The 122,844-nt window shown below is 42.8% G+C and overlaps 1 protein-coding gene and 1 long non-coding RNA gene across 2 annotated transcripts; one reads left to right on the plus strand and one right to left on the minus strand.

Annotated features, from left to right (window-relative positions):
- Positions 1-9,258: 9,258 nt before the first annotated feature.
- LOC306827135 lies at positions 9,259-10,822 on the minus strand. Its single transcript, XR_013779587.1, has 2 exons — positions 9,686-10,822; positions 9,259-9,440 (listed from the first exon to the last, which is right to left on the minus strand). It is a non-coding gene; the product is annotated as an uncharacterized lncRNA (long non-coding RNA).
- Positions 10,823-11,179: 357 nt separating this feature from the next.
- Positions 11,180-97,024, plus strand: LOC306827296 (contactin-associated protein-like 4). Its single transcript, XM_079349003.1, has 24 exons — positions 11,180-11,472; positions 32,770-32,880; positions 41,462-41,655; positions 45,279-45,426; positions 47,914-48,123; positions 51,076-51,251; positions 51,333-51,479; positions 55,814-56,081; positions 57,759-57,902; positions 59,245-59,416; positions 69,405-69,511; positions 71,247-71,366; positions 72,617-72,817; positions 74,590-74,752; positions 75,403-75,530; positions 76,656-76,826; positions 78,664-78,882; positions 84,439-84,678; positions 86,275-86,499; positions 87,987-88,120; positions 89,836-89,923; positions 93,665-93,883; positions 94,591-94,662; positions 95,585-97,024. Exons 1-24 carry the CDS (start codon positions 11,388-11,390, stop codon positions 95,779-95,781), a joined length of 3,939 nt encoding a protein of 1,312 aa, XP_079205129.1. The 5' UTR covers positions 11,180-11,387; the 3' UTR covers positions 95,782-97,024.
- Positions 97,025-122,844: the final 25,820 nt, after the last annotated feature.

A 122,844-nucleotide genomic window follows, 5' to 3' on the forward strand; every position in this document is an offset into this window, starting at 1 on the left:
GAGATGTAAAGACAAAATCAAGGGTCATAACAGGTGCTTATCTGTACCTGCAAGAGACGAGTGCAGACGGTGTTACAACCAGACAGAAGATAAGGCTCCTCCCCCCACATGCATCCCGACCCTGAAGGATTCAGTTTATCTACAACAAGGTGTCCATCAGTATTTACAAAAACTGCCTGACGCTGTGATCCATCAACAAGCTCTCTGCACAGCGATCGCATTAGGTGGGGTGCTAGCCGCTCTCGTCCAATCACAGACTGGCAGCACCAATCACAGGGAGGCAGAACAATCTAGTAAAAATAACACTAAGAAATAAAAACACAGACATCACAGTACAGAGTGGGCTGAGTCCCGATCATAACATGCTGTTGTCAATCAATGTGGTGTTTGGAAATCTGCTGGAAATTTGTTCAGTGTTTACCAAAACAAAAATGGTTCAGTTAATTATTCCTTTTAATCTCAAGCTCATCGGCCTTGAAATAAAAACCTGTTCTTATTTCATTTGGTGCACCTTGATTTTCCTCTAGTTTGGTCAAATTGCCCGATGGGAGATTAGAACTTCTGTGAAGCTGGATGAAGATGATCCCTGAGTTTTAGGGAAGGTTGATTGCTGCCACCCAGCTGCTGTGACAAAGCCAGTTTGTCACCCTGCTTCCTCATTATCCAGCTGCACTGCTCTCCTCCTCTCAAGTTTGCTTCTTTGCACTTTTTTTTTTATTATTATTTCACGCTTTTCCAGTTAGTGTCACAACGAGACCTCTGCAAAGTGCTTCACAAAAAAAATTATTCAATCGTCTCCTGACTCTGCTGGATGACCATCAGTCCATCCTTCAGTTTGTCCTGCTTGATTTTTTTTTCCTCTTCCCGCCTGGTGACGACCCAGTCCAACATTCAGAGAGCCGTTTTGGATACTCGGTCTTCTTGTTTGTTTTTTTAAATGAAGTGCACAAAGCTCACTGTGACTAAAATCATTGCATGAACACAGAAAACTCCTCAAAGTGAATCCACTGAGTAGTTCATGAACGTTGTGATTGATTGCTTTGCCAGAATTGGGCGGATAATTTGGAGTCAAATTTCCTCCCAAAAAAAGAAAAAGAAAAAAAGATTTTAATGAAGGAGGTGAATTAAAGGGCTATTTCGAGTTTAATGAAACTCCCGTTCCTCTTTTCCTTTAATGAGCCCATTAAATGCACCAAAAAATAGTAAATCACTCGTGGAATCCATTTACCCTCCAGTTATCTGCAGAGCTCTGATTCAAGAGGTAATACGTTCAATTTTCTGCCTTTATTTAGAGAGAGGGAGAGAGAGAGAGAGAGAGAGAGAGAGAGCAATGAAATGGGGGGAAAGGACCAACAGGTCGGATTCAAACTAAGACCGTCTGCTTGCAGGTCTTCAGCCTCGCTCATGTGGCGTGCGCACTAACCACAAGAATACAGCCACCCGACATTTTTCACATTTTGAAGTTTATTTTTTAACCGTCTGTGTTGCAGTAAAACTGCACAGAGATGATCTGTAGATTAGCAGAGAAGGAGTTGTTCCTCCTGTAACAGGACTTTCACTCTTGCAGAAAATCTCCCTGATCCCTCGTTTTTTACTCTGACGTCACCCAGACTTTCTCCTAAGAGTGTTTTTCTCTTGTGGGCCGATGTGAGGAGACAGCAGGATATACTCACCTCCAGCTAACGGCAGGGTCAGCACTGGACCTCTCCGGTCTCTGCGCACCGAATGAAACGGCTGCATTACGTTTTCCATTCGTCAGCATGTTGTTTTTCACTCTTCTGTTGATACATACAGCACTGATATAAAAGCAGACTCAATACAGCATCTTTTAGCTGACTCTTTTTGCTTCGTCCACTACCTTCAGACCCGCCGCCTCCCGTCCCATTTGACGGGGAGGAGGTGCAGCCAGGTCAGGAGAAGTCTGAAATGATTCCTATGATAACGACTTCATACAATTGATGATTAATTGGGTCTCTGACTGTCCATCTGTATTTGTTATTGCAGACTTTGCAACATAGAGCACAATTTATTTGTTTCAAAATATTGACTTCATATTTAATCAAATCAACCTTGATGGACATGAACTGAATATTCTGTTTATACGGCGGAGACTTCATTTATTCCACGCCGAGATATGTAGAAGTTTGTTGACCTTTTAGGGATTTACGTCTGCCGAGTGTCTCTCTGAGTAATCCAGCAGTAAGAGTGCTACCTTCTGGCATACTCGAGCTGCAGTGAACCAGCACATCGACGGTGTGAAGCTTCCAGGAGGCTGCTGCCAGTCGGATCTGCTTTGTTCTAAAACAACAACAAAAAAGAACCAGAGTTTCCCTGCAGGATGAAACCAACAGGATTAGTGAAGCTGCTGTCGAACATCCATGTTTCAAGGATAAAACTGAGGAAAAGTTCTATTCAGCTAACTTTTAATGCCAGTTTGATCTCCTTTGTTCTCTGACCTGCCTTCATAAATCCAGGATTATAAAACACCTTGAGGCTGTTTTGTATCAGTTAGTGAGACAGTTGTGTGAAACGTTCATATTTATAGCGTTGGAGATGGAGGGAGCAGCTACAAGGTGAGGGAAGGACGGATAACTCATCTCCACTCAAAGATCTGCTCAGGTTTATCTCCGGCTCGTCATCTGATCCTGACAAGAGTCTAAAGGAGTTTCATGGATGAATGTTTCCAGCTGTGCAAAGAGCACAGGCTTGCATGTTATCATTATGATTGTGAAATTCAGAATGGTACTTCCCAAGGCCTCTTTGCTACTCACTTCCTGCTTCACACTCCGATATCGGCCAACTACCGGGTCGATGACCGACGAGGCAACTCAATAAACATTTCAGATTGGCATCAATTTGCCAACCCAGTGATGTGTGAACGACCGGCTCGTTCTCCCGAGCCACAGCTGCAGCCCGAGTGTAAACGACACCAAAGTAAACTCTGGATGCACCAGAAGAGTTGTTTCCTCCAACGCTGACCTCCAGCTCTCCAGATGCACTTTAACAAGGAGGCCAGCAGTGATCAAGCCTTGAATCTACAGACAGACAAGAAGCTGTCGGCTTAACAAAACTCACGTCTCTTTTCTATAAGATCGGCTGAAGAGCAGATCAGCTGTCGTCCGGCCAGCAGGGACAGAAAAGGGCCTTTCTGTGGAAACCCCGCTGCTGTCTAATCACCTGACTGGCCTGCAGGCGCTTCACACCATCTGTCAGGTAAGGATTAAACGGAGCAGAACTATCAGTACCTGAGGCTCTCTAAATCCAACATTTTTTACACTAAATAACAGAGTTGTGAGTCTCGTTGGCAGGCGAGTTTTATGCACTTCTCTGCCGTCGTTCATTAATCACAACTCTTCATTAAATCCAGCTGAGTATGTTTATTATGTTATTGTATGAGAAGTTAGAGTGCATGGCTCGTAGGTGTTTATGTCCATCTCTGATGAGTATTACACCTTTTCAAAATGTCATCTCTTCAGACAGATACTTCATTCATTAGCTTCGCTTTCAGGACATGAGGATGCTTCTTTACTTTTCAATATCACATTTTTAAACAGTACAATTTTATTTACATTATCTTTTAGAAAAAATATAGAGACTTAAAAAAAGTTATGCTGGATACGTTTATTGGTCGCAGAGAGAGACGGTGTCTGTAAACCACTTCTTTGTATTGATTATTTATGGTCAGACAGAGTCGGTGATTAGATAGAAGTAGATGATGCAGAACAGCAAAAAACCCTGAAAAAAAAAATAAAACCTTCATCTACATTGGTGCTTGATATTCCCATATTTAAAGCTCTTGCACCAACCAGAGGAGCGTAACATGTATTTTCTTTGTTGCTGTGATTGAAACAGGTTTCAATGAAGTTGTGTGAATCTTTAAATAGATCTAGTGTGGGATAAGTTCTTACAGTTTGTTTTATCGTACCCTCCTCTTCATCGGTCTATTTTCATTTGTTTACCCAGCTGACATGAATTCTTCTCCATGAATCCAGAACGTTCTCGTATCTTGCTGACGCCGCACGTTCGTACACCTGTGACCCATTTCTTAAACCCTCTGAGGAAAACTCCAGTAGAGTTCCTTTATTTTCAGACCCAGTGAACTATAATTGGCAAATGTTGAACCACGCGATCTTATTTCTGACCTTGTTTAGTTGACATGTAGAAACTAGTTGTGAAAAAAGAAAACATGAAATACACTCTGTAAACATTTTGGGTCAGCATATTTATTAATTCTTACGCTTGTTGTTGTTGGCACTGATTCTCGGCCTTTTTGTAATTAATTGATTCAAGTTGGGGAAATTGAAAATATATAAATCAGCTAACTTTTGAACACTTTTAGGGCTTTTAAATTAAATACTTTTTTTTCACATTGGTCAATATTGTTTCGTCCCGTTCTTGTGCTGTATGGGAGAAGGACGCCGTTTAGCACGAGGAGCTATTTCCATGTAAAGTGAGTTATGCAGTTAGTATGTGTATAATTATACAGCCCTCTTTTCTCCGCCTTCCTTCAGCGTACAGTAGACAGGAGGGTTGACTTCTCCATAAAACTCATTGAGTTCTTAGTTTTCTGTCTTCCAGCAGCTTGATCTCTGCTCTCAAAGAAACTCTGAGTGTCTTTTCTGTCTCAGCCAACTGGCCGGCCGGCCGGTCGGGCGGGCGGGCAGCAGGCCTCCAAGCGCCTGCAGCTGCTGCTGTGAATATAAAGCAGAGTCAGAGTGCATCCGTCACCAGCTCGCTCCATCTGCTATTCTACATAAAGTGTGAACAAAAAGAAGGGGCAGCAGCTCAGACAGAATCACATCATTCAGCAGCAAGCTCACTCATATCAGAAAACGTTTCATCATCGACTGAAGCTCCACTCACAGTGTAATGTGCCTTTAATTCAATCACGCCACTTTGTTCAGACTGTCGCCCAAAACTGATCAGAATCCGATCTGACTGACTGACTGACTGTCCACATCGCAAGTGACCAGATCCGATCTGCCTGTCCATATTGACGTGGTCTGATTCACATTGGTTTCTTTTTTTTTTAAAGATTTATTTTTGGCCTTTATTATAGAGGAAGGTGGATAAGGGCGGAAATCAGGGAGAGACATGCGGGGAAAGGAGCCACAGGCCGGACACGAGCCTCAATACATGGGGACGCACGCACTGCCGCTGCGCCACCAGCGCCCCCCCCGCATTGGTTTCTATGGTAACAGGTAAAGCACAGCAAAAACAAGAGCAAAATTGATGACAGAGAAGTGTGATTTTTTCTGATGCAAACAATCTTAGGGGTCAGTCTGCTTGTTTTACTACGTTTGTTTGCTTTCTGTCACTGACTGAAGTTAACCTCCGGCCTGTCGGATCGCCGTCACTGTTGTTATTATCGACGGTGTCGCGTTGTGAGTTACGCAGAAGCCACATTGAAGCAACCGACATGTTCAGATTGAGTCGGATCTGAAGGAATCAGATTTGAATCCGATTTAAAAACCACCTCCTCAAGTGGTTTGAATCAGATTTGTAAAAATCGGATCTCACGTGGCTTTTTGTGTTCAGACTGGAAAAAAAATCAAAGCACAAACAATCTGGATGAGCTAAATGTCTGAACTTCTTTAGATGCTCTAACCTAGTCAAGTAAAGTAACACACCTTCAACCTCCAGTCACCAGGATGGCCGAGTGGTTAAGGCGTTGGACTTAAGATCCAATGGGCAGATGCCCTCGTGGGTTCGAACCCCACTCCTGGTAGGACTGGTGTCTTTAATCAACCAATTCTGCTTTATCAGAATACACTTTACTGCAGCCCACCAATATTAAGAGAACTTGAGATACAGCAAGGTGGGAACTCGTCTGAACATAAAGGGAACAGATGCATGTACCAGAGGAAATGGGCTGATATGTGATTAATGTGATCCAAAGAAACTACTTCATTTCTAGCATGCGAGTGAGTGTGCAGATGTTGGTTCAACATGATGTTCAAACAGTTCAGTTTGAAAGGATTCAGTGGTTCCTCTGCTTTCACAATGATTATTTGGTGATCAGATAAAGAAGAATTAAAAACAGTAAGCTGCGTTTTATGTCTTTGGAAACAAACGTGACAGATTATAAGAGATGTATTTATTGACATCAGGGAGTGGAGTCAGACTTAATCACTGTTTAAGCAGGAAATCACGTTTGATCACTAAACAAATCCAGAGTCAATATTTCCTCATGTTTGTTTGTGGATGAATATTCAGCTCTCCCCTGATTATAACCAATATTGTCCCAGATTTACTCTTATAGACAATATCTGACATGTGACTCTAAGCAAACACTCGTAATATGCAACATAATGAAATAGTTATGACACATAATATCACTCTCTCTGTGTTTTCACACCGAAGCAGCGCACTCGTTCTCATGCTGCTCACTCCTCTGTTTTTCAAAAGTCCATTCAGCGTCTGTTTTGCTGTCAAGAGAAACTTCATCTGAAAAGGACAAAAAAAAAAAAAAAAAAAAAACTTCCATCGAAGATGATTCGGTGCAGAAGTAACATGTTGCCTCTCCTCAGGGATCACTGCTTGAAAATATAATATCAACAGCTCTGACAGGCTAACATGGCAGGACAGAAATACCCCAGTGAGCCGTTTTTGACAGAAGAGAGAAGGTGGTTTAAAAGTGACGGACCCTCGGAGAGGCCACGGCTGACTGAGTGCTTAATCAAATAAAAACCTGTTTCTGTGGAAGAATATCGACGACAAAACTTCCAGAGAGAGATTAAGACACATGAGTGAGCCACTCAGTCTGCAAGTGGAGCCGTGAGTTGCACAGGATACGAGAGAGCGGAGTGAGACGCGTGCATGCGAGAGGACACGAGCCCAACCGATGGCTGGAGTGTGAAAGGGAAAACTATAAACACATTTGAGAGAGGAGTGGGAATTTTCACGCTTGTGTTTGTGATTTTTTTCGAAGCTGCTCGCGCTCATTTTTTTGTCAGTCTGTATCTGAAGTGCAAACTCAAACTGAGAGCAGAGCTGCACCTGTTTAATTTGAGCTGAAAGTCCAGAGCCAGATATTGTTTGAAACCAGTCACCTGAACATCGTCACAGTTGTCAGCTTGGTCATTTTACACATGAAGTCTTTTTCAGTTTGCTGAATGAGCAGCTGATGTGACAGTACTCGTATTTATAGATTCTCAGCAGATGTTGACATTGGATATTCAGGTGCATGTTGCGTTGGGAAATGTCATTATGACAAACATCAAACGAGGCCGACTGCCACCTTCCCTCGTGGGAATGTTTCCTCAGACGCTCCCACAGATACATCCAGGCTGTCATAAAATGTCTGCTTTGATTTCCGATAGCTGCCAGAAACTCTTCAAAGTGACACAACAAAGTATTTCACAGTCCAGTGAATGAGCTTCATCTTCACCGTCCAACTTCTGGAAGAGAAACTTCTGCAAACAGAGTCGGAGTCTGTGCTTGTAAATGATGGATGCTGAGCTCTGTCAACTCACAGTCCCCGTCTGCTTTCTTTAACGTGTGCAGTTAAAACCTGGTCATGTGTCTTTCATATGTCAAGTCATCCAGGTGAGCAGAGGCAAAACATTACTTACAATTAGGACATTTCTGGTCGTTCAGAGCGGGAGACTATCCCTGTCAGACAAGAGCTGGACATGATGTAAAAAGAACAACACTAAAGTGGCTAATGAAGCAGAGGAGTATATAAGACTATAGGATGCTATAATGGGAATATTTGACATTATATCAAAATCAACAAAAAGGGCCGAGAAGAACGTAACAGGAAACGCAGCAGTCTAATTATCACAACGGGCGCGTGCAGTCAGTCTTCGGTCTTGCTCAGATCGCAGTGGATAAACATCAGCAGCCCCCTCCCACTATAGCATCAGCTTACTCTGACTTTATGTGGGGAAAAAATGGTCTGTGGCTGCAAGGAGAAACTCGAAGTGAAAAAATTCAGCCGCTTGCGAACACCGCGATGTGTTCTTCTCTCAGGGTGTATTTTTGAATCTTTTCTGCAGACCTGCTGCTTCCTCGGCTGCGTCTTACGTAGCTCGTGCTCACATTTGAATGTGTCACTCGTCTGATTTGAACATTAAACAGCCAGCTGGTGTCTCAGTGTGAGGTGTGTCCGCGGGCCACAGGGGTGTGTGACGCTCACGTCGGGAGTGTGTGTTCAGCTCGCTGTGATCACGAGCACTGGCTTCAGTGTTATCTAATTCCCCTGCTGTGTTTGCTCTCAACAGGTTTTTTTTTTTCTCTTCTGAACCCCCTGCTGCCTATATCCTCTCTCTAGGTTTTCATTATCAGACTCCCCCGCTGACTGTCTCTGCAGGCCTTCTCCTCTCCTCTCTGTTTTCAGGCCTTTTCTTGACCGTCTGTTCAAGGATCTCTCTCTCTCTCTTTTTCACACACACACACACACACACACACACAAATGTTTTCATTTAATATTTGATGCTGGATCTGATCTGTTGAACATGACACCACTACTTGGTCCCCCGGGCCGTTTCGATGTTACACAAATTGGTGCGAGACTCCTGCTGTGTATTGATTTGCTGCTGCTATAACCCACCTGTTGTAAAGAGGAGCAGTGACACTTTCTCTCTTTATTTGATCAAAGCCGCTCCTGAAAGACAGAACTGTTGATTTTACGTTATACCAAGACGGGAAAGACGAGCCTTTGCAGAACAAGAGGGAGACAATATTTTACAATTTAAACTAAAACTAACAAACTAAATGAAAGCACTACATAGTCTGTGCGTCCTCTTGATGATCATAATAATTAATAATGGGGATATACTTCCTGTTTTAAAGAATTAAAATCAACAAAACATCCACAAGCTCAACTCAGAAAAACACAAAGATCTTTGGTCCTATCTCAAAAAGACAACTGTGATGAAAAACGTCAGCTTCAGGTTACTTTATTTCACTGAGTTTGTCAGTAATTGTTGGTTATTAAGAACGAGGACACCCACACACACACACATATGAGTTTCCCCTGGAGGAAGCTTTAATGTGACAGAAATGCTCTTTTGTTTCTCGTCACTAAACTGTTTAATTAGAGAAGAGCAATCACTTATCAACTTGCTCATGATAACGATAAGTAACAGCAGCTATTTGGAGGTGAAGCATGAGGCTCTTTGTATCCCAAGAGTCCTCTTTGTAGTGGTCTATAAATATATTGAGTCAGCCATCAAATAGAAGTTTCTATGTTAACTCAGATTTGGATGCAGGATGTCTGAGAACATGTAAAAAAAACCAAAAACAAAACCTTGATAGTTTTGAGACGTATCAGTTTAATAAAGGTTGGTCGCCCGTGTTATCTTTGTAAAACAACCACTTTTGAAGACGTTTCTTTGGAAGAACAATGTTTTTAAGTTTCCTTTTCTTGTGTCTTCATTTAAACTTTCTCCTGGTCTGCTTCATCCTGCAGCACCTGATGTTCCTCAGACATGTATCTTAAGAGAAGAGGGACAGCGAGGAAGACATTCAGACAGACGGAACAAAATGTACGTTTGTTTAATTAGGCCTAAAAAAAAACAGCAACGTCGTGTTTCATGCATGCGTATCATCTTTCCCATGAAGCAGACTTAGCTGAGCTCGAGAGGTCGTAAACGTTTTTCATTGTGTCGCTCATAGCTGGATGATAGACGCTGAAGGAGCTGAATGATACTGAACGCTGCATGACAAAGTGTTGACTTACTCTGTGTGATGTCGGGAGTTCCTTCCATCATGTTGCATAACTCGATTTCTTTGAGCTTGATGGAGAGCTCGCATATTTCGTCCGCCTCGCTCCATGGCGCCAATCCTGGATCTTCTGCCATCGTGACGAAGACGTCCAGCGGTCGGTAATCAGGCGCTGCCAGACAGGCCAGTTTCTTCGACAGTCCCGTATCGTCAACATGCTGAGACGTAAAGCTGTTTGGGAAAGCGTCGACTCTGCGGCCCTTTTGAGCAGAGTCTGCGGAGGAGCTGCTGGTAACAGACTGATACAGAGTCCAGATGTTGCTGTTTTCTGGTGTTTTGTCGTGGATGGAGGGGAAATAACCGGCAGCTGCCATTTTGAGCTGATTGTGCATCGTTTGTTTTGTTTGGATTTAAATTGCATGTGCATCCTAACAACTGCGGAATGAGATCCAGGAAAGGTGGAAGGTCAAACAGACGGCGGCCATTCTGCTGTGATGTCACGCTCAGTTTAGGAAGCCCGGATGTTTTTTATCTACCGCACTGTTGTGTAACATTACAAATCTTAGCTATCTGTTTTCCTTTTGAAGCTTCCTGGTTGTCAAGAAAGGACCTAGACAAGTGAATACCGACATCAGGCCTGTTTATGAGCATTTTGGTTTCTTGTCCTGAGCGTGACATCACAACAACATGGCCGCCGTAGGACTAGCCTATGGTCTAGTCTAACATTTATTTTCCATGTCATTGCTTGTGTTGGAAAAATAAATATTTTCACTCCCATGTTTGTAATAAATAAGCACAAACATGAACCTAAGAGGTTAGCTTACGGTGACTTAGCTAAGCTAGTTTCAGCTGTGTGCGGTGACCTCCAGAAGCATAGCCACATTGCTATTTTAGCTTTCTTCTAAGGTTTTTTTTTTTCTTTTTAAGTGGACAACCCCCCAACAGTTCCTCATGTTGTCTGTTCTGCTACAAAAAGCTATATAATTTCTTTCCTTAAAGCTTAATTGCTCAGTGAGAAGTTGTGCTAGCTTGTGACGCTTCAAAAACTGTCTTCAGGTATTTTGTTTTGATTGGACAGTGATTGAGATGTTGCCTAGCAACCAATCTACACATAAAAGAAAGACAGGTTGACCAATATGTGGTTGGTAATAATATCGAGCTTCTTCAGGCTGTTTAAAGGCTAAAACGGAGCGTGTGTGTTAAAAAAAAATACCACTAAATAAATGTGAGGGTTTAAATATTATTTAACATTCAACGCCTAAAAGCTGTGTTTGTGCGCGCGCGCATGTTAATGCCGGACTGGAAAGCTGTGACCTGCAGTCTGCCTTTAGACAATTTACTGCCCTATTTGTCTCTTTGAATGTGTTCAATAGACCTTTAATTGTTGGCAGCACACGCAGCGGAAGGCTGGGATACTGAAGGACCCAGTTTGGCATCGCAGAGGGTCTTGGAAAGTGTTTTTTCTTGTTTATAAAGGGGAGCTTTCGTGAGAGGAGGAGGAGGAGGAGGCACACAGTGCAGTGAAGTTGGAGCCGCGTAGTAAAACCAACCCTCTCTCCATCCTCTCTCTCTCTCTCCCTCCCTCCCCCCCTCCTCTCTTCCTCCTGCCGTATGTTGGGAGATCTCTCTTGGAGCTGGAGAGGAGAGGTCGGACGTCTCTCTCCTCCAGCAGCTGCCGGGTTTTTCCTGCTTCAGCCTCTTTCTCCCTTTTCATCATCATGGATCTGTGGACTAAACGAGTCGCTGGGATTATCGCTCAGGTCGCGCTGCTTCTCTCCAGCTCGCACAGGACAACCGGAGAAGGTGAGCAGGCTGTGCGCTTTTTTGACTTTTCACTCCCCGGAGGAGACGGAGTGAGTCCGGGCTGCGTAGACCCGGAGAGTCTGCTTCAACCTGTGTCGTTCCGCAGGGATACATGAGGAGCTTTCTTCTTGTTTGTTTTTTTCCCAGCGAGGTATTCGTGTATTTAGTGTGTATAATTTCCTTACTTATAGCCTACTATTTTTTATCATGGCTTTTGGAATTGTGTTGGATTTTACGCGTATCGGTTGCGCAGCAGTGCTCGGTTGTGAAATGGATTTTAATGACAGTTAAATTAAATAATAAAATGTCAGTATAACAGTAAAATAGTTATCAGAGGGGGAAGCTTATAAGAGCGTTTTCAAAGAACATGTCCACTGCGCATTTCTACAAGACAACTTTTATGCACGCTCCTTCCTTATTACCTGTTTTTGTCCTTATTTTAATGAGTTTTTTTTGTGGTTATTGCTCCAATTGACCATAGTTTTCCTGCAGAGAATGATTTTAAATTGCATTGCGCAGAGCTGAATGTTTGGCAGGAAGAAGCTTCCAGCTGTGACCAGTCGTCTATAAGCTGAGAGGAGCGTTGTTGATGCCCCTGATGGTCGCCCAGTCATCCGCTGCGTGTGTGCATAAATCAATGTTTTCTTGTCTTTCTGGTTAATTTGGTGCTCAGAGCAGCAATGATGAGCACCCAAGGGACTGAGCCACTTTGTACCCAGCAGCCAGAGTGTGAAGGTGCATGTGTGTGTGTGTGTGTGAGAGAGAGAGAGAGAGAGAGAGAGAGAGAGAGAGAGAGAGAGAGAGAGAGAGAGAGAGAGAGTTGTTATGGGGGGGGGGGTTGTTGGAGAATGGGTGGCTTTTGAGACTGAGCTGAGAGGCTTCTTGGTTTGGTGAGTAAAGCGGGGCGTTGCTCTTATCCTACACAACCTGAGAGAGAGAGAGAGAGAGAGGAGTAGAGAGAGGAAAGGGAGGGAGGCAGGTCGAGTGGAGGAGAGAGATGTATCCCTCTGAGTAATCCAAACAGATGGTGAAAAAAAGTCATCCATCCCTCCACTGTTTCACTCTTCTCTTCCACAACACAGTGATCCAGTGTTCTAATGCTTTACTCTTTTTTGTATGTTTGTAGCCTTGCTGTTGAAGATGACGTTCAAAGGTGTGCCGTACTTTTATCACACGTCTTCATTATCTGCATCCTTCACCCTTTCTAGTATAACTTTCACTTATTCACACCCAGTAGCTGAAGAGTCAAACTGTCTGAAACCTGCAGAGCTGTTTCTGTTGCAGGTTTCCTTTCTGTTTATTGAACATTTCAGCTCGCGTTGTTGGCGTCCCGTTCTCATGGAGTTCCTCTTAAAAAAAAACATACTGCAGCTTCCCTAGTGACCGCCCATCCTGTTTCCTATCTATATATGTCGATCTACCACTGCTATCAAAATAAAAGCATAAATAAACAGAAATATTCTAAATAATAGCACTAATAACATTAAATGTAATACTTTGTCTTACCTAAAAAACAACAACAACAAATAAATATACGACCAAGTGCAACATTATCTAATCATACTGAACACTGTGAGCTGAAATATGATGCACTAAACACTTGTGATTAAGGGGATTTTTCCAAACTCACGTTAAGCTAAAACAGAGCTGGTTTTTGAAAGTGTTTAGAAATGACGATATTTCACCATTTAGCCACAAAGACATCTTTTAAATACCTGACAGGTCAGGAATTCTGCTCTGCCTCAGTGTGTAATGTTGAAACAGATGTGTCTCAGAGAGAGGGACGATGACAGGGACAGATGTAGACGGGAGCGAGGAGAGATAAGGACAAATGAGGACAATAAAGTTTGTTCTATCTCACTTCGTTTTTTTCTTCTTCTACCTAAATAAAGATTCTCTCCGTTTTCGCTCCCTGTACTGTTTTCTCTTCTTTCCCACTTCGTCTCTCTGCTTCTTTTTGTCTTCCTGTTGTTTCTTTCTTCATCTTTGTCCTCACGGCACATTTGTTCCGATTTCTTTTTTTAACCCTTTTTTTTTTCTCCACCTGGATCACCTGCTGTAAATATAAAACAGTGAGCTGCGTCTCTCTCTCTCTCTCTCTCTCTCTCTCTCTCTCTCTCTCTCTCTCTCTCTCTCTCTCTCTTTTTTTCATCACTTTTCTTCCTCACCAGTTTCTGGTCTCTCGGTACCTGTGCGTCTCTCTCCGTATGTTCTCTCTCTCTCTCCTGCTGGTTTCTCCTGTCTTCCACTGTGTCTTTATTACTGTAGTTGTTTTTTGACTTCAGACTGTGTTCGACCCTGAAACAACAACAAGTCTTTGTGCATCAAACCTGTTAAGGTGCAGGTGAACAGTGGGCGGAGCTACATGAGGTCACCTAGTTTGAATTTTACTCCAGTCATTGCACCTGTAACACGCCCATTATAGGATCCAGTATTATGACCACGAGGTAGTTAGCAAATGTCAGAGTTAGCTATTTAACATGATAACTGTGTTTGGTGAAGGTTGATTATTTGATCAAGGATTTATGACTCAAGCCAGAAAAATCCCAGCTTCCATTTTAAGCCATTTGATGCCTCTGTTGTTTCATAAAATGCCTTGTTCGTCACGACGTCTGGATCGTCAAAACTTAAAGCTGATTCCTTCAACCTGTAGGTGACGTGAAATATCTGTTCCTGCCAAAATAAAGAAACAATTCATAAAAGGTTGAGCATGATAATGGTGAAACAGAGCTGGATGTAAGCCGCGAAGTGAAGTCAAAGTGAACTATTTGGAGGCTTTAACAGCTGCTAGCTTGATTTCATATCAGATTCATTTGCTCATTTCAGTGTACGCTTCCAACTCAGGGTATCAATAATAAAATAAAAGACTCTTCTTCTAATGGGTGTGTTTGTATGTAACTTCCTGGGTGTTTGCAGCCGCTCAAAGAACTTCTGCCCTGGCTTCATTTTGATCATCGACGTTTCCTCACAGTGTGTTTGCAGAATCATAACTCCAGCTTCAGAAAGTGTTCGGATTGATGCAGGTTTTCAGCGTAGCAAACTTCACAGGACAGATTGACTTATCAAAAGCCCAATAGATGCCTGTTCTGTTCTCATATAGTCCTGTCATGGATATCTTATTTAAAGCTGAGATTAGTCTAAGTGGTTTTTTTTCTTGACGTGAAATCAATATTTCATCTTTAGCTTTGGTTTGTTTTTCTTTCCGCTGTTCTCTTCTTTTTCTCTCTCTGTATTCGTCTATTGCTCTTTTGATCGGCCCCAGCAGCACACTCGTCATGCACACACACACACACACACGCACACACACACACACACACACACACACACACACAGTAGCATAATACGTTTAGACTGCAGAGATGAAGGGATGCCAGCTGCACGTCCCCTACAGGCAGCTCGCTGTTCATTATGGAGGTGGCTCTAAAAGACATTCACACTACAAACACATATTTTCACAGTCACAGGTGGCGCCCTGATGACTTGAAGATGACTGGAGCAGGAATCAACGTGTCACAAATGGCGAGATTCAAGGATGTCGGTGCGTGAAGCAGCTGCCCTGCAGGGCCGTAAAGTCACCGCGCGTTTAATCGCCTTCCAATATAACAGCATGAGACAGTCTCTGTGCGTTTAGCAGCTCAAAGACTGGCAAGCAAACTACTTAAATGTAATAAAAGTGTGCCTCCGAGCCGCCTCAGACATTTGCTATTTAAATCATTCATGCTGCAGGTTACAGTCGGCGTAAGAGTGAAAACAGAGAGAGGTTCTTCTTTTCTTTAAAAAAAAAAAAAAGACTCAAGTCAAGAGTTGAAGAAGTCATTGTGCACTTGTACATTGTACATGTGTTTGTGCAAACAAGTTCCCAAAAAAAGTTGTTTTTTTTTTCTTTCTGGGTGGCTTCATCTGTAATTATGTCTGAGGCTGATTTGCATATAAAACGTGCAGACAGAGTTCCTTATTGAAAATCTGATCTGAGTGGTGTAAAGTCTGAGCTCTCTCTGGAGACGAAACACAGAGAGCACTCGTGCCGTCCACCATTGTGAATTTTTCAAAGAGATGTTGACAGAGTCACAGATTCGGTTCTGTGCGAGCTGAAGTGTGGCGTCGAATCAAACTCGCCGTGAAAAAGTGTCGATCAAACCTTCCCTGAACAACAACACTGACACCACTCGAGCTTTCTCTCAATCCTCGAGACGAGCTGCGACTGTTTCCTCTGTATTGGTTTGCTGCTCGGCCTCTTAGTGCATCCACAGGAAGTTGTGTTTTCTCATGACTTGTTTCACACTTCCTCTGAGCGCTGCAGTATTTTACATGCACTCCACTCACGTTTGAATTACTGGATGTAATTAGTGTCTCTGTAGTGGTGTCGCGGGAGTTTTTCTCTGATGCATTTACACATCCTCCCGCTTCTTTTCTTCGTGTGTTTGTTTGGATTTTGATTGGCACTGCTTCTGTTAAAGAGCTACAAACTCAGTTTCCATCCAAACACGACTGCCTTGAGGATTTTTGTTAGTGAGATGTCTCTCTCTTTCTCTTCGATAGATGTTTTATAATAGCAATGTTTGGATAAAGACGACTCTGCAGAAAAGGTTATTCTCTATTTGACTTTATCTTAATGAATAATAGGGCTGTCCCTGACTACAGATTTACCTATCGTTGAATCTGATTGGTCAGATTTTGCTGATTGTCAAATGTATTTTTTTTTTCTTTTACACTCATTGATCCATATTCTCATTTACAACATAAGATGTGAACCACATGATGTAACTGTGTGTCCAGTTTAGGACCACTGGTCTAGCCTTTTAGTCTTGTGGTTAAATTAGCTGCTTGTTGTGTAACAAACATGAGATTTGTCGGTGGATGCTTGTCAGAAAAATGAATTTTTAAGCTTTTCTTTTTTTTTAACAATAAAATCCCTTTGTGAATGAGCTGCGTTATAGTGAGACAGGAGTTTTATTTTAACCCTCAGACAGCCCTGTGACGTGTGGGAAAAAAACAAATACCTGCTGCTTTTGTCAAATGTCCCCTCTCTTAACTTCTCCTAACTAAATGGAGTTGAGCTTGTAGAACACGTTTCTCATCTTCTGACTACTCTAAGATCTTTCACACAAACACATTCACACACTGATGGGCGAAGCGGCTGTGTGAGACCGTCAGAAGTAACTCATCCCATTCATACACATTCAAACCACTTAGACCAAGCAGCGGCAGCAATTTGAGGTTTAGCGTCTTGGCCGAGGACACATCGGACATGATGCTGCAGGAGATGGGGATCGAACCCTGAACCTTCCGGTGGAGAGATGACAGACTCTACAACTGGTCCACAGATGCACCGCCTCAAAGAACAACGTGGATTTATCTTTCTTCATCGAAAGCGGTGAGATGTTGAGTCTTTGTATTGACTGCACGTATGTTGGAAAAATCGGACCTTCGTTTGTGACGCGACAGAAACACCTGAAGTTTTTGTAAGCACTTAGAGATGGACACTTCAACAGAAACGTAACTCTGTGATTCCTGTAAATTCTTTCTTCAGAAGATAATCAGTCAAAGCCATCATCAAACTCAGATTGTGCAGGTGTGGAGTCAAAGGCCGTGCACTTCATCTCCCAGAATGCCTCTGATTGGTCTCAGCAGCTTGTTCTCTGGTGTGAACTTCCTGTGTGGGCGGATGGAGTGACTGTGCCGGAGTAATGAGCTTCAAGTGGAGACAAAGTGAGATTATAGAGGGCGAACCCTGTCACAGCGGGCTGTCACAGCCGCTCACAGTGTAATACGGCTTCTGAAGGGGAGAAATTGATCTCCCACGTCTATTGTAATGAATTTCTCTGTGTATGATTGCTGAATGTTGGTACAGAGTGGAGACTCTTAAAACAAGCTCACGCTGTTTAAATGTGCAGAGCTACAACACAGTTTGGCTTTAACTGTGTCGTAGATCACTTTTTTTTTTTGTACAGAATTATAAAAGGAGAACAGAAAAGGAAAAAGAAGCTATTTCAGCTCTTTGACTTCCTGATGAAGGCGTCGGTCGACTCTCACGCGTGAAGGTCGAGGTTCGATTCCCCGGCTCCTGCAGCCACGCGTCCGAAGCGTCCTCGGGCGAGACACTTAACCCCCACAAGGCTCCTGCTGCTTTGTCGTATGAACGTGTGTGAATGGATCTCTTCACACAGCAGCCTCTGCACACACACACAGTGTGTGTGTGTGTGTGTGTGTGTTTTTTTAAGGTCCTTATATTCAGATTCAGTTCAGAGTTGTTGAAAGACAATTGTAAAGTCGGCCAAAACAAGAAGCTTCAAATTTCCTTTTCAGAAACATGTGTTTATATTTCTAAGTTCGACCCTATAAGCAACTCTCTTTGCATTACATCATCATTTAAACACAGGCTGCACCGCGCTGCAGTGATTAGAGCTTCCTGCTTCGAATCCCCGTGTGACAGGAGCCTCTCTGTGTGGAGTTTGCACGCTCTCTCCGGGTACTCTACAGTCCACAGACGCGCTCGATAGCTTCAATGCTGACTCTGATTTGCCCATGTGAGTGTGAATGTGAGTTTTCAGTTTCTATGAGACGGCCCTGTGATTGACAGTCCAGGGTGCACACCAGCTCCAGCCTTCCCACTACCTGAACTGGATGGATGGATGGATTGTTTAGTTGAGCAGGCCTGCCCAGTTTGCACCGAACGATTGTTGGAGGAAAAGAAAATAAAACACTCAGGAAACATTTTATTTACTCCATCGATCGACATGGTGATGCCACATTCATCAGTAGACATTATTTCATGGTATCAAATTAAACTGGAGCGCTCAATGCAGAGGTTACATTTACCCCCTGTAAGACTGGCGAGCATCCTCAGGGTAATGTAATTAAAGAGCGGTACACAGAAACTGTAGTGGCTATTGACGAAGGAGGATTCAGGACGGATCGATCGGGAGAAGACTCCCCGAGAGACAGAAGGAAAGACGGAGACGAGAGAAAATGAAACTTTAATGGGAAAATGGGTCACTGCAGCTGGGAAAGAAAACAAATCAACACAGAGACAGAATCTAATGGATAAAAATGTAACAAGTCCAAAAGATACTTCGCACTCATCCTTCACTCTTGTGTTACTTTTAGACGAAGAGGAAGGACTTTGGGGGGAGGGTGGGGGGGGATGCTTTGGGGGTTTTTAAGGCCATCACTCTTTATTGGAGAGGACAGGTGAAGAGAGACAGGAAGTGTTGGGAGGAGAGAGTGTGGCAAAGAAAGGCCTCAGGTTGGATTTGAACCCACGGCTGCTGCAAAGAGGACGATAATCTCGGAGCTTTGGGCACGAGACTCGACCACTGGGCAACGAAGAGCAGGAGCAGAAAAGCCCTCATGGCTGTGAGCCATCTTTTCTTCTGAGGTATACTTTCAACTGATTGTAATTATTATTCATTTTCTGTCTGTTTGTATTATTATTATTTTTTTATGTTCACCTTTATCTTTAGAGAGAAAAGACTCTTCGGTTGCCAAATTAAAACCTTGATGGAAGAAGCTCGTGGATCAATTTAAAAGCCATAACTAAAAAAAAACAAACACAAAGAGTGACGACTCCCTGAAACCATTCAGCTGTTTATTCCCCAAAGAGCCCGCCTATAGAGCATCGCTCACTTTATAATCATCCACAGCGACTTCTCCCTCCACATTTTCATTTGCTTCAGCCGCCGCCGCCGCCGCCACAGGCGAGGTCTGACCGAAGCCGTTCATCAGAGGTAATGAACGGAGCTCGAAGAAGTCTGGAGAGGTGTGATATTTGTGTTGCTCACTATAATTCTGCTTTTGACTAGTGGGGCTCGGTTAGCTCTGTGTGCGGAGCAGGAGTCACTTTACATTCTCACACCTCGAAAAAGCCAGATTCTGAAATATCAACTTTTTTTTTGTCCACTTTCTTCTTTGACTTTTTTCCTCTCCTTTGAAATCACATCGCAGTCAGATATCTGGAACATAATTACGATTTCAATGAAAACACAATATTCAAATCGCTCTCCCCTCCCATGTATTCTTTCTCTCTCTCTCCAGCTTGCCCCGCAGGGTTTTTATCTGCACTCTGCGTCGATTTACAACCACTGGAGTGTGTGTAATAATCGCAGCCTAATGACAGATAATCTGAAGAACGCTAAATGATGTTAATCCTCGTCTAACGACAGATAACACCGACACACTTCTCCTCCCTGATCTCTCTGAGGCTCGAATCTCTGCTTCCACTGAGTCGCCGCCTTCCCAGCGAGACCTTCGCTTTGACATTTATCGACTAATAACATTTGAACCTCGGGAGTTTGAAGTCGAGCCCCGCCCGAAGGCCGTGTTTGTGAAACTGTTTTTCACTCGCAATCTGTTGAGGACGTAAAGGTGATAATCATTAATGTTCATTCAGCTTCTTCCCTGTGGTGCAGCGAGGAGCCCGACATGATTGACTGATAAGTGTATCCACTCTTTACTTTGACCTTGGCTGCCGCTGTCTCGCCTAATTAGTCTAAAGAATCTGCATGGTGTGGTTGTTTTTCACGAAAGCTGTGATTATCCAGCTGCTGCACGCTGTGGACTGATGTGATGTGAGTTACAGTAAATTATTGAGATGCTGGAGGCTGAACGGCAAATTTAAAGGTGTTATTATTTCTCTCCCAATGAAGGCTGTCGGCTGCCTGAGGAAAGAGTAGGTTATTTAAGCCGTGGAGGCTCCGGAGGATATTAGAACTGTTTGATTAAATCTCATGAATTGTTGCTCACATGTTGCAGGATTAATATGGGAAAGATCGTGCCCAGGAGGGAGAGAGTAAACCAGAGCTCATGTCAGGTGTGTCTGTTGGAAATCCGTCTAAAACAGCATTTTAATCAGGGGGGATTTTTTGGAGACATTCCTGGATGTGAGAGGAACGCTGCAGGAAGATTCATCACTACAAGCTGAGGATGCGTCTCATAATCGTCCCTCCTGTCTCCGTGCTTGCTGGTGTTGTATCAACGCTGAGATGTGCATTGATTTAAAAAGTCTTATTCGGAAACGTGTTCAGGCGAAGTGGAGCTCAGAGTCATTAAACTAAGATCAGGTACAGCAGCTATCATACGGTATACACACTCCAGTGGGCTTTATTATGGGTCTAAGTTTGCTTTAGAAAAACCTCTTTAGACTTTGACTAACAGTCCACAAATAACACAGATTTTATTTTCTCAAACGTTGTTGTCACCATGAATGTTTTAAATGAGCAGTTTTCACTTTTTGTGTCTTTTTTAACAAGTCAGGTCACTTAAAAGAAGTCATAATTATTATTTAAAACACGGCGAACAACAAATACCCACATGCAAACTCTTTTCCAACAAAAACTGGAAAAAAAACAAACATAAAAAGACGGATAACTGGAAATCAAGATCAACAAAAGAAACCAGTTTGCTGCCTTTTTGTTGTTTCAAAATGACTTGACTCGCAGTTCAATGTTCTGGTATCCGAGGTTGCAGAAAAAGTTGGAGGGGGCGTGGCTTATGAAGCCTAACTTCATGACTTCTGTGAACGGAGGAGCTCAGTTGATGTCTCCTGCTGCCTGTCTAGTTTCTTGAGTTGTGGAGGCCGTGTGGTAGGATAGCTTGAATATACGGGGCCTGGGTCTCTTTAAGGTGGCTGTTTGGGTTCTGGTGGGGTCTCCATTATTGGACCTGTTGGACTCCTGTGTGTCTTCCAAGGCAAGCTCGAGTCAAGTCTATAGCTCCTGAAAAACAAATGAGGCCATTTATCACATGTCGCCGTGGTGATCGAGGACGACATGTTGTCGCTTCACATATCAGTTTTCATCTGCTCGGGTTATGACCCTCCTTCACTGGGGCTCACTGGACTCGAGCAATAAGCCGATTTCACACTTACAACTCTATTTGCAGCAGCAGACACATTAGTTATGACCGTCGTAATTGGATATTTTACTGGGGACATTAAACTTAGCAACTGTAGCTGCATTAGTTATCAAGGTCAGCACGCTCCTCCTGTCTCTGACTGCAGACAGTGTTTGCACAAAGGGATTTCTGTGCTGCACATCAAACATTTTATTCATTCAAATGACACATTGATGGAATAATCAAAACAACCACTAACCTGTGAGAGTAACAGACAGCTGCTCAGGTATTTAAGATGTTAGTTATAATCTATGAGGACGTAGCGTGTGTTCACTTAGACCTGAAGCTGGAGCTGCAGGTTATATTCTCTGGAGAGTTTGCACACCACCTTGCAGATAATGTGTTAATCATGTCTGCATGAAGTGTAACATCGTGCATTCAATACAAGCTGTATTTTATTTTATAGGATAAAGAATCTAAAGATGTTCTTTAAACCCACTTCAGAAACGTTTTAGGCCCCGTGTCCACTGAGCGTTTTTTTTTTCTGGACAGGAAAGCGCTCAGGACTCTTTGTTATGAAGCGAGAAGAAAAGCGCTGCACGTCCACCGTCCTGTCGCTATGACAACAGTCTGTTGACAACGGCTGCTGTATGACCGACACCGCTTCGTTACTTTTTACTGCACGTTTCATATTTACGGTTGTTTTTTTTTTCTTTATCCCAGCAGAAACGGAGCACGATCGATCCGTATTTGGCAAAACTCCGATTATCAAACATTTTGAAAAGAGTGCTGGTGACGAAAAGTTGAACGACTTTCAACTTGACTCAGACCCGTCAGAAATGAGACCAAACGTTTGCTCCTCTCAGAAACAGTGACCCACCAAAGTTCCCCATATGAAAGGGTGTTTCTGTGAGCCGTGGCTGCAGCCTGCTCTGCAGCTTCAGTGAGCTCAGCTTCCTGTGACTGTGTTTCTCTTTGCATTCATCTGTAACATTGAGGTTTTATGGGCTTTTTTTCTTGTTGAATTAACAGGTGAACGTCTGTCTGTTTACACTCCACAGTCTCAGTTCTAATGATGCATATCACAGTTTACCCTTCTCGCTGTCAAGTATTTATATCAACCTGGTGACCACAGCTCTGCAGACTGCTGATGAGAGGAGGAGGAGGAGCACAGAGGGAGAGGAGGAAAGAAGAAGAAGAAGAAGAAGTCAGAGAGGATGAAGTTGAAGTGTCAGTGCAGGGCGTCTGGTTGTTGTATTCCCTCTGTGTTTCTCACAACTGTCGTGACATTTTCTGCCGGCTTTCCCATTTCAACCCTCAATGACTCCGCTGTTTGTGTGCACGCGCCACCATCTGCTTCCTGGATGCAGCGACTCACATCTTTGACATGATTCGACTTCATAAGATGAAGCAGGAGGTATCTGGGGGGAGATGACAGGAAGGACAGCAGGTGTGAAGGACAGTGAGGAATGTTTACGAGGACAGAGGTGAAACCAGAGAGGAAGAAAAGTCTGGGAAAGAAAACAAGGAAAAGAGGAGAATGAAGGGTAGAGGAGTAATGAGAAAGAAGCTGACAAAGAGGCATGATGACAAAGTGTGTGCAGCTTAAGAGTTTCTCAGTTAGCACTCTCTCTGCTGCCTCCACAGTTTCACCCACGCCTGTGTCAGTGTGTGTGTGTGTGTGTGTGTGTGTGTGTGTGTGTGTGTGTGTGTGTGCGCGTGTTCAGCCCTCCAGAGTGATTGCTCTCTGCAAAACTGCAGTAGTATAAATATTAATACCTGGCTAAGAAACTGAAGCTTTAATGAAGAGTGTGACTGTACATGTTGAAGCTAACCTGCTCCAGTGGTAAAACAACAGTGACCATGTTGAATAGACCGGCCATGTACCCTCCATTTATTCCATTTATAGGACTGAAATCATTATGACATGGTTTCCATTTGATTTTTGGCTGTCAAATTCCTCCAAGTTACAACAACATTAATAAAATATAATTTCAGCTTCCTATGAGGAGGTTTTTGTTTATGTGGATTCTGGCGCCCCCTGTGGACAAAACAGTGATTTTAATCTCTTCAGACCAGTTCCTTTTTTAAAAAGTCCCCCTGCTGTCTTTTAATAAATGTATCACTCATTGTGTGAATCTTCACTGTGGAAAATCCTCACAATCCTTCTGCAGAATCCTTAATCATTAATCACTGACACGCTGCAGCCCAGGAATCAGGCTTCAAACATTACAGACTGTGTCACAAAGACAAATCAGTCTGTTTCATATCCAGCTGACAGCAGTCACAGGAGCTTTTTAATAATAGGACAATTCATTTCATTTGAGCTGCGGTCATGATTATGTCCACCCTCGGTCAAATAAAATCTTAAATACGTGGTCAACCGATTAAAAACTCTCTGAGGCTCTTTATTGAGTTAAAAAGAGATGACTTTATGGAAACTATGTTTGGGCAAATAAAACTCAGAAGATTTTTTTGTCTCCTGTCCAGCCATGGCAGAAAGTGTGTAAAACAATAATATTAAAAATATTCATAAATAGGTCCCTAACGGATAAATAAAGTTATTTCAATTGAATTAAATGAGTCATTTTCATTTTGGCCAACATTGTGCCGACCTATCAGGAGCTTTATTTGCTTGTCCAAATTCTGATCAATGGGATGAACTGTTTCAAATAGTGGAGCGGTCTGAACTGAGGACTAATAGTCCCCTATGCGTACGTGGGAACACTCAGTGTAGAGATGTGAGGCAGGTCATGGAGGAGGTGTTGGTCCTCGGGGAGCAGAGAGAAGCTTCTCAGGTCATAACACAACACAGTTATAGATTCTAACTCAGTCAACTGCACAGCAAAAAAAAAAAAAAAAGGGAATTTCTGTAAAGTGCGTTATCAACTTTGAGACTATATTGACCTGAAGATCAAATTAAAGACGGGCAGACAACAAATGTGTGTAATACTGGTGTGGAGCAAAGCCGCCTGTGAGCCTTAGCTCCCCATAACAGCACTATAGGAACATCGCAAAACTACCATCTGTTTGTGACCCAGGTAGAAATGGCGGTGATCATTCATGCTTTTATTTCCTCTCGTCTGGATTACTGCACCGCTGTTTGAACCAGACCTCCGTAAATTGTCTCCAAAAATGCAGCCAATTGGATCCTCTCTGCTTTGGCTCTCTCTCCTTTAAGTTTCACACACACACACACACACACACACACACACACACTTTGAAATCCCTGTGCAAACTTTGAGAGCCCAACATGGCCGAACATCTCGTAATAAAAGCACGTGGTGAGCGTGCTCTCCGGGCTGTCGCTCTCCCATCGTCTCTCCTGCGACACTTTAACGAAGCGGCTGAAAACTTTTTAATTCAGGCATTTTGTTAGTGTAGTTGTACGTCTGCACCGCTTTCATTTCTGCATCAGTTGTTTTATATATTCTGCTTCCATTCGCTTTTCATGCGTCTCTGTTGGATCTGTGACTGCTTGACGCCTCTTCTCTTCAAGATGTTCGTACTGTAAAATGAATTTACAATATTTGACACTTCAGTTTCTACGTCCACCCTGCTCTCTGAGGCCGTGCTGTACAGACGGTTGAAACCAAACTGCTCTTACAGCCAAAAGACCAAACTACTGTTTCTGACTGCTGCCATTAATTGGAGTCAGTCTGTTACTCTGTCCTGAAAAAGGTAAGGCAGTTCAGCCTTCAAGTTCTGCATCAACGCTCGACTCTGTGACTTCTGTGAAGGACAGAAACTCTTCTCTTAGTTAGAGAGATCTACGAAGCCTTTGTGTTTGCAGCCTCGGGAAAGCGGAGCTCTGTACGAGTGTTAGAGAGGCAGAGGAGGAGATGGAGAACATCAAATTATCTGCAGAGAAAAGTTTTTTTTTTTTTTTTTTAAGGAAGCACTTATCTTCTAATGCGTCCTGAGGGAGGATGGCTGAGAAGTAAACCAAAGTACACGCTGTGACGGCAGCTGCTGCTGCTGCAGTGTTTTAGTGAAGGTGTAAAGCTCCCAACACACTCTCTCTCTCTCTCACACACACACACACACACACACACACACACACTCCATAGACGCTTTTACTCGTGACATCCCATTTCTCTCCTTGGAGCCGATGTAAAATGTGTGTTATTGCCGTGTCAGTGCAGTTCTCTCGTCTCCAAAGACCAGCTGTTATAGTGAGGGTGTAAAAGTTCTTTCTCTCTGCAGCTATCCTCAGGAAAAATGTTTCCCCCCCTCACCTCAACAGCATTACCCAGACAGATCTCTCCTTCCAGCCGCACGGGCTCCCTCGTGGACTCAAACTGTGTTTCACAGATGAGTGATGCATCTGCAAAGCCTTTGAATAAACGATGGAAGGAACAGCAGCGGCCTTGTGCTGGTTTAAGTTTAAAGTGGAGACCTGCTGGGCCGCACATGGTGCACACAATGACAACGTAAAGCGACGTCAATCTGCAGAGCGTCTGCTCTTTGAGAAAGTGGATATAGCATATAGTTGTTCGAGGTGGTTAGAAAGGCTTCGGTCGACGTGTCAGCACAGTCTGATGCAGACTGGATGGTTTCAGGATCATTCGAGTTTTATCATAGAACCACAACATGTCAAATAAACGACACACACGTGCAGACAGTGGATGTTTATCATCTCATCAGATAATAATAAGCCCCCTCGAAGAGGTGACGAACCCGTCGTCTTTCAGAGCAAGCTGTGAGCTTGAGAGACTTTCCTTTTTCTTTTCCGGCTGTTCTTTACGATCTGGCTCACAAGTGATACCGGAGACAGAGTTCAGAGGCATTATGTCAGAGCGAGCTGCAACACCAGTGATACTGGGACCACAAACAGAAACCAGAAGGATGCTCAAATCTTCTTATATGAGGAGCGTGTAGGAAGTCACCTTCAAGGTCTTCTTCTTCAGGTGATATTTTTGTTATAAAAGGACTCATACAGTATATATTTATAAATCTTTCAACACCAGTAAGCTGATGGACACTATGATGGCAGCAGGTGTGGACATGTATTCAAAATGTCCCAGGGTTCACATTCACCTTTGGACGTTATTTAACCTGAAAACCAAAATGCAAAGCAAGCCATAATGTTTTGATTGTGAAAGCATCTTCTGTAGAACTTATTGTCTAAAGCCTGGTTCACACGGCAGGATAATTACGCCGATTTTGGCCCCGATTCTCCCCCTCCGATAATCTTAAGGACGCCTGATCATCATCAGATAATCTTATAAGATCATCCTGCCGTGTGTGGTGTGTTCAGACCGCTCTCGTCTGGTCGGAAGAATGTCGGGACCGCTCCGATCTCAAATCGGGGATATTCAACATGTTGGATTGTTTTGGCCCGATCTCTCATCATGTGTGGTGTTTCCCCCCCCGAGGAGAAAACGAGCACGAGCCTGTTGACTGTGACGCGTAGCCAATCAGAAAGCGAGGCAATGTAGTGACGAGGAAACACCGGGGAGCAAAACAACAACTACTCACCTCCATATCATGTAGCAGGTACAGCTCATGCTCCCGTTGTCTCCTCCTCCTTTGACTGACGCCTCTTTTTAAAACGTGTTTTGTTTTTCAGATAAAAACAGCACAAACGATCCCTTTTACATCCTCTTCGCCCGTTTGTTGACTCTGGAATCACGTTTGATCTCGAGAGGTTTTGCTAGCTTTCCCGTCTGATCGGGGGACGATCACGAGTGAAATCAGTTCGTGTGTGGTGTGTTGATGTTGCCGTGTGGCTGCACACCACACACTGTACGAGCAAAACTGTAAAACCTCTGATTATTTATCGCCATGTGTGTTTGGTCTCTAAAGTTTGGGATATCGGCCGACAATTTTAAAATCCTGCCGTGTGAAGCGGCCTTAAGTCTAAACCTGTTGAGATGCTGAAAAGAAGCTAACAAGCAGTGAAACAATAACCCTAATATCAGACAATGCTGTGACCGCTCTCGTGTAGACATTGCACTGATGCTCTTGCCTCCTTTATCGTCGCTCTTATTAAAACATTTGAGCACGGTGCTTGTCCCTCTAAAAAGATAAAAGGTACAGTAAGCCTCCCCTGCTCTCATTTGCATAGAAATAGTTGGTGGTGTGAGCTTTTTCTACTGGTGCAATGCAGACTTTTCAATTTTATGAATCCCCAGAGTCCAATTCAGAGTTTCATTTTGGAAATAAATTGGATTTGTGCAGGTGCTCGGATGCTGTGAATATCCTCGTGCCGTGTGTTTTTTTGTTTTTTTTTTGAATGACAGAACAAAATTAAATTTTGCGCTAAACAGGTTTTCTCCACAGAGACTTGTTGGTCTGCTGCTCCCCATTAAGAGATATTTACAAGCAAATGTATTCAAATTATTTACTTAGTGCTGCTGCTGCATTAGTAGATATTTTATTGTACACGTCTCCTCCTGGAGCCGTTAGCAGGAATAATGCAGCCTGCAGCATTCCCTTCGAAATCTGCATAATTCGGGCGTTATAATTCTCAGTGAGTGTTTTTGGGCTGCAGCAGCGTTTGAACTAATAAAAACGGAAGAATTGTGTGTTTTCTCAGCGGCTTCTTTTACCTCTGCCTGTGTTGATGGGACTTAAATCTGGCAGTTTAAAGATAAAGACTATTTAAATGCTTGCTGCGAGGTGGCTCGCCGCTGTTCTGATCTCTTCATTTGGTTGATGTCTTGTCTCCCACACAGACACCCACACCGCCGCTCAGAGTGACGAGAGCCTGCGTAAGACCCGGGATTGTTTCATCCTTTCAGAGGCAGCGGCGGATCAGAGTAACGCAGAGCAGCGCGTGCATCTGGGGGGGCTGTTTGTGTGGACGTGTGGGCTGCGATCTTGCACAGACAGAGCGGGCTGTATAATGAGCCTTTTATGTGCTACTTTCCAGCTGGCTAAAGGTTGGAGGCCAGAAGGAATGAACATCTTGCAGGAGTGCGTCTGACAGCTCGCTGAAGAAGAGAAAATGAAGAACAAATATCCTTGTTGTTGTTGTTGTTCTATATAAATAAAAGATGCTGAGCTGCTCATTCTGACCATTTTTCAGGTAAAGCTGCCTCCTGAGAAGAAGATTAACTCCTCGAAGTCCTGACAGAAAACGAAAGTAAACAAAACACAGATTATGTAGCGTATACAACAGTTATTCAGGTAAAAAGCTCTTTGTAATGAATCACTAATGACCATTATCTTTAGAATATGATTTTTCAAAGTAAAGGTCTAAGGCCCTGTGTAAACTGAGCATTTCTTTCCCAGAGCACCGGTCTCTTGCTTCCTTAGTTTTCTCTGAAGAGAAAGTGTTTGCAGCCCAAAGCCGAGCGCCCAGCGTCTTTTTTTTATGAGCACTCTGGCTTCGTCTCACAGCACTCAAGCCGAAAATCTTTCAACCTATCACAAAGACGCAGTTGATGTCGACGGTAATATTTTCCAAATGTGTGATATTTCCCCCCCCCGGTCTACAGATCGTGTCTTGTACTCACATCCACTTTGCTCCGTGTATAAATGGGAGGTAAATCATACAGCGGCTGTTGTTGACAGCACTTTAACACTCCTGACTGTACAGCTGCAGCTTTCTGCCCGGAAAAAACCCACAAAGTAGACAAGGTCAATAAGTGCTTTGTAATGACGAATGACCCAATACACTACCATAACAATGTTATCCACCTAGTTATGGTTTTAAAAAATGTTGCTGAGTCAAAATGAAACTTTTGGTATTTTTCAGAGATCAATGACAGGAATCAAAATCTGTGTTAGTAAGTTAAAGAAAAACTATAATGGGAGGCTGTTGTTGTTTTCTTTTTCTTAGTTTGTGGATCCATTGAGAAACATTTGGTTCAAACTCGAGGTAGAAGTTGTGCAGATTAGTCAAATGAACATTGACGTTTTTGTGCTGGAGGATGATTGTTAGCGCTCTGGAGCAAAAACAACCATGTCTGCAGCCTCATTATCCCCGCTCACCGCGACATGCTCTGAATGGATAAATAAGTCTCCGCTCTGCTGGTACTGAGAGACTCTGAACTCTGGGGTTTGCGGGGCTTTTAGAGCTCCGAGGAGCAGGACCTTGTGTTCACTGCTGTTTGTTTGTTGAGGTGATGGATGGAGCTCATCGGTATTCAGGGTCTCCGCGAGCTCTTTGCTATTCACAGGACTCGTAAAGAAGTGGACTATGTAGGTAAATGAGCCCTCGGAGCCTCTGGTTAAAAGTCTGCAGGTCAGCTTTTGAAGACCCGAGCTTCCTGAAATGTGCAAATACTCGTTTCCAGCTTTTGTGTGGCTCGTCATCTATCATTCCTGACAGTGATTGAGTGCATGACTCAGAGTGATGGCTGTCCAGGAGGATATTGGATTGAAATAGAAAGATATTTCCCATCGCTCAAATGTTACCGTAACAGGCTCCGAGAGTTTCGTGAAGCTTCCCTTCTTTTATTGGTTTTACCTCAGGTGGAAACTTTGTTTTGTGAGCCATTATTAGATCGCTTAATTCTGTTAGTTGGAAACTCAGTCGAGAAATAGTCGCACAGTCACTCCATAAATTTTGTTACAGACTTTTTAAAAAATCCTGTTTTCTCTTCCCAAGAATAAAAATTTTTCCACACATATTTCTGCCTGACTGATTTGAAGTGCTCGCATCTCGGAGTAAAAGTTTATTCAGTTGTTTTGGGAAGCTGGGGTTGATTCTGTTGACTTGGTTTCCTTACGTCAAAACGACAGAAGTGTGTTTTTCCGGGTTTGTTTTTCGAACTGACAGAAGAAGAATGGGAGGTGTTTTTGTTTTTGTGCTTTTGGTGCCGAGGAGGAAGGAGCAGCAGTTTAATATTCAGGGAAAAGCTCTCTGTTTCGACACAGCCGGGGTCAGTGTCGAGGTTCAGTGGCTGCCGAGTCCAGCAGGTATTCAACATTTAGCTCCATTTCCCCCTGAGCTGTCTGTGTTTGTGCTCCACTGGTCACACTTTCAGGGACGTCGCCTCTTAAATGCCAAAGCTGCGGCGAGGAGAAGCAACCCAGTGTTTTTTTAAAACTCCTCCGCTCTCTCTGTCTGCTGAGTGTTTCCTCAGCGAGTCGCTGCTCTCACCACACATTATCTCCTCAGGGATTACAGCTCCCGGCGATGGAGAGGCGTCCTTCTCATTTCGTCTCCTCAGACTGCTGTAATTCACCTGCTTTTCACGCTGAGGGCTCCTCCACCTCCCACAGTAACAAGTGTCTGTCAGGCCAAGGCCTGCGGGGGGACGGACCATCAGGAGGAGATCAGAGGAGCACAGAGCTGGAGGCCGAAGGAGGATCGTTGGAGTGGACAGACCGCATTTATGAATTCAAAATAAATGACGCTCTGTTGAAGGGAGAGTGTCGAGCTGTGGGCGTGTCACCCACCTGGGGGAGGAGTTACTGCCCTTTGTGATGTCACAATGGGATAATTTCCAAAATATCCTGTTTGAACAGACATTATCTGAAAAGTGGAAAAGAAGGAGAAAATTGACTTTTCTTATAATCGAGGGGTCTGAGGATAGACTAGAGACACACATTAGAAAAACATTGTTGGTGTATTTGACCTTTAATAAGGATAAATGATTTAATTCTGTTGGTTAAAACTCTTATTTGCTTGTAAAACATACTTGTTCAAACGTTTAGTTAGAATGAGAGTAATATTCCTCATTAAAGAGCAGACTCATGTTCAGCCTGTGTTGGATGTGCAGAGGCAGATGAAGGCGGTGGTGTTGACAGAGTAATCGAAGCTAAAGCCTCGTCAGTTGCGGGTCGGATCGACCGTGGCGGCGTGAATCATAGTAATTGGCTCTTGTGTCAGCGCTGGAGAACAACATCCATTAACGGAGAGGCTTTAGATGGAGGCAGTGTTAGTTTGACTTTGGCTGACAGTTTAGGAAGTTATGAATGTTTATTTAGATGACGTTTATTCGTGTGAGAGTGGAAACACAATTCTCGTAAAAGAATTCATCTTTTCATCCAAGTGTTGTTTCTTATTTTTCAGCACGTCATTTCTCCACGTTATGATGTTTCAAGAAGGAATTCCTGGCTGATGTGGGAATTCTGATGTGGCAGATACAGATGTCGATATAGGGAGGGATGATGCTCGTCGTTATCCATACAGCGCCCTCTGCTGGTTAATAAGAACTGTGAGCGTAAGAAAGAAAAACTCAAATTTAAAGCTCTTTGACTGGTAAATAAATCTAGAAAAATCTGAATATCTGCAATCAAGGTTGACGATCACTGGATGAGCAAATATCGGCTGATATTATCGGTTGGCCGATCTATCGGTCAGGCTCTCGTTTCAACAAACCAAATTGCTGCTGAACACAAGTCGTTAAATAAATCACCCCCTAGAGACTGACGGAGGAGCATCTTAAAACCAGCTTCATTAACATAGATTATTTAACAATTAGGTGTAACATATGACGCGTCGTATCATCCATGACCCATTAAAGTGTGACTGATGTGAAGGTTTCTTACACAGCTCATCATTCAGCCTGTAATGAGCCGATCAGGACGCCATTCATCTCCACAACAGGACATGATTACGCCGATCACTTATCCAAGAGGACGTTATAACTCTCTTCATTTATCTAATAAGCTGAAAGACGTGTTTCCACCTGGGGACATTAAACCTGCGTCTCCGTTTTCAGGCTGCTCGTGTTCGCAGACTTGACAGGTTTTTGTCAGAATGTCAAAAAAAAAAAAAGGGTTAAAAAAAAATGTTAGCGATTGTTTGTTTGTCGTTGTCTTTTTGTGAAGCTGATTATTTTCTAGGCTTTTTTTTTTTTTTCTCATCTCGCAGCATGTCTGATCTCTCCATGTGCAGCTTTTAAAACAACTCAACCGTTCTTCCACTCAGGCTAAAAGGCCGCAGCTCTCTGAACCTCTCAGCTGTGTTGGATCCACTTGTTTCATCATTTCAAACCATGAAATTATTCACATTCATGCTACAAGAGGAGACATCCCTGTATCAACCTGCTGCTGGGATTTTTTTATATATTCAGAGAGAGAGACAGGAGCACAAAGTCAAAGGCCTGTTTCCACTTCACTGACATTAACCCTGCAGCTCCAAAATAAAACAGCACTCCTCTTCAGCTGCTAAATGCTTTCTATCCAGGCGAGAAACGCTCTCACGCACTTACCTCAAATTCTGCTTTTAAGAGGCTCTAAGTGACGTTTTAGTACAAGTGTTTCAAGTGTTGTGCTATCTCTCAGATTTTCCCGCACAAATATTTTCTCTCCTTTTGTCACGACATGTCAGCACAACCTCTTCGCACTTTCTGTGTCAGCGCTTTCTTTGCTTCAAAGTATTTTTGTTGTACTCAAACGGCATCTCTCTTTGGGAAGATTCAATGTCTGTGTTTTATTTTATCCAGAACCAGCGTCTGCCAAACAAACCTGCCAAAAACCCCACATAACAAACGCTGTGAAGAAGTTCAAGAAACATACAACTAAATGTGCTTTTTTCTCTTTCTTTCTTTTCTTGGTTAACAGAGGTGTGTGACGGAGCGTTGGTGTCCAGTCTGCCGCCGTCGTCCTTCCGAAGCTCCTCTCAGCTGTCCAGCAGTCACGCTCCGGGCTTCGCCAAACTCAACAGAAGAGAAGGTGAGGAAAGATTTCAGTAAAATCACGTGACTGTAAAACACTATTTTTGTGAGGGGAGGGAGGGGTGTAAGAGTCACTGTGAGGGCTGCATCTTGTGTTAAATTTGAAATTAGATAGTGATTTAAATACCAAAGTCGTAAAAAAGTTGGATCGTTTGACATTTGAATTGAGATGCACATAAAGACATGTAGGCATGAAGTATCATGTATAAAAATCACCATATATATCCCTAAAAGAAAAAGCACCTCAGTATCAGTTTTTTTTCCAGAAGTATTCCAGCCCTGGTTGTTAGTGTTCGGGGGATTTGTTCTCCTTTAGTCCGGTGAAATCTGTTTGTTATCTGAGTTTAATAAAGACATTAGAGAGGAAGTAGCCGAGCCAAATCTCTCATTTGGTTCCTGACAAACCGCTCTGTCTCCGCTGGGCTGAGAGGAGAAGACATTCAGCTCAGGACACCAAAACAACAACAAGCAGAAGTTTTATCTGCATTCACAAACACTCACAGGTAAGTCACCTGTGACTCGTTAAAGAGGAAGACTCAGGAGGGAAGAAGGACGTGAGAGGAGGCAAACAGCCCTCTTTGTTCCCTCTAAATGATGTCAGTTCTGAAGGCTTACTCCACAAAGAGCCATGTGAGTGCTGTTTTGTTGGACCCTGCAGGGAGTCCTGTGGTGGATGCCGATGTGAGGCTTTGACAAAGTCAAGATCACGGTTTACTGCGGCGCGTTCTGCAGGGAGCGAGCTTGGCTGATTTATCGTCACATCAAAGTTCAGAACACAGAAGACGGCTCAGTCCTCGGTCGCTTTGGGTGAAGCTAGCAGCCCTTCTGTTTTAAATGCTGACAGTCGGCTGTCTTTGTTCTGGTAACAGTGGATTGATGAGGATCTCTACATAAAACTATGACTTTGTGTAGCACACCCATATCACTTAAAGCCGTCATAAGAAGAAAGAAGTGATGCATCAGGTCACTGATACAGACTGGAGGAGCTTGTATTCGTCATTGCTAACACTTGAACCAGGAACCAGGATTAACGTTAATCCTGTTAATTGGAACACAGCAGACAAACTGGTTTCCATTTCGTGTTCATACAGCTGCAGGGAGCCGGACAAGCCACCTCATATTTTATGATCTGCTGTTGGATTGAGACTCAACAGATGAACGGGAGCTACTCCGGGATCTTACAGACCGAGAAATGACGGCTTTGACGCTGCAGTGAAAAGCACGTTATTTAACACCGACCGTTGGCTTCACAGGAAGTACGGAGAAACAACAAATTCTCATTTTCCCGAGGTATTTATCAGACGATGAACGTGATGGCTTTAAAGATTATCCAAACAATATTTAACACATTTTCAGTTTGGTGTCCGATCAGCTCGGCCTCTCTTGCTTGTGTTCTCCTCAGTTTGTATTTACGAGTGTTGGTCGTGCACACGGTAAGAAGATACTCTTCCTGTAATATCAGAATTAAGTGTTGAATTCTGACGGATCCGCCTCAGGCTAACTCTGGTGCTATGCATCAAATGGTTACATTTATCTTTTAATTGCACACGGTCCCTTAGAAATAAAGTTGAAATTAAAAATTGAATTGAATAACTTAATCGTTCCTATGTTTGATTTAAACACGAAGAGATTGCATATATTTGTGATTAAACATCTTTATTTTGGCTTCGGCAGGGGAAAAAAATTGCTGAACATCCATAATCCAACAACAGTGGTTTGTATCCATGCAATTAGCCTTATCTGCTGTAGCATGTAGCAGGCAAGATTAGGAGATCAGTGTTTGTTGCATTTCATGCTCAGCAACACTCACACAGCTGGATCCCAGAGAGCAACTGAATAAATGAGCGTCTCCCTCTCATTTCCATATCCTGCTTCTCTGTGGAGTTGCCTCATTCTCAATCCGTTTAACCACTAAGTGAACAGAGATTATCAGAATCTAGGAAACCACCTACACAGCATCTCTGCAAGGGTTTAAATCAGTCAGGCTCACAGCTGGAATCTGAAGCTCTGCACGCTTTGTTATGTATGGATAAGGATGTACCAATTTGTAATGACAACGCCGTCCATTACAGAAAACATTTAGCATTGCTCATGTATCAAACCTAAATGTGAATCTTAACCAAAGTGTTGGACCAACTAACCAACCAACCGACTCTACGATTGACAGGAATCGTATCCGCTCCCCTAAAGAGTCATTGGCCCGTCGAGAAAGAGGGGATCTTTTTTTTTTTGTGCTGAGAATGCAGATCCAATTTCTGCTAAAGGGAAACACCATCCTCTTGTTCCCATTGACTCAGCAGCAGTGGACCTGACATTGTTCCTCAGACTGTGACCCGATGTAGCTGATCCCAGTGGAGGCCTGATCTCTCAGTCCGACACCACAAGTGGATAAAAAGCCCTGATAGTGTATCGATTGGAGAAGAATGGCCTTTTATCACAAACCTGGGGGATAAATCACTCAACTCTTTCAGACGCCTTCGTCTGCTCCTTTGATTTTTATTTTCCCTTTTCTTACATTTAAAAAATCTTTATTCCTCCTGCCACCGTCTTCATTTCAGAGAATCTCATTTTTCTTTCTATTACCATCGCCCCCCCCCCCGCCCTGCCCCCCTTCATCTGAGCCATCCCTGTCCATCTTCTGCTCTGTTTTGTTCTAATCATTGGTTTCAATCTGTCTCCAGTCACAATGTTCATTTTTCTCCCTGCAAACTAATTTAGCTCGCTCCGTCTCCTTGCCAAATGTTAATAGCATACTTCATGTTTAGACATTTCCTTTCTTCACGGCCGACTGACAGTTATCACTGACACCATTGCAATTATGTTGAAGCAGACTTTAAAAGAAATATTGTGCCACTGTAATCATTTCCCCTAAGACTGAGATCTGAAGGCGGTGGGAAGCTTTTAATTTCAACCTCTAAATTGGCTCTGACTGTGCAACAATGGCCAGCCAATCTGAATATTACAGATCGACATGTTTGGCTGTCCTCCGTGGCGTTTGAAAGCTCCATTCTTAACGTCACATAGCAACACTTTGGACTCGATGTGCCAATTTCTTATCAGTTGAATTTTTCCTTTGTTGCTTTTTTAGTGACGCCCTTCAAAACAAATCCTCTCGATTCACACTTTGAACCATAAATGATACGATAAAGGCCTTGTTTCTGATCATTCAACAGTCATTAGGCCTATTCTGTATTTATGATCAGCACTTTGATTTTCAGATTTTCATTATTATTCATATTGGCCTCTGAATACATATGTAATGTAATCTACAGTGGAGACAGTCTTACTTTGATAAATACCTGAGTCTGCAGCTCCCTTCAGCTACACAGTGTTTCAGTGTATTTCAAAGTCAATTAAAGACAAATTTAAAATCAGACATAGTCGAGTAGTTACAGTTAAGAAAACTTTCAAACTCAGCACAATTTATTAACAATGGCTGCACAAAGAAGCACAGCGTCTCCAGGGAAACTGTGTTAAATTGGTTTTTCCCAGTTCGGCTAATGTTAGCACCACCAGCCCTCATTCCCCCTTGCAGGTTAACGTCAATCTTCCTTTGCTGGTTATGCATTGCTGGGGTCAGAGTAGTTAGATACCAGTTTAACCTGACCTACATGCTACTTTCTAAATTGTGTAGACTATTATACTGTCAAACCGCCTCGAGTAATGAAATACCATGCGTTCACTGTGCTGGTTACATGACTTATTGTTTTAATTGACAAGTAGTCGTGGTGACAGCGAGCAAGGGTGAGCACATTTAATCATTTAATCAGCACCTACTGCTTTGTAGAAATCAAGGTTTGTGTTTTTGTTTTCCTCTGGAGTTAGTTTTTACAAACGTGCAAAGTTACGTCACGCAGTTTCCCACTTAGCAGTCAAAGCTGGGATTTTTAAAGGTAATTATTTTCCATGTTTGAAGCAGCTTTCCAATCAGTGTTATTGTTTAAACCTGTGAGTTGAAGCCAGAAATTCCTCAGTATATGCTCCGAGCAGGAGAAGCGGAGTTCTCCTGCTAGCTTAGCGTGCCTGCTGCCTACATGTACCAGGATGCATTGGCTTGGCCTAGCTCCACTGTTTTCTCAGCCATAGCCTAAATGCCTGTTTTCAATCGTTCCTTGTCCACATTATGTAGAAGATAACTTTGTTCACCCGTTTTGGGATGTTATCCCAGAGTCCCAGAGTTAGTGTGAAAATCAAGGGAAGGCAGAGAAATCCCAGATAGTCCTCGGTTGCCCCTGGCAACCATCTGTCACTGAACAGGTAAAAGATCATTGTTGATGACGGCAACACAACTGAGTTTGAAGCTGCACGCAGGTGACACAGAGCTGCAGGTGTATTTAAAACGTTGCTGCACAGAGGTTGGTTGAAGATGTGGAAACATTCCCTTTAACTAGTGAATTTAAAAACTCACTCTTGAAATGTGCAAAACCAATGTGCCTAACAGAAATTATATATATTGTTTTGAATTACAGAAAAATAAGTTTAAACCATCCTACAAATAAGAATTTAGATTTTCCCATTTGACCCTTTTTTTTTCCAGTCTCGTTTAAAAAAAAAAAAAAAGGAAATCTCTCCTGCAGCACCTGCAGAGTTTCCTGCAGCCTGCCGCCGCTGTCAGAGCAGCAGTGAGGCCATTAACTTCATGTCGGACTGACATGTTATCAGGCTGCTGAAATTACCCTGCAGAGTTCATATTCTCATGCAAATGACCAGCACTCGTTCTGGTTCTGGGGTTTATAACAGTCTGCCTGTAACATGCCCGTCTCTCTTTCTTACTTCCTGTTTTACTCTTAAGCTCTTCTCCTGTCTGCCTCGATGTCTGTGCTGTAGCTGATTCATGAAATATTCATACTTTATTTGTCATTTTTTAGTAATCAATGTATCTGCTCCTTACGGTCATGTTCATCCCTCCCCAATTAATCGACCAGACTACATGCACAGAAACATCTGCTCTGCTCTTGAATATCTCCTCCTGGCCTCTAAGTCTATTTTCTACACTTCAACATGACCTCTTTACTCTCTCTGCATAAATTCAAACTCCTCGGGAAATCGCAAACTCAAACAGAGTCAAGCTGGTTTTAGGTCATTTAGGACAAGTTTTCCAAGGAGCAGAACTTACAGTTTGTTTGTTTGTTTTTTACATTTGAGGTGTTTTTCCACTTGAACTGCCTGATCAGACTTTTATTTACACCTTGACGCCTGAATTTCCAAGTATTACACTTTTTTTTTTACCTGTGTTTTTGCTTTCAAGTAGATGCTAAATCAAGTTAAGAAAGTTAATTTGATCATAGCATATAAAATAGATCAACATTTATGTATGACGCATACCGATCTCTGACTGGTCCTATATGACAAACTAACGCTTGCAAAAGGTTCCCAGGTATGTGTTGAAAGTGCATCAACCGCCCGTGGAGGAATACGGACGCTATTTTGGCTGCATTTGGAGCGGAAGCGGTTTGATGCGAATTCACAACAATTAGGCGTCAAGGGGTTAATATCAAATATCTGCTGTGAATTGTCTATTTCCAGCAGTGCTGATTGGAGTTCAGTGTCTTGCACAGGAAACACGTCAGCATTCAGACTATAGGACTGCACAATTAATTACAATTTCCTCGTCATCATGATTTTAACATTTGTTACAAAAAGTCGAATGACTCGGATTAGATTCTTTTTTTGTTAACTGAACATGCAGACATGTTAACTCTTGGATGGAAACCTGGTATTATGTTGATGCTTTCACAGTCACGTGATTCGTACAAGTTGGTCTAACTTTATTCTGGTGTTATAAAGCCCAACGATGGCTGTTGCATTTTTGGAAATGCTGACTCAACATAACTCTGAGTCAGTCTAATGAGCCTTTAAGCTTACCGTATTCAAATCCGCCACTAGGGGGCTCCAAATCAAAATAATAACAAAAGAGGACGTTGAGGCTGGCGGGGTATCATGGGAGTGATTCTCTCTGTCGTAGCATCCGCTGTGTCTTTGACAACGATCAACTGGCATCCACGTTGGCTTCATGTTTAACACCTGAGCCTGCAGCTCCATTTGTATTTTCAGGTTTTAGTGGCTCACTTATAGAAATGCAGAGTAAGAGGAGGCGTAGGTGGCCTGGTGGTTGGTGAGGGGGCTTTATGTGTGGAGGCTCCAGGTGGGCTGAGATCCAGGTCGCTTCATACCCCCCCCCCCCCCCCCCCCCCCCCCTCTATCTATCTATCTATCGATCTATCTATCTATCTATCTATCTATCTATCTATCTATCTATCTATCTATCTATCTATCTATCTATCTATCTATCTATCTATCTATCTATCTATCTATCTATCTATCTATCTATCTATCTATCTATCTATCTATCTATCTATCTATCTATCGATCATCTATCTATCTATCATCTATCTCTATCTCTATCTCTATCTCTATCTCTATCTCTATCTCTATCTCTGTCTCTGTCTCTGTCTCTGTCTCTGTCTCTGTCTCTCTCTCTCTCTCTCTCTCTCCCTCCCTGGTTTTTGATCCTTTCCACTGTCCTGTCTCTAAATATCTCTGTATATCCGGAGTATGAGATGAGAGATATTTCCGACACAGGTTGAATCCTGATAACTGACTTAGCAGAAAATGTAGAGCAAGTATTTCTACGCTTCTCCAATGAAATGCCAATAATCACAGCAGAGCGTGATAACAAACCTTTATGTTCACTTTTTGGTCTAGTTTGACATTTCCACTTAGACTGTGTCAGTTTTGTTCCTGATCTGTGATGACTGCAGTCTTTGTCTGGCGTCATCCTCCCGACCTCCGTTATTCCTTACGCTCCTCAAACGCTGCTCTCCTCCAACGCCGCTGCCGTGAGAGAGTTCAGGGAGCCGTCTTTGATTTAAAGTGACAGCTGTGGCAGAAAGTGTTCACGCCGTCTTCCATCAGTTCACCTCAATTATATTAGTTTCAGTTTTTACTGTCAGGGTGGACACAGCCGATCCGTCTGATCTCTTCCTCTTTCTCTCTCTCTCTCTGCAGTGTAACACTCGTGAGTAAAGGTCAGAGCGTCTGCTCCGCTCTGTTCTTCTGTCACTGGACACGTCTGTTAGTCGAGTGCTTATTAGCTCTGGCCTTTAGCTCTCCAAAGATCAAACTCCAGCAGCCACCAGACCGACACTGATTCATTTTCACTGCTGAGCTTTTTCTCCTCGACCTGCCAGCGCACATTGTTCACGGAAATGTTTGACTGGAACGAGGGCTTTTGCATTTCCAACTTTGACGCTGTATAACTCTCAGGATACGCAAAATGGAAACCAATAATGTACGATTCTGTAAGCACACACTGATGTCCAAGGAGACATACAGCAGAGAGTAAGTACAACACAAGAAAGGAGCAAGAGAGGAGGACACAGCGTCAGTGAGTGTTAAGATCCCACACACAGCAAAGCACAGTGTTATATAACGGTTCTATCAGCTCATTTAGACCATAAAAGTAAAAAGAGCTGAGGAAGCCTGGCCTTCAGAGGAGAGCGCATCAGACGGCCAAAACATGTGTGAAGAGTGAGACGTAGAGTGAGACGTAGAGTGAGACGTAGAGTGAGACCTAGAGTGAGACGTAGAGTGAGACGTAGAGTGAGACGTAGAGTGAGACCTAGAGTGAGACCTAGAGTGAGACGTAGAGTGGGACCGGCTGTAACACCCCGAAGTCCTGAGACACACCGCTCTGTTTTTGTTTTTTTGAGGTTACCTCGTGTAACTTCTACGTGCTTCCAGCTCACGGCTCACCATCCCTGATACACCGGTCAAATGTCCTTATATGGAGAGATGGGGGCGTGGCTTGCTGATTTAGAATGATTCTGATTCACTAACATACGCAAGGTGATGAGAACGAAACAGAGCAAGAACAGTCTGGTGCTAGTTTAGGGAGGCTGTGTGTGTGTGTGTGTGTGTGTGTGTGCAGACAGTGTGACACCAGTCGGCAGCTTCCTCTTACATCCCGTCCATCTGCTCTTTAAGCTCAGAGTCGTTGTTTTGGCCGGGCAATTAATTTTTCTCACGCACACACACACACACACACACACACACACACACACACACACCCTGATTAGGTTTTTTCTCCTCATTCAGTTGACCACAGGTTCATCCTTTCAGACTCATTTCACATACTCACACACAGTTGGACACAAACACACGTTGTGCTTCTTCGGAGCAGACGGATCAAACCGCCTTCGTACGTTACAAATCAAAAGGTGGCTTTAATGCAACGTCAGTGAATACACTTGATCAAAGAACCTTTTTTTTTTAATGTTTCCAACAGCTTTCTTAAATTATTCAACATTTCTCACGGCCTGTCTCTCGATGATATTTAATTTGAGTGAGGATACACAGATGAGGATGCAGGATCTGAAGGCGCTGCTCGCCGAGCTGTCAGTGCAGCCTCGTTCATGCTGTGACGCTGCAGAGAAGGGAGGGAAACCCAAGGTCTCAAATGGTGCCTTTACAATACAGTTGATTTGGCAGATCGAGTGTAACGTTGACTCTGCAGGTCAGCTTGTTGATATGTGTGATTTTACATGTCTTAAGCATGTTTCTGATTTGTCTCTCTGCAGGAGCTGGAGGCTGGTCTCCCCTCACCTCGGACCGCTATCAGTGGTTGGAGGTCGACCTGGGCGAGCGGACCAAGATCACCGCTGTCGCTACGCAGGGTCGCTACGGCAGCTCTGATTGGCTGACGTCTTACCTGCTGATGTTCAGCGACACGGGACACAACTGGAGACAGTACAGGCAGGAGGACAGTATCGGGGTGAGTCAAGCGTTCACAGCAGCGTCAAAACTTTTATTTCCATCTTTTCTTCATTTTAACGTCTCCGTATTTATTCTTCACTCCTCGGGGATCAATAACAAACGTCAACATTTCGTTTCTTGTGATTCTTATGAAGTGATGGATGGTCGAGCTGCTCGCTCCTCTCCTGAGCAGATCAACTCAGACATCACGACTTTATCTCTTCATCTATAATGTATATGAAGCGATGCTGAGGTTTTGCTGACTCTGCAGGCGCGTGTGCGGCTTCTCATCACGAACAGAGAGTTTTATTTTTGTCTCTTCGCCTGTATCATCTGTCTCTTCCTGTGAATCTCTTTTTTTTTAAACAGGACGTACGTGTTCCTAAAAAGTTGAAATTATAACATGTGATGGAAAAAAGTTAACAGAGTTCTGATCCAATCACCTGAAGATTAAAAAATTAATTTAACGATGTGAGAGCTGTCTTTGTTTTTCCAGCGGACATTACAAACGTTGATCAATCATCTCTCCCAATAAATATTTCTGTTTACGGCTCCAGTGTTTACCCACGGTCAGAACAACAGGAGCAATCAAGTCCAGGAAATCTGAGAGTCGATATACCTTTATTTTAAAAATCACTACACTTAAGCCTTCGATTCAGCCACACTGATTGTGTTTCTGCAATTAGAGGTAAAAGTCGTGCTTTCTCCTCCATCGATCATGAGGAACAAAATGAGTATGACATAACCATCGAGTTTCAGAAGCTCGGCTGCTCTCTGGATGACTGATTCATGAGAGAGAGAGAGGAAAAAAATCAGCGAGGCTTCACTTCACTCCCCTTCAGCGCTGTTCCTCGACCCGCGAGTGTCGTGTGTCGGCCTTGTTTTTGTTCCACAGTGGTGATGCTACACGATCCCGTGTCCAGCCACAGGAATACTAAACGTTTTTTTGGGATGCTGTTTGAAGACATCGAAAAAACGGTGTCATAATCTCTCCTGCACGCTCCAAGTGAGCGTTTAAAGGAGAGCAAATAGTGTTACACATATAGAGAGCGTGATATGTTTCTGCTTTTTTTTTTTTGCACTGACATTTAACCCGAGCAAAAAATATATAAATTTCACAGCAATGCAGAGAGGAGCTTTTTTTTTTTTTTTTTTGATAGCTGAAAGCAATTTCCTGGTGTGGAGGGAATCCAGCTAATCCGAACGCTTCTCTGAGCGAGCGGAGAGCAGCTTCCAAACAAAAAACCCGACATTAACTCAACACAATCCCAGCTGCATTTCAGAAAGTGTGTCTCAGATTCTGTTGCTAGTCAGTCCCAGCTTTTATCGTCTGTCACAGGAGAAATTTGAGGGAGCAGCGTCGTCTTCTTCTGGGCGTCTGATTGTTTCTTAAAGGCCTGAAGATCAGAGAGGAAATATGCTGTTTTTGTCTCTCCCTCCCTCTCTCTCTCTCTCTCTCTCTCTCCCTCTCACTCCTCTCCTCTCTCTGTGGCCTTTGGGTGCTCGGAAATATAGCAATCCATCTTTCCTTTATTGTCTCTCTCCTCTTTATCGCTTTGTTTCCTCCTGCCTGGAGGGCTCAGGATGAGGACATCAGTGGTGCCCTTTATTTTTTTATTTTTCCTCTTCTTCTCAACTTTCCTCTCTCCTTTCATTTCCTCTCCTCATTTTCTGCTTATCGCCCTCTTACTCCCACCATGTGATTTCCTTTCCCTTTCATTTTGTCCTCCTGTCATGTCCCTGTTATACTCTTTCCTTCATCTCCCACAATGCTTCTCTTCATACTTCTCTATTCCTTTCTTCTCTCTTGTCTTTGACTTTCATATTTAATCTCTCTGCACTCGTCTCTTTCACTCCCTGCCTCAAAGTTCCTCTTAAAGGATATTTTTCTAAAGGAACGCAATCATATTGACTTCTTTACTCATTGCCACGATTTGAGGAGATATTACACATGCCGTCTTTTCTTCTGGGGCTTCGACAGTTATCCGTCACACGTCATGTTCAGGACTCGCTAACATGAAGGAGAAGTAAAGTGCCAGAGCGAGCCACTGTCAGAAGTCTGCTTTAATCTTCACCATGGATTTGAGTTCTTACATTACCTCAAATGTGTCCAACGGAAATTGTTTGCCGTTGCCGCGGAAACGCTGTTTTTCTCCTCCCTCAGGTCTGTTGCTCTCGTCCATCTTGACCGCGACCTCTTAAAGCGACGCGTGTTGAGCAGCTCAGCTCTCGTGAGCGTGTGCTCTGATGGCACACACGAGGTGAAGTCTCTTCATGAACTCCACCCTGTCGTTGACTTAAAGTAAAAGCTCTTTGATTATTGTTTTGATGTACATTTTTTTTTTCTACACTTATATTTTTATCTATTTTATTTTTTTGCACTGTGTGATTTTCTTCTGCTTTGCTGCTGTAACACTGTAAATTTCTCTGCTTGTGAGATGAATAAAGGATTATCTTATTTTATCTTAACTAAAGCTTTGGCAGGTCAGAGAACAGTCCCAGGTGTAATTATTTATCTATTTTATAATTCATGTTATCCTCCTGGTATCTGGTGGCAGATTGGACTTTTTTTGGCATTTACATTTATTCAACTTGAAACTCTTTGCAGACAAGAATAATACTTTTTCCACTTTTTCGCTTCATCTTTTCAAAAATGTTTCAAGAGCCAAAAGTAATATTTTCTGAAATGTCGTAAGTACTTTACAAAACTGTCAACGTGAGTTTACCCACAAGGTCGTCATCGAACCACTTTCAAAGTTTCTTCTCTTCAGATCGAAGGTGCGTCCTCATCACACGGGGCGATCTAACTCCCCTCCTGCACGATGAAAAGAGGAATGATTATGTTAATCATGTGTGTAAGCTTCCTTTCTGCGGTGGGAGAGCCAGTTAACCTGCATGTCAACTTCAAGGCAGAGATGTAATGAGGATAGATTGCCAGATGGAAGAGATGAAGAGAGCGATTCATCAGATGTTCTGGGCCGGAGTCAGGAAAAAAAAAAAAAAGAGAGAGGATCATTTTTCTGCTCTTGTCGTCCATTTTCTGCAGAAACAAGAGTTTGGAATAACGCCGGTGATTGAACAATAATCTGTTTAGAGACCAAGTTTCTGAAGCTCTCTGTAAAGCTGATCTCATTCACACTCCGTGTGTTCATCGGAAACAGGCCTGAGTACCCAGCATGCTTTGCTGTCTGGCTAAAGAAATGTAGTGAAAAAGTCCTGGCAGCTACGACACACAATAGCTTAGCGTCCTTGTGATGTATTCACCTCTTCAATAATAGATCCAGGAAGTGAGAGGCGGCTCTGCTAAAGGAGGTCAAAGCCGAGATGAAAGAAGCAGGATTCATTTAAAACAGTGATGTCTGAATAAATGAAGTTTCTCTGGTGTGACTGTCTGCGTGTACTCTTTCTTTTTCTTTCCCATGAGAAATGAAATCAAATGAACACACATGCATGCATGATCTTAGCGCTTTTCCTGGTCGGGTCCGCGTGAGGCTGGAGCCGATCTCATCAGTCATTGGGCGAGAGACGGGGTTACACACACCAGTCAGTCACAGGGCTGACATGAGGAGACCGACAGTGAGCTGTTTCTTATATTTTAAATGTAGGATATAAAAAGTATTCATGGTGTTTGTGTGTTCTCAGTCTTTTCCAGGTAACAGTAACGCAGACAGTGTGGTTCAGTACAAACTGCAGCAGCCCGTGATCGCTCGCTTCCTCCGCCTCATTCCTCTGGACTGGAACCCCAGCGGGAGGATCGGACTCCGACTGGAGGCCTCCGGATGTCCTTACAGTGAGTCTCATTGTTGTCATTGATCTGACAGGTCACTCCAGGGGTGTCATCAAACTGAAATAGTGTAAACTGGTTTTATCTCAGAGCGGTCATTAGGAGAAAACTGAGCTTATTGGCTGTGGTTGTTCACCGTCCTCCTGGGAAATAGAGCGTGCATGGAGGACTTAAAATGCAAATCACTGCAACTGACTGACTGGAGAATCAATAAAACACAAGTTTAAGTTGTTTCAAAAGAACAGAAACACACCAGGTTTGTGTTCTGTGTTGAAAGAAACAACTCTTCAGCTGCTACTTATGTTTCATGTTTTACAGTTGAATTTGTTTCTGTCTCATCTGTTTCTCAACTCTGAAACACGTTTCTCACAAACACATGTTGGAAACAGCTTCGCTTGTCTTTAATCTCCAAGATCAAATAACACGCTGCCAGCATCTCTGTCCTGGTTTCTGTCTTTATTCTCCATGTTTGTCCTTCATTAAAACACAACAGAACATATCTACATGCACGCTTAAACACATGTAAATGTGTAAAACAAGTGCTCGTCAGGAGGGAAATGTTTGCAGGAGAGAGAGGAGTATGACATGCAGCAAAGGGCCGAGGTCAGAATCGAACCCACGGCCGCTGCAATGGGGAAGATAACCTGTCGTTATTGTCACTGTAAACATACAACGAGCAATCCTGTAGATATGTAACATCAGTAAGTATACAAATATGAAACTACATGTAAATATGCAAAACACTGACCCTTATCAATATGCAGATTTAAACATTTAAATATACAGTTAAATATTACATTTTAAACAGGTGCTGAATAAATACAGTGTAATATTGCATGTAATGTATGTATGGGTATGTTTAGATGTAGTCACTAAGCTGTTTAGCGCCTGCACTCACCAACCTTTAAGGTGAAGAGGTTTTAACACCCAGACAGTCGGCCAACAGGAGGTTTTATCTTGATTTTCATCAAAACAATACAAACTTTTTTTTTTTTTTTTGCACAGAGTTAAAAAGAAAACTGACGAGAGCCTTAAAAAAAACTACAAACTTTTGAGTTGCAGAGCTGAACACAAAGGCACAGCCACTGAACGTCAGTGTTTTATGCGACAGGCTGCTGCTCTCGCGAGGAGCCGCACTGATAATGAGACTCTTTGCATACTTAACTCTTGTACTCAGATCAAACACAATAATCAGGGACTTACAGTAATTGGTGCATTGAGTGTATAGATCCAAACACGCTGAGGACGACGCTGGAGTTATCTCTCCGCTCTGTAATCAGCAGGAAATATACTGTACGATCCAATAAGAGCATTACTGCACACTGCCGGGTTATTGTGAGTCCTGGCGTTGGAGAGTCACAGACCTGCCAAGTTCATTAAAAGACACTCAGCAAGAGAAAGTAGTGCTGAGGAGGAAGTACATGCTGAACTCAGCTAATATAACGGCCTTTGTTTCAAACAAATCAGATTAAGCCGTCCCTTTTATTTTTTTTCACAGCATACACACAAGACGCTGTCTCCTTCTCACCTAACCTAACCTCACCTCACCTTCCCTCCTCTCAGCTCACCTCAGCTTCACCTGAATTCAAAGAAAGCCACTAAGATAAAGGTGATTTGTTGAACACAGGATGTGCTGCTACAACATACTGTCTAGTAACCTGGACGTCGTAGCATCGTGTGAGAAAAGTGAAGCCAATCTCAAGTTCTCAAAAAAACCTAACTTTGTCCTGCTTGCCAGCAGGGGGCGACTCCACTGGTTGCATATAGACATGCTATGAACAACCACAGTTTAGATTTTCCTCACAAGTCAGTATGCTCAATCTCTGTGTTCAAGGCTTCTTCAGTACAGCATGTTGTCAGTTTCATAACTTACAATCCCTGATAGAGGAGAGTAGTAGTATATATATATATTTTAAGTCTGCTCCTGCTGCTCAAATTCTGCACATCATTTGAATTCACAGTGAAGTGTGAATTGCAGATGAACTCTATCAACCAAATTAGCTCAAGCACAAACTAATAATCAAAAGTTTTCGATCCCCGTCTTGTGTCGAGCTCAATCCTCTTCATAAATATGATCACTTTTGGCTCAAACATTGAAAAATAATTAAATGGTTAGCGCCAAAATACATAACTCAAGGCTTAAAAACTCATCGGGTGAGAATCATCAGGTGGCTACGCTCGTGTATTTCTTACAGTGCATGGCTGCAACCACAATATCAACGCAGAAGGCCGAGTTTGTGTCCATCCTCTTGATTTTTTATTTTTTATTTTTCTTGTAACAGAGAAACATTTAAGGACCTTGTTAAAATCCTAACTATTCAGAACAAAACAATCACAGCAACTCTGGAAGGCTAAACTCAGAGGACAGCTGCACACTCCCTCACACTGAGAAATGCTCGTGACTGATGAAGTGGCTGGTTTTTTTTTTTGGTTCAGGTTCTGATTTTTGTCTTGTTTCATTGTTTTCCATCATCTCTCTGATTGGTCTTTCAGCGTCTGATGTCATGAGTCTGGACGGCGTCGGCAGCAGTCTGGTGTTCAGGTCGAGTCCCGGGCTGAGACAGGCGTCCAGAGATGTCGTCTCTCTGCAGTTCAAAACGCTGAGGAATTCTGGGACGCTGCTGCACGTAGAGGGAGAGGGAGGACTCGGCCTCAGTCTGGAGTTAGAGAGAGGAAAGCTGCTGCTGCTGCTGCTCACAGAAGGTACAACACACCTGATGCATGCAAATACACTGAAACGTTCAGATCTTATCAACCAGTCACACGTACTGATTATACATCTACAGTCAGGGGAAAGAAAAAACAAGAAAAGTTTCAAGCTATATTTTAAAAAGTAAGCTGGCTCGTTGTGTTGATTTTAAGACTCACATATATTGTGTTATAATGCTGGATGCCCCCCCCCCCTCCCCCTCCCGTATCGTCCTCTTCTTTCGTCTCTATCTCACCATTCAAACATCTATCAAACACTTCCTGTTCTTCTGATTCTCTTTTAACAAAAAAATCTTTTTGTGTTTCCAAAATGAACACTCGTACGTCCTTGGAGAAAATCCTTTATTTGATTTTATTTTTTCTGAAAGTGTTCACTGACTACGTCTATGTAGGAGTGCACTGAGCGCAGGAAAAGAATCAACTTTACAAAAGACCCGCACATCCAGGGAGACTTTTAAAGCACGAAGACGAGGGAATCACCTTGAGAAAGTGTCTCCTTATAAAGACAGACGGTGACACATGGAGGAGATACTGTTCCTCCGCTACACCTAAATTAACTGTGATTTAAGTGAAGACGCTTTTCCCCCCGCTCAAACAGAGTCCATGCCGTCTTATATAATGGCCACTCTAACTTAAGGACTGTGTCATGATGAAGAACGTCTGTGTCGCGGGAGAAAAGGGGGAATGCAGCCCCAAAGGAGGAGATTAAAACCATCCATTGAGATGACAGAAGAGCGAATCAGAGGAGCTGTGCTTCTGCGGCGACAGACTGAAACTGAAAGCAACAAACAGCCTGACTTCTTCTGTTCTTCTTCTCTTCTTTTATTTCTGGCCCTCTTCTTCTTCTTCTTCTTCTTCTTCTTCTTCTTCTTCTTCTTCTTCTTCTTCTTCTTCTTCTTCTTCTCTGTGTTTCATCCTTTTGTTCTCCTTCATTTCTGGTCTAATTAGCGCTGTTTGTCTGCACAGATCGCTCGTTGTTATATTTTTGCACATCAGAAGAGTCGCTTTTTTTTTTTTTTTTTTGGTCCCACGGTCTCCATTTCCGTCTCCTCTTTGTCCCTGACACACTTAAACAGCCTTTTGATATTTCACTTCAAGCAGCTGTTTCATTATTGTTCTCACTGTCGGGTGGTAATAAAATAATCTGTTACAGTAATCAGATTACTTGTGTTTGCAGCTTATAAAAAACATATTGGCTCTGAAATTCGAATAATTCATAATTGAATTGAACTTTCTGAAAATCTTGAAGGAGTTTGAAAGCCTCTTTTGCGTTTTTTATGAGGCGCCAACACCCTGCATGAGAACATACAGGTTGCAGGTTGTGTCATATGTGTCTTTAGCTGTTTTCTGTGCTTTGACCTCTGAGTTCACTCAGCTCAGCTCCGTCCAGACAGTCCAGTGGAATCACAGATGTCGACCCACTCCGCTCTTTTCCCTCCTGACTGACTCCTGCTCTCTCTCTTTCCCATCCTTCACGCTGTAATAAACTCATCCATCCAGTAAAGCATTGCATCATAAAACCCCACTTCTCTCTCTCTCGCTCTCGCTCTCTCGCTCCTCTACCCCCTGACAGCATAATAATCGTCCAATTAATCAATGCCATTAAATACACTGATTTGGTTTTAAGTCTCGCCATGCTTCCTCTCATATCGATTTTGACTGTCTCCCTCCACTCGTCCGGACTTTAATCACGTACCTCATCACTATAAATCTGTTGACAGGGCTTTATTCCAACTTGCTCTTGCTGGATTGAGATGTTTTTTTCTCCATCGAGCCGCAGACAAACATTTAAAAAAAAAAAAAAACAGGCTGAAATACGTTTGTCAATCATCTTCCCAACCGTGTCTTTGTCTCTCTTTGAAGATCTCCCTATAGAATATCTGATACATTTTTAATGGCCGCCTGGATTCAGCTCTTTCTTGCTGCTCCGTCTCTCAGCAGAATCACAAAGTTTCTCTTCCAGTACTTTGGGGTGGGGTGAGGGGGGGCTCCATTTATTCCGAGCGGCTTGGGCTCATCTATCATGTCACGATGTCTCGCTTTGTTTCCTCTGCAAGTAAAGCATTATCACATATTTGACTGCGGCTCTCTGTGAACGTATGCAGATCTCCTGTAGTCCCCTAACGAGAGGAGAGAGGCCGACCTCGCTGTGATCCTCTCCCCGGGCTGCTGGAGAAAAGTGAAACATTTAGACTCAATATGGAGGCTGGTGCGTTTGTAGCTGTCAGGATTAGGCTTGCGTTCCCCTGACAGCTTTTCAGACTGTAGGAAAGAAACAGACTCGCAGGTCAGATAATAGGAACGAAACAAACAAACAGACAGACTGCCAGTTCAGGTATCCTGAGAGTGAGGAGGAAGAAACATCCCAGCAGATACAAAATAAGTAAAGAGAAAGTCTGTCAGGAGCAGTGAAGAAAAGTCGAGCTTATTCTTGAAAAAAAAAAAAAAAAACAGCTCACTAGTCAAATCACTTCTGTAAAACCACTTTCTCTTGTCTTGTTTCTTTTGTACTGTAATGTGGAGTTCAGACTTTGCAAATTAAACACTGCTGATGTCTTGATTAAAAGACGTCTCTGTCATTTCTTTTTCTCACTCTGTGAATAGAAGAGTCTGCTTTGTCATCCTCCGCCTCCACTCCTTTTGTCATCCTTGCCCCCTCTCCGTCAGCTCACTTTTGAAATGAATTATTCTTTCCATCGTCTCGTTCCTCCTTCAGACTGTCTCTGTCCTTACTGTTTGTTCCCTTCCTTTAACTTCCTGTCATCTCCTCTCCTCCTCCTCCTCCTCTTTATCCCCCTGTATGGCCTCGACAATATATTCATTAACCTCACCTTCACCGACTCAGCGTTTCTCGTCCTTCCTTTCTATCCCTGCCTTTTTTCTTTTTTTTTTCTCCTGACCTGCTCCGTCTTCATTTCTCCTCCTCTTCTTTATTCCCTCCTCTAGACAGGACTCCGTCCTCTGAGCCCCGGCGTCTGGCTTCCCTTGGCAGCTTGTTAGACGATCAGCATTGGCACCATTTAGCTTTTGAGCGACGCGGCGCCCACCTCAACCTCACGGTGGACAAACACACAGAGAGGGTTCAAATCCCTGCAGAGTTCAGCCACTGGGACATCAAGCAGGTGGGATAAAACACACAGTGATTCATCAATACTACAATAAAGGTCTTTGATTTCACATCAGTGTGTGTTTCTTTCACACAGTTGAGCATAGGTGCGCTCCAGGATGTCGGCTCTCAGAAATCCATTGTCTCCAAGAGGAACTTTAAAGGCTGCCTGGAAAACCTTCATCACAACGGCCGCAACTTGATAGAGCTAGCTAAAGACAAAGACCACCAAGTTACAGTTGTGGTAAGTACAAGTTACAGTGAACGCCACGATAAGAAGCTAAAAACAATCATCACTGACTACATGAGAGAAAAGCAGGCTGTTGTTTCTACACACTGTTTAAGAGGTTCATGTAAAGTTAACTACAACTTCATATGTCATCCTTAGACAGCTGTGACTCATTGGTGGAGTCTCTGAAACGTCAGGTCCTGGGTTCGATCCTAAACCATTTATCCGATGTGTCTGATGCATCCTTGAGCAAAACACTTAACTCCAAGTTGCTCCTGCTGCTCCCTCTGCGTGTGAATGTGTATGAATGGATCAGTTACCTCTGATGGTCACTTGACACAGCAGCCTCTGACATCAGGCTGTGAATGGGTTGGTGTGACCCTTAAAATTCTTTGAGTAGCGACATACGAGCTCAAGTCCATTTACCTTACCAAAATAAAAGCTTCCCTGGGACACAAGTTGTTCAAAGCTAACCCTAACTTAAAATCAGAAGGCAAACATGTTTATATCTTCTTAGCTTTTTTTATTACATTCAGTTTGTCCACAGTCCCATCAGTCTGAGAAACCTGCTGAATTCATTAAGTGACAGCTATGTAAACTAACAGGGCAGTGCATGACCATCACCCGGACAATGTTAACAACAAGCTAAACAAAGAGGACACACTGAGCAGCTAAACAGTCACATATTCTGGAGAGACCACAGCAGAGCTTTAAAAAGACCTTTGATGTAAAACAGCACAGAAACTGTTTCAAACCTAATTGACTGCAGAACATATTTAAAGATCCATTTATATTATGTTACATGACTTTTGCTGCCTAAAGGCTTATTCTCAGGCTTCACTTTTTCTTCAGCATGATTACCACCTCAGATGCTCTTATTTCCACTCCCTCCTTCCTGACTGAAGCTTGTTGTCACCAATCTTTCACTTTATTCTCACTTTGAAGTTTTTCTGTTGTGTGTGATGAGGATAAAAGCCTTGATGACTAACGTAATGAGCCCTCTTATCTTCAGCATACTGAGGTGTTGATTGGTTACCGTCACATGTGGATAAACCCTCGTCTTGTGTTAGCTTTCTGTTACCATCTCTTATGTTAACGGGTCGGTTTTGACCCATGTCTTAAATCAGCTGTAAAATACACTGAAAACAATTATCTATCATCCAATTTGTTTCTCATCTCTTGGTTACCTTGTTAGGCTTCCTTATCCATGAAAATATTGGTTTTAATATTTTTGGTGTGGGCCATTGGGCCTTTTTTTTGTCAGTATACCCCTCAATTTCAATTTAAAAAACTGGTAAAATGAACCTCAAGAGAATTGTATAACTAAATAAAAGGTTGTTGTGTTACCTGACTATTACTGAGGGGTATTAGAACACATCTCTTAAATAAATTTGTTTTATTTATTTTTTCATTTTAATAATTTTAACTATAGTAACATCTATGGTGTTACGGGTCAATTTCGACCCATATATATTTACTATTATTTTTCCATTACTTGGTGGATGTGGGTCCACAACACAAATGCATTCTATGCAGATACATCGAGGATGTTGTAAAACACAACACCTCTGGCCCTGGGTTGAACATCAGTGGAAGAAGCTGCACCCATGTGTCCCAGACATTCCTGATGGGGGCAAGCTTGTCAGATCTTGCTCTGGTTGACAAATCTGAGGACTCTTGATATCACATGAAACTTCTGAAGTGACATTGTTGCCTGGAAAATATTTCTGCCTGTCGATGCGTCCCAGAGACTATCAGTGGCCTTATTGCAGGATCTGTACACTCCAGCAAAAAGAAGAACACCAATATAAGCATCCAGGTATTCCTCATCATGTCTTTCCACATGTCGCCATGGACTTTTTTTCCTTCAAGGTTTGTCATAGCAATGATGACTCTTTTTAGTGACAATGGCATAAATAGCTCAAAACATGTCTTGATGTCAGTGACTCTCGTCACAGCAAACCTTGAGATTCCAGGGGTCATTTTGATGACATTTGCAGCAGCTGCCCTGCCATGTAAATCATGAGGTAATGAGCTCCAACAGATCTCACCATTTTTGGACTTGAATCTTTCAGCAGGAGTAGCTTCACCACCGGTGACCTCTTCATCAGACTCATCAGATGTGTCTGTGTCTTCTGGATGATACTCCACATTGTCTTCCTCCTCAGAAACCTGTTCATCCGTATCACTATGCTGCTCTGTGTCCTCTCCCTCATTTTCAGCAAAAATATTATCCAGAACTTCTCTCACTGTAAATCTTTTTTTCATTTTTGCATGCTGCAAATTGGAGATGTGCACTCTGCAAGTCACCAACTCTATACTGAATTGACCTCACATGTCTGGAAATGCTTGTCATTGTTTGTTTTGTTTTTGTACTGGATAACAAGGTAAAATGAGAATCCCCTAAAGCTCACATGATTGGTAGAGGAGCTGGCTGTCAGTATGTGTTCAATTTTGGCTCTAATTATTGCTTTATAATCTTATTTTTATAACCGGGTCGAAACCGACCCTAACAACACCACGGTCATAATTTTAACAAGAGCATTTTACAATTTAGTGAAAACAAAAAAAAATGTTTTATTTTGTTGAAATAGAGATTCCTGACAAAGTCAAAAAGCCTTGATGCAAAAAAAAAAGTTACGTGGTTCTTTTATGCATTTAAAAACTATAACGGGTCGGTGCCGACCCTAACACAAGACGAAGGTTAAACAACTCAACCGAGTCGCTACTTGGGAATCTCCACCCTGCTGTGAGTTCTTTGTTTCAGCCGCACGGCGTTGTTTTTGGTTCCTCTGACGGGATGGTGACGGATCACATAAATCATTTGGGGAAAAATCACAGAGCTTTGATGTTCTGCTCCTCCAAACTCTCTGAGCGCGGATCTTTCCGTCTAAGAGAGAAAACAGAACACACAGCAGGACTTCCTAAAATAAAATCTGCAGGCTACATTTGGCGCTCCATTAAATTATTTTGTGCCATGAATAGCGGATAATCCACTAATGCTTTTTTCAATGCTTGGCATGCATGGAGGAGTAAATGACATCTAATGGCATCTAACGTGCAGGTGTGTCTGTGCATGTTGACATGCGTATAGCACCACTGGGAAATCATCCAGATGCAGTTGATGCTGCTAATTAGCTGCTAGCTGCTTAATGAAGTGGATGAGGGTTTAACGAGGTCCTGATTGTTAGACCTTCAACTCTTCTTTTCCACCGCTCAGAGGGACCTCAAGATGTTTCAACAATGACTTTAAGTGGATCAAAGTCAGTGGGAACAGTTACTAAAAAATTGTCCCTTAATACTCTAAAGGACGTCTGGTGAGAGAGTGAGCAAAGACAGAAAAAACTCCTTTTAAAGAGGACATATTATCCCCCTTCTCCAGCTTTTCAAACAGTCCCCCTGTGGTCTAAATGAAACATCTGTGCTGTGCTTTGGTCCAAATATAACATGAATCAAGGCCCAGAGGAGGTTTGTGACCCTGCAGAAACCAACTCTCTCAGAACTCTCCGTTTTGGTGTGTGTGTGTCTCTTTAAATGCAATGACGTATTGTTTGACTTATGCAGACCACAAACAAACGATTGGATGGATTTATTTCACATTTTGTGGGTCTGTAGAAACCACACACGTTACCCAAATAAATGTTTAAAAACACTGTAGAAGTCGATTTTTCATACGATGCCCCCTTTAAGACAAATGTGCAAGGCGAAAGTTTTAATAGCGGCTGTTTCAAATTTGTTCTGCAGCTCTCCTCCTCATAATAAAGTTTTAATAAAGTTATAGTAAATTTTAGATTTTTTTAACTGCATGAAATTAAATTGAAGCACAGTCTGTAATGATGTGTGTTGGTGTGTTTTGGGAGAGTTTATTGCTCACCTTTCACTTTATTCTTTGCAGTCCTGCTACAACCTTCCCCATTGTGGCTCTATATATCACTTTAACAGCTCTACAAAGGGCTTTTAGATGTCATCTGTGTTTCCGGAGCATTGTAAAGATAGCAGACGGATATTCCCAGCAGTAAGCCGGGACTGTAATTTATCACTACTGCAGCCTTAGCAATGAACCTGGTGTCATTACCACCACTCAGAACAATGGACCGAGACAGGGGTGTGGCTAAAGCACTGTCACATACATACCCACCTCTACGCTCCATGACTTTCTATCTACAATTTGCTTGGTGTGTTTTCTCAAGGAGACTTGCTGATGAGATCATCATGACACGGGGTCACATCGTCACGCCCTCTGCAGCTGATTAATATTCATGTTTTATGTTGTTTTATCGCCGTAGTAATCAGTCTTTCTGTCCCTCCCCCCCTCTCTCTCTTCACTCTGTTTGTTTTTTCTCTTTCAGGGCAATGTGACCTTTTCTTGTGCTGAGCCGGTTTCTGTTGCTGTGACGTTTCCCGGCCCGCAGAGCTTCCTCCAGCTGCCGGCGGCGACAGCTTCCTCCTCAGGGGGCGTGTCCATCGGGTTTCAGTTCAGAACGTGGAACAAGGCGGGGCTTCTGCTCACCTTCGACCTGGCTCATGAAGGGGGCATGGTCTGGCTGTACCTGAGTGAGGCCAGACTCCGGCTGCAGGTCCATAAGACGGGCAGAGCGCTGCTGGAGCTCAGTGCAGGTCAGCCCTTTATGACTTACTGAACCAATAACGTCTGCCTTGTAAAGGATGAAAAATGAATGTGGCATCACATCGCTTACAGTTCCTCACACATTGTTTCAGAATAGACGAACCTCCTGATTTATGCAACATAAAATAAACACTGCCTTTCTCACGCCATGTAGAAATAATGTGTTATGATATCTTCGTTGTACATTATAAATCTAGCTAAATGGCTGCTGTCTGTAAAGCTTCTGAAATCCAGAGTCATGTATTAGAGACATCATTGCCCTTTTAGATAAACACACTAGCTTTACTGTATGACACAACATTACTCCTCTTTGATGTTGTCTTTAATACTCTGATTTGTCGACCCTCAGCTGTCGTAGAAAAATGCAAACGAGTTCTCAAAGCATTCTCACTTTAAGTCTTCAGTTAGTACCGTCTTTTTTTTTTAGGTTGTTTGGTGTCTCATTTAGATGCACAAAGTCTCCCTTTGTGTCTCATTACGGGCTTTCACAGTCGACTCTGTTGAATGTCAACAGCATTCATTTCCTTCTTGTCTAACATGTGGTAAACATCTCGGTCAGGTACTCAGGTTTATCAAAAAATGACATGAAGGTTAAGGTCAAGAAGAAATGCTGGTTAAAAAAAGTCAAAAAGGACTCGACACCAGTGTTTGTGTTTAAGATCTGATGTTGTTTGTTCATTTCCTCCTGTGATGACACGTGAAGTATATATTTTCTTGAAAGTTGTTGTAACTCCAGGGGACAAAACTTCGGTAATTGACCTCTTGGGAACGAGAACAAGCTGGTTAACGATGATACTGCTGTATAAACAATACCTTAAAGGATTTTACTATAGCATCAGCCAATTAAGGAAACACGCTATGTTAAAGTGTGGTGTCTCTGAGAACAATGCAGCAGCCAGTATGTCCTCCTCTTGAGTTTCACTTCCGGTGCCAAATGGTTTATTTTTGTTTTGACCAGAGGAGGTGAAAGATTTTAAGGCCATTTTGCCCCTCGTTGTTTGGTTTGTCCGGCACATAGCAAACCAACAGGTGTTGCAGCGATGGAAGTGGGCAGTGAAACTGCTTCAGATCGAAGTGATTGTACCCGAGCTAAAAAGCCTCTGCATGTTTCTAATAAGCTCCAGCAGCAGAAAGCTGCTCAAACTAGGATCAATGTTGGAGATGCTTTTGAAACATGGAGAGAGGTTAGAACGCAGAAAGCTTTACAGACCCATGCAGAGCTGGCTAAACACTGAAGCTACAGTGTCCCACCACATGCAGAGCTGGCTAAACACTCAAGCTACAGTGTCCACCACATGCAGAGCTGGCTAAACACTGAAGCTACAGTGTCCACCACATGCAGAGCTGGCTAAACACTGAAGCTAGTGTCCACCACATGCAGAGCTGGCTAAACACTGAAGCTACAGTGTCCACCACATGCAGAGCTGGCTAAACACTGAAGCTACAGTGTCCACCACATGCAGAGCTGGCTAAACACTGAAGCTACAGTGTCCACCACATGCTGACCTGTGTGAGCATCCACTCTAGAGAGGAGGGGGCGGAGCCAGCTCTCTGTAATGTTTAGACTGCAGTACTCATTTGAAACACTAGGGGCACAGAGTTACATACTCTCCTTTAATAAAAATAAATGTTACTACAATCATGACTACTTGAACTTGTTTTCTCAGGCTCGGCCCTGAGTGACGGTCAGTGGCATTCAGTGGAGCTGATCTCCAGACAAGGTCGCCTGACAGTCTCTGTCGATCAAGAAGAAGGAGGTGTTGCTCTTGCCGGCTACTCCGTCATCACAGGAAGTAAACTCTTCTTTGGTGGTAAGAATATATATATGAAAAGACAAGCAAACATCTCTCATAGAACATGATAATGGACATGTTTCCATATTACTTTGAATTATTTCTTCAACGGAAATTCAAACAGATCTGAGGTCAGCTTTCTTTAGCATTTAAGAAGATTATGGCTGCACATAATTTATGTTGTGATTCAGCTAAATTAAAAAAAAATAGCTCTGCTCAGCATTTAACATTTCTCTCTTTAAAGAGTTTGGCATAAATTATTAATTGAGTTTCCTTTTTTAATTAATTATTCTATTCATGCATTATTTTAGCAGAGTCATGCCCTGCCTTTCATTGTTTCTACCTTTAAATTAAATACATCGTGAATGATTGACAAAGTAATCATAACGACTGTCCGTCCTCGGTTTGTCACGATCGTGAGTTCTCGTGTCTGCGTGTGCGAATACATGTCTGGGTTCCTGTGCAGATGGATGCAAAAAGCATTCAGCTGATACAGTAATCAAATTGCACTCTCTACGTTTGTTAATGCTGTAGCTGGATGGTTGGAAGAACATCGTCCAACATGTTCAATGTGTCCATCTGCTTGTATGTACCTCTGTAAGAATCACGTACGTGCAGTATGTCCAAGACTAAAACTGGACCATGCTGCCCCTTCATGTGTGTAAGATTATTTCATCCACATTGTTCCATACTTACCTGTCCCTCCTGCTCTGCCATGGATGCACATGAACTGTGTGCCCTGAACGATTTTGTGAATTGTTTGTTCCTCACCTCTGCAGTTTGGAGTGCACTGAGACAAATTCAGCTTTGGGCTGCGTTCTATTAAAAGTAATGTCTCCTTTATCTCTTTTTCCTACTCTCCTCTTATTTCTGTCCTTCCTCTGGCCTCCTATCCTTCCTTCTTCTTCTCTCTCTCTCTCTCTCTCTCATTTATGTCTCTCTGTTCGGCCCTTTCTACCTTCTCTGGAGTCTTTTCTCCTTAAATCTTATCTCCCTTTGTCCGCTCTTTGTTCAACAATATTGCAGTCGTGGCATGTTCTCTAACTGCCTCAGGCGTTTCACGGCCTCCCTCGTACACTCTAATACATGTGCACAATCCCTATCTCATTTTTCCACATTAAGCCAACTTCTAAGAATATCATATATATTTTCATTTGATCAAGGCTTGGCCTACATTTGCACAACTGCAGCCAAGGATTAAAAAAAACACCACAGTTCAACTCTCTTGGTGGTACGGCATGTTTACTGCAGTGTGACATAACAGTTGTCTTTGGTTTTGATGCTGTCCACTCTGCTTTCATGTCTCTCTCCTCATTGTTGTTGTTGTTGACTCTTACTGTTGTTTTACTCTCTGGTTCAGGTTGTCCAGCAGAAGAAAACAGTCAGGAATGCAAAAATCCCTTTAACGTCTTTCAAGGCTGCATGCGTCTCCTCAGCACGGACAACCAGCCAGTGGACCTGATGATGGTGCAGCAAAGACTGCTGGGAAGTTACAGTCAACTGCAGATCGACATGTGTGGCATCATTGACAGGTAAGAAACTCCTCCCACTTGTCCAACAGGTTGCCACCGTGTTTCATTCTCCGCCATTACTGAGACGCCCAATGCTGAAATCACAGTTTTAGTTGTTCGGTAAGCTGTCGCGTGAAGTTCACTCCATCGATTGTTTTGGAATATTATTGCGAAAACATTTAAGTGTCCAGGATGAAAAGTTTGGCATCACTACAGAACTACAAAAGAAGCACGACTCAGACCTTATTATATGTTCGTTTCTAAGCCAGACCACTGCTTCACATCCTGGGACTGTAATCACAAAACATCCTCAGGCACAGGAGCTCCCACCTGGCTGTGTTAGGAGAAAGTAAACTAAAATAATTGGTGCGTCTGTCCTCGCATTAGGACTCCTGGGGGTTTGTTCTGTTAGGAATTCACCAAAGATTTTAGCTGGAAAAACGAAGTCCTCACTCTGAGAGTCAGTCAGAGGTAGTCTGCTGAACTCTTGAACCCAGTGTGCTGCCTCAGGTAATGTGTCTCAACATATCAGCATTTTAATAAGAGGAGAATCTATTCGTCTTGTATTTTTATTCTCATTGTTCCCCATACGTCTTTTAGATTGAGTTATGTTTTATTCTTCAGTAACAGTCTCACATAATAAACTCAGGAGAAAGTCTGACGGGTATTCATCAGGGTGTTATACCAGGAGTGGGGTTTGAACCCACGAGGACTTCTGTCCATTGGATCTTAAGTCAAAACATATAAAAACGAATGGTTATTGTTTCCTTTTAACAAAAGTCATTGTGGATCCAGAGACATAATTAAAAACCACCCTTTATGGGGGGCATCACATGTTTTGTCAATGTTAATGTACAGCGTGTTTGTTCTGCTTCGACAATTGACTCTACATGTTACAGTGTATTATCATGCTCTGTTAGACAGTAGATTGTCAATAGTTAGACTCATTAAGTTTACCAGGAGTGGGGTTCGAACCCACGAGGGCATCTGCCCATTGGATCTTAAGTCCAACGCCTTAACCACTCGGCCATCCTGGTACTGGATGTACCAATGTTCAGTAATGTTCAAGAGTTTGTTTTTTTTTGCCTTTGTTTAAAAATGGTATCTGAACTGATGAAGACTTGTATCCACTGCATCTTTGGTAAAGCACCTTTTTGATACCTATAATTGTTTGAGTTGTATTTTATACCAGGAAACACAACCCACCATGGAGTTCTTGTGACACACTTGTGTCAAAGTCAAACCAGAGCTTAATACTACCAGGAGTGGGAATTGAACCCACGAGGACATCTGTCCATTGCATCTTGAGTGCAACGCCTTAACCACTCGGCCATCCTGGTACCAGACAATGTTCAGTAGATCTGATTTCTGCATGGTGCTTAACCGGGTTTAAAGAAAATATTTGTTTTGCCTTTGTTTAGAAATGGGATCTGAACCGATGAAAACTTGTATCCGCTGCATCTTTTTAAACTGAAGTCGAAGTCTTTTTACAGAAGGAAAAAGTGAAGCATTTCCACCCAGATTTAAAGACCAAATTAATTACAGTACATCTCTGCCAAACCCTCTCTTACCCTCTGACTTGTGTTAAAGTCAAACCAGAGCTTAGTACTACCAGGAGTGGGATTTGAACCCACGAGGACATCTGTCCATTGCATCTTGAGTGCAACGCCTTAACCACTCGGCCATCCTGGTGATGTGAGATAACATGAACAAGAATAACAATTGATTTATTTACAAGTGTGCATGATCTATGATGTTTGTCCTTTGACAAGAATACAGTTATACCAAAAAGTGAATGTGGATCTGGACTGAAAATGTCCCTACATTTCAGGGAGACATGCAGCGTTAGTACGATGTATGATTAAGTCATTATGTAGCTATCAATTTTAATTGCTTGACTGAGCAGTTGAAGCAGAAGTTAAGACAGCGTGGAGTCAAGGGCAGTGGCTGTGCCAATCATTCAGCAATACTGTACCAGGAGTGGGGTTCGAACCCACGAGGGCATTCGCCCATTGGATCTTAAGTCCAACGCCTTAACCACTCGGCCATCCTGGTACCAGACGATGCTCAGTAGATGTCATTTCTGCATGGTGCTTAACAGGGTTTAAAGTATTTTTTTTGCCTCTGAGTCACCCTTTAAATAAAATATAAAAAGATAAAGGAAATGACTGATCTGACTGCTGTCCCTGTTTGTCAGGAGGCTGAAGAACCTGCCTTCAGCTTTTTCTACTCGTTGGGTTGATCGAAGGTTTGATAGAGTTCCAATAAGACGACAAGCACAGAGCGGATACAGACAGAACCAGCAGCTAGTCCGTCTGTCAGAAGTTCTTTGGTATTTTGTTGTCGTTCTGAGCTGCTCTGAGACTAAACTTTTGTGAAAAAGAAATGTGTTTTTTTTTTTCTTCTTTGATTTTTTTTTTTTTTTTTGGTGGAGTCGCTCATTTGTGAGTTGAAGAGGTGTGCAGCGTCGGATTCTGAAAAAAAAAGAACAAACAAATGAATGAAAAGAATGAAAAAGCATGCACTCACAGTCACAGTCGTTTCCTTTCCAATAAGGAACGGAGAATTATTGCTCAGTGGCCTGAGGTGTGAAATATCCACTGACATGCCTGTTTGCTTTATTTCACCTCATATCTGACGAATCAACACACCTGCCTGTGTTTTCTCTCATCTGTTTCTCTCTCTGAATAATCAGCCTTATTCTCACCTTGGCATCTGCCTTTCGTTTTAAATTAATCAGCTTTGATCGCGTCTTCTCTAATTAGCACCGTGATGAAACAAGTAGTGACACTTTCAATGCAAATAGCTCTCTTAAAGGGAACTGTTTGATTTAGCAGAATCTATTACAAGGACCTGTTTAGTGTGCTAACAAAACCGAGAGAGATTGTGTCAGAATTTCATCTTGTCGGAATTAAAAAAGGACGATCTTGAAAAACTATGTGACAGTATCTCATCACAGTCTGATGTTGGTGCTGATGGAGTCAGACAGTCACTAAAACAAGCACAATTTAATCTAAAGTAAACATTAATGTCATAACTATACTGAATAAACCAATATTATCTGAGACATCTCAAATGAGATTACAAATGTCTGCATAGTGATTTATAGGTATAAATAAAGCTACATACAGGCCTCATTTTCAGCTTAGAAGGAGAATCTGTTCCAGTGGGTTTAATCAAATGTCTTTCCGTTTTTACATGTTTTTCAATATTGTTCATCAGAGTTCACAGATCAGACTCACTGACGGGACCAGAACTAGATAAAAGATGATGGCTCCCACTGTACTTTCCCTCGCTTTAGCTCTGATGATTGAATTTGAGATTCATGGGATATAAAGCTTAAAGGGAAAATTCCCATACGTTCCTCTCCTCTTTGAGCAGAGTGTGTCAGGGATGATAACAGTGTATTATCGTGCTCTGTGAGTCGGCAGATTGTCAATATTTACCAGGAGTGGGGTTCGAACCCACGAGGGCATCTGCCCATTGGATCTTAAGTCCAACGCCTTAACCACTCGGCCATCCTGGTACCAGACAACGGAGTTTAGTTCTAATTTCTGCATGGTGCTTAACCGGGTTTAAAGAAAATATTTCGTTTAAAAATGGTATCTGAACCGATGAAAACCAGCATCCACTACACCTTTTGTAAAGCACCTTTTTGATTTCACTATAATTGTTTGAGTTGTATTTTATACCAGGAAGCACAACCCACCATGGAGTTCTCGTGACATGCTTGTGTTAAAGGCAAACCACAGCTTCATAGTACCAGGAGTGGGATTTGAACCCACGAGGACATCTGTCCATTGCATCTTGAGTGCAACGCCTTAACCACTCGGCCATCCTGATGATGTGAAATAACATGAATAAGAATAACAATTGATTTATTGATAAGTGTGCGTGATCTATGATGTTTGTCCTTTGACAAAAGTACAATTATACAAAAAAGTGAATGTGGATCTGGACTGAAAATGTCCCTACATTTCAGGGCGATATACAGCGTTAGTGCGATGTATGATTAAGTCATTATGTAGCTATCAATTTTAATTGCTTGACTGGAGCAGAAGTTAAGACAGCCTGGAGTCAAGGGCAGTAGGTGTACTATTCATTCGGCAATACTGTACCAGGAGTGGGGTTTGAACCCACGAGGGCATTCGCCCATTGGATCTTAAGTCCAACGCCTTAACCACTCGGCCATCCTGGTACCAGACAATGCTCAGTAGAAATAAGTAGTAATTTCTGCATGGTTCTTAACCAGGTTTAAAGTCATTTTTTTTGCCTTCGTTTAAAAATGGTATCTGAACTGATGAAGACTTGTATCCACTACATCTTTTTGATACCTATAATTGTTTGAGTTGTGTTTTGTACCAGGAAGCACAACCCACCATGCAGTTCTTGTGACATGCTTGTGTTAAAGTCAAACCAGAGTTTATTATTACCAGGAGTGGGATTTGAACCCACGAGGACATCTGTCCATTGCATCTTGAGTGCAACGCCTTAACCACTCGGCCATCCTGGTGATGTGAGATAACATGAATAAGATTAACGATTCAGTCTTTTCTTGACTTAGAGTATAACTGAGCTCTGCCACATGCAGAAATACTCGGACGACAGTGCGATAGTTGGTTGTGTCAGGGATGGACAGGTACATCTACAACCTGTTTCCATCGGGGGGTCGACGTGGAGGTGGTCAGGACCTACGGGTATCTGGGACTGCAACTGGATGACAAGCTGGACAGGTTGCCTAACATGGAGACTACCTGCAGGAAGGGACAGAGTCGTCTGTACTTCCTGAGAAGGCTGGGGTCCTTCAACATCTGGGAATTATTGTATACAGAGGGGAGGGGAACAGCAGATTAACATTGTAACCAATGTCTTGTGTCCTGACTGCACACTGCTACTGGATGCCTTAAATTTCCCTCGGGATCAAGACAACAAGTATAGTCAAGGGCAGTGGCTGTACCAATCCCTTAGCAACACGTTACCAGGAGTGGGGTTTGAACCCACGAGGGCATTCGCCCATTGGATCTTAAGTCCAACGCCTTAACCACTCGGCCATCCTGGTACCAAGCAAAGCTCAGTATATGTCATTTCTGCATGGGTTTAAAGAAAATATTTTGTTTAGAAAACTGATGAAAACTAGTATCCACTGCATCTTTGGTAAAGCACCTTGTTGATTTCACTATAATTGCTCAAGTTTTATTTAATACCAGGAAGCACAACCCACCATGGAGTTCTCGTGACACGCTTGTGTTAAAGTCAAACCACAGCTTGATAGTACCAGGAGTGGGATTTGAACCCACGAGGACATCTGTCCATTGCATCTTGAGTGCAACGCCTTAACCACTCGGCCATCCTGGTGATGTGAGATAACATGAATAAGAATAACAATTGATTTATTGATAAGTGTGCGTGATCTATGATGTTTGTCCTTTGACAAAAGTACAATTATACAAAAAAGTGAATGTGGATCTGGACTGAAAATGTCCCTACATTTCAGGGGGATACACAGCGTTAGTGCGATGCATGATTAAGTCATTATGTAGCTATCAATTTTAATTGCTTGACTGGAGCAGAAGTTAAGACAGCCTGGAGTCAAGGGCAGTAGGTGTACTATTCATTCGGCAATACTGTACCAGGAGTGGGGTTTGAACCCACGAGGGCATTCGCCCATTGGATCTTAAGTCCAACGCCTTAACCACTCGGCCATCCTGGTACCAGACAATGCTCAGTAGATGTCATTTCTGCATGGTGCTTAACCAGGTTTAAAGTCTTTTTTTTTTGCCTTTGTTTAAAAATGGTATCTGAACTGATGAAGACTTGTATCCACTGCATCTTCTGTAAAGCATCTTTTTGATACCTATAATTGTTTGAGTTGTATTTTATACCAGGAAGCACAACCCACCATGCAGTTCTTGTGACACACTTGTGTTAAAGTCAAACCAGAGCTTCGTATTACCAGGAGTGGGATTTGAACCCACAAGGACATCTGTCCATTGCATCTTGAGTGCAACGCCTTAACCACTCGGCCATCCTGGTGATGTGAGAGCCATACCCAACATTCACACCTTTGGGCCAACCCACACTTTCATTTCCCTCAGATTAGCGTTAGCTTAGTTTATCTGAGTTTATGTGATGATGTTAAACTGAATCAAAGTCTTTTTACGTAAGGAAAAAGTGAAGCATTTCCACCCACATTTAAAGACCAAACTGGTGGTCCAGTTTCATATCAAGAGACTCTGTCAGTCTGAACATGCATCTTCAATAAGACACATCAGAGTCTGAATATGAGAGTTTGTCCAATCGGGCACTACATATATATATACGGCCGTACATCAGAAGGACCTTTCTTCTTCTTAGACGTGGTAAATTAACCTTAAACCTATAAAACTCAATACCAGGAGACAGACTGCATCAAAGCTACACTTTAACCTCTCTTCTACCTGATGATATATGGCCTAGTCATTAACACTGGCTTCTTCATTAGACTATAGTGAGGATAATCAAAGTTGCCCCTTCATATTTAATGAGGTCAATTAAGACTAAGGAAAACCATATATATTGGAGAAATTGTAAATTAAAACAACCTCTTAACTCATTAGCAGTCACATAAATCCTGCTGAAACCTGTAAATGTCTGTAAAAGACCCGAGATTTCACTTCTTCCAGACTGAGTTTAATTACAGTACATCCCTGCCAAACCCTCTCTTACTGAGAAACTGTAAATATATAGGAACAAAAGAACCAAGAAGTGTGGTAATGTGAATTTAAAGTGAAAGCCAAGTGCTTTATCTGCAAGGCTCCAGCTTACTCTTAGATTAAAGCAGTATAGAGATAAATGGGGGTAAAAACTCACAGTGTAGCAGGCTGGCAGGCTGCTGAGTCAGGACTTTTATCTAAATAAAAGGGAGGCTGCAGATTCTGTTCAGTCATCTGTTTTTTTCCCCCTCAATATTCCCACCTGGGTTTTGAAAAACACACAAACTACTCTGTCACATGCTGTTAAAATATTTAAACTCCCAACAAAGGTGTGAGGTGGCGGGTCATGTTTTTTAAAATTTAGAGAGGTGAAAAAACACATTTACATATCCACAAGCTCTGCAAACACCAATCATGCAAATGTGCATGTGTTCGAGTCTGTATGTGTGTGTGTGTGTGTGTGTGTGTGTGTGTGTATGTGTGTGTGTGTGTGTGTGTGTGTGTGTCTCAGACCTCCTGGAGGTGCCAGCCGGTCTTGCAACAGATGGAAAGCAGGCAGTGAGGATACAAAAACAGTATTACTCATCATGTCCTGTTGTCCTCAGCAGAAAGAGGTCACACATTGTCTCCATGTATTTTACCAGAGACACAGAGTGTCGGCTTTGTTTTTTCCAAGCGTCACTCGAACATACTTTCTTATCTACGTCACTTTTTCCCCCTTGTTCCGTAGTCCTTACTGAAAATACCAGCACTGCTTTTGTGGGTTATCTAAAGACGAGTGAACTCTTAGATGGTTGAAAGATTGTGTTATTCAAAGTCCTGTCACAGTTCAATAGAGTGCACTTGCACATCCTGTCCTGTACACCTGTAAGCCTTTCTTCTCACTGTGCCACGTGCCAAGGATTCAGCTTATTGGATTTTGTTTTAGGTTGTACTGTGTTGTTTCAAAATCAGGCTTTTACATCTATGTGGGTTACAAATGAACTATAGCACGGTTTATCAAGCTTCATAAAGTCGCAGCTGCAGCGGCCGAGTGTCTGACCAGTGTGTTGAAATCCTTCCTATCCTCCTTTAACTTCACCTTACCCTTGTGAGGCTGCACACAAAGAAACATCTGCGTTTTATCGTGAATCCAAACTGCAGTTATCTGTCTTTTTTGGGGTTTTTTTGTGAAGTTTTCAACGCTTTAAAAACCATGCAACATGTCAACACTCCTGTTAATTCTCTACAGCAGTGGCTCACAACCTGTTTTGGCCCATGACACCACTTTGACTTGATGAAACTGTGGCGATGCACAGACAGCTTACAATAACAGTTTACTCATGCAGCTCTTCTTTACATCATGTGCTGCCTTCTAAATATATATAGAGACACTTCACCATGAGAGGGACACATGTGACAAGACTTCACCCAGAAACTTTTGAGACATTTTCACGAGTGTGTTTGTGTAAACTGCAGCACTTCTTTGTTTTCCCCATTTTTCTAATGTCCTAATGTTATATATCAGTGTCACTTAAACATGGCAGGGTACCTCCCTCAGTCTCCTACATGTCTCCCACACAGCACTGATGTCATGATGCGTTGATAAGAGCAGTATGATGTTTATCTATAAATAACTCCGAGCTCGAGTGAAGTCTCCCGGGAGCTGGTTTCATTTAAAGAGCTTCTTCAAACAACACTTGGGAGGAGCAGCTCGCTTCAATCAGAGAAGAGGGGAAGTGAAAGGATCACTTCTCCTCCGCTTCTAGAAAGCTTTTCCTTTTCATCTGTTAAAAAGTCAAATTATTCTTTTGATCTGAAAGGTGAAGGTTTTTATGATAAATATTCTGCAGGAGTGTGTGAGTGTCTTTTCGTTCTGCAAAAAGGAGTTGAATTTTAAAACATGCAACAGCCCACAACATCACTGGAAACATATGATAATGAGCAGTGTTTTATTTGAGTTTGTATTCCTCCTACACTAAAGGAATTCAGTTTTTTTTTTTGCTCTGTATTTAATCACACTGATGACAAACTAATGAATAACCTCGAAGTGCTCCAGCTGAAGAGATGTTTCTTTTGTGTAAAGGCAGCAGCATTTAGTGAGAGGTCCTTTTCATTTACATGAACAGTGTTGTTTTGTTTTTTTTAAAGGCAGTGTGGTTTGGATGTTGAACGCATGGTGCCCTTCATCCTCCGTATTTCTTTTCATGTTCTTAGAGATGATCTGTGGATCTTTAAGTTAAAAGACAGGTTTATAACATTTAGTCCCCTGTTATCTATAAGTTTTAGAGGTGCAGCTGTGGCTCTGCGGTCGAGTCGGTCGTCTCTGGTCTGGTGTTCCCTGCCTGCTGCAGCCACATGTTGAATGAATCCTTATGCAAGACGCTTAATCCCAAGTTCCTCTGGCTGCTCCGTCATCGTCTGAGAATTTGTCCATTCAGCTGTGGTCAGTTTGTAGAGTCCTTGTCTCTCAACTGGAAGGTCGAGGGTTTGATTCCCAGCTCTTGCTTGATGTGTACTTGGGCAAGACTCTCAAGACACTTTGTATGAGAGACACAAGTTACTTCTGGTGGTCTCAGTGTATATCAGCCTCCACCGTCAGTGTGTGAAGGTTCGTTTTGTGACCTGCGGTGTGAAAGCATTTTAAGTATTGAGAAGACCAGAGATGGCTGATCAAGCTCAAGTCCATTTACTCTTTTTTCTTATTGTCCACTTCCTGCGTCATAAGAGAAGACTACATCAAATAAAAACTGACAACATTATGAGGATCATCATATATATATAGACAAATAAAAAGAACAAGCCGAGTGTCGAAGATAATCACAGCAGTGCTGATATTCAGTTAAAAAAAACCTGGAGTGTGAAATCACTTTTAATATACTTCACTTCTACGACAAGAATTAAGAAGGAAACAGTGGAAAAAAAATATATATATTTTTTTTTCAATTTAATTCAATTAGTTCCACATCTTAACTGAAACAGGACTGTTGCCAAGCAACCCAAATACTCTATAGAAATGTCTGACTTTGGTGTTCTCCATGGTAACCACGGGCCAGTCCCTTTGTTTTATGTTCATTCACATTTATCATGCAGAGAGTTAAATAGTGTGATCTGTGATTCTCAGATATCAGATTGATTAATAAGACACTTTTCAGTATCTGTGATTGTGTTCTAATGTTAAGGCCTCTTGTCCAATCAGGAGACTCGGTCTGAACTAATCGCTCTCTCTCTCTCCCTCTCTCTCTCTCTCTCTCTCTCTCTCTCTCTCTCTCTCTCTCTCTCTCTCTCTCTCTCTCTCTCTCTCTCTCTCTCTCTCTCTCTCTCTCTCTCTCTCTCAGGTGCTCTCCCAGTCGCTGTGAACACGGCGGTCTCTGCAGTCAGTCCTGGACCATGTTTCACTGTAACTGCTCTGACAGCGGATACAGTGGAGCCACCTGCCACAGCTGTGAGTCACCTGTCAGTAAAACACGGGCAGATGAACACCGAACCTTCTGAGGACAGATAGACAAAGATAGAGCTCGGCTGAGACGAGATGTGAAACTAATTAAGAATAAAGCAGCGAGTGTCAAACATCCCACGCCTGCTGCATAATTAAACTCTGAGGAAGAGAAAAGAAAGAAGATAAAAGCAGACTAAACGCTTAGAAATACATTTATGTTTTTACTTCTATTGCAAAGAAGATAAAACCAAGATGATAAAAGTCACGTTTATTTATTTTCCAACTTTGATAAAGTAATTCAAATGGCTTCATATATAATGCAGTAAAAGAAATAAACAGGACTCACAGTAAACATTCAAGTGATAAAAGCAGACACTGAACAAACAAAACTGTAACAGTTTATTGATTAGTCGTCAAAGCCTTTTGTTTTTATCAAGGTTATATTAGTCAAAAAAAAAAAAGAATTCTCTTGTTTTTTCTTTCTTTTTTTTGCGGCTTGTAAACAGGACATTCAAACTGGGCCCCTCCTCCTCCAGAAGCACTCACTGCAGGATTCAGTGTGCAGCTTTACTGCTTGTACCCACACTGCAAGCTAACACACGCTAGCACAAGCTAACACTTGCGTGTGTCTGCAGGTGAAAGCCGCTTGGCATGACCACATCCGTCATATTCTTCTGGTTTGAAGGAGCGTCCTGTCAGAGGACCGGCTCTCTGCAGACACCACACGTGTACGGAGGCCTAGAAGTAACATTTGAGCAGCGTTGTGTTTGTTAAAGTCTAACAGGTGGATAGAGCAAGAAACACACAGACAGTTAGAAACAAGCAAAATAAGTCAGGCTCATAGACTGGGTTTACATTTAAGCTCTTAAATGACCACAAACTAAGAAGTGCAGGTAGCGACGATGACGTCACCCCTGAGCCTGGCGTTTGACGCAATAGTCTTCTGTTTTCAGTTCGTAGGTGTCTGAATCTACAAAAAATAAATGCAACATTTTCACAAGCAGAATCAGCCTTTTAAAGAGACCGCCTGCTGAGAGCTCGACTTGATCTCTGCACATCCTCTCCTTCCCGTGGAGGAGGTTTTGTGACTGAGTTATGATGGAGCTTGATGAGCCTGTAGCCGTGACTAAACTATCGAACAGTGAATGAATAAATGAAAAGCAGCCAGCAGCGAGGGGGGGAACTTTACAGGTGTGATTTACCACCTTCTCTTACCGATTCCCCTCGAGTTGAAAATACCTGGAAAACAGAAAAGCAGAGTTTCCCACACAGTTCACCTCGGGTTTTATTTTCATGCTGATGTTTGTGTGGAGACACTGAGGGGAATGTGATGAATAAAACACCGGTGGCTGTGCAGAAGGAGAGAGATAAACAGGGGAGCAGAGTGTGGGGAACCTTCACATGGATTCACCTGCCTGCTGCTTGACATGCATGTGAGGCGGGGAGAGACAGGAAAGAGGACGATGCAGGGCTGATAAAGCTCTGGAGATGTGTCTACTGCAAGGAGACGTAGAGCGTCCATCATTCCCTACTGTCCACTCCGGTTGTATTTTTATTTATCTATTGAACGCTCCCGCAGGAATAAAAGTTAGGAGTGTTTCCCGCAGTGATTCAGTCGTTATGTGTGAGTGATTCAGCGCCTGTAGTCGCACACACTGTGTGATCCTCGTCCCCTCACAGCTGATGTGTTGATGCTGATGTTGATTCACGCCGCAGCTGATCTCATTATTTCCCCTCCCAGCTGTGTACGAACAGTCCTGCGAGGCGTACAAACACAACGGCAACACGTCGGGACCTTTTTACATCGATGTGGACGGCAGCGGACCGATCAAGCCGCAGCTGGTCTACTGCAACATGACAGGTGACACACGCTTGTACTCTTCCTCTCATGATCACTCGTCACACTTTTTACGAGTATTATTTGCGTAATCGTAAATGATGCTCCTCTTGTCACTCTCTCTGATCTTCTATTCCCTCTCTTCTTCTCGTGTCACATCATTTGCATAGTCGTATAAATGTGAAAAATGGGCTTTCATATTTTCCAAGTGCTTTATATGATTTGTATCCGTGCATGAATCTCGTTGGTTATAAAATCCTGTCTCTGTTGTTGATTTATCCTTCTGGTTGTCTCAATCGAGTTCTTATGTTAATTTACAGTTTTTGACTCTGTGATTTCAAATCCTTATTGACCGACCCGACACAATTACACTCGATTACAAGTTGGTGAAGTGTTGAGTTGTAACGTGGTCTTTCCAGGGCACATAAGGACTTTACCCGAACACAAACAGAGCAACCTGTTAGCCTCAATCAATTTCACCTCGGAAAGAGAGGCAGGTGACTCGGTGTGCATCGAGAAGATTAGTCTCTAGTTGACTTCAGAGCAATAAAACAGTGAGCACCATTATAACTGTATGTACTCCTAATGTCATATTTCTGTCTTTCTTTCAGATTGTATTATTTTAACGTTTCAATTTCTCTTTGTGACGCACTTTGAATCGCCTTGTTGCTGAACTGCGCTCTATAAATAAAGTTGTGACGCCTACAGATAAACTTAACTTGACTTACAGAGTCACACTGACAAATGAAAAGCCATCAGGAGACTTTAAGGAACAGAATGAAACAGTCACATGAGGTTAGATGAAAGCCCTTTAAGTGGTTGGTCAATGGAGGTCACGTGATGTTGAAGTCAACTCAACATGAAAATACTCTGTCTAAAGGTGCTGCTGTTGAGTCCTCCTTCTTCTGAGAGTATATGATGCTAAGATAATTATCCTTGTGTCAAAGGGACTGCAGATGTAAATTATCTGAAGGCTAACTCTGGCGCAGTGCATGAAATGGTTTTGGCGAGGGTTCAAATCCGACCTGTGGCTCCTTTCCCGCACTATTTCCGACTCTGACTACTCTCCCGTCTCTACAATATCGGCATATCAAAAAGATAAAACGCACAGTATTTGAGTCCAGGTGTTTCAATCTGCTTCCACCCTTTTAGCAAAACTTGTATTATCAATTCTAACATCAAGTTTAACCCAAATAATTAGCATCTTCAGATGAATTAATGGTTATTCAGCTTCAGTAGTCGTTACTAAGACTCTGTACGTTTCCTCCCACCAGAGGAGACCACGTGGATGTTGATCCAGCACAACAACACAGAGCTGAGCAGAGTCCGACCGTCTCCCGGTGTCACCCAGCGTTTGGTCCACTTCGACTACTCCACTGAGGAGGAGCAGTTATCAGCAGCCATCAGCCAATCAGAGCACTGTGAGCAGGAGCTGTCCTACCGCTGCAGGAAGTCCCGCCTCCTCAACACTCCAGGTAAAGCATCCAAGAATGTTTGTGCAGATAGATCCAACGGAGCAGCAACACAACAGTGCAGAATCCACTTACAGACTGAATAAAGCTAGCAAGTGATTCGTTTGGATTGTCATTCCTTTCCTTTTCCTGTTTTTTTTTTTTCCTGTGGTCGACGTTCGCTGTTTAGAGCGAATACTTCAAAACACCCACAGGCTGATGTAATATTTGGTTAAGATACTGTTTGCATATTCCTCTCAGGGTTATTTGTAAAAACTGTGATCATCCACTGACTTTTCTTCAAGCGCCACCATCAGATGAAAATGATCATTTGTTTTATGACTAAAACTTAGTTTCGGCCTTTACCGTTCTGTGCTTACTTTAACATGTTAGCATGCTAACTTGCTAATCAAAGGGAGTGAACATTTTGCCTCCCTCTCAACTCTTCCTCAGAGTTTCTCCTCCTTCTCTCGTGAAACTTCACAGACCGCCTCGGAGATAAATTTGACTGGTGAAGCAACTTTTTTTTTTTTTTTTTCTTTTTGGAGGGGGACCCAGAGATCAGATGATGGATGAAAGTAGTGAAAGAGGTAGAAAAAGAAGAATGGGTGGACAAATAGAAGTTCCATTATAAACTCATGGCTGCACTCTGGGAAAATACAGAAGAGCTGACTCAACAGGGACCCATCCAATCAGCTCCTCTCACTCCTCTCCTCCTACACAGTGTGAATTACTTTTTTTTACTATCCTCTCCCTCCTTCCATAAACACACTATATATTTAGTGTTAGATGTAGGAGCCGGCTATCATCCCTCTGCTTCAAACACTGATTCCTTCTGAGTGATGGGGAGAGCCCAGTTCACTTTATGACACATTAAGGCTGACAGCGTGGATGGAGGGAGGAGACCTGTGTTCGCTTTGAGTCCTGAAAGCATCTTTTTTTTGTGTCTTGTGGACAGGTGCTTTGCTGATGTAAGCAGCTTGGTTGAGCTGTGTTATCGCAGAAAGGTTAATGTAAACAGAAAGAAGCAGTCAAACAGGAAGCTTCCTTCAGCAGTTTTGTTCTATATCATAATCCCAAAGAAACTATTGCTGCATCGTTTTAGAGAAGTAACTAAAAATCATTTTTTTAAAGTCTTTATAGCGACACAATCAGCTTGATTGAATCGTTTACTGTTGGAGCGTCCTTTCTGCCCGCGGCGTGCTGTTTTAACCCCGACGCCCCGTTTCTATTTTTCCTCTGTGTCGCTCACGCAGACAGGCGAGCAACGAGGTAGGAGGGCGCTCGACACTCGCTTGTCTTACTCAACAGAGCTTGTTAGCTGGTTTTGCAAAGTGGAGATAACTGTGCAATAATAACATCCACAAAGATAAGCTTTGACACCAGAGAAAAAACGTTATTCAGCTCCCTGCGAGCTGTTTATTCAATTTGAAATGATCAAATATTAAACATGCAGTTAAAAAGGCGAGTAATGGCAAATAGCTATTTACATTCAGAGATTAATCTCAGTTTAAACAGTGACAGTGATCCATAATAAAATCTAGATTAAAAAGTAAAACAAGCCACTTTCTTTAGACTCTCTTTCTTTAGACTGAACCAAGTTTTGCCTTGCAGTAGCTCTGTGAGAGAAAATATTTGATGTCCTTTTTATGCACAAACTTTCCCAACACAGAAGACGCTTCATGTTTGTTATTGCTAAAGTCAGACGTTAGCTGAACGAGATGAAACAAGAGAACGCTGTTACGCCTGCTCAGAGCGATAAAAGGTTGTTGTTTTTTTCTCGTGTGTGTTTTCAGAGGGCTCTCCGTTCAGCTGGTGGTTCGGCGGTCCTGGTCCCGGTACTCTCCAGACTTACTGGGGCGGAGCTCAGCCAGGCAGCCAGCAGTGTGCCTGCGGCCTGCAGGGCGACTGTGTGGACCCACAACACTACTGCAACTGTGACGCAGACCGCATGGAGTGGTACTGAACCTTAAAACAATTTGATGTTTGAGTGTTTTAGCACAGGTCATTTCATCCTTAAGATCATTCATTCCAGTGAATCCTGTCAGGGTAGAAGTTGTCTGGAAGAAGTTTTTTCTTTTCTATTTCCTCTCCTGTAAAAATCTTACCCGACAACTGAATTGTCAAGTTACTGTCTGTGTCCGTAGCTCCTTTTTAAATAAAGCTGTCACAGAGACTGTCAGAGATGAAGTGATGTGTCCGCGGTAACGTCTCGCTCACCATTTTAAAGCCTTCCGAAACAAATTGTCTCAGATGCAGCAGTAGTTTTTTATAATTATGCGGTACACGTTTTATTTTTTGTTTGGATGAGAAGTTACGCTTTTTTTTTTATAAATCACATTGTCCCATTATAAATATTAAACCTGTTTTTCTTAAACTCTCACAGCTTCCTAATCGTCTTCTCCCTCGCTTCTTTTATCTTTTGTTCTTTAAAGCATTTTTCTTTTTTGGTAATTTATCTTCTGACCTTCCTTCCAATTAATCTCCTGGCTCTCTTTCTTCTTTTGTTATATTCTCCTCTCCTACACTTGTCCTATTCTTTCTCCTCCTCCTTCCTGTTCTTCTTTTCCTCCACTTATGTTCTCTTCTCCCCCCCCCCCCCTTTGCAGGACTGAAGATTCTGGTCTGCTCACCCAAACCGAGAACCTCCCTGTCAGGTCTCTGGTGCTGGGTGACGTCCAGAGGCCGGGCACAGAGGCTGCCTACAGGGTGGGGCCGCTGCGTTGTCATGGAGACAGTAAGTCCAGCCTCTGGTTGCCTGGTTACACATGATAGAAGGATGACAGGAATCAGTCTATTATGGGAAATACAGACTTGCAGTTAAGACTAAAGGGGGGGTTTTATATCTAGGGACCGGGGCCCAGATCAAAGATCACTTGACCCCTAAGTCTGGTTCACGTGTGCAGTGTGAACACAAACATACAGTACTTGTACCGCACTATAGGAACTGTGTCAGAGTCCGCTTTAAGAGGTGGTCTCGGGCACAGTTAGTACTGAAGAGCGCCGTTGTTGGCGTCTCATCACAGTGAGCAGGACAGGTTCAGCCATGGTCGCTTCTTCTTCTTCTTCTTTGTGCTTTATTCTCCAACTCTGTGCACACTGCTTCCTGTTGTTTTGGACTGTGCATAAACACATAATTTGTACGAAACAATCGTGCCGAATGTGAAAACACACTAAGAAAGAACAGAAAAGCCGTTTGATTGAACTCTATGAATTTAATTTCACACAATAGGACAGTTATCTTTTGCATTAAGCAGCTTGAAATAATGACTTGTAATTTCAAGGATGGAGCACATCGCTCTCATTCTGACAGGGAAATTAGATTTACAGCCATCAGTGCCACACACGGCCATCATTAAAATAGTATAAAGAAGGAACACAATTAAAAACACACTGAAGGGACAGTGGCAATGAAGCAGTTTTACATAGAAACAGAGTTGTTTAAAAGAGCTAAGCTCCTTTCAAAGCGATCATTTTCTTTGATAATTCAGGGAGGTTGTTTAACACTTCCTTCCATCTCTTCATGGTGTGATATATTAATTGTTCTTGGTTGAGAAGCTCCACATGGAGAAGCTAATTATCATTAGCAGAGCGATTGCTGAAGCATGTTTTCTCTTAAGATTTCACACTTTGATTCTTGTTCCTCATTAGAAGCATTACCAGGTAAATCAAAGTATCACGCTGTGCTCCTCCTTTCAATTATTTTCCATTACAACCATCAGTATTAATTCTTCCATGAATGTGTGGCCTGATTAATTAAAAAGAGCTTCTGACCTGCGTGTGTTGTTTCATGTGTTTGCGGCATGTTTAACGTGTAAAGATCTCGAAAAGGTGACGGTGTCGTTTTTTTTTTGCTTCTCAGAGAATTTCTGGAACGCCGCGTTCTTCGACAAAGAGACGTCGTACCTCCACTTCCCCACCTTCCACGCGGAGCTGAGCGCAGACGTCTCCTTCCTGTTTAAAACCACGGCCGCCTCCGGCGTGTTCCTGGAAAACCTGGGCATCAGAGACTTCATCCGGATCGAGCTGAGCTGTGAGTAAGAGCTGGAGGGTGAAGATCTGATCCGGATTAGAGTGACGTGTCTGTGAAAGTCTTAATCTGGAGCTGTGTGAAAAAAAAAAGTAGACCAGCGGTTACAGACTTAATCTGTCTCAAATGATCCTTTAAGAGCTATATGCTGTATTTTAGTTTCAGCTCAGATTTCTCCACCTTCCTGTCCTCACTTTAACACTAAGTTGAACAGCTTAGTCTCGCACTTTTACACCTTTAACCACCTGAGTGTTCAACATTTCTCCCAGATGTGAAGTCTGCTGCTGCAATGCTCGACTCGTGTGCAAACCTTTACACGCTTTGAAATCAGCTGAAGTTGTACAAGAAAGCCGAAGTCAGTTGGGACTGAAATTCATGGAAAAAAAAGGCGGAAAAATATTTTATTGACTTGACATGATTTATCTTTGCCTTTGAATACTCTGCTTTCAGTGCTTTGTATCGCTGCATTTCATCCATCAGTCTCAAGAGACAAAGCAGCAGAAACTGTGTCATGTTTGTTTATCTGAGCTGCTTCCACACAACCAGGGACATTCTTTAAAAATTATTCAGGAGTCTGATGGTCTGCTGGAAGAATCTGCTCCTCGCTCTCTGTCCCTCTGACCTGAGGGCAGCAGTGGAAACAGAGGTGAGTTGAGTCCTTGATGACCTTCAGGGACTTCCTGCAGCCGGCGCAGCTCACAGCCAGTGAATCGCACCACCGCCGACTCACAGCGCCTTACACTCCTTTCTGGTGCAGCGGGCATACAGCGGGTGGTGCATCAGCCTGTCAGCAGGCTCTCTGTGGTGAAAGTCCCTGAGGGTTTAGAGCCTCGGGGGGGGGCCTACATTACCTCAGGAAAACAACTTGTTTCTTGGCCCAAATTTTTAAACATGAGTCTGAAGTATCTCCAACAACAAATCTGTAGGACGCTGTCGTCGTCCTCCTGAAGACTCCTCAAGAATATTTCTGTCTCCGTGTCTGCATAGCTTCCTCGCTCTTACCCTCAGGATATATTATGTAGAAATAACCTCATGGTGTTGTCTGACTTCATGGCCACAACGACTCCTTGGCTGCATACGATATATTGCTCCTTTAGCTGTGAGGTCTTTTAACATACACACAAGGGTGTCCTTCCCTGCACTAATGGTAATGCATCTATGTATGAGGTACTTGTTTATGGACAGACATGTTTAGTCAGTCTTATTATAATACCTTGAATCAGTAATGAGGGTCATTTTCTGTGTGAGAATTGGAAATGAAGCGGCACACGTTCTAACTCTGGGACACTATTTCACCATGTGTGCTCGTTTCACTGATCGCTCTGTGTTACTGTGTCCCAGTCTCATTCTGGGAACGATCGTTAAATGAAGTCAGGGGATGATGCTGGGGTGTTTCTTCAAGATGAGAGAGGCTTCTTCTCGTCCCCAAAAAACACAATGTTTGTGCTCCTTTTGTTTCGGTGAATACGAGAGGACGTGTGTGAGCTGAGCAGACCGCTTTAGGAGGAAACAAACAGTGACACCAAGCTCCCGAAGAGAATAAGAATCTATATGTACCTCGAGCTGTGTTAATCAGATTTACCGCGGGGGAACGAAGTGAAAACTGAAATTAAAGAAGACCAGAGAGGGATTGAAAAGCAAAAAGGTTCATGTCAGGCATCGAATCAGAGAGAAGCTGAAGACATTTCTTCTCACAGCATGTATCTCTGAGATTCCTTTGACGTGTTAATATGATTGAAAATGTGAAATAATCTGCTGTCAGCATCACTCCGTCCTTTTCGTTTTCCACTTTTTGTTCCATAAATTAACCTCTCCCTGTCTCCTCTGTCTCGTCCCTCAGCCTCCACTCAGGTGGTTTTCTCCTTCGATGTGGGCAACGGGCCGCTGGAGGTCCGCGTGGAGTCGAGCGAGCCGCTGAACGACAACCGGTGGCATCGCGTGCGAGCCGAGCGCAACGTCAAGGAGGCGTCCCTCCGATTGGACGGACTTCCTGTGGCCACGCAGGAAGCTCCTGCTGACGGACACTTCCACCTGCAGCTCAACAGCCAGCTCTTCATCGGTGAGGCTCTTCACACCTTCTCATATTTTTTCAGCAGCAAGTAATAGTCAGGACAATCCCACTTAATGCATTTGATTGCATTTTTACTCTGCCACTGCTGCGGAGCGGCTGCAAGCTTCAAAACTCTTTTCTACTCTTTGGTTGCCGTGGAAACGTTCAGCAACATGTAGTGTTGATATTGAAGAAGGAGAAACGAGTCAGCCTAATAAAATATATATGTCATATATATTTTCTGTTGTGTTCTCTTTGCAGTTCTTTCTCATGTGCAATATTGGCGCCATGACTAGTGGCAGTTTGAACATGGGGGTCATTAGAGGTCATATCTTTTCAGCGTTGGCTTGCACATACAGAGCCCGGGTCTGTTGAAGGTTGTTGCTGGACCTTTTTTCAGAGGAAGTAAAGTATCGAAGTTCTGTGTGAGAGGGAGTTGTGTGGGAGGCGGGGGGGGGGAGACGCCGGAGATAAGCGTCCAACTTTCCAGAGGTGTCATTGGATGAAACACGACCACTTGATAACCTCTGCCATGTCCTGACTCTTGCGTGAGGTTGTGGGTGTGAGAAGGGGCGAGGTGGTAAAGCATGCAGCATCTGCGTGGTTATCACAGAGCCTGGGTCTCTTTAAGACGGCGGTGCTGTTTATTTGTTGTGGTGATGTCACTTATCACTTCTCATTGGGGCATTGTGAGGCGAGGTGTCTCCTCACATATCACTTATCCTTATAAGGGCATGACCCAGCTCCACCTATAATAGAAGTCCGGGTTTAACATCAGTATCATGTAGTACACCATGTTTCCTCTTTTCTCATGCTAATCTGTTATTGGCTCCATCCTCTGGTCTGATCAGCAGTATTGGATGTAAAAAAAAAAATAAAAAAAAAAAAAAAAAAAAAGTTGCTGAGTCTGCACTTCTGTTCAACAAAGGAGTTTCTGATACCTTTCAATCCAAAGCTCTGCACTGTGCACCGCGATATACACTTTAATCCATCCAACACGGGCCTGTTCGTCCTCTGCCGGCTCCTAAATACTGTAAACAAATCTTAAACTGGGATCAGTTACCATGTTAGCTCATCAGCACTATTGAATAGCAAAGTGCTGAGTGCATTGTTTCTGACCGCTGACCGATAACACTGTTAATAAATAGAGCACGCATCAGTGAGCACTAATAGAGACAGTGTAGTGATGTAAGTGACTGCAGTGAGGGTCTTTAAATAATCCGGGTATGAACGTGTGAGACTGATCCATTTAAACGTTTTATTTTTAGATATGATCATTCTGCAAATATATGAATGTCCCCTCATATCAGTAAAAACACACAGATAGAGTGGAGGGAAAACAAACCAACAAACATCGACGGGGCTGGATGCAGCAGCAGCAGCAGCAGCGAGGAAAACAAGATGAATATTGATTTGCTGTATGTGTTCAGCTGATAATCTGCACTGAGGTCACTGCCATATGCATGATCCTGTATTATATTACCTCTGAACTACCAGAACACTGGGACCAGTCTGATAGATGAAAGGGGTCAGTATGGTGGCCCTTGAGAGGGACTCAAGCTTCTTTTAGCTTGATGCGACGCTCTCTCTTGAAACACAGACGATGTGTTGTTGGTTTTTTTTGTTTTTTTTGTTTTTTTTTGTGAGTCAAGTTTCCCTTTATCATGATGACAAAGCAAGCAGCAAAGAGTCAAAGGTGAGTTTGGGGTGGTCTCTACCTAAAGAGTGAAACCGGAGCCTCGACAGGAGTGTACACTTGATGGCTCCTTCAAGAGAATAATAAGCATAGTTTCCCTTTTTCAGATTGGGAGCTCTGTGTGTTCCTGTCAGCTCTGCAGGATTACAATGTACTTATACGTCAGCTCACTGTGTGTGAGCACACAATCCCCACCGTCTTAAAATATGTGAGGGGAAATATATTGAGTTATTTGGATTATGGACTCTGGAGCAGCCATGGTATTGTCTTGTTTAATTCATAAACCATCTTACCCCACACATTGTGTTCCCCGACTCTTTGATTTCCCTTTGTTTGAAATCTAAGCCGCCGTGTTTGTTTGTAGAAAATTCATGAGCTGCATTTCGCTGTACACTGTGTTGGTGAGCCATAATTCTGGCCGGCTTTATAAGACAGTAAGTCCCATTGTTTGGATTAATAAACCGTGTTATTGCCTTGACTGGAGGTTTAATCTACAGCATTGTTCCATTTCCAAATCCTCGATTGCTGTTGGCTTTTTATGTGCTAAAAAAAAAATCCATACAGAGCATACTTCCGAGAGAGTACAAATATACCTTCCTGCCTTTGTGACGGTTTGCCAGCAATACCGTAGTTACGCTTTTGTTTGTTTGTAATGAAATGCTGACAATGAAAGGATGGGCTCAACACAGAGATGATTTCTCTCTGCTGATTTGTGGAGTCAAAGAATCCTCCCATGTGAGCATTTTAAGTTTCTCTAGATGCAGAAATATTGACGTCAGGTTAATCTGTTTGGTTTGAAGGAAGCCGTTAACTGATGAGGCAAAGTTAGCTGCTAATGTTTGTTTTGTTTTTCGCTTTGCATCAAACACATGTTAGTGTCTTATCAGGCTGAAGGGAAATCCATCATATGACATTTCTTTAAATTGATCAAAATCTGGCAAAGTAGAAAAATAAGCCCAGAGAGATAATATAACAATAACAATGGAGAAAACCTTAATAAGACCTTGAACCGCCCCCAAAAAAGGCGGGCTTGTTACGTCTGTTGCCTGACAGCGAGAAGGTTCCTGGTTCGACTTTCTCTGCCGGTCCGAACTATTTGGTGACTCGTAGGTGTGGGTGTAGCTGGTTGTTTGTCTTTACATGTCAGCCCTGTGATTGACTGGTCCAGGCTGTGCCACACCTCTCGTCCAATCAGAGCTGGGAATCGGCTCCAGATGGGTGGATCTAAATAAACCAACCTCGGCAGCCTAGTTCTAAGTACAAAGAAACTTTACTGTACAATTTAGCTTTTTTTTTTCTCCTGTTGAACTGAACTCAAACCAAACTGTGAACTGTTACTCTTCTACTGTAACAACATGTTAGCATGCTGCCATGGGGACTCTAAAGATGACCACAGACCCATCAAACAACAATGAGATGAAAGCACACACACGCTGCCTTTGATGGTGTGTTTGATCGCACAGCTTTACGTCATCCTTCACACTCTGTGTGCAGCTGTTTTATCTTCTCTGACTTTTTGTCAGGAGCCAATACGAACAACTATCCGATATGTTGTCCAATCTCGTGCAGCTCCTGTAGATTAGCATCATGCTGAGCTCTGTGCCCGCATGCCTTTGATGATCACTCTCATCTCCATTTCACTGATTGTTCTTGTGCAGCTCTTGTGTAGACACATGAGAGGTAGCTGTACTTGATGTCAGGTGGAAAAGTCTCTCGAAGGTCCCCCTGATGGCTTCTTTTCCCCCCTTTGGTCGGAGGTGGAGTTTATCTTTGATGTTGTCTCTGATCTCCTCGTCACAAACCCCTCATTATGCTCCTTTCAGTGTAAGCAGGGTCTGTATTTGATGTTGAGAGAGTGTAATCCATGATGGATCTGAAGAACTGAAGGCTGACTGGAGTTCAAACCCCGCCCCCCCCCCCCCCTTCTGATCGACTCCATGTTAGGAGACTTTGTTGAACCATCATGTTCCCCTTATCTCAGTGATGGTGCTTTGATCCGCGGTGGTGATCCTCAGGGATCTGTCTCTGGTCCCTGCTGGGATCACAACTTTTACAAATACCACCATGTCAACATTTCAGCAGGTGCAAAGGACGATTAATTCCCCCTGTCAAGGGTTGTTTCTGAAAACTTAATTGATGAGTAGAACATGTGAGCATGTGAGCTGATGTATCATCACGTTTGAAAAACAATGCACACAGCATTTGATCAATTTCAAAATAAAACACAGTATGCACACTCCATATTGTGTGTCTATTCACTTTATTATCAACTTTATATAAAAAGGAAATGAAAGACACATCAATGTCAGGAAGACAAAGTCATGAGTGTTTGCATGCTCCTCTCTGTATTCCTGTGTGATCTGGTAGTTTCCCCTGTGCACTTGTGTATCTCATGGCTGCGGTTAAGCTTCAGAAACAACGGACCCAGCGGCGGAGGCTCTGCTTGTCAACAGGCGAGGCAGGCAGCTGCTTGGGGCCCCTGACCCGTAGGGGGGCCCCAGAGTGTTGATAAACTTTGGACCAAAGTGTGCAAGTTTTGCAGCGACTTTAGAAAACTACCCTCAGAGGAGCCTGACAGTATTCACTCTTGTTGCCAGGGGCCCAACAGAATCGCCACCGGGCCAGTGGGTTAGGATGTGTGCCATGGCAGAGACAGCACCTCTGCACATATGGACCCAATGGAAACCATGACTCAGACGATCATCAGACAGGAGGAGATGAGTGCGGTGATTGGAAGGGCATTGGAAGGATTAGCTATCTTGGTTTTCTTGTTTAAATGTGTGCAGCAAGCAGGATGTAATAACAGGTTTACACCTGATGTGGTTCTGACTTTGATTAAAATGCAAAAGGCATTTCATAAGAAGTGCAAGCTTAAGAAAGGTCATGTGTTTGGTTTGCATGTAAGAGCAGTCAGAATGTCACCTTCCATTTATTATCCCGATCATACACAAGGAACGTTTCTCTTTTCTTTATTACAGTTATTGATGTTTTCATTCATATTAAAAGCGAACTTTAAACAATAATTAATAGTTAACATAGTGAGCATGAAAAATGACTTTGCTTTGTGTTGTGTCAGAGGAAATGTCGAGGCAACTTTCATATCCTCTGTTGCTCAGCTGGTTCAATAATTTATAGTCGTGAAAGCAGAGCAGAGAGAGGAGGCCTAGAGGAGAGAGGGGAACAGAGCGCAGTGATTTATCGGTGTGAAAGCTGCGACTGCTGCCGAACAATAGAAAGTTGTTCGCTTCAGACTCTGAGAGCAAAGAGCTGCCAAGATTTGTGCTCTGAGCAACAGCATAGAAGTTTGAATGTGTGATCTTTGCAGAAATAGGAAGTTGTCGTGTGTGATTTTGGCAGACAATAGGTGACTGCGTTACAACGCTGAAAGAATTTAAAAAAAGTTGAAAACAGAGCGTCTTCTTTTGCAGCTTTGAAGAGGAGAACACACACAGCATGTCCTGAAAGGCAGGCAGACACTTTGACACGGAGCAGCCAGGATGGCATCAGGAAGAAGGACTGATGATGAAAGTTATGTCATGAAAAACTGTTTTCCTCCTTCAGTGTGTTGCCTGAGAGCTGTTCCATGGTTGTGTCACTCCATAAGAGGAGTGTTGACAGTTGGGAGCTTGCAGGGGAGCAAAGGTGACATGAGGATCTGCTGCAGCTGACGGGAGGAGGAGGAGAAATCTACAAAACTAGAGAGAAAGAAAGGATACAGACTTGTCAATGCACAAAGCAATGAGGCAGGACAACAAGTCCTGTAGATCTGAAGACAGAGATAGCTGTCACCTCTCTGGCCTTGAATTTGACAGGAAAATATGTAAATGTGATGCTAATGCCATGTGTTGGGTTTTTTTCTGTCTTGTCAGGAGGCACAGCGTCCAGGCAGAAGGGCTTTCGAGGCTGTATTCGCTCCCTGCAGCTGAACGGCGTCACTCTGGACCTGGAGGAGAGGGCGAAGATCACACCCGGGGTTCGACCCGGCTGCCCGGGTCACTGCAGCAGCTACGGCTCGCTCTGCCAGAACCAGGGCCGCTGTGTGGAGAGAGCCAGCGGCTTCCACTGTGACTGTGGCCTGTCAGCATACACAGGAGTCTTCTGCAACACAGGTACACACGCACACACACACACACACACACAAAGTGCCGGTTGATTTATTAACTTCACTGGCTGAAAAATGTTTGACCCTAATAAGGTTGTTAATGCACATGTTGATTATCAGTTGTTGACCCTTCATGTAGAGTTGATCCACTCAGGCTTAAAGGTCACATGTTCTCCTCCTCATCAATCATTTTAAATAAGTATCAGAGCCCCACAAAACATGTGTGAAGTGTGTTGTTGTAAATCCGCTCTGATCCTGTATTTGATCAAGTCTATAAACCCCTCTATTTCAGCCCTGCTCAGAACAGGCTGTTTCTGTGTCTGTAGCTTTAAATATGTAAATGAGCTGTGTCTGACCACGCCCCCTCTCTGGAAGGGCTCGGGTGTACTCGGTGCTTTCTGGCTCCATGTCCTATTGTTTACGGTGAGAAGGCAGACTCAGAGGGCAGAACAAACACCTAGCTGTGGGAGTGTCACCCACCTGGGGGGAGGGGCTACTGCCCTTTGTGATGTCATGAAGGGAAAATCTCCAAACGGCCTGTTTGAGCACACATTGTCTACAGAACTATTACCAGACAAATAACCAAGTATTTGATACTTGGTACATGTATTAACCCGCCTGTCAGGAGATCTGCCGAACAACAAAAAACACACCGCCCTCTGCTCCACATGTATTTACATCTACTCAACAATCAAAGTAACCTTGATGAAAGGCCTTTAATTATTCAATTAAATAATTTCAGCTAAACATTTTTTAATGCAGTCTTAAAAGATGACTTTTAACAACTCTTTTAAAGCATAAAGACAGGCTGCAAGGTGTGATCCCTGAGGCTCTCATGTAAATAAAGTATGAGTAATAATAACCACCCACATATAGTCCACCTGTGGGTGTAGAAGGTTTAAGCATCTATATTGTTTCAGAGAACATTTGGACTGTTTTAAAATACTCGACTACTAACAAGACCTGAAAGGTTCTTCAGAACGGCGTTTGTTTGATGTTCACTCTGCAGTAATGAGTCATCAAATTGACGTGTTATTCCTTTCATGAGTTCAGAATCATAAGAGGGTTCAGTGGTTTCTACTTTCATAGAGAGGACCCTCTGCTCCCTCCTCCCACTAAATATTGATATCTACTGAGCCCACTCATCCGCTCGCCGTACTGACTCAGAGAGAGAGAGAGAGCGAGCGATTGTTTTTGACGTGTTTGATATTTTAAAAGTTTATCTGTGTTTGCTGCTGGAAAATTAAACCGGGGGACCAAACAGTTCTGCAGATTAAATCTCGTAATGATTTCAGCTCTTTGTAGATATTTTGAGAACATCTTTTTCTTCTCTAATCAGACTGAAGAAGATGTCCTGACGCCTCCCCACTCTCTCCCTGTTTCTGACTCTATCCACTGTCCTATCAATAAAAAGGCCAAAAATAAACCTTTAAAAAAAAAAAAAGGTCAGTGAAGTCACAAAACGCCCAGACTCCTTGTTTCCTTCTCCTGCTTCTGACAACACTACGTTAAGTTCGAACGGTCGCACAACTTAAATTGGGAGGTCACCAAAACTTTGCAAAAACATTCCTGAAAAAAAACCCAACGTTCCTTCTCTCTGCAGACTTGTCGGCCAGCTTCAAATCAGAGACCTCCGTCAGCTACACCTTCAAGGAGCTTTACGAGCTGAGAGGAAACAGCAGCGCTCTGCCGTCCTCCATCTACTCCGACACCACGCTGAGAGGAGAGAACGTCTCCCTGAGCTTCAGGACCAGCCAGAGTCCGGCTGTGCTGTTCTACGTCAGCTCCTACTACAGAGAGTACCTGGCCCTGCTCATCAACAAGCATGGTAAGGGAGGGGCTTTTATTTTGAAGGAGTGCTTTTGGCTGCCGCTCAAGCTCATCTCGTTTTGATCTCTTTCCTGCATCCTTTAGTTTTAACACCTTTTACAGCAGATTTCGTCATCGCATGAATCCCTTTTTTTTACAGGTCCTTCCTCAAATTATCTCTCCTTCCTCGCTCCTTTCTTAAAATCAACTTCACATCAATCATTCGGAGGTTGGATGTTATTCATGAAAGGCTTCTTATACGCTTCTTTTCCTGCCTGCCTCCTTCTCCCGAGCCTTTCATTCATTATATCTACTCAGTCTCTTTCTTGTCATGGTTTCCTCTCTCTTCTTCTAAATTATCCTGACTATATTTTCAAAACCTTAAATCAAAACAATGTCAAAGCTTCTTTTTTTTTTAAAGCATTTCTTCTGTCATCCATTTCTTTCACAGCCTCTCATCTTACATCTCCTCCCTTCTTCCTCCCATCCTGTCTCCTGCTCCTGATATCGACCTCTCCTCGTCTCCTCCTCATCTCCTGCTCTGCTCTGTCAGATCTCTCCTCTCTCTGATTCACCCCGTCAGTCTCTACCTCCTTGTAATCCGTCCAGCAGGACCGGCTATTAGTTTTTGTCTCCGGCCTGAAATAAAAAAAAGAGACCTGAGGAGTGAAGCTGAGGGAGTGAACGTTTGCTGGGCTGTTAATGGGTGGCCGCTCTCTGTGCTGCGGAATAAAACAGCAGAAAACTTGCTGATGTGTTTTCATCAACTTTAGTGTGAAATAATTATGTTGTGAGTTTGACTTTTAAGAGAAGTCGGAGCCTCTTCACATTAAAACAAATCACATTTTCATCCTCTGGGAGTTTAATAAAATCAGCACTTTGCTGCTAGATTAGCTGCAAATTGACTTTTTTTTTTTCTGGTGTTAATGAGTCACAGAAAGCTGATGGACAGCGCGGCGTTAAGGTTTTCATGCTGGCCGACGAGTTGTCAGGTAAATGCTCTCAAACTGAAGAGTCCAATTAAATCCCAGAGAGCTTTCTCCGATGTGCCTTGAGGTGGTTCATTTTCTTTTACTCTCGACTGCAGTCACACCTCTTCAGCCATAACAAAACCTTTTCACTTAATGTGTCTTTGAGAAATGTATTATGCATGAGGGGTATCGTCTCGTTTTTTTTAAGGGGGCCCCAAACATAAACATAAACACAAGAACACAGCAGTTCAAAGACAAAACAAGCAACGTTTTACGTGCAACACAATCTACCAGGAAGAAGCTTTATTAATCATTATATAGACTCCACTGGGGGGGGGGGGGGGGGGTTAGGGTTTTATCTGGGTTTTTATCTAAACTTTTAACACCCCACTTACAAAGTAAAGATGCTTTTTTTTTTTTTTTACATTTTTGACACTCCAAAAGAAAGGAGTATGTCTCCCTCTCTGTGAGGTCTAAAGTGTAACCCTGTGGTTTGTTTTGGTGTGTGTGTGTGTGTGTGTGTGTGTGTGTGTAGACATGCTGGAGGTGAGATACAAGCTGGACAGCAGCAGGGAGGCTGAAGTGCTGAGGAGCAGAGTGAGGAGTCTGGCTAACGGACAGCTTCACACGGTGAACATCAGGAGACAGGCCGACTCTGTGACTGTGCAGGTAACACCTCCTCACCTCACCTTCATCACCTTCTTCCTCCTCACACCAAAGCTCACTGTCCTCCGGCTCCAACAACTTATCAAATGTTGCCTCTGTGTTGAGCTTCAGTTCCACACCTTCCCCTTTCTCCTCTCTTAATCTGTCTGCCTCTGGCTTCTGGGACGGCAGCGTAATCTCAGCTCTTCTGAGCTTCAAGGTCACGCTGTTAAGGTGTGTGAAGTAAAGCAGTTTTATTTTAGCTCTGCAAGGTGAGATAAAAAGTTCATTAAAGGGTGCACACACACACACACACACACACACACACACACACACAGCCCTAGACCTAACTAAGGATCAGAACTGGAGGGAAAATTTAATGTCACCAGTTGATGAGTGATCGACGTCACACAGCATTCAGTCAGTCAGTCTTTATTTGTAGTTTTGTTATTTACAAAGAATCCACATTAATCCACCATCAGCACGTCATTTTGAAAAGAAGAGACCCGCAGAAACTTCGAGCAGAGCCTGACTCATGTTGACCAGACGTCTGCCTTACTGTACTTGTGTGGGGATTGGAGAGGACAGATGGACAAACAGGGAGAGACAGAGAGAGAGAGAGAGAGAGAGAGAGACAGAGAGAGGGGGGGGGGGACAGGACGACGCAAAACTGTTTTAAGTAAAGACACAGCCGAGGTAAAACTTAGCTCTGTAGAATTACACTTTATGGGATGTATATATACGAGTATTTAACTCACCATGATGAAGGTGTACACGTCTCTCATCTCTCAGATTATGACTTCCTGTTTGTGTAGCTATAAAGCACAGAGTGCTAACAGCTTCATCATAGTGTGTGTGTGTGTGTGTGGGGGGGGGGGGGGGGTAGGAGGGGAGGAGGCTTAATATAACGTGTGCAAACATTTGTGTTTAAAGTCCTCCACAGACGTTTTGCTGACGGGCTGTTTTCACTCGACGTGTAAAGCTACTGAACTTGATTCTTTCTCCATGTTTTCTTAATGAGGCACGAATCTCAAGGGCGGACACAATGTCAATCATACATACAGCTGCACACAGCCAATCCCTTCTCCTCTGTGTGTGTGTGTGTGTGTGTTATAGGACAGTGTTTTTATATTCCTGGTTAGAATAAAAACTCCAGTCAGCACTTTACTCAGAGTTCAGCCGACAGCAGCTGCTCCCCCTGGACGCATCTACGGCAAAGCAGCGGGGACAAACTCCACATTAAAACAGCGGCAGATGATGTATGACGCATCGTAAGCCTATCTGGATCAGCTGGATCTCGCATCCCGTTAAAAGCATCCGCAGATGATTTAAGAGGTGACTTTATCTAAGCGGGAGTCGGCTGCGCGTTTGTCTGAATAATTATCAAGTCTCTGAAGCACAAGGTCAACAACACGCAGATTCATCGAAGGAGGAGGGGAATGTGGAGTCATCCGGCGAAGGGAAAAAGTTTAGGAAGGGAGGCAAATATTTAAAACACATTTTAAAGAAAAAAGGATCCTTTTAATCCTTTAAAGTCGATGTTGTTGGAGCTCATTTACGTTACCTTTGGTTGAACTTTTACATCGTAAATGCAGCATGAACTTCTTTCCTTCATCTTTAAACACCAGCTGCTACTGAGTCACCGAAAGCAAGTTTTAAATGCTACACTTAACACACACACACACATATGCATACACTTCTCTGAATTAATTCCAGAAAGAATTTCTGTCTCCTTTCAGATTGACCAAAACCCCAGAGAAGACCTCAACCTGACGTCTGACGCAGAATTTAACGCCATCAAGTCGCTGCTGTTGGGGAGAGTGCTCGGTGAGTGAGGACGCAGAAACAAGGCTCTTTTAGTCACAGAGCATTTCAATGACAGATTGAGGAGTTTTGGCTTCTGATGTTTTCACCAAATGGACGTGTTATTGAAGTCATCTCGGTGGGGAGAAAAAAAAAAAACGAAAAAAAAAGCATCTTTACTTTGTAAGTGGGGTGTTAAAAGTTTAGAGCAGAGCCGGGAGCTGAACTTCATCTTCTGGCCAGGAGATGGAGATTCCAAGTTTGTGTCCACAAAGACGTGTGGGACAACGGTACACTAGTCGTTAAAGGGTACAGTCCGTTAAGCGGGCAGCCTGGGTTCGATTCCTTTTCGGCATGTCATTCTCCACACTCCCTCTCTCTCTTCCTGATAACAGACTCTGTCCACTGTCCTGTCTCAATTTGACAGTTTTTTGATGCCTTCAAGGCAGGGTTGGTAATTTCCTCCAGATAAACGTTTTCAAGATTTTGGATTGAAAATGTCTTTAGGTCTTGACAGACATAAATAACCCGTGTTCTCTGAAACAGATACAAAGAAAATCTCTCATCTGTAGCAGCTGTAAAAACTTCGACCAATGTTTGGCACGAGGTACCAATCTGCCCTGGTGCATGTAAGTGAGGAGCGTGAGGGAGCACACAGGGGAGGGGCTGGGTGTTAATCGTTAAGATGAATCTGAAGTTGACAAGCCATCATTTCTGCGGTAGAGTAACATCTACATGGGGGGGGGGGGTGGTTGTATAATGCTTTCTGTCTTCCTCAACCTTCTGCATATTTCACCGAGTTATTCTGGACCCGAGCTTGTTTCAGGCTAGCTGTCAGAATGAATCTAAAAAGAGCTAAATGCATAATTAAGAAGTTGTTGTGAATTTAACGTGTGGCAGCATCTTTCACTTCCCATCACAGCCAGGAGAGATAAACAGAGAGAATCCTGTCAGACAGCCGGGAGAAGCCACTTGGTTGGTTAATGAGTCCGGGATTAAACCAGAAATGTTCTTTCCTCTATCGCACCTGAACAGATTTAAAGTCTGAAAATGAAGGAAAAAAAAAAAAAAGCCTCACCCTGTGGGAGGGTTAAACCTCCCCCTCGTGGAGCCGCGGCGTGCAGTCCTGGTCAGGGGCCTGTAACAGAGCCGGGGTGAGACTTTAATTGGCTCCGTCATGACTTATTCATGTTTTCTTTGAGCGGCTCCATCACAGAGGGACTCTGATATAAGCTGTTAATAACAAGAGGGGCTCAGAGGCCGCAGGCTGCAGTCACAGCGCCGTGATAAGACCGACACGCAGCAGCTGTACCCTCCAAAGAAAACACGCTCGCTGTTTGAAGTCAAACTTTAAATAAGTCAGACGTCAGGTTCAAACAATAAGAACATCATATATGGTGATCTAGTAGAAAGAAGAGACAATGAGATGACTCTTACACCACATCCTGATGACTTGTTACATCACATTATATGTTTGATATGTGATCATTAGAGACATCTCCCTATGATGCAAAACAAATTCAAAACATGTGATGTGAAAATCTGTCAAATGAAGCATCAGCATAGAAGCGAGCGAACGACAGGAAGAGCAGCAGGTTTATCCCGGCAGTTTAAAAGAAGAAGGTAGATCGTATTATAAGTAGTGTCACATTGATATGTTTTATATGGTGTTCAACAGTAGTCTCTGATCTTATCTGTTAACCGTTTGACAATAATATACAGCTCGCCTCTGGGATCCGTCGGGCTTCCTGGTGCGGCAAACAGACTGATAAACAGTCGAGATTTCCATGCCCTTCAGTGCTTTGCATGTTGACATTCCCATTAGCGCCGTGCAATCAAAAGCAAACGGAAATGTGTCCATCCAGATATTACATTTCTTCCTTCCATCTTTTTTCTGTCTCAGTTGATTCTCTCTCGCTCATTTAAGTCTTAAAACAAAGCAGCTAAGGCTTTGTCGGCTCTGTCCTCAAGAGGAGAAGGAAACCATTTAAAAAAAAAATTTTTTAATGGAGGTCAGATCGATCGTTTCTGATGCATTCCAGGTAGTCAGGAAATCTAAATATATTGAACTGATTGGCTTTTACAACACAGCACCAAGAAGGCCGACTGCTCAGGCTGAAACTTTCGATCAACAGCAGATTTTTTTTTAGCAGCACTTGCATGCACATATCTGTTTCTATCCGCTGTTAGGTTCCTGCTGATGGGAGTCAGCATGTCATTACAGTGGACTGTATACTGCTTGTTTTCATTTGGACTGTTTTTCGTGACCGGTCATCCAGTACAGTGCAGGTCAGCTCGGTGTGTTTGAACCCCGTCATGTCAGCATGTGACCGGTGCTCCCGTCTGTCAAAGCAGAGGAGGCAGAGAGGCAGATCAGGACCTGAAAATCTGCAGGAAAGTGGATTTTCTGCCAACCCCGTCATCCATCAGCCTAACTAATGGAGCAGGAAGAAACAGAGAGAGAGCGAGCAAGAGAGAGAGAGAGAGAGAGAGAGGTGATGGAGTGAGGCGTGTTTCTGCTGAGAGGCGGCTGTAATGTTTCCATGCCGCTCTCATCAACATGCAGATGTGTTCTGCTAAAACCGCTGTCACCTCTCAGTCATCAGAGCAGACACTGATGCAGCTGTTTACAGCGCTGATGTCGCCTTTCACAGCTGCTGTTTACTCTGCTGTGAGGAGGAGGAGGAGGAGGAGGAGAGCGATGAAGGGATTACAGTCGATGAAATGAACGGATCGAGGTGAGAGTGAAAAATCCATCTGGTGGAGTGATGGACGCAGACTGGAAGCTGAGTCACTGACAGCTTTTCTGCAGTAATGACAGTGTGTGTGTGAGGTCGTGTGTGTGTGTGTGTGTGTGTGCGTGAGTGATAATCATTGAAGTCAATGGCTATTGTTCCACTCAGATAACCGGGAAATGTGAAGCGGAGTCGATGAACCTGCCAGTGTGTGTGTCGTGAGTTATCAGGCGATTCAAAGATTCAAGCTTCTTTTTCAAAAGGTTAAAAGTTCAATTACCTGTACAGAAGAACGACTCATCCTGAGAGAGTTTTTCCTCTTCACATTAGGGACTCCAATCTCAGAGTAACATCTGCCTATGATGTGAAATGTCTCTGTTAAGGTTCTTCTTTATGTCTGTTTATTACTGTGTGTTGGTGCCCTGTTTTGTTTTTTTGTCTTGATGTGAAACAACAACAGAGCAGCGAGCGGTGAATCATGGATCTACACTGTCGCCTGTCAGTAGTCACTTACATTAGAGGTCAAAGCAAAATAATCCAATATCCAATTCATCTTGTACAGTAGCTGCATTTTCTACATTCCCATGTATTGAGGTTGTAGTCCTCACCAAAGCAGTAGAGGGATCGAATTCGATCCCCCCCCCACCACCACCAAGTGAAGGCACTATGCCCTCCAAAAAAAACTTTAAAGTAGAGGCATCAACCACTGGAACATTTGTTCTGAAAAGATAGTGAGACATGAATCCAGAAAATGATGTTAAAATAAAATCTTCATTGGAAAAATGCAGTTTCCTTTGTTCTTAAGACATGCTTCTTTCCCTGAACCGTTTTGTATTGACTCACGAAGACATGCTGAAAAAGCTGCTTTAAAAAGTCCTACTCTTTCTCATTGTTATCAAAGATTAGTAATTAGATCAGGGCTCAGTTGCATCAGATTTTTAGACGTGTTTCAAGCTAAGAAAAAAGTCAATTGAAATAATGGATTTGAAGAAACTGTGAAATAGCCTCTCCCTGGTTCTTCTCCCTCCAGAGTCTGAGGATTTGGATCCAGACCTGGCTGAGATTGCATCTCTCGGTTTCACCGGCTGTCTCTCGGTGGTCCACTTTAACTTCATCAGCCCTCTGAAAGCCGCGCTGCTCCACCCAAACACCAGCCCTGTCACCGTCACCGGACCTCTAGTGCAGTCTAACTGTGGCTCCTTGGCTTCAGCCAATCCCTACGCAGCTGAGAACACGCACCACCTGTCAGGTAAAAGTAAGGAGGCCAGATTATTTTTAAGTTAAATAAACTTTTGCAGAATTGTGGAAAAAGGGAGTTATGTATCACCTATGAACCCCTCTAGTACAGCCCTGCTCAGAACAGGCTGTTTCTGTGTCTGTACCTTTAAATATGTACATGAGCTGTGTCTGACCACGCCCCCTTTCTGGAAGGGTGTCTCGGACTTTCTCGCTCCATGTCCTGTTGTTTATGGCGAGAAGGCAGACTCAGAGGGCAGAACAAACACCTAGCTGTGGGAGTGTCACCCACCTGTGGGGGAGGGGCTACTGCCCTTTGTGACATCATGAAGGGAAAATCTCCAATCGGCCTTTTTGAGCACACATTTTCTGAAAAGTGGAGCAGGCAGAAGACAGAGAGGATGGACTTTTCACATCATCGGGGGGGTTTGTAGACAGACTATGTTAGTGTGAGAGAAACATTGTTAAGTTTATTTTATATAACGTGTGACCTTAAATATCTTGCAAAGAGCTACTGCATTCCCGTCAACTGTGAATGATTGTACTCCAACAATGTCTCTGAATGTCTTTGTCTCTCTTGTCCATTCTCAATTCTCTGAATATAATGTTTTTGCTATTCTCATCTCATTTCGACAACATGTCTTCTTTAAACCCTTTTATATTCCTGGAGCTCTTTGCTTTTTCACGTTTTACTATTTCTTCGTCCTTTCTCCGCTGTAGATCATTCGGGTTCAGTGGGTTCAGGTGAACCGCTGGTCAATGCCGTGAGAACAGACTCTGCTCTGATTGGAGGTACTGAACTCGTTCACAGTTTCTCACTGTACTTGAACCCGTCTAATCCTTTATCCTGAGTTTGTATTGAATTTCTTTAAGCTATCAGTGGTCGAGATTTCAAATGTATGTTTCATTGATTAATGATATCAGAGTGAAAGGCGGTTTTTCTTTGCTGAACTTCAGCTCATTCGCTTGGACATTTGATTGAAGATGTAACGGATCATGAAACCATATAGTTAGCGAAATAAACGTTAGTCAAAGTTCTTTAAAGGTTAAAAAAACGGCATAACTCGCTACACCCAAACTGAGATGACTCGCTGATGGACTGAACTTTATTTTAAAGGCAAACTGAATTAGCTTCAGCTGAACTGAATGTAGATGAAACTCTTCTCTGAATGATGAAACGTGCTAAACACAAGAGTCCAAGCTGAGTCACGATGGGTGAAATCCACTGTGTGCTGAAGTTGGATTAGTAGAACAAACAGACTGTGGGGCAGACGTACGCACAAACCCAGGGGAGACGGAGACGAGCAGAAAGCCTTCACAGCACTTCCATGGAAATGTACTGTACAGAAAATCAGCCTGTCAGTCAGCACGCTGCTTTCCAGAACACAAAGGCAGAAACGCACATTATAACATCATAGCTGGATTACACCATGTTTACCACATTTGATTGCTCTGTTGGTATTTCAGTCCTGGTGTTTGTTTTTAGCTGTGAGTACTACGAGATAATCAAACGTTTACAACATGCGGCATGATGAGAACAACATCAGAGCAGTTCAGAGTTACACGAGTGAAAAGATGCTAAGCTTGTGTTAGCATGCTTCATAGCTACTCGAAGTAAAACATTTTCGTTTAAGTCACGGTGAAAAAAAACAACCAAAACATGCATTTTAATTAACCAAGGTTTTGATATAATTGATTTTCCTCTCCCTCACAGGTGTCATAGCGCTGGTGATCTTCGTCATTGTGAGCGGTCTGGCGATAACCGCCAGATTCCTGTACAGGAGAAAAGAGACGTATCGAAACCAGGAAGTGAAGGGAGTGAAACAGGAGGACAGTCAGGATTTCTCTTTCAACAACCAGACGGACTCACAGAACGCCTCCTGTGAAAACCCAAAGGAGTATTTCATTTAACTGGAGATGGACAGATGACCTGATAATGATGATGATGATGATGATGATGATGAAGTGGTGTGTTTCGAAGCAGAGGTTTCAGGAGGGTCGTTGCCCTGCATCGCCTCAGGACTTTACGTGGCGCTCGGAGCCAATCAGAGACTTTGCTGGAGGTTGTGGCTCCACAGAATACAGAAAGCTAAAAACATGTATTTATCTGTATATAATGTTTATACTGGTGTTTAAAGGTGTTGATATGCTCGTTTTGAAATATGTAAATATTCAAAAGTGTAAATGTGGAATTTGTGTCTACAGCAATCTCTAATTAATGTCACCGTGTCACTCTTAAGGACTTCAGATCTTGTTTTCATGGTTTCATTAAGAGTGTTCAAACTTGTTTATTTCTATATTTCACTGAATGTTTCGTGTGTTTGGATTCGTGGCTGGACTTTTTTTTATAAGGAAAGTAAAAAGGATGTTCACCCTACTGGAAGTTATAAATGTTTGACCTTTGATCAAGAACTCAAGAAGAGTACTTCCATAATACTCAGTGTTGGTGGTTTGTTTATGTGTGATGCCTTCTTTTGGTGTGTTGTGCTGTTGGAAAATGACAGAATGAACGATAAACAGGCTGTTGATCTTTAAAACCCCTTTCAGGCAAAGTAGGGTGAGTTCCTGCAGCCTGGCATTCCCAGACTAATTGGCAAACATGAATCAGTGGGGACAGGCTAGTATCAGCTTTGGTATCTATCAGAGAATGGCCAATAAGTGCCAAAACAACCAGAGCTGTAAAACTTAAGATAACCTTCTTTTCAAAGATGTTTCTCTCTGTTTGCAGAGACCAAACCAAGGGATTTTTTTCAAGATGTGATGTTGTGTTACATACAAAGAAAATCCATCCACTGTGTGCCAAGTGATTCAAACCCCTTAGATGACATGCCATGTTGAGATCATGAAATGTAGTTGTTGTTTTTCTGAACCAGAGGGAGAAGTTTGCCTCAGACTGTGCAGCCAAAGCTCGAGCAAAGATCTCCTGAAGACAACTTTTTTTAAAAGGTCAATCTCAGAGCTCCCTAAAAACATGTCTGTTAAGTTTTTTAATCGAGAATCCCTCTATTTTATTCCTGCTCAGAACAGGCTATTTCTGTGTCTGTAGCTTTAAATATGTAAATGAGCTGTGTCTGACCACGCCCCCTCTCTGGAAGGGCTCGGGTGTCTCTGGCTTTCTCGCTCCATGTCCTGTTGTTTACAGTGAGAAGGCAGACTCAGAAGGCAGAACAAACACCTAGCTGTGGGAGTGTCACGCACATGGGGGAGGGGAAAAACTCCAAACACAGACCCAGAAAAGCAGGAACTTTAATGTTTTTTATGTAGTTAGGAAGTCTCAACCTAACTATCAAACTGAGGGGAATTTCAAGCATGTTGACAAATCGCTACATGGTGTCCACCTGTCTCGAATAACTCTTATCCTTTATGAAATCCAAACAGATGAGTTATCAAGAAATTACAGTCTGAAGCCACCTTTTGAAGTCTCTTTTGCTGTTCTGAAATGGGGAAGATGTAATCACTTAACCTGAACATCTTTCTGATTATGAGGAGTAAACAAACACATCTGCAAGAAGAAATAAAACATACGCGTGCAGATTTGTTTGTTACCCAGACTATGCTTCCTGCATTCACGGAAACACCAGGACATTGTGTTACAGTATGATAGTCTAACTCGAGTCTGCTCACTATTGAAACATTTCCCTGAGTGATTCTCCTGCATCAACATTTGCACTGGCAGAATATTTTACTGCTAACAAGTGGACATTCAGAAGTCAACTCTGTGCATCCTGATGAGCACGCTGAAAATGTGCACATTGAGAGGGATGGGAAACGGCACTCTGGCAGCTACTGGTATTATATTCCACTTAGTTTTTTCAGCTCTGTTCACTTCTTTACCCCTGTCTCTCTTCTCTCCGCTGGGTTTCAACATCTCATGGAAAAGCAGCGATCAATAAATCATCCATCAGCATTGAACGTTTGTAGGTTCCTCTAGCAATCTTTTCAAAAAGATAGTCATAAAAGGCTTGTACAGGTTATTCAGTGTCTTATGAAAGTTTTCTCCTTCCTGCTGTGAGCTTCCTCTCTCTGCTGTCTAAATGTCTCTGTAGAGTAAAGCTTTTAATGCTGACAGCAGCACGGACTCTGTAACAGTGAGGCTGTCTGTCACCTCGTTCACTGCACACAGAGACAGTTAATGTGATTTTTCTTTTCCAAATGCTAATCTCCTGCAGTCTGACAGGTGCATTGTGATTGGCTGAAAAGCAGAGGAATGATCAGAAGGAGATAGAAGAAGTGTCAGACAGACATTTTCTCTCAGAAAATGAAGCGGAGTCCGTCATGTGTTAACTCTTCTCATGTGAAAAGAGAGAGCTGCTGATTGCTGATGACGGGAGAACGAGAGGCAGCTGTTTATCTAACGTTCACCATCGGTTCTATCTGAGTTCTCCGAAGCAGAGAAGGGAATTTAATGAAAATTGCAAAAAAAAACTTCAAAGTGCATTATTCATCTGTTCTTGTTTCCTTTGGTTCCCGACATCACAACAGAGAAGGCCACATGTTGTTTTTTTGATTTCAGAGAGGTTCGTTTTTGGTGCCTTTCGTCCTGCAGCAGAACTGACTGTGTTCTGATCGCTGAGAGGCTCTCAACAGGTAACCTTGATTGGCTGATGGTTCTGCAGACTCGGTGCAGCTGGAGGACACTGAATAACAATGCATTGAAATAAAATAAAAACCTTGATTTTAGGGAAAAAAATATTGGATTTTTGTCAGACAGTTCACTTAGGAGGAAGATTTTAGGCAGCGAAGAACAAGCTGCATTTCACTGAGCTGTCAAGTTAATTATTAGCATTTTAAGCAATCACAAGAAATATTCAAGCATGTTTTATCGAATGAATAAATGGTCAATACAAAGTGTTGTTTTGCATTAGTTGGCTGTAATCAAGAAATCAAGAAAACTACAAGCTGTGAACCGAAAAAAGTTTTCTTGGCGTTGGTCATCTAAGGCCAGTCAAACTATGTTCTGATTTTGGAGCAGCTGAAATTTCAGCACCATCTTGCATCATTTGGGTTTGGGTGTGCTCGAAGGATGATCACAGCCTGATCAGCTGTTCCCGTCCAGCCGGCTGAAATTCTGGCATGATTGAAACGTTGGACGTAGGACTGCATGCTCTAACGCCGAGAAAGCAGAGCCACAAAGTGGTTCCAGCTTCAGGGCTTTTTTCCCCCCACTGATTGGGCCTGCAAAAACTGTCAGGCAGCGTCTGAAAGTATCCTGACCAAAGACCCATTTGGCTCTTAATTTGGAGGTTTCAGCACACAGGGTGGCACCGATCACCATGGCAGCACATTTCTGCTCTGTTAGAGTTGTAACAACCATCTTTCCGCTCGCTCGCTCGCTCGCTCGCTTGCAAAACAACAGCTTCAACTTCCTTGTTCTCTGCGAGAGTTTTTGAAAGAGACTTTATTTACAAATCTCCATCCTGATTTAAAAAATACTCTGAGCTCTCAGGTGAAGCTTCACAGTCAGACCGTACAGGGGTGAACACATCGTTTGTGTTGGAAAGGATTCCCCTCGTACATTTTACCATGAAATTTATACAACCATAATAATTATACCTCACCCCTTTAATAGACTGGGTTACTCTGGCAGTTTGAGGGCTACAGGCAGAAGACATTTAATGATCATCAACAGTGCATCAAACTGTATCCACTGGAAGGAACTTTTTACAAACATGTTTATGGGCAGGAAGGGCAATTCCCACTTCTGATCCATTTCTAAGTTTTATTTCAAATCAAATCAAAGCAACTTTATTTATCCATTAGGAACTTCGTTGCAGGTAAAGAGCCAGTACAGAAACATAAGACACATCATATACCATTTACACATTAAAATTGTGATGGTCATGAAGTCCCTAATAAATATCTTAAAAACAATAATAGATTAAAAGCATTGGTAGATTAAGAACAAATAGGTCAAAAAGTGATCAGAAAGTGATCACAGTCACAGTCAGCCATTTAACAGGCGGATGGAGGTGGGGAGGAAGCTGGAGCTGGGCCTCTTTGTCCTCAGTGGGAGCGCCCTGTACCTGCGCCCTGAAGGCAGCAGAGTGTAGTGAGGGTGCTGTACCTGAGGGCCCTGAAGGCAGCAGAGTGTAGTGAGGGTGCTGTACCTGCGCCCTGAAGGCAGCAGAGTGTAGTGAGGGTGCTGTACCTGCGCCCTGAAGGCAGCAGAGTGTAGTGAGGGTGCAGGGTGTGTGAAGGCTCAGTGGAGATCTGGGTGCCTTTGCTCAGGACTCCGGTGTTGTAGATGTTAGTGAGTGACTGCTGTTCCTGACCAATGATTTTACTGCTTATTTTGTTTTGTGATGGTCAATTAGGTTGCAGTATTCCCCCCGAATAGCTGAGCAAAGAAGCATCATTTACTCCTGATTGCTCAAAATATCAGCGTTCAGCTGATGGAAAAAAAGTGAAAATTGAGACCTGATGTTTTGATCTTTGGCAGGACAGTCAATAGGAAATAAAGCTTTTTGTTTTTTTTGCACTATGGGGTGGCGGTTTTACTTCGCCTCTGAAAATGCTCGAGTTTGTTCAGTTTGGATGTTGTGCTGTTTAACATCTGTGGATTATATAAGTGTGAGTGACATGCCATAGAAATATACATGTTCTAGTTGATCGGTTTTCAAGTTAATCCTGTGTGATGAAGCACTGTTGTCCTGCTGGCGAATTGATTTGTCCCAACATCTGATCATACATCTGATGGCCTCTGAAGGAAGCTGGCGTGTCTCTGACACGAAATAAAGATTTGCATTTGTTAAAGTCGGGATTCCTTTCAGAGAATTAAAGCCCACACTGAGCTCTTTTGTCTCTTGGTGAAATGAAGCTGACACACAGCAATAATTTCTCAACAAAAAATGTGCATACATTTACATCTTTTATGTTTGTTCTTCAGATGGCAGTGTGGGAGGATACACATCCATCAGCTCTGACATCTCTGATGGCTGTTAACATCCTGCAGGCCAGAGATGAGGAAGGGAAATGTGTAAAAAGCTGTGCGCCACCCAGGAGGGAAAGGATATCAAAGTGATTGTGCGTCAAGAGCCACTTAGCCTCCGTGCTCGTTTAAACACTCCAGATGATTCAGCGGCCTCTGATCACCGAGTCCTGTTTGACTCATTTAACTCTCATATTATTAGTTCTGATTGGAGACGAGCTGTGAAGCAGTAAACTGACAGCGGCGTCAGTTATATCAAAGAGGAAAAAACTCCCACCGTCACGAAGAACAACTAATCTACCGCCGGCGTTAATTTAAATGAGATTAAAAAAAGGATTGAGTCTCGTCCGTAAAGCGTACGGTTCATATCGTTGACCCAGTTAATCCCATCGGTTTCCCATATTTTCAACAGAGACAGAAATCTTCTCTGTGCATAGGTTAGTGAAAAAAGACTTTGATTTGCTGATCTGGATTTATTGATTTATTGATTTATTTGTCAGTGCATATTAATGAACAGCTTATAGCAGAAGTGCTAGTTTCCATGTGTTGTCTCCAGGCAGGTAACAGAGAAAGACACATTACAAATAAAATACAAATACATATGTGCAGTTTACTTCTTTATGGTAAATGGTTAAAAGGACTTGAGTTTGTACTTTTCTATTCTACTCTTCTGACTCACAGCTCGTTCACACCGCAGGTCTGACCTACACATTCACACACTGGTGGTAGTGGCTGCTGTTTACAGTGACCATCGGTGTATTAACTTCTCTCGTTGTTACACACTCGTACATCGGTGACAAAGCAGTGGGAGTTAATTCAGGGGTGAAGTGTCTCGCCCCAGGATTCGGTTGCTGCAGGAGCTGGGGATCGAACCCCCAACCTTCCAATTCAGAGACGAATTCAGCCGCTCCTTCTTTGCATTGAAAACAAAATTATTTTAAAAAAAAACCAAAATGTACAAATGTTCACTGGAGGAGTTGTGCTGGTTTGTGCATGATTTTCATTTGCATAAAAATGTGTAAGCCAATTTATAAAAGACTGGTAGAACACAAACACACTGTGTTTAGAGATAACATATTGAACCCTGCACTAGTTTCACTTGGTGTCAGGGGGAAAATCACTTTTAAAGCTGTACTATATGACGGTCAGAGAAGATATCCAGTAAACTTCATCAACAGACTCTATAAGACCAAAACAACGCTTTTCTTCGACCGTCCCTCCCTCCCACCTTCCTGCTTCCTCTCCTCCCCCACTCCTCCCTCAGTGACCACGACCGAGAGCAGCCGTTTGTCGGACTGATCTCCAGTCAGATATAAAGTCAAACGCAGCGTTTGGTGTTCCTTCAATTTCCAAATGAAATACACTTTTTCAAATGACCATGTTGTGTCTACAGCTCTTAATTTGATCATAAATCTGTTGTGATTTACATCAAATGAAATAATCCTGTCGGTATGGGTCACACACTGCACACACACTGTCAGCAGTGTCGAGACTTCCTGTATTCTTTCCAGAGAATAATTTTATCTCATGTGTCTTTCTAAGTTGGCTGTGTGTATTTTCTCTAGAAGATTCGTCATGTTCGCTGCTGACAGAGATTTGACAGCAGGAGGGATTAGACAGAGAGACGTGCAGCATTCTTCTAATCATTTCAAGCAGTCCTGTTTCTCATCAATGAAATCTGTCACGTTTTCAATCAAGAATGACCAACATCTCCTTCAACCTCCCCTTCTCTGCTCATCTCTTTCTTCTCCCTCCTCGTGGCCGGCAGCTCTCTATCACATTATGCAGATGATGGTGTTGTTTACCTTGCAGGAGAAAGTCGAGCCTCTCATCGCCGGCTTCCCACAGATGATAAAACACTGACTGATACTCATCACTCGCCTCCTTGTGCCTGTAAGTTATCCAGGTTTTATTTATGAACTGGGTGGGAAATGTGGAGAAATCCTTTATTGTCTCAGACGAGGAGAAGTTAACTCTTTAAATCGTTAAACAAATAAACCCCCAGGGAAGTTTCAATTCGTCCAAAACATTGACAACTGGTCATGTAATCATGACAGGTCTTAGTGGCACTAAATAAAAAAACGAAGCAGATTCTGGAAATGGTGTTTTTGTACATTTTCCCACACAGTGAACTCAGTCTGAGTACAGAGTCTGCTGTGTCTTCAGTACATCTTATAGCCCACTTTAGTGTCCCTGTTGCCGTGGTATTACTGTAGAAAATGATCCTCCTCTATATCACAGCGAGGACTGAAATGTCTAATAGAATTCCCTGTCTGTCTGCTTCCTCTTTAAAGTCTTTGTGCTTGAGTGTCTGGCTGATTTAATCAAATCACGCTCGAGGGTTCTTCACAGTGTAGGTGGGCTGAATAATCAACTCTGGGTAGACAAAACGACTCGTCCGCTTAGAGAAAGGGAAAAAAGCCCGTACATGGAAATAACTCCTGAACTCCTTCTGTGAATTAGGATGGGAAGTGGGGATCGGATTCAGGTACTTCTAGTTTCCAAAAGCTAAAAAAAAAAAAAAAGACGTGTTTATAACCCCCTCCGACGAAGTTATGTGACAAACTGTGTCACAGCTGGAGCTCTTCTTGACTTTAAGGGATAAGAAGTCATTAGCAAACTTCTGGTTCTTTCATTTAAGAAGTGAAGTCTGTGTATACAATCTTCAGATCTTAAAAGACAAGCTCATTTCTCGTATTTGTGCAGCAGCAACAGTAAGGCCAAATGATGGTTGGAGGAGTTGTGGATATAATAGTTGATAACGTTGATGCCCCAGAGGCCAGACTCTCAAGTAGACCAACTCCCCGAACGTTGAGCGAGGGGATCCGGCACTACGATCACCCAGATGTTCAGCCACCGTCATCGGACTGTGTCGTCCCCACGACCACCGCCGTCCTCATTCATGCACGCCCTGCTAGAAGTGAGGACAACAGAAATGCAAAGAGTACAAAGAAAAAATCCTTCCTGCATATTATCCCATTAACCCCCTATCCCATTTTTTTTTTTTTTAACAATGATCAAGTTCTTTTTCCTGCTCTTACCTAAAGCGTCTCCAGATACCGCTTGTGAAGTGACGCTATAAAACCTTTACATGTCCTTCACATACAAATCACATTATGTGACAAACAGCCTTAAAGATGCATCCATGAGGGACAATGAGAGGCATCGTGTCAGGTTGGACAGATAAGATATTAAACTGTATATGATGATTTGATGATCCCGGAGATTCACTGGTACTCCTCTGTCAGCTGTGTGCTAAACTCAGGTTTAGCACTTAAAGGCGACCATTGCGTTTATTAAAGATGGCTTTCAGATTGGTGCCGTGTCACCTTTTAAGAGATTACCGATGTGAGCTGGATTGAAACTTTTGAATCTTCCTGCTGGCCGACCTTCCAACATGTAAATCTCTCCTCACTTCACAAAACAGCGACAAAAAAAAGTGAGTGTAATTGTAGAACGATCTGGCACATCAATCCGTATTGACTCCTCTCATACCTCTCTGGATGGTTTTGAAGTTTCAGTTCCTTCCCTCTATCTTCTCCCAGCTCTGATTATCAGTGGAACAGAGTGAAGTGACAAAAAGCTCACAGTGAGGAGTTTCTAGAGCTGAATGTAGTTCATGAAACTCTCTGGTTCGCTTTAGTCTGGGGAGAAGTGAAGACATTAGAGGAGCTCATTACACAGCCGTAGAGTAATGGTGGAGTTTCTCTCTCTGTTTTCACTCGAAGCCCCTCGGTTTTGTCACGACTGGAAGGGAAAAGATCTGCTGGTAATTATCGAGCCCACCTACAGTTTATAATCCCAGCTGGGGCTGTGGAGACGTTTCACACGGTGGAGCTTGAATTCAAACAGATGAGTAATTGGATGGCTGGGTTTGTCCGGCTAATTATCAGCCCACCTACAGCGTGTAGGAGCGAGCGGAGTCCACTTTCGCTCCCCTCCTCTTCTCGTTCATTAATCTGTTGAACATCTAATGAACAGCTCTTATTTTTATTCGAGTGTGGGCTTGTTAATGAGATGATCAGACATTTGATGCACATTCGGCTGAACAGCTCATTACAATCAATTAACATTCAAGAGCGTCGCCTCTTTATCCCCGACGCTGAGAGGAAGAGAGGACTCATCTAAAGCCATTCAGTCTGTTTTTAACCACCAAAAAGAAAACTTTGTCGAAACTAAATCTTTGCCCACCAAAGTTCTCAATATATTAAAGACTGAACTATATCACATCTGATATCTCTGTGTATTTTGTTCAATCTTTGTATGATCTTACGTGACAGACGTCCAAACTTAGACTGTTTAAGACAAATGTGACGTCACAATAACTACATGCATCTCCTCCAGTTTGACCCGCAGCGTCACTTCTTCATGACCCACTGTGCCGCTTTATCACATCCATCAATCAATCAATCTTTATTTGAATATTCGCCAATTCATACCATGTGTTATCTCAGGACTCTTTACAAAAAGCAGCTTGGTTTTTTTGTTTAACTTGTACTAACATCTCGACACTTTACTCTCCGCTGTTCTTTGTATCTAACTCTGTGATTGTATTCTAACCTGTACTAACACTTATTCTTCTTTGACACTTTATTCTTTGTCCATTGGTTAAATGTTTTATGTTATTTGTTGCTCTGTGCCCAAATAAAGTTGGGATAGAGGGAGATGGGATAAGATGCAGGAACAAGGGGAAAAGGGATAACGTGAACAGAAGTTAGCTGGCCAAAGGAGAAGTTGATGGATTGTAAAACTCAAACTTTTAAAGGAGTCTCAGAGGTGAGAAGAAGTCAGGATGAAGCGTGATCAAAGGTGATCGGATACTAAATGAATCATTGTGATGTGAATCATGATTGTCTTGAAATGGATCATGTCAGAGTTGCTAAGTTGTGATATTTTCTTTACGTTAGGCCAAATATCTCGTATAGTTTTGTATTGTACATTGTGCATCACCCTGTGATTCCCCTCGCTGGTTTAGACCCTTTAAAGTTTGACGCTCTGATGGGACTTTTAGTGAATATTATGCACATTAGATGACTCACTTGCACTGACTCTCAATGAAGGCAATAAAAGCGACACGCTCCTACTGGAGCTCGACGCTTTGCTCTCATATAAACTTTGAAGTGAATGCACGATGTCTCGCTCTGCTTCCTTCTTGCCATTCTCCTCTCGTGCACTTTGCATTTCTCTAATTAGACCTCGTCCCCCCACCTGCGACATCAGAGCGATTTCACGATGCAACAACTCACATCATCCAGTTAAATTCATCTGCCTTTCTATTCCGTTAGAGCGGCAGATTTCTGTGCGAGTGTAAGATGAGGATGTTTGGGAGGACGTCTTGGTATGAGAAGAGCAACCAAGCGAAAAACAATGCTGCATCATTAAAGTATAGCAGCAGCAGCAGCAGCAGCATGGGGTAAATAACAGGGCAGGAGGATGCTGAATGTGAACATGTTTGCCTCCTTAATCAATAAACATCAGGGTGTTCTGGATTTATTAATGGAGTCTCCTCTGCATAAAACTGAAGATGTTATCTACTCTAAATGATTTGAGTCTGTATTTTCTTTACCTGCTAATCAGAGGGATTTAAAGCTTGTGGGGATCTTAAGAGACAAAGGATCTTAATTAATAGTCGAGGTTCTGCGGTTCCTCTCTTGTCGAGGGTCCGCGCCCTCTCCCTCTCCCTCTCAGCTCTCCTCCTCCTCCCTGATAAGAGCGTGCCGAGGTGAAGCTGAGAAATCTATTTACTGTTGGATAGCGAGGCTGTAAGGTGGCGCGATGTGATAGCTGATATCTGCAGGAGCACGGGCTCCTCTGTGTGCAGGCACACGGAGAGGAGAAGCCTCCAAATGTTCCTTCTTTGAAAGAGCGAGTTCCCCTCCTCCTCCTCCTGTTATTTCTGCGTCACAGATTAGCTCTGTTTCTCCGGGGACTGTTATTTTTCCATTAGAGATTAGACCGGTGTTATCTTATAAAGACAGAAAGAGTCGAGGTGCTGCTGAACCGAGGCTGTGGCACAACACGCAACATCTGACTCCTACCCTGTTTAAGCTTTCTGTCTTTGACTCTGCATGGCTTCAACCTACCTCTGTCTTTCTTTCTCTCCTCGATCTGTCATAAACCCGTCTTCGATCTGTGTTTCCTCTTAGACGATTCAGTCATTCTGCAACCAGTGACAGACGTCAATGTGGCATCATGTAGAAGATAAGCATGATAAAAAAAACCTCAGCTGCTTGTAGTCAGACCAACAGAGCTGGTTATGATGAACTGATTGAAAAACTAAAAAGTTCTCCAAAAGTCAGATCTGGTTCAGTCAGAGCTCGAAGAGAAGGTCTGATAAAAAAAAAATAATAATAGTAATATTTAATGTGATATAATAAAGGGTTAAAACACAATAACCATTATTAAAGGTCACATACTAGATAGATAGATAGATAGATAGATAGATAGATAGATAGATAGATAGATAGATAGATAGATAGATAGATAGATAGATAGATAGATAGATAGATAGATAGATAGATAGATAGATAGATAGATAGATAGATAGATAGATAGATAGATAGATAGATAGATAGATAGATAGATAGATAGATAGATAGATAGATAGATAGATAGATAGATACTTTATTGATCCCGAGGGAAATTCAAGATCTATCCTCCTTCCATGACATTAGATTCATTTAAATCGGAGTAGCTTCTGATTCTGTACATTTATTTGTCCAGCACCCTCTAGGCCTACTTAATGGCAGGGTTGATCATTTCCTCCTGATGCACTTTTAATAACAGAAATGAATAATTCATGTACTCTGAAAAAGAAAAGAAAAAAATCTGTCATCTGTTGTAAACATGTAAAAACTTTGACCAATGTCTGCAGTCGGTACACGTTTTATGAACCAATCATGAGCCTTCCTGTGTCCCTGTTTGCTCTTGACCCCGTGCATGCACGAGCTGAGGTCTGCCTCTGGACCAATGGGGCTTGTGCATGTAAGTGAGGGGGCGTGGCTTTCGAGGGAGCACAGAGGGGGTGAGTGAAGACGAAGCACTGAGGGAATGCTACTTTCAAGATCACGCACGTTTTTTGAAAGTGACCTGACCTGCCCTTAAACTTTGACAGATGTGCGTGCCTTTATGACATCCCTGTGTTTGATCCTGCCTCTCATTCAGCCCGACTTCCCTCTCCTCTTTGCCTGCTTCTCAATCAGCGGGGCGTTCGAGTCAGCACTTCTAAAACATGCTTTGTTGGTTTTTATAAGATACTTATCAGTTTAAAGCGTCCTAACCTTTTTTAGACGAGGAGACATTTTTAGTATGATGGATGGACTTATGAGTCTCAGACCTTTCTGCTCTGAAGCACCTCTTTCTTGTTTGCAGCCTGAGTTCATTTAAAGCCTCAGCTCCCTCAGCTCAGTTATAATGTGATGTAAATTAGAAAAGATGCTGCCAGATGCCCAAATGCCTTTTTGCCTCATGTTCTCCCTAAATGACTTGGACTCTGCTGGGGTGATACGCAAAGTGCCCGCCCGCCTCACTAGCAACGTTTTAAGATGGTTATAGAAATTGCCTGTGTTATTAAATCATCTATAATTATCTCAGTGGGCAGCCGTCCTTCTCCTGCAGGTATCACCTAAGCTGTCCCATTACAGTCGATATCACGAGGCTTCCTTCAGCTGAAGTCTCATTTACCCTGCGACACACGGCTGCAGGCTGACATTTACACGAGCCTCCTATTTGTTGTTATCTCACTCACGGAGACGGTAAAGCTATTTTCTGCACAGCGGGGGCTTCATCTCATTCCCTCCCAAATTACTCTCTCAGCTTTTCTTTCCTTGTCGCTCCTTTCAATCCAATTTTGTCAACTTTCTTGTCTATTTTTTTTTTGGTGCTATCATTAGATTAAACAGGTTTCAACAAGTCGATGTGAAATGATACTGACATCACAACACTAGCGGTGTATATTGATCAATTTGGCTTCAATTTGACTTTTATCCAGGGGACAGGCAGATGAGCAAAGCCCCTCCGCTCAGTGCGGATATAGACGGCATTACTGTGACATCCGTTGTGTGTTTTGGTGCTCGATAAGTCACTCAGAAAACAGTTTTATGAAGCTAAGCTGCAGAGGAAATAAACTCCCTAAATATGACCATAAATCTCTCAGGTACACACTTTTTTTTTTCTGGTGTGACAGTGGGATTTCCACGTCAGAGCAAAGTGGATTATGGCCAAGTGTTGTAGGAATCATTTCTGCCTTCCAACCACACGGACACTTTAAAGGGGGATGTATTCACCCAAACAGCAAACCAGAGAAATTAGTGTTTGGGAACGCTCAAAAGATTAATTTAAAGCCAGTTTGATGTCTGCTAAAGGAAACATAAATTATGTATTTTACAAATAGATTTATGCGAGCGAACATAGCCTTCTGTTATAATTCATTTGTTCGCAGAGCTGCATTAGAGCTGACAGCTGCAGTTAAATTTCCCCACCGGGGCAGATTGTGGTTTTATAAGCGTTACCATCCTTCTTTTCATTTATTGTTGTGAATCCCTGAGAGACTCCAGTCCTGATTAAAGGAAGTGCAAATGAACATGACTCGAATCGTGGGGAAATATGGAGTGGTTTTTAATGCTGCAGCGGGCCAGATGGTAAAGTGTTTTGTTAGTGAGTGCGGAAACGACGGCAGAAGATTGTATCAAAGTATGGCTGCAGCAATAAGAAGCATCCCAGTTCCTCTAATCGTGACCCTGGTCACAAGGCATCTGGTCCGACCTTTACATCAGGGCCTCAAGTCTCTAACAGGAGTCTTCTCCTCTGTCGCCCCCCGGTGGTGGAATAAACTACCAACCTCCTTTGGATCTATGAGGTCTCTTTGCACCTTAAAGAAAAAGCTAAAGTCCAAGCTCCTTTATGAACGCCTACAAACATAATGATGTTGATGTTTTTCTTTGACAAAGACGATGATGATATTTAGGTTGGCTCACGAACTGCTCTGCCTGTGGTCACTTCCTGTCAGCACCCGAGTGCCTGACTAGACTTAAAGCTGTTTCTTTGCACTTATTGACACTGTTTCCTGTTTTCTAGATCCTTGCTTGTGTCGTACTTACGCTCTGATGTATGTCGCATTGGATGAAAGTGTCTGCTAAGTAAATTGTTAAATTGTAGAATTCATGTAGAACTTCCGGTTCTGGTTCGCTGCTCGTGTGGTCGACCGGTTGGAGCACAGAGCAACTTTTAGCGTTATTTAGCATTTATTACGTTTTTCTACCATTTTTCTTCTTTGACAGTTTATTCTTTGTTGATTGGTTAAATGTTTTAGTAGAGTTGCACTGTCGTTATCTGCTGCTCTGTGTGCCCTTGAATGGCCACCCAGGGACAAATAAAGTTTTTTGAATTGAATATTTTGGAACAAATCTTTTACATTCAAAACAACCACAGCCCCACCCACACTGTTAATACATTTAATCAGATTCATCATCGTGACGATATTCAGCCATGTGTTGCACGGTCTGAGCACGTCAGCGAGTCGAGTCACGGCTCCATCTCTCTGTGTTTTCTGTGTAATCAGAGCTGTGGTCACATCCATATTCAGATCCCACCTGGTCCATCCATATTTTTACTCGTCCGTATCGACAGCAGGCAGCGAGCCAGCAGACCGGGTGTTAAAGGTCGGCTGTTGCTTTGAGTCATTACTCACTTGGTATCTGTGTAACACATCAGTGACGCTGTTTATGCCCCAAGGTCAGAGCACAGTGATGGATTATTAGTTTACCGGGCTTTGAACTGCACAAGACAGATTCAGTAAATCAGGGAGAGGCCGTTTTCTCTGCAAACTTTCTCTAACGGAAACATCTGAGTGGCACGATGATAAATGACCACCGTGTCCTCCAGAGTGGGAACGATGAGGCGGAATCACTCTGACCATCATGTGAAAGTGTTTGTCTTCTGTTTGACATCTCTGAGACGACGTGAACTACACACTGTACATCCTAAGAACAGCAGGGTAGAACACACAGACCTGGACTCAGGGGAATAAATACTTTGAGTGACTATCCATTAAGCATGGTGGTGCGTTTGCTGTGTTAAATCAGGAGCGGGTGCCATGGAAGAAATACAAATGATAGGAGCACAAATAGACAAACTTTAATTTATGTTTAAGCAACCCAGTCTCACAGTTTGCGTACAAATAACACAACATTGTAATGTTTCTGCAATGCATACGCCAAATTGCAATTTTGCGTGCATATAATACGCCTTGCAAGACATAGCGACTGGTTAAGGTTAGCCTAGCAACAAATACCAACTGGTTAAGGTTAGCCTAGCAACACATACCAACTGGTTAAGGTTAGCCTAGCAACACATACCAACTGGTTAAGGTTAGCCTAGCAACACATACCAACTGGTTAAGGTTAGCCTAGCAACAAATACCGACTGGTTGAAGTTAGCGTAGCAACACATACCAACTGGTTAAGGTTAGCGTAGCAACACATACCGACTGGTTAAGGTTAGCGTAGCAACACATACCGACTGGTTAAGGTTAGCCTAGCAACACATACCAACTGGTTAAGGTTAGCCTAGCAACACATACCAACTGGTTAAGGTTAGCCTAGCAACAAATACCGACTGGTTGAAGTTAGCGTAGCAACACATACCAACTGGTTAAGGTTAGCGTAGCAACACATACCGACTGGTTAAGGTTAGCGTAGCAACACATACCGACTGGTTAAGGTTAGTCTAGCAACACATACCGACTGGTTAAGGTTAGCCTAGCAACACATACTAATTGGTTATGGTTAGCCTAGCAACACATACTAATTGGTTATGGTTAGCCTAGCAACACATAGTGACTGGTTAAGGTTAGCCTTGCAACACATAGCGACTGGTTAAGGTTAGGAAAAGGGATTGGGAGTGGTTAAAATAGTTGTCTCCTCCTAACGAAAGTTAGGGATGGGCAGATCACATGCACGCAAAATTGTAATTTGGTGCATGCATTGCACAACATTACAATGTTGTGTTATTTGTACGCAAAACTGTGAGACTGGGTTGGTTGAAGAGATGTTGCCTCTATTTGATAGGTCAAGAGAGACAGGAAGTGAGGTGAGAGATCAGCCTCTGCACACGGGAACATCACCAGATCAGCGCCCCGTTGCTGATGTTAACCAATTGTTGCATGTCTCTTTGGATTTTGCTCACAATTGGCACAAACTTTTGAACGATGAGCTGTTATACCTCAATGCTAATGTTTGTTCTGCCCAGACGTTTTAGTATTCTCGTTCATATCCTCTTTGCACTTGAAAAGGATGTGTTTGGGATTGTTTAGTTTGAAAGGTAAAGACTCACCTGAGAAGAACAAACAGCTCGGTTTTTGCAGTTGCCTTTCTAATGTTCAGCCAATGGTTCTGCTTTACACACACCCACGCAATAAGGCAGCTTGTTACAGAAACCCTCAGCGTGTCTGCTTGTTCGACAGGCCTGCTGCTGTCAGGCTGTTTCCAGCTTCAGTCTCAAGGGTTCTGATAAGAGTTGGCACGTCGCAGCGCTCCTTTGGGCTTTTGCAAATCCAAAAATATGTTTGACATGAAGGGAAGTGTGACTGAGAGATCACAATGGAGGAATATTGGATTTCTCGAAACAACTGAAGAATTGGCAAACATCTGGAGGGATGCAACAAAAACTACACCATCCCCTCAGGTGGAACGACACCAAACACAACGGAGCAGAAAAACAGATGCGTGCAGAAACCCGGAGAGACGAGTCAAATCTGGCGAATCATTTCATTCATCCTGTCAGTTTGATTTAAACTGTTGTCTCTGTGGTGCACGAGAACAAGTGAGTAACCTTTTTGAAAGGTTTTGCCTGGATGATTCAAGTTCTGATGTCCTTGTGACAACAAAGAGGGAATGAACTAAAGCAGGTAAAGAATCAAAGCCACCATAATTGTCGTCAGTTCCTTTTTTTTGTGAGGAGAGAAGAAGCTTAGCACAACGGTCGTGGATTGTACTTTTCTATTATTTTCTAAAGACAATCGATGAAAAACAAACCGGATGATGACGTTAATATTTCTGACGATGTGTCTCCACCTCTTCTTGTTGTACGAAAGCGAAACAAACCATCCATTTCGAGCCAGATTTGGCAGAGTCGTGATCGACTGGTGCAGCCGACATCTCACCTCGTCGGCAAATCAAAACACTCACCCTTAAAACCTAAAAGCATAAAACGTCTGAGGTCCCTGAGGCTGGTAAAGCTGAACAGATTCTCATCAGCTTCTGGAAAGTTTAACGACTTAATTTGGTGTTTGCTGTATTTCCCCTCTTCGTTCCTGGGCATGTACCTATTTGTATGGCATCAATAAAACTAATTAAAACTCAACCCTTGGACATAAATCTGAAATTATCATGAGGATGGAGCCCGTTGTAACAGTCAGACGTTGGTGTGTCAGTTGTGTTTTGATTTCATGACGGTGGAATTGTTGATCTCTGACAGCCATCTTGTAAAGTGTTTAAGACCGTGAGAGGACTCTCAACCTCAGTGGCGAGGTTGTGCAGGTAATATCTGTGTTTACCTGTCCATGTATGAACAGTGAATACAGCGCCACAGTGACCTGGCATTGTATGGTCGATATCAAGTATTGTAGAATCAAAGTGCCGTGTGGAAATCCTCACTTTGTTGTCTGTGAGCTATCTGATGCTAACCAGCTGCTAACAGCGGCCTTCTGCTAATTGCTATGCCGATAGCTTCTCCATCTGTACTGGGTGTGAAAAAAAAAGCAATTGACCTTTATTCTGATGTTAAACTTTGACGCATGTCCAATCTGTCAACATGGAGGAGGCGGAGCTTTTGACCCTTACTTCTCAAATAAGTGGTGAGAATCTTCTCTACAGGTGAGCAGAAGGTTTAACGACATTGCTTTATAACACATTGGTTTTTTTTAATCCAAACAACTCGGCCCAACCCTACCACCTGCTACCAACAATCACACAACCACATGATTCAGTTTTTTTTTCCCCCACATCTTTTACTCTTTATATTTGCATGTTGGTAATAAATTGATTTCTTGGCAATTCAAAGTCAAATCCGTTCCCAGAAACCGAAAGATAAATTCATGTGTTGCTCACTTAGGCATGATCAGACCAGCTGCAGTCCTATCCTCCGTGTTTTAGAGCAGTATTTTTCATTTTCCATTGGTTGGTTTCTGGCTCCTCCAATCCATAGAAACGATGGAAAGCATCAAAGCAGATGGCACAGATCAGACATACGTTCATTCAAAATCACATTCAGCACAAAATCCAACATCTGACGCCACACTACTTCCTCCGCCTTGATGAAAAGTGTCATCTATTTAACATTTATCTATTATCTCCTCTCTCTCTCTCTCTCTCACACACAAACATGCACGGCTAAGTGGAGGAAATACATTCTCATATGGTTCAAAGGAAACACCTGCAGTTGTAATGAGATTTGCTCCTCGTACATTTCAACATCATTGGCTTGTTTAATCCCTCTCCCTGCAGAGACTGGCGGTGAGTCATTTCATTATAGTACATGAGCTCTGAGCCAGCCTGACGTTTATAGAAGCCACTAAACGTTGACACAGAGGTCAGTAAAAACCTCCCTGTTTGTTCCATTTTATTGTCCAGTCTGTGTGCTGCTGGCAATATCTTCTCCTGTCAGGACACTAGTATAATACTATTCATAAAGTACCAGTATAACTTCTCTCTTTTGTCCGGCCTTTATTTACAATAAAAGACTAAATTAAGTTTGAATGCAAACCTGCTTTTATTTTGTTTTTTATTCTGTAAACAACACTGAATAGTTTGTCACATATAGGCCTATAAAACATACAAATAACAACGACCACAGCACTACAAATAAAGTTTAAGTGTACTACACAACAAAGCAATCACAAGAAGAATAAGTGTACAAATAAAACAATGAGTAAATAAAAACAAATAACTGAAACAGCAGCAGTAGAGATGATCTTCAAGTAAGTGCGACGTTCTCATCCTCCAAAAAAGGTTTCACAAACTGTTGACTTTTCCCTCTGACATATATGTAGGTCTTTCCGATGCAAGTCAGCCAACGCTGATCTTTTAGAACTGACACCCACATTTTCAGGGTATATACCCAGAATATAAAGTCTTTCATGCAGGGGAACATTCATACCCACTATCTGGGAAATGGCCCCCATCACACTCTGTGAACCGGTGGCTGAACATTAGAAAGGCAACAGCAAAAACTGAGCGATTCTTCTCAGGTGAGTCTTTACCTTTCAAACCAGACAATCCCAAACAGATCTTTTTTAAGTGCAAAGAGGACATGAACAAACGTTAGCATTGAGGTATAACAGCTCTTACGTTCAAAAGTGTTTTCCAAAGCAGTTGTACTTTTGAGCGTTCCCAAACACAGTGGAACAATGTTCCTTTGTCTTCCAAACACTTACAACAAATATCTGGAATATTAGAAACCTGCTTTTATTTTGACGTAAAAAAAACAACTTCTGGATTATTCAGAAGAAGAAAAACCCTGCACATTTTTTTAAAACCAGGCTGTACACATTAATTTCTGCTGTGGAAACATACTGTACGTGACTTCCAGGGCTTCTGCAGGCAACCTCAACCAGACTATCAACTGACTGCAGGATTTTTACACTTCCACATTGGCTTTATTTTTCCACACCTAAGGTGGCTGCTAGCTGACAACGCATTGTTTGAGAGAGGCTGTTAGATTTATTTTAGTCTTTCACAGCCTTTTAAGATCTTTCAATCTATGAAAGCAAACCTCATAACAGACACATTCAGGGTTGTTTTCTATCAGTGAAAGAGTCTTAAATAGAGCTAAAGAAAACAGAGCAGCCAATCACAAACTCTGTAAGATCTTTACAGGCCACTTAAACCTTCCACTGTTTGTCCACGCTGTCACCAGCTCACTTTTCCGTCTGACCCATACGACCACATTAAAAGGCAATCGCTCTGCAGCCCAGCGGTGTGTTTTCAGGTGAGAAGATTTCATTATGTTGATTTCCCAGGAGCCCCACATCTCCTCAGAACGACCCCCTCGGTTGGGTCATTTCTGTTCAGTTTCTCTGGCGTTCCCATTGCGCCGCAATCTCAATCCCACAACATACGGATCAACAAATGATTCAGCGGCTCCATTTCTTTTTCTCCAACAACACACCTACGATATATTACCTGCTGCTGTTTGGCTGTTCTAATACCAGCTACTTCTCCGCCTTCTCTACAATATCACTTACTGTTATACTCCTCGTTGATGTAAAAAAACGCACCGCCGGCAGCAGCAGCCACTGATCATCTGAATGCTCGGTGTGTCTGTTTCTCATTCAGCCTGCAGTCCATCATGGCGGCCTCTTCCCAGGAGGCCGCTGGCCCACAGCCTGTTACTGTGTCAACTCGCCTGCCGTCCACGATTCTGTCTACATGCCTTGGCCTGGACCCAGAGGATCATGGGTAATCTTTCATCTACTGCCTGTGAGTAAAAATGAGCCACTTAATCTATCGTTTATTATTTCAGTCTCCGCAGCCAAATCCACTCCCACTCAGTCTTCACTGACTGCTCACAAAATCAGAGGAAGCAATTATTATTGAATGTGTTGTTCTGATTGATTTAAATTATCATGAAAATAAAAGACTTATCCAGACATTAGGCTTGTTGGATTACAGAGGGAAATAATGTGGAAAATGATGCTTAATGTAATAATCATTTAAAAAACGTGAACAGACAATTTTTATGAAAGGTTTTAGTCCGTGTTTAGAGCTGCACCAATTTAAAAATATAAATATGGGAGCAAAACGACAGACGAGTCAGCTCACTGATAAGATAATCACGACGAACACAGGAAATGTTCATCTTCACATGTTCTTCTCCACATGTTCATCTTCACATGTTCTTCTCCACATGTTCTCCTGCACATGTTCTTCTTCACGTTTTCATCACGTTCTTTTTCACATGTTCATCTTCACATGTTTATTTTCACATGTTCATCTTCACATGTTCTTCTGCACATGTTCATCTTCACATGTTTATTTTCACATGTTCATCTTCACATGTTCTTCTGCACATGTTCTTCTGCACATGTTCATCTTCACATGTTCATCTTCACATTTATCTTCACATGTTCTTCTGCACATGTTCTTCTCCACATGTTCCTCCTGCACATGTTCTTCTTCACGTTTTCATCACGTTCTTTTTCACATGTTCATCTTCATATGTTCATCTTCACATGTTCTTCTCCACATGTTCTTCTGCACATGTTCATCGTCACATGTTCATCTTCACATGTTTTTCTTCACATGTTCATCGTCACATGTTCATCTTCACATGTTTTTCTTCACATGTTCTTCTCCACATGTTCATCTGCACATGTTCATCTTCACATGTTTTTCTTCACATGTTCATCGTCACATGTTCATCTTCACATGTTTTTCTTCACATGTTCATCGTCACATGTTCATCTTCACATGTTTTTTCTTCACATGTTCTTCTGCACATGTTCTTCTCCACATGTTCATCTTCACATGTTCATCTGCACATGTTCATCTGCACATGTTTTTCTTCACATGTTCATCTTCTAAATCAAACAGAAATATAAATGATGAATCCCCTTCCCAGCTCGGGGCTGTCAGCTGACTCATTCTTAACTCACACATGAAGAACACATTTACATGTTTTGTGCTTTTAATTAAACCGTGAGCTAATCATTTTTAGATGGATTAAGGTAGAGAATAAATTACAGTATTAAATCATCCTTAATGGTTAAAAAAAAAGTCTGTTGAATATTTATCAATGTAATCGACTGTATAACCCTAACCCTTACTGTAATTTGATAAATATGTTCAAGAAAATCCTTGGATTTCCATGTGACCTTTTTACGCTTCATATATTTTCCTCCCCGCACGGCATATCCTACATTTCTCTTTTAATAAGCAGAATACTGCTCATGCAGAAGCTGCAGGAATTAAACACACTATCTTAAGGTTAGATTTGCATAATGCGCCACATAAATATATTTATCCAGAGTGGAGTTGCTTTGTTTGACTTGAGCAAACACTGATTATAATTAGTGATTCCGGTTACAGTGTCGGGTGCAGAACGCCGAAGACAAAGAGCTCCATATTTGTGTTTGTGTGGGAGTGAGTTGAACTTTGACCTCGTGCTCATTTTCATCACAACATATCCATATTTTTAAATCCGACACAACACGCTCATAATAAATGTACAAGCTGCCTTTTGTGACTTTTACTCGCTGAAAAAATAGGGCAGACAAAGACTGACGTTGAGATGTGCTGCTAATTTAACTGTTCTGACCTCGCTGCTCTATGTTCACTCGTAAAGGATCGTCTCTTCAGCAATCACAGAAATTAGACATTAGCCATTTTAACCCTATAAGCTGCATGATGATCTTTAAGCTGCTGGACTGCGGCTCTTGACGTTCTCTCCCATAACGAGCTGCAGAGACAGCTGGAGACTTTCAAAATAAAAGCTTCCAACTGTATCTCTGAGGCCCTCCTCCTCTCACCTCATTTTTATTCTCAGCCCTTCTCTCTGTCTCATTTTTTTCCCCTCTCCTCTCACTGACACACCAAGCAGACGTCAAAGAACGAGAGGTGATGAAGGCCGCTTGTGGCCAAAAAGTTGCCCTATAGAACACACCGCAAAGATGACAGCCAGCAGCCAAGCACCACGTGTGCTCTGCGCATTCGTGAGAGGAAATGACTCTCCATGCCCGAAGGCAGCAGCAGTCCTTTGTTATGATATGAGGAAACCATTTACACACAGCTTTGATGCAAAAAGGGAGAAAAAGAGACAAATATGGACAAACCGCACTAAATGGTTGAAAGCGTGGAGACTACAGCGGCAGGCTCAAGGGGCTTTTCCCGAACCTGAGTCGAGAGCTGGAGTTAAACGAAACCTCTGAACAGCCAATCAGAGAGAGCGAAGCAATTCAACATGTCGAATCTGCCCAAAAAAACAGCTGATGGGTAGTGATGGAGCAGGACAAACTAGGGCGACTATCACTCACAGCTCACAGACACTTTCAACTCGGGCTGACGGACGACCATCTCCTTGGTGGGTCTTACACTTTTGTCCCTCCTTCCACGTGTCTCTATCGGCCCTCTTTAACTTTCTGAATGTGTGATGCAGGAGCGTATACTAGTCCGCTCTTCAAATGTTTTCTCCCTGTTGAGTAAATCAGCCTTTCCCTTTGATGCCCTATCGCTCATGGCGGACCCTCCGACAGACTGCATCTCTCTCATGCAGACGTTAGGACTTTGATTTGAAGCCACTTTTCAAATTGTAAACCCTCAATGCCCTGTCTCGAAAACATTAACGTTTCCCGACACTGCCAATCAGCATGAAGGTATTTGAGGGTTTGTGACGCATTATTGCTCTCCTCTCTGCTGTCTTCCGAGCTGAATCAGCTAACTGTGCGTGCACACTGACACACCTGCAGGTTAACCTTCAGCTGGTTCAAGAGGTCGGAGAGAAACAGAAACAGTGCCGATGCTTCAGGGATTTTCTGTTTCTGCAGAGCTGAAAGAGAAATACAACACATTCCTCCCCATAACCGATTACTGTTGTGGAAAAGTAACCAAATAACGGATTACTTTAAGACAGGAGTGAAGATTTTCATCGAGTCCTTTTTCATTTTTTAGAGGCTTTTGTCCTGTTTGTCGCGGTTGGAGTCGATCCAGAAGCTGCTGTTGAACAGCCTGAAGCTGTTTGTCTGATCGTTAGCTCGACAGATGTTACAGCACAAACAAACTGCCAGTCAAAATAGGAATAAAAGCTTCTTTTTATCCTTCCTTTAATTTGCCTGAAAAGCTGCAAATACTGCACCCTGAACTGGAATGCATCCAAGACGACGGGCGAGTAAATACTGGAGAATATTGGTGGTCCTTGATGGGATATTATGGGAATGATCTTAAGCTGTTTCTCTGCTCTTTGGTTGGACTTGCATCGATACACACTCTGCACAGACACACTTCATCGTGGGCTGATAGTGGACGAATAGTTTTAATCAAACGTTTAAATACAAGTGAAAGAAGAGGCAGAAATGGATCTGAACATCTTCGGTCAGTCTGCAGTTTAAGGACGTCGTCAGCCTACCTCATCTTAGTTTATGGACTCGGCTCATACATGTCTTTTTCACTACGGTGAATATGTTTGTGGTTGCAGGGAGAATAAAACAACCAGCACAATTTGTTCCTGCACATTGACTGAAATGTTCCAAATTCAAATTTGACTGGCAGAGATTTTGCGAGATCTCTGGTTTTGAGAGTCTGGACATTTTTTTTTCATTTTTTTAATCTTGTTCCATTTAAACCAAAGCAAAACATCTGAATGTCAATGAGAGAAAAAAAAGCATTGCAAATAAATCAAACTCTACAGGGAGACCAGTGAACACACCAACCTTTTTAAAATGTACATAAATCTAAAAGTTTCATGAGCATGAAACAAGAAAGCGAATCCACAAATAAAATCAAAATGTAATACCTCATGGTGTTGTTGTTTTTTTTGTCAGACTCATTTCTGATACAGCAACAAGGTCCTTAATTTGTGAAGAAAAAAAATGAATAGAGGAGCAGAAGGAGCGAAGACAGGAAGCTGGTGTTAAAAAAAAATGATAAAGAAGAGGGAGCTGATGTGACGAAGTAAAAGTCAGAGAGAAAGGGAGGAAGAGAAAACTGACAGATGAGGAGGCGGCGGGAGAAAAAACTGTGAAGTTGAAGGAGAGGAGCAGTTTTATGTCTCCCCAGAGGATCTTCATTTATCTCTCTCCTTCCTCTCCCTCAGCTTCAAAAAGACATTCCCTGGTGATGTTTCCACCTCCTGGTTCTCTCCAAGTCATTTGGCATTTCTATAAAGCCAGAGGAGATGTTGGAAAAACCTGCAACGTTCCCTTTTTCACCCTGAGCTGGGTCTGAATGTGGCGCCTGCGGAGGCCTTATTCTTCCTGTCGTTATCCCCTCTCCCTCCTCACCTTTCAATCCATCGTGTGCTTTTCTCTTTTTCTCGCCTTCCTCTCTCACAACTATAAAGAAAAATCTACAAACTTTATGACCACATGCACCAATCTCTCTCTCTCTCTCTCTCTCTCTCTCCCTCTTGCTCGCTCGCTCTCTGTTTCTCTTTAGGATAGATAGATAGATAGATAGATAGATAGATACTTTATTGATCCCGAGGGAAATTCAAGTAGGATGAACTCCTCTGTGAAAAGAAACGCCCTCAAGCTCTGCGCTCACCTGTCCGTCATCACTGAAAGAGAAAAGACTTTCCCCTCATACTTAATTTTTTAACGCAAAAACCTGCTTTCACCTGTTTAACCTTTCACCTGGAGTGAAATGTAAAGGTCACAAACTGACAAAGTTTCCATATTTACTTCGGTGTCTGCTAATCAGACGGTTTAAAGAGAAGACAACGGAGGCTTGGACATCTTACTGTCGCTCCACACGTCGTCTTTGTTAAACCGACACAAACATTTTACTCTGCCGCTGCCTCTCTCCCGTTCGAAACCATCCTCCTCGCTGCCACTGTCGCGTTTGCCAAATGGAATCCAAAGTGGACGCGTGCGTTCGCCAAATTCCACACGGCTGAATGTGCCATCAAAGAACAAGTGAACAGATTTCATATGCAAATAAAGCAGACACATGCTGCTGAAGGAAATTAACCGTTTCACCGGGGTCATCTCAATTTAGGAAGCCCACACAAACTCTGCTGGTGGTGATTTCGCTTTGATTGTGTCATCATTTCCAGGATGTCTGCAGTGAAAACAAAAACAAAAAAAAACCCAGTCATTTAACGCCATAAGTGCTTCATGATTGGAGATAAACCCCATCAAAGACTATCAAAACTGCCCTTCTGGGAGCGCTAACAAGGACAAACAGGATCTGATTTGGACAGTCAGGGGATAATAGTATCACAACAACCGCACTGAAGTATCCTGCGGCGTTTTCTCTCCACCTGACCTGAGCAAACACGGGTCAACAGACAGGATTGTTTTGTGGTCACGGCGAGAGGAAAAATAAAAACCTAGTTTGGAAACTTGAGGTGAAGCTCAGCAGCCGACTGGCAGAGACGCTAATTGGTTTTCCTGCCTGAGGTGGAGAACAGAGCGACAGGTCTGCTGCAGCCCGGGTGATTGACAGTTGAAGGGTGAAAGCCGGAGCGCAGGCTTGAAGCAGGAGGCCGGGCAGGTTGCTGGACGGGTGGAGAGGTTTGTTTGCTGTGTCAGGACGATGCAGGAGTCGGAGGCTGGAGGGTGCAGGGTGAGGATATGGACTGGATGTGAGCCAGAAGGCTGATCTGGAGCAGGAAGCTGTCAGTATGACTTAAATTTAGTCTGTCAGCTAACTCTCCCTCCCGAGGTAAACAAACGTGTCAAAGTGGTCTGAACATGGAGGCCTACAGTTAAACCATTTTAGTCTCCAGTGGTCCGATTTTTTCTTTTTACCGGAGATAAATGACCAATAGACCCGTTAAGAAATACTCCATTACAAGTTCCTGTAACTGTAAGACAGAGTCCAACAAAAGTTTGAGGACATCTTGATCTTGAACTTCAACTTTGTCTCCCCCTTCTGGTATTGAGGGTAACTACACAAAGACTTTTAGCTATATGTCAGGTAAGCTAACCCAGAGGAGAGCTATCTTTCTTCATTTTCTTTAACCTTTAAATGCTCTGAATGTGGGTTTATTTTACACTCCTAGTTGCTGCAACTGATTGCATTGCTCTAGTTGCACCTTAGACTTGGATATATCTTGAAGTTACTCGCTCCTTTTAACTTTTTTTTAATGTTTAGAACTTTTGTTCAGATTATTTCAAACATGTTTTGCGTCTCACGTTTCTTTTCTGACTCCGTCCGTGGTTCTGATTCTTCAGTTTCTTCTTTGCTCTCTTGTTGACATCGTGAGGATGCCGACGTAAAGTCAACAGTTCACATTACAGCGTACGACTCAGATGTGAGGGACGTGTGTGAACGAGCTAGTCAGAGAAACACAATAAAGAACCAAGAGAAAAAAAATCGGCTTTTAAATCTGAG

This window comes from Symphodus melops (assembly GCF_947650265.1).
Source record: "Symphodus melops genome assembly, chromosome: 7".
Lineage (NCBI taxonomy): Eukaryota > Metazoa > Chordata > Actinopteri > Labriformes > Labridae > Symphodus > Symphodus melops.

What these genes read in the sequence shown, in the direction of transcription:
- LOC306827296 (XM_079349003.1), top strand. Translation starts at nt 11,388, where the DNA reads ATGGATCTGTGGACTAAACGAGTCGCTGGGATTATCGCTCAGGTCGCG. An exon ending in GCTGCGTTGTCATGGAGACA is followed by an intron (nt 75,531 to 76,655) that starts GTAAGTCCAGCC and finishes TTTGCTTCTCAG; the next exon opens with AGAATTTCTGGAACGCCGCG. An exon ending in GCTGTTGGGGAGAGTGCTCG is followed by an intron (nt 89,924 to 93,664) that starts GTGAGTGAGGAC and finishes TTCTCCCTCCAG; the next exon opens with AGTCTGAGGATTTGGATCCA.